General features: G+C 50.7%; 4 protein-coding genes across 8 annotated transcripts in view; 2 read left to right on the top strand and 2 right to left on the bottom strand.

The window, feature by feature from the left end:
- Positions 1-15,968: 15,968 nt before the first annotated feature.
- cdipt (CDP-diacylglycerol--inositol 3-phosphatidyltransferase (phosphatidylinositol synthase)) lies at positions 15,969-22,870 on the bottom strand. The gene is made up of 6 exons (XM_063063429.1): positions 22,563-22,870; positions 22,037-22,171; positions 21,200-21,353; positions 20,811-20,892; positions 19,808-19,889; positions 15,969-16,878 (listed from the first exon to the last, which is right to left on the bottom strand). The coding sequence occupies exons 1-6, from the start codon at positions 22,597-22,599 to the stop codon at positions 16,703-16,705; spliced, it is 666 nt and encodes a 221-aa protein (XP_062919499.1). The 5' UTR covers positions 22,600-22,870; the 3' UTR covers positions 15,969-16,702.
- Positions 22,871-51,471: 28,601 nt separating this feature from the next.
- On the bottom strand, positions 51,472-106,353 carry kif22 (kinesin family member 22). Of its 2 annotated transcripts, none has more exons than XM_063063061.1 (15): positions 106,128-106,353; positions 93,332-93,535; positions 92,294-92,421; positions 90,990-91,150; positions 86,685-86,894; positions 82,409-82,518; positions 81,117-81,237; positions 75,587-75,740; positions 70,928-71,039; positions 62,022-62,205; positions 61,123-61,279; positions 60,803-60,858; positions 60,073-60,267; positions 52,470-52,526; positions 51,472-51,687 (listed from the first exon to the last, which is right to left on the bottom strand). In XM_063063061.1, the coding sequence occupies exons 1-15, from the start codon at positions 106,202-106,204 to the stop codon at positions 51,658-51,660; spliced, it is 1,956 nt and encodes a 651-aa protein (XP_062919131.1). In that variant the 5' UTR covers positions 106,205-106,353; the 3' UTR covers positions 51,472-51,657. The 2 variants fall into 2 exon arrangements, with proteins under 2 accessions (XP_062919131.1, XP_062919132.1); XM_063063062.1 differs by having other exon boundaries at positions 81,117-81,192.
- A 41-nt stretch (positions 106,354-106,394) lies between these two features.
- Positions 106,395-117,670, top strand: pagr1 (PAXIP1 associated glutamate-rich protein 1). The gene is made up of 4 exons (XM_063063063.1): positions 106,395-106,523; positions 113,946-114,286; positions 116,019-116,098; positions 117,026-117,670. Exons 2-4 carry the CDS (start codon positions 114,024-114,026, stop codon positions 117,205-117,207), a joined length of 525 nt encoding a protein of 174 aa, XP_062919133.1. The 5' UTR covers positions 106,395-106,523; positions 113,946-114,023; the 3' UTR covers positions 117,208-117,670.
- Positions 117,671-129,846: 12,176 nt separating this feature from the next.
- Positions 129,847-144,179, top strand: part of prrt2 (proline-rich transmembrane protein 2) — an 18,819-nt gene continuing 4,486 nt past the window's right edge. Inside the window, exons 1-3 of one of the 4 annotated variants that reach the window (XM_063063058.1) lie at positions 129,847-129,859; positions 130,559-130,635; positions 139,274-139,744. In XM_063063058.1, coding sequence (XP_062919128.1) covers positions 139,376-139,744 — 369 coding nt within the window. In that variant the 5' untranslated portion in view covers positions 129,847-129,859; positions 130,559-130,635; positions 139,274-139,375. Of the gene's footprint in view, positions 129,860-130,219; positions 130,384-130,558; positions 130,636-139,273; positions 139,745-144,179 lie in introns of those variants that run through there. The other 3 variants (XM_063063059.1, XM_063063057.1, XM_063063060.1) reach the window with 3 other exon arrangements.

Raw genomic sequence — 144,179 nt, 5'->3', positions numbered from 1 at the left:
CTCTCCCCATCTCCAACACCCCTCTCTCCCCATCTCCGACACCCCTCAATCTCCATCAACCCCCTCTCCCCATCTCCGACACCCCCCAATCTCCATCAACCCCCTCTCCCCATCTCCAACACCCCTCTCTCCCCAGCTCCGACACCCCTCAATCTCCATCAACCCCTTCTCCCCATCTCCAACACCCCTCTCTCCCCATCTCCGACACCCCTCAATCTCCATCAACCCCTTCTCCCCATCTCCGACACACCCCTCCCCATCTCCGACACCCTCCAATCTCCATCAACCCCCTCTCCCCATCTCCGACACCCCTCAATCTCCATCAACCCCCTTTCCCCATCTCCGACACCCCCCTCCCCCCATCTCTGACACCCCCCAATCTCCATCAACCCCCTCTCCCCATCTCCGACACCCCTCAATCTCCATCAACCCCCTCTCCCCATCTCCAACAACCACCTCTCCCCATCTCCGACAATCCCCTCTCCCCATCTCCGACACCCCTCAATCTCCATCAACCCCCTCTCCCCATCTCCGTCACCCCCCATTCTCCATCAACCCCCTCTCCCCATCTCCATCAACCCCTCTCCCCATCTCCAACACCCCTCTCTCCCCATCTCCGACACCCCCTCTCCCCATCTCCAACACCCCTCTCTCCCCATCTCCGACACCCCTCAATCTCCATCAACCCCTTCTCCCCATCTCCGACACACCCCTCCCTATCTCCGACACCCTCCAATCTCCATCAACCCCCTCTCCCCATCTCCGACACCCCTCAATCTCCATCAACCCCCTTTCCCCATCTCCGACACCCCCCTCCCCCCATCTCTGACACCCCCCAATCTCCATCAACCCTCTCTCCCCATCTCCGACACCCCTCAATCTCCATCAACCCCCTCTCCCCATCTCCAACAACCCCCTCTCCCCATCTCCGACAACCCCCTCTCCCCATCCCCGACACCCCCCCAATCTCCATCAACCCCCTCTCCCCATCTCCGTCACCCCCCATTCTCCATCAACCCCCTCTCCCCATCTCCATCAACCCCTCTCCCCATCTCCAACACCCCTCTCTCCCCATCTCCGACACCCCCTCTCCCCATCTCCATCAACCCCTCTCTCCCCATCTCCAACAACCCCTCTCTCCCCCTCCGACACCCCCTCTCCCCATCTCCATCAACCCCTCTCTCCCCATCTCCATCAACCCCTCTCCCCATCCGACACCCCTCAATCTCCATCAACCCCCTCTCCAACACCCCCCAATCTCCATCAACCCCGCTCTCCATCTCCGACACCCCCCAATCTCCATCAACCCCCTCTCCGCATCTCCAACACCCCTCTCTCCCCATCTCCGACACCCTTCAATCTCCATCAACCCCCTCTCCCCATCTCCAACACCCCTCTCTCCCCAGCTCCGACACCCCTCAATCTCCATCAACCCCTTCTCCCCATCTCCAACACCCCTCTCTCCCCATCTCCGACACCCCTCAATCTCCATCAACCCCTTCTCCCCATCTCCGACACACCCCTCCCCATCTCCGACACCCTCCAATCTCCATCAACCCCCTCTCCCCATCTCCGACACCCCTCAATCTCCATCAACCCCCTCTCCCCATCTCCGTCACCCCCCATTCTCCATCAACCCCCTCTCCCCATCTCCATCAACCCCTCTCCCCATCTCCAACACCCCTCTCTCCCCATCTCCGACACCCCCTCTCCCCATCTCCAACACCCCTCTCTCCCCATCTCCGACACCCCTCAATCTCCATCAACCCCCTCTGCCCATCTCCGACACCCCCCAATCTCCATCAACCCCCTCTCCCCATCTCCAACACCCCTCTCTCCCCAGCTCCGACACCCCTCAATCTCCATCAACCCCTTCTCCCCATCTCCAACACCCCTCTCTCCCCATCTCCGACACCCCTCAATCTCCATCAACCCCTTCTCCCCATCTCCGACACACCCCTCCCCATCTCCGACACCCTCCAATCTCCATCAACCCCCTCTCCCCATCTCCGACACCCCTCAATCTCCATCAACCCCCTTTCCCCATCTCCGACACCCCCCTCCCCCCATCTCTGACAACCCCCAATCTCCATCAACCCCCTCTCCCCATCTCCGACACCCCTCAATCTCCATCAACCCCCTCTCCCCATCTCCAACAACCCCCTCTCCCCATCTCCGACAATCCCCTCTCCCCATCTCCGACACCCCCCAATCTCCATCAACCCCTTCTCCCCATCTCCGTCACCCCCCATTCTCCATCAACCCCCTCTCCCCATCTCCATCAACCCCTCTCCCCATCTCCAACACCCCTCTCTCCCCATCTCCGACACCCCCTCTCCCCATCTTCATCAACCCCTCTCCAACAACCCCTCTCTCCCCCTCCGACACCCCCTCTCCCCATCTCCATCAACCTCTCTCTCCCCATCTCCATCAACCCCTCTCCCCATCCGACACCCCTCAATCTCCATCAACCCCCTCTCCAACACCCCCCAATCTCCATCACCCCCTCTCCCCATCTCCATCAACCCCTCTCTCCCCATCTCCATCAACCCCTCTCCCCATCTCCGACACCCCCCAATCTCCACCAACCCCTCTCTCCCCATCTCCGACACCCCCAATATTCATCAACCCCTCTCTCCCCATCTCCATCAACCCCTCTCCCCATCTCCGACACACCCCCAATCTCCATCAACCCCCCTCTCCATCTCCAACACCCCTCAATCTCCATCAACCCCCTCTCCCCATCTCCGACAACCCCCAATCTCCATCAACCGCCTCTCCCCATCTCCAACACCCCTCTCTCCCCAGCTCCGACACCCCTCAATCTCCATCAACCCCTTCTCCCCATCTCCAACACCCCTCTCTCCCCATCTCCGACACCCTTCAATCTCCATCAACCCCTTCTCCCCATCTCCGACACACCCCTCCCCATCTCCGACACCCTCCAATCTCCATCAACCCCCTCTCCCCATCTCCGACACCCCTCAATCTCCATCAACCCCCTTTCCCCATCTCCGACACACCCCTCCCCCCATCTCTGACACCCCCCAATCTCCATCAACCCCCTCTCCCCATCTCCGACACCCCTCAATCTCCATCAACCCCCTCTCCCCATCTCCAACAACCACCTCTCCCCATCTCCGACAATCCCCTCTCCCCATCTCCGACACCCCTCAATCTCCATCAACCCCCTCTCCCCATCTCCGTCACCCCCCATTCTCCATCAACCCCCTCTCCCCATCTCCATCAACCCCTCTCCCCATCTCCAACACCCCTCTCTCCCCATCTCCGACACCCCCTCTCCCCATCTCCAACACCCCTCTCTCCCCATCTCCGACACCCCTCAATCTCCATCAACCCCCTCTCCCCATCTCCGACACCCCCCAATCTCCATCAACCCCCTCTCCCCATCTCCAACACCCCTCTCTCCCCAGCTCCAACACCCCTCAATCTCCATCAACCCCTTCTCCCCATCTCCAACACCCCTCTCTCCCCATCTCCGACACCCCTCAATCTCCATCAACCCCTTCTCCCCATCTCCGACACACCCCTCCCCATCTCCGACACCCTCCAATCTCCATCAACCCCCTCTCCCCATCTCCGACACCCCTCAATCTCCATCAACCCCCTTTCCCCATCTCCGACACCCCCCTCCCCCCATCTCTGACAACCCCCAATCTCCATCAACCCCCTCTCCCCATCTCCGACACCCCTCAATCTCCATCAACCCCCTCTCCCCATCTCCAACAACCCCCTCTCCCCATCTCCGACAATCCCCTCTCCCCATCTCCGACACCCCCCAATCTCCATCAACCCCTTCTCCCCATCTCCGTCACCCCCCATTCTCCATCAACCCCCTCTCCCCATCTCCATCAACCCCTCTCCCCATCTCCAACACCCCTCTCTCCCCATCTCCGACACCCCCTCTCCCCATCTTCATCAACCCCTCTCCAACAACCCCTCTCTCCCCCTCCGACACCCCCTCTCCCCATCTCCATCAACCCCTCTCTCCCCATCTCCATCAACCCCTCTCCCCATCCGACACCCCTCAATCTCCATCAACCCCCTCTCCAACACCCCCCAATCTCCATCACCCCCTCTCCCCATCTCCATCAACCCCTCTCTCCCCATCTCCATCAACCCCTCTCCCCATCTCCGACACCCCCCAATCTCCACCAACCCCTCTCTCCCCATCTCCGACACCCCCAATATTCATCAACCCCTCTCTCCCCATCTCCATCAACCCCTCTCCCCATCTCCGACACACCCCCAATCTCCATCAACCCCCCTCTCCATCTCCAACACCCCTCAATCTCCATAAACCCCCTCTCCCCATCTCCGACACCCCCCAATCTCCATCAACCCCCTCTCCCCATCTCCGACACCTCCCATTCTCCATCAACCCCCTCTCCCCATCTCCATCAACCCCTCTCTCCCCATCTCCAACAACCCCTCTCTCCCCCTCCGACACCCCCTCTCCCCATCTCCATCAACCCCTCTCCCCATCTCCATCAACCCCTCTCTCCCCATCTCCATCAACCCCTCTCCCCATCTCCGACACCCCCCAATCTCCACCAACCCCTCTCTCCCCATCTCCGACACCCCCAATCTTCATCAACCCCTCTCTCCCCATCTCCATCAACACCTCTCCCCATCTCCGACACCCCTCTCTCCCCATCTCTGACAACTCCTCATCTCCATCAACCCCTTTCCCCATCTCCGACACCCCCCAATCTCCATCAACCCCCTTTCCCCATCTCCGTCAACCCCCATTCTCCATCAACCCCTTCTCCCCATCTCCATCAACCCCTCTCACCATCTCCAACACCCCTCTCTCCCCATCTCCATCAACCCCTCTCTCCCCATCTCCAACAACCCCTCTCTCCCCCTCCGACACCCCCTCTCCCCATCTCCATCAACCCCTCTCTCCCCATCTCCATCAACCCCTCTCCGCATCCGACACCCCTCAATCTCCATCAACCCCCTCTCCAACACCCCCCAATCTCCATCAACCCCCCTCTCCATCTCCGACACACCTCAATCTCCATAAACCCCCTCTCCCCATCTCCGACACCCCCCAATCTCCATCAACCCCCTCTCCCCATCTCCGACACCTCCCATTCTCCATCAACCCCTCTCCCCATCTCCATCAACCCCTCTCTCCCCATCTCCAACAACCCCTCTCTCCCCCTCCGACACCACCTCTCCCCATCTCCATCAACCCCTCTCCCCATCTCCATCAACCCCTCTCCCCATCTCCATCAACCCCTCTCTCCCCATCTCCAACAACCCCTCTCTCCCCCTCCGACACCCCCTCTCCCCATCTCCATCAACCCCTCTCCCCATCTCCATCAACCCCTCTCCCCATCTCCGACACCCCCCAATCTCCACCAACCCCTCTCTCCCCATCTCCGACACCCCCAATCTTCCTCAACCCCTCTCTCCCCATCTCCATCATCCCCTCTTTCCCCATCTCGGACACCCATCTCCATCAACCCCCTCTCCCCATCTCCATCAACCCCTCTCTCCCAATCTCTGACGGCCCCTCTCTCCCAATCTCTGACACTCCCTCTCCCCCATCTCCGACACCCCCTCTCTGCCCATCTCCATCAACCCCTCTCCCCATCTCCATCAACCCCTCTCCCCTTCTCCAACACCCCTCTCTCCCCATCTCCAACAACACCCTCTCCCCATCTCCGACACCCCCCAATCTCCATCAACCCCCTCTCCCCATCTCCATCAACCCCTCTCTCTATCTCCGACAACCCCTCTTTCCCCATCTCCATCAACCCCTCTCTCTTCATCTCCGACACACCCTCTCTCCCCATCTCCGACATCCCCCCTCCCCATCTCCGACAACCCCTCTCTCCCCATCTCCATAAACCCCTCTCTCCCCATCTCCATCAAATCTTCTCTCCCCATCTCCGACAACCCCTTTCCCCATCTCCATCAACTCCTCTCTCCCCATCTCCGACAACCCCTCTCTCCCCATCTCCGACACCCCCCTCCCCATCTCCATCAACCCCCTCCCCATCTCCATCAACCCCTCTCCCCATCTCCATCAACCCCTCTCCCCATCTCCAACAACCCCTCTCTCCACATCTCCATCAACCCCTCTCTCCTCATCTCCATCAACCCCTCCCTCCATCTCCGACAACCCCTCTTTCCCCATTTCCGACACCCATCTCCATCAACCCCTCTTTCCCCATCTCAGACACCCATCTCCATCAACCCCCTCTCCCCATCTCCATCAACCCCTCTCTCCCCATCTCCGACGGCCCCTCTCTCCCAATCTCTGACACTCCCTCTCCCCCATCTCCGACACCCCCTCTCTCCCCATCTCCATCAACCCCTCTCCCCATCTCCATCAACCCCTCTCCCCATCTCCATTAACCCTTCTCCCCATCTCCAACACCCCTCCCTCCCCATCTCCGACAACCCCCTCACCCCATCTCCGACACCCCCCAATCTCCATCAACCCCTCTCCCCATCTCCGACACACCCTCTCTCCCCCATCTCCGACACACCCTCTCTTCCTCATCTCCAAAACCCCCCTCTCCCCATCTCCGACAACCCCTCTCTCCCCATCTCCGACGGCCCCTCTCCCAATCTCTGACACTCCCTCTCCCCAATCTCTGACACCCCCTCTCTCCACATCTCCATCAAACCTTCTCTCCCCATCTCCATCAACCCCTCTCCACATCTCTGACACCCCCCTCCCCATCTCCATCAACCCCTCTCTCCATCTCCGACAACCCCCTCACCCCATCTCCGACACCCCCCAATCTCCATCAACCCCTTCTCCCCATCTCCATCAACCCCTCTCTCCATCTCCGACAACCCCTCTTTCCCCATCTCCGACACCCCCCCATCTCCATCAACCCCGCTCTCTTCATCTCCGACACCCTCTCTCCCCATCTCCGACACCCCCCTCCCCATCTCCGACAACCCCTCTCTCCCCATCTCCATCAACCCCTCTCTCCCCATCTCCATCAACCCCTCTCTCCCCATCTCCATCAAACCTTCTCTCCCCATCTCCATCAACCCCCCTCTCCCCATCTCTGACAACCCCTTTCCCCATCTCCATCAACTCGTCTCTCCCCAACTCCATCAACCCCCTCTCCCCATCTCCATCAACCCCTCTCCACATCTCTGACACCCCCCTCCCCATCTCCATCAACCCCTCTCTCCATCTCCGACAACCCCTTTCCCCATCTCCATCAACTCCTCTCTCTCCATCTCCGACAACCCCTCTTTCCCCATCTCCATCAACCCCTCTCTCCCCATCTCCGACAGCCCTCTCTCCCCATCTCCAACACCCCTCAATCTCCATCAACCCCCTCTCCCCATCTCCGACACCCCCCTCTCCCCATCTCCGACACCCCCCAATCTCCATCATCCCCCTCTCCCCATCTCCGACACCCCTCAATCTCCATCAACCCCCTCTCTTCATCTCTGACACCCCCCAATCTCCATCAACCCCCTCTCGGCATCTCCAATACCCCTCTCTCCCCATCTCCGACACCCCTCAATCTCCATCAACCCCCTCTCCCCATCTCCGACACCCCCCAATCTCCATCAACCCCCTCTCCGCATCTCCAACACCCCTCTCTCCCCATCTCCGACACCCCTCAATCTCCATCAACCCCCTCTCCCCATCTCCGACACCCCCCAATCTCCATCAACCCCCTCTCCCCATCTCCAACACCCCTCTCTCCCCAGCTCCGACACCCCTCAATCTCCATCAACCCCTTCTCCCCATCTCCAACACCCCTCTCTCCCCATCTCCGACACCCCTCAATCTCCATCAACCCCTTCTCCCCATCTCCGACACACCCCTCCCCATCTCCGACACCCCTCAATCTCCATCAACCCCCTTTCCCCATCTCCGACACCCCCCTCTCCCCATCTCTGACACCCCCCAATCTCCATCAACCCCCTCTCCCCATCTCCGACACCCCTCAATCTCCATCAACCCCCTCTCCCCATCTCCAACAACCCCCTCTCCCCATCTCCGACAATCCCCTCTCCCCATCTCCGACACCCCCCAATCTCCATCAACCCCTTCTCCCCATCTCCGTCACTCCCCATTCTCCATCAACCCCCTCTCCCCATCTCCATCAACCCCTCTCCCCATCTCCAACACCCCTCTCTCCCCATCTCCGACACCCCCTCTCCCCATCTCCATCAACCCCTCTCTCCCCATCTCCATCAACCCCTCTCCCCATCCGACACCCCTCAATCTCCATCAACCCCCTCTCCAACACCCCCCAATCTCCATCACCCCCTCTCCCCATCTCCATCAACCCCTCTCTCCCCATCTCCATCAACCCCTCTCCCCATCTCCGACACCCCCCAATCTCCACCAACCCCTCTCTCCCCATCTCCGACACCCCCAATATTCATCAACCCCTCTCTCCCCATCTCCATCAACCCCTCTCCCCATCTCTGACACACCCCCAATCTCCATCAACACCCCTCTCCATCTCCAACACCCCTCAATCTCCATAAACCCCCTCTCCCCATCTCCGACACCCCCCAATCTCCATCAACCCCCTCTCCCCATCTCCGACACCTCCCATTCTCCATCAACCCCCTCTCCCCATCTCCATCAACCCCTCTCTCCCCATCTCCAACAACCCCTCTCTCCCCCTCCGACACCCCCTCTCCCCATCTCCATCAACCCCTCTCCCCATCTCCATCAACCCCTCTCTCCCCATCTCCATCAACCCCTCTCCCCATCTCCGACACCCCCAATCTCCACCAACCCCTCTCTCCCCATCTCCGACACCCCCAATCTTCATCAACCCCTCTCTCCCCATCTCCATCAACCCCTCTCCCCATCTCCGACACCCCTCTCTCCCCATCTCTGACAACTCCTCATCTCCATCAACCCCTCTCCCCATCTCCGACACCCCCCAATCTCCATCAACCCCCTTTCCCCATCTCCGTCACCCCCCATTCTCCATCAACCCCTTCTCCCCATCTCCATCAACCCCTCTCCCCATCTCCAACACCCCTCTCTCCCCATCTCCATCAACCCCTCTCTCCCCATCTCCAACAACCCCTCTCTCCCCCTCCGACACCCCCTCTCCCCATCTCCATCAACCCCTCTCTCCCCATCTCCATCAACCCCTCTCCGCATCCGACACCCCTCAATCTCCATCAACCCCCTCTCCAACACCCCCCAATCTCCATCAACCCCCCTCTCCATCTCCAACACCCCTCAATCTCCATAAACCCCCTCTCCCCATCTCCGACACCCCCCAATCTCCATCAACCCCCTCTCCCCATCTCCGACACCTCCCATTCTCCATCAACCCCTCTCCCCATCTCCATCAACCCCTCTCTCCCCATCTCCAACAACCCCTCTCTCCCCCTCCGACACCACCTCTCCCCATCTCCATCAACCCCTCTCCCCATCTCCATCAACCCCTCTCCCCATCTCCATCAACCCCTCTCTCCCCATCTCCAACAACGCCTCTCTCCCCCTCCGACACCCCCTCTCCCCATCTCCATCAACCCCTCTCCCCATCTCCATCAACCCCTCTCCCCATCTCCGACACCCCCCAATCTCCACCAACCCCTCTCTCCCCATCTCCGACACCCCCAATCTTCATCAACCCCTCTCTCCCCATCTCCATCAACCCCTCTTTCCCCATCTCGGACACCAATCTCCATCAACCCCTCTCCCCATCTCCATCAACCCCTCTCTCCCCATCTCCAACAACCCCTCTCTCCCCCTCCGACACCCCCTCTCCCCATCTCCATCAACCCCTCTCCCCATCTCCATCAACCCCTCTCTCCCCATCTCCATCAACCCCTCTCCCCATCTCCATCAACCCCTCTCTCCCCATCTCCAACAACCCCTCTCTCCCCCTCCGACACCCCCTCTCCCCATCTCCATCAACCCCTCTCCCCATCTCCATCAACCCCTCTCCCCATCTCCGACACCCCCCAATCTCCACCAACCCTCTCTCCCCATCTCCGACACCCCCAATCTTCCTCAACCCCTCTCTCCCCATCTCCATCAACCCCTCTTTCCCCATCTCGGACACCCATCTCCATCAACCCCCTCTCCCCATCTCCATCAACCCCTCTCTCCCAATCTCCGACGGCCCCTCTCTCCCAATCTCTGACACTCCCTCTCCCCCATCTCCGACACCCCCTCTCTGCCCATCTCCATCAACCCCTCTCCCCATCTCCATCAACCCCTCTCCCCATCTCCAACACCCCTCTCTCCCCATCTCCGACAACCCCCTCTCCCCATCTCCGACCCCCCCAATCTCCATCAACCCCCTCTCCCCATCTCCATCAACCCCTCTCTCTATCTCCGACAACCCCTCTTTCCCCATCTCCATCAACCCCTCTCTCTTCATCTCCGACACACCCTCTCTCCCCATCTCCGACACCCCCCCTCCTCATCTCCGACAACCCCTCTCTCCCCATCTCCATCAACCCCTCTCTCCCCATCTCCATCAAATCTTCTCTCCCCATCTCCGACAACCCCTTTCCCCATCTCCATCAACTCCTCTCTCCCCATCTCCGACAACCCCTCTCTCCCCATCTCCGACACCCCCCCTCCCCATCTCCATCAACCCCCTCCCCATCTCCATCAACCCCTCTCCCCATCTCCATCAACCCCTCTCCCCATCTCCAACAACCCCTCTCTCCACATCTCCATCAACCCCTCTCTCCACATCTCCATCAACCCCTCCCTCCATCTCCGACAACCCCTCTTTCCCCATTTCCGACACCCATCTCCATCAACCCCTCTTTCCCCATCTCAGACACCCATCTCCATCAACCCCCTCTCCCCATCTCCATCAACCCCTCTCTCCCCATCTCCGACGGCCCCTCTCTCCCAATCTCTGACACTCCCTCTCCCCCATCTCCGACACCCCCTCTCTCCCCATCTCCATCAACCCCTCTCCCCATCTCCATCAACCCCTCTCCCCATCTCCATCAACCCCTCTCCCCATCTCCAACACCCCTCTCTCCCCATCTCCGACAACCCCCTCACCCCATCTCCGACACCCCCCAATCTCCATCAACCCCTTCTCCCCATCTCCATCAACCCCTCTCTCCATCTCCGACAACCCCTCTTTCCCCATCTCCGACACCCCCCATCTCCATCAACCCCGCTCTCTTCATCTCCGACACACCCTCTCTCCCCATCTCCGACACCCCCCTCCCCATCTCCGACAACCCCTCTCTCCCCATCTCCATCAACCCCTCTCTCCCCATCTCCATCAACCCCTCTCTCCCCATCTCCATCAAACCTTCTCTCCCCATCTCCATCAACCCCCCTCTCCCCATCTCTGACAACCCCTTTCCCCATCTCCATCAACTCCTCTCTCCCCATCTCCATCAACCCCCTCTCCCCATCTCCATCAACCCCTCTCTCCACATCTCCATCAAACCCTCTCTCCCCATCTCCGACACACCCTCTCTCCCTCATCTCCGACACCCCCCTCCCCATCTACATCAACCCCTCTCCCCATCTCCGACACCCCTCTCTCCCCATCTCCAACACCCCCAACCTCCATCAACCCGCTCTCCCCATCTCCATCAAACCCTCTCTCCATCTCTGACAACCCCTCTTTCCCCATCTCCGACACCCCCCATCTCCATCAACCCCCTCTCCCCATCTCCATCAACCCCTCTCCCCATCTCCGACACACCCTCTCTCCCCCATCTCCGACACACCCTCTCTTCCTCATCTCCAAAACCCCCCTCTCCCCATCTCCGACAACCCCTCTCTCCCCATCTCCGACGGCCCCTCTCCCAATCTCTGACACTCCCTCTCCCCAATCTCTGACACCCCCTCTCTCCACATCTCCATCAAACCTTCTCTCCCCATCTCCATCAACCCCTCTCCACATCTCTGACACCCCCCTCCCCATCTCCATCAACCCCTCTCTCCATCTCCGACAACCCCCTCACCCCATCTCCGACACCCCCCAATCTCCATCAACCCCTTCTCCCCATCTCCATCAACCCCTCTCTCCATCTCTGACAACCCCTCTTTCCCCATCTCCGACACCCCCCCATCTCCATCAACCCCGCTCTCTTCATCTCCGACACACCCTCTCTCCCCATCTCCGACACCCCCCTCCCCATCTCCGACAACCCCTCTCTCCCCATCTCCATCAACCCCTCTCTCCCCATCTCCATCAACCCCTCTCTCCCCATCTCCATCAAACCTTCTCTCCCCATCTCCATCAACCCCCCTCTCCCCATCTCTGACAACCCCTTTCCCCATCTCCATCAACTCCTCTCTCCCCATCTCCATCAACCCCTCTCTCCACATCTCCATCAAACCCTCTCTCCCCATCTCCGACACACCCTTTCTCCCTCATCTCCGACACCCCCCTCTCCCCATCTCTGACAGCCCCACTCTCCCAATCTCTGACACTCCCTCTCCCCAATCTCTGACACCCCCTCTCTCCCCCATCTCCGACACACCCCCCTCCCCATCTACATCAACCCCTCTCCCCATCTCCGACACCCCTCTCTCCCCATCTCCAACACCCCCAACCTCCATCAACCCGCTCTCCCCATCTCCATCAACCCCTCTCTCCATCTCCGACAACCCCTCTTTCCCCATCTCCGACACCCCCCATCTCCATCAACCCCCTCTCCCCATCTCCATCAACCCCTCTCCCCATCTCCGACACACCCTCTCTCCCCCATCTCCGACACACCCTCTCTTCCTCATCTCCAAAACCCCCCTCTCCCCATCTCCGACAACCCCTCTCTCCCCATCTCCGACGGCCCCTCTCCCAATCTCTGACACTCCCTCTCCCCAATCTCTGACACCCCCTCTCTCCACATCTCCATCACACCTTCTCTCCCCATCTCCATCAACCCCTCTCCACATCTCTGACACCCCCCTCCCCATCTCCATCAACCCCCTCTCCATCTCCGACAACCCCTTTCCCCATCTCCATCAACTCCTCTCTCTCCATCTCCGACAACCCCTCTTTCCCCATCTCCATCAACCCCTCTCTCCCCATCTCCGACAGCCCTCTCTCCCCATCTCCGACACCCCTCAATCTCCATCAACCCCCTCTCCCCATCTCCGACACCCCCCATTCTCCATCAACCCCCTCTCCCCATCTCCATCAACCCCTCTCTCCATCTCCATCAACCCCTCTCTCCCCATCTCCAACAACCCCTCTCTCCCCCTCCGACACCCCCTCTCCCCATCTCCATTAACCCCTCTCCCCATCTCCATCAACCCCTCTCTCCCCATCTCCAACAACCCCTCTCCCCATCTCCGACACCCCCCAATCTCCACCAACCCCTCTCTCCCCATCTCCGACACCCCCAATCTTCATCAACCCCTCTCTCCCCATCTCCATCAACCCCTCTCCCCATCTCCGACACCCCCCCAATCTCCATCAACCCCCTCTCCCCATCTCCGACACCTCCCATTCTCCATCAACCCCTCTCCCCATCTGCATCAACCCCTCTCTCCCCATCTCCAACAACCCCTCTCTCCCCCTCCAACACCCTCTCTCCCCATCTCCATCAACCCCTCTCCCCATCTCCATCACCCCTCTCTCCCCCTCCGACACCCCCTCTCCCCATCTCCATCAACCCCTCTCCCCATCTCCGACACCTCCCATTCTCCATCAACCCCTCTCCCCATCTGCATCAACCCCTCTCTCCCCATCTCCAACAACCCCTCTCTCCCCCTCCGACACCCCCTCTCCCCATCTCCATCAACCCCTCTCCCCATCTCCATCACCCCTCTCTCCCCATCTCCGACACCCCCAATCTTCATCAACCCCTCTCTCCCCATCTCCATCAACCCCTCTCTCCCCATCTCCATCAACCCCTCTCCCCATCTCCGACAACCCCTCTCTCCCCATCTCCGACACCCCTCTCTCCCCATCTCTGACAACCCCTCATCTCCATCAACCCCTCTCCCCATCTCCGACACCCCCGCAATCTCCATCAACCCCTCTCCCCATCTCCGACACCCCTCAATCTCCATCAAGCCCCCTCCCCATCTCCGACACCCCTCAATCTCCATCAACCCCCTCTCCCCATCTCCGACACCCCCAATCTCCATCAACCCCCTCTCCCCATCTCCGACACCCCCTCTCCCCATCTCTGACACCCCTCTCACCCCCTCTCCATCAAAACCTCTCTCCCCTCCATCAACCCCTCTCCACATCTCCATCAACCCCTCTCCCCATCTCCGACACTCCCTCTCTCCCCACCTCCGACACCCCCTCCCCATCTCCATCAACCCCTCTCCCCATCTCCGACACCCCCCTCTCCCCATCTCCGACACCCCCCTCTCCCCATCTCCGACACCCCCTAATCTCCATCAACCCCTCTCCCCATCTCTGACACCCCCTCTCTCCACATCTCCATCAACCCCTCTCTCCCTCCGACAACCCCTCTTTCCCCATCTCCGACACCCCCCATCTCCATCAACCCCCTCTCCCCATCTCCGACACCCCCTCTCCCCATCTCCGACACCCCTCTCTCCCCATCTCTGACAACCCCTCATCTCCGACACCCCCTCTCCCCATCTCCATCAACCCCTCTCCCCATCTCCGACACCCCCTCTCCCCATCTCCATCAACCCCTCTCCCCATCTCCAACACCCACTATGATGGGGAAGCCTCACACCAGAGGGCACAGCTTCAGAATAGAGGGACGGCCCTTTAGAACAGAAATTAGGAATTTCTTTATCCGATGATGGTGAATCTGTGGAATTCTTTGCCAGTCAGCTTTGGAGGCCTGGTCGTTGGGTATATTTAAAGGGGAGGGTGATATGTTCTTGATTAGTCAGGGTATCAAGGGTTACACCGAGAAGGAAGGAGGCTGAGGTTGAGATGGAGAATAAATCACGATGGCAGTGCAGACTGGCCGAACTAGGACAGTATGACACAGGAACAGGCCCAGTGGCTCACAGTGTCATGCACAATCAATTAAATTAGTAATTAGTGGCTAAATAATGTCCCCTCCCTCATCCACCTCCCCCTCCCCTCTCAAAGTTGAAAGTAAATTTATTTTCAAAGTACCTATATGTTACCGTATTCTGCTCTGAAATTCATCTTCTTGTGGGTATTCACAGTAGAACAAAGAAATGCAATAGAATCAATGAAGAACTACACACAGAGACTGCCGACCAACGTGCAATGAAGACAAACTGCACAAACACGAGAAAAATAAATAAGTAATAAATATTAAGACCATGAGTTGTCGAGGCAACCCTTGAACATGAGTCCATAGGTTGTGCGATCTGTTCGTGGTTGGGGTCAGTGAAGTTATCCCCTCTGGTTCAGGAAGCTGATGGTTGAGGTTGTTCCTGAACCTGGTGGGGTGAGTCCTGAGGCTCCTGGACCTCCTTCCCGATGGCAGCAGCGAGGAGAGAGCACGTCCTGGTGGTGGGGGTCCCCGATGATAGATGCTGCTTTCCTGCGACAGCGCTCCGTGCAGATGTGCTCGAGGGTGGGTGGGCTGCAGCCGCTGTCTCTTTGTCGGCTTTTCTATTCAATAGCTTTGATGTGTCCACACTGGGCTCCGAGCAGCCACCACACATCTACGTGTTGTACTTCACTGAGGGTCCCACAGGTAAGTCTGTCTCATCTCCACGAACTGCTGAGGAAATAGAGGCGTTGCCATGCCTCCTCCGTAACAACACTGACAGGTCATCTGGAATAATAACCCCTCCCTCTCTCCCTGATCCTCCAACGAGGACCGGCTCATGGACCTCCAGTTTCCTTCTCCCGAAGTCAGTGATGATCCCCGTGGTCTTGGTGTTGAGCGAGAGGTTGTTACAATCTCCCTCCTCAATGCTGGTGTCGTCCGCCAGCTCGAATATGGTATTGCAGCTGTCCGTGCTCAGCCACACAGTCATAAGTGGAACGCCAGCACAGCCGACTCCCCTCCCATCCACCTCAATCCCTCCCCACCCCCCGAACTTAATAACAACACCAGTCTCTGGGTGACAAAGGCATTTATTCATCAGATGCTCCACATGCCGTATCCTCTGGTCCCCGAAGGTGGCACCCCACCTCCCCCAGAACCCTTGGTTTTGCCCCTCCCTCTATGGGGTTGCCAAGGGTGGGGCCAGTACCCTCCCCCCAATAGCCAAGGTTCCTTCCCTCCTTCATACGCTTTCCATCCCTCTATCTCCCTCTCTCCTCCCCTCCCTGACACACTCACTCCATCTCTCTTTAGCTCCCAATCTTCCACCCCGACCCCCCCGATGTACTCCTTCCCTCTCTCCCCTCCGACCCACTCTCTCCATCCTCATCCTCCCTCTCACGCTCTCCACCTCTCCCCCACCCAACACACTCCTTCCCTCTCCCTCCGTCACACTCCTCTCCATCTCCTCCCTCTCTCCAACACACCCTCCTTAATCCTCTCTCTCTGTCACATGCCCTCGCCCTCTTTCACTCTCCCTCCCTGACCCTCTCCCACTCCGTCACACTATCCCTCCTTCGCTTTCTCTCCCTCCCTGATACACTCCTTCCCTTTCTGACCCCTCCCCTCAACCCTCACCATCCCCCCCTCTCTCATCCTCACGGAGGAGGAGGTTTGGAGGTTTTACCTGTCCTCCCCCTCACCCACTCTCACCATGATTGTTAGGGTGGTATGAATCCTTAGGGACTAGATCCTCCCTCAGACAGTGCTGGGGAGGGGGCTGTGGGTCTCTCTCTCCCACAACCCATCATTCCGCCTTGTCCCTGCACGAATCCAGCTGCCCATGGTGATCCCTCTGGTCCATCTGGGCCAAGTCCTGGGCTGCGGACACCATCTGGACCAGGCTGATCAGGGTCTTGGTCACTGAGACCGGGGCGGTGAGCCAGACCAGGAAACGGATCCATCCAACAGCCAGTCCTACAACTGCAGGGGAGAGAGACGGAGTGTCAGGCAGGGAGACAGGAAGGAGTGTGACACAGAGGGAGGGAGTGTGTGAGACGGGGAGGCAGCATAGAGCACGTGAAACACAAGACCATAAGACATAGGAGCAGAATTAGGCCATCTGGCCCATCGAGCCTGCTCTGCCATTGTCATTTTTAAAAAATCTCCTCTTCAACCCCAGTTCCCGGCCTTCTCCCCGTAACCTTTGATGCCATGCCCAAATAGGAACCTATCAATCTCTGCCGTAAATACACCCAACAGCCTGGCCTCCACAACTGCACGTGGCAACAAACTCCACAAACTCACCACCCTCTGGTTAAAGAAATTTCTCCACATCTCTGTTTTGAAAGGGCGCCCCTCTATCCTGAGGCTGTGCCCTCTTGTCCTGGACTCTCCCACCATGGGAAACATCCTTTCCACATCTTCTCTGTCTAGGCCTTTCAACATTTGAAAGGTTTCAATGAGATCCTCCCTCATCCTTCTGAATTCCAGCGAGTACAGACCTAGAGCCATCAAATGTTCCTCATATGATAACACTTTCATTCCTGGAATCATCCTTGTGAACCTCCTCTGGACCCTCTCCAATGCCAGCACATCTTTTCCAAGATGAGGGGCCCCAAACTGTTCACAATACTCAAGGTGAGGCCTCACCAGTGCCTTATAAAGCCTCAGCATCACATCCCTGCTCTTGTATTCTAGACCTCTTGAAATGAATGCTAACATGGCATCTGCCTTCCTCACCACTGACTCAACCCGCAAGTTAACCTTCAGGGTGTTCTACACAAGGACTCCCAGCTCCCACTGCATCTCAGATTCCTGGATGTTCTCTCCATTTAGAAAATAGACTGGACATTTATTTCTACTACCAAAATGTATTTTATTTGCCACTTTATTCCCTGTTCTCCTAATTGTCTAAGTCCTTCTGCATCCTACCTGTATCCTCAACACTACCTGCTCCTCCACCAATCTTCATATCATCTGCAAACTTGACAACGAACTCATCTATTCCATCATCTAAATCATTCATACACAGCGTAAAAAGACCGACCCCTGCGGAACACCACTAGTCACTGGCAGCCAACCAGACAAGGATCCCTTTATTCCCACTCACTGCCTCCTAGCAATCAGCAAATGCTCTAACCATGTTAGTAACTTTCCTGTAATACCATGGGCTCTTCACTTGGTAAGCAGCCTCACGTGTGGCACCTTGTCAAAGACATTCTGAAAGTCCAAATATTTAACATCCACTGAATCCCCTTCATCTATCCTACTTGTAATCTCCTTAAAGAATTCCAACAGGTTTGTCAGGCAGATTATCCCTTAAGGAAACCATGCTGACTTTGTACTATCTTGTCCTGTGTCACCAAGTACTCCATCACCTCATCCTTAACAATTGACTCCAACATCTTCCCAACCACTGAGGTCAGGCTAACTGGTCTATCATTTACCTTCTGCTGCCTTCCCCCTTTCTTAAAGAGTGGAGTGACGTTTGCAATTCTCCAGTCGTCTGAGGGACCGTGAGAGACAGAAAGATGGGGGGGGGGGGAGAGTGTCTGACACAGAGAGGGAGAGTGTGAGAGAGGGAGATGGGGAGAGTGTGACAGAGAGAGGGAGATGGGGAGAGTGTGACAGAGAGAGGGAGAGTGTGAGAGAGGGAGATGGGGAGAGTGTGACAGAGAGAGGGAGAGTGTGAGAGAGGGAGATGGGGAGAGTGTGACAGAGAGAGGGAGAGTGTGAGAGAGGGAGATGGGGAGAGTGTGACAGAGAGAGGGAGAGTGTGACAGAGAGAGGGAGAGTGTGAGAGAGGGAGATGGGGAGAGTGTGACAGAGAGAGGGAGAGTGTGAGAGAGGGAGATGGGGAGAGTGTGACAGAGAGAGGGAGATGGGGAGAGTGTGAGAGAGGGAGATGGGGAGAGTGTGACAGAGAGAGCGAGAGTGTGAGAGAGGGAGATGGGAGAGTGTGACAGAGAGAGGGAGAGTGTGAGAGAGGGAGATGGGGAGAGTGTGACAGAGAGAGGGAGATGGGGAGAGTGTGAGAGAGAGAGGGAGAGTGTGAGAGAGGGAGATGGGGAGAGTGTGACAGAGAGGGGGAGAGTGTGAGAGAGGGAGATGGGGAGAGTGTGACAGAGAGAGGGAGAGTGTGAGAGAGGGAGATGGGGAGAGTGTGAGAGAGAGGGAGAGTGTGAGAGAGGGAGATGGGGAGAGTGTGAGAGAGAGGGAGAGTGTGAGAGAGGGAGATGGGGAGAGTGTGACAGAGAGAGGGAGATGGGGAGAGTGTGAGAGAGAGAGGGAGAGTGTGAGAGAGGGAGATGGGGAGAGTGTGACAGAGAGAGGGAGAGTGTGAGAGAGGGAGATGGGGAGAGTGTGACAGAGAGAGGGAGAGTGTGAGAGAGGGAGATGGGGAGAGTGTGAGAGAGAGGGAGAGTGTGAGAGAGGGAGATGGGGAGAGTGTGAGAGAGGGAGATGGGGAGAGTGTGACACAGAGAGGGAGAGTGTGAGAGAGGGAGATGGGGAGAGTGTGAGAGAGAGAGGGAGAGTGTGAGAGAGGGAGATGGGGAGAGTGTGACAGAGAGAGGGAGAGTGTGAGATGGGAATTGGACAAGGGGAGATGATTTACTGAGGGGACAGATCAATCAGACACTTGGCCCAAGAACCATGTGGGAGGGAGAGCTGATGGGAGAGGGGGTATCTGGGTCTTCGATTATGCTGGCTGCAGACAAAACCTGTCAATAGGAGGACGGCTGCCATGACGCGCTGAGCCATGAGCACAAGGCTCCCTGGTTTCTACGGTCACGGGCCGAGCACTGGTACATCGGGACAAGATGCTTTGGGAAAGAGGACGAGGGAGAACGGCAGTAGCATTGTAACTGGACTTCAGATAGACTGGTGGATATGGAAGAGACAGACTTACCTGTGGGCCCCTCGGTGAAGTACAACACGTAGAGCAGCAGGTAAAACAGCTCGTTCCCTGCGCACATCAGGAACAGCACAGTCTGTGAGGGGGGAGAGAGACCAGGCATCACCCTAAGAAATCCAGGCACCACGGTGTGAGATAGGCAGGACAACAGGTGGGGGGAGCAACGGAGACAGGGAGGGGCGTCGGGTGTGAGATTATCAGGGGAATAGGTTGAGGGGAGGGAAGAGAGACAGTGGACACACGAATAGGAGAGCAGAGGGGCAAGAGACAGGGTGGGGTGTAGAGTAGGAAGGGAGGGGTGTACGGGAGGGAGGGGGTGACAGATAGGAGAGGGAAGGGGGTGACGGAGATAAATGGGGCATACGGGAAGGTGAGGGTGACAGAGATTGGGGGGAGGGAGTGACTGAGATGGGGAGAGATATAAGGGATAGAGGTGGTAACAGATACAAGACAGGAGGGGGTGACAGAGATGGGGAGGGGGAGCTTAAGAGGGTTAATGGCGCCTAACGGCGACTCCTTTCCTTGCATCTTCAGAAACAGCTCTATTTCCGCGTTTAATATCTCTGGTTTTCCCTTTCAGGTTCCTTTGAAGACCCTGACCTGGAGTTACACGCCGACTTCGGTCCTTTGCGGGAATGGGACCCGTCCTCGGGGTTTCATGACTGGCCGTTATTCAACATGCCAAGGGTTCGGCCTAAGAGATCCCCTCGCCTTCGGAGGGCTGGGATCCCGTGGCTCTGGAGACGGGCGGATCAAAGGTCAAGTGTCCGGGCAGGAGATCGGTGTGTCGTGGGAGACGGCTGTGTGCCCAGAGAGCTGAGATCTTCCGGCACAGAGCTCAGAAAAAGCGACACAACAGACTTTTAATGTCGTAAACCATCGAGTTGTTTGTTAAGTCTCCCCTCTTGCTGTGAAATGGAGACACCTCTGATGGAGATGGGGGGGTACAGAGACAGGGAGGGAGGGGAGGGGGAGACAGAGATGAGGTTTCACCTACCCTACTGGAGTAGTAGTAATGCAGGATACGATTCCCATCGCGGTGGATCTGTTTGTGGCTTGCGGATCCCCGAAGGTTGACACTGTTGGACAGAGTGTGGAGAAGACAGAAGGGAGGGGTGAGTCGGTTCTCTGACCCACTCCTGAGACCTACGCATCACCCCATGCACACCTGACAAAGTGGGGCTGGGGGAGGGCAGCGAGGGACAGTCTCGGGATTACAATGGGGTTTCAAGAGTTGGGAAGCAGTTATACCCTCCTTCCCCTTCCTCACCCCACACCCTCGGGACCCCCCTACCACAAACCCTCTCCCACACTCCCCAGCACCCTTCACCCTCCCTCCCCTGACCCCTGCACGCTTTGGCACAACCCCCCCAGCCCTGCCCGTACCTGTACATGTGGACCCAGTGGCTGGCGATGTCGATGGCAGCACTGAGCTGCAGGCAGAGTGTGTACGACGGGTACAGGACACTCAGTTGTATCAGCAGGCACAGGGTGGAGCAACGGTCTGTCAGCATGTCCAACATCGAGCCCAGGCGGCTGCCTGTGGGGGGAGCGACAGAACCATGAGGGTGGGGGAGAATGGGGAGAGAGGGGGGAGGAAATGGGGGGGCAAAGGAGTGGAAGGTCAGACTGGGTTCACAAAGTTCAGGGAGGTTAGGTTAGACGTGGGGGTGGGGAGGTTCAGACAACAGGGTCAAGGGGTGCAGTAAGGTTAAGGGTCTGAGGTCAGAGATCATTGTCAGAGTTCAGAGGGTTCAGGAAAGTTGGGGACGGGTGGTTGAGGGAAGCTGGTGGTCAGGGAGGCTGGTTTGGAATTCAAAGGGTCAGGGTCAGAGGGCTCCAGAAAGGTCAGCAAAAGGAGGTCAAAGGTCAGGTTTCAGTTGAGATGGGGGTGATTAAGAGGTTGGGGATGAGATCAATGGTTCTGGAATTTTTTGGGGGGCAGAAGTTAGGGGAGGTTGGGGTTCAGTGTCGGGAGAAGTTGGGGAGTCAGGATTTAGCAGAGCTTGCAGATCAGAATGTTCAGAAATTGGGGATGATGGAGGAGGGAGGTCACATTTTGAGGAAGTTATTGAAGATCGTTGGTCAGGGTTTAGGGTGATTGGAGTCCGTCAGAGGAGGATAAGATTCATGGGGAAGTCAGGGGTTCACAGTTCAGGTGGAGCCTTTGGAGGTCAGGGCTTAGGTCTGGGTGAGGTCAGAGGTCAAGGGGACCAAACTTACACTGATTGAGTAGGCGGGCTGCGTATCCATCAAAAGCGTCAAGCAAGGCGCTGCCCAGGTAACAGCAAACAGCTGGAAGCGGGGACCTGGGCATCAGCCACAGCGACAGCAGCAACAGCACAATCCGTGCGTAACCTGTGGGGAGACAGAGGCGTCACAGCCAAGGGCAAAAGATGCCAGTGCCCCTGGAAGAGAGGGGAATAACGGGGATCCTTCTATGATCTGGGGTTACAGAGCAAGGTCCCAGGACAGTCAGAGGCTGCAGAGGGAGATCCGTGTGTGTGGCGGGGGGGGGGGGGGTTACAGAGCAAGATCCCAGGAGTCAGAGGGAGAATCTGCATGTGCTGGGGAGGGGTTTGCAGAGGAAGATCCCAGGACAGTCAGAGGCTGCAGAGGGAGATCTGTGAGTGTTGGGTGGTTTACAGAGGAAGATCCCAGGACAATCGGGGTTCTGTGACCCCGCCTACCCAACGAACGTAACCCCATGATTGACGTGTCCGGTCCCGCCCACCGGAGTAATTCTCACCAATCAGGTTGGGCACGAACAGGAAAACGTTGGCCATGGCGGCGGTGAGAGCCGGCGGTCGCCACCGCACTCCGGCCGCACGGATCTCCCTCCTCCCCGGGGCGGAGCTCGGGCCGCCTCTGCAGAGCGCGCAATGGCCGCCGCCGCTTATAAAGCCGGGGCTGGAGGACTGCACCACCAACTCCCAGTTCACAGGGGGACGCTCGATCCCGTGGGGAGCTGGTCCCTCTCGCCGGGTGAGGTTTATATCGGTGCGATACGCCAGAAGATAAGAATCTCTTTGCGGATGGATGTAGGCCCTGGACTCCTTCCGGCGAATCGCTCTGCTCAGCCCCTGCTCGCCAAATGGAAAGTACCCCCCCCCCGGTCTGGGCGCGTCTATTCGCCGCCCCGGATGTGGGGGGGGGGCGACCGGTTCCATCCGAAACCCGCGACTCGGACCATTCGGCCCGTCGGGCCGCTGCCGACCCAGATTCCCATCAGCCCGTGTTCGGCCCAGTTCCCTCTGAGTGTCTTTTAAGTGTTGTTAATGGATACTTTATTGATCCCAAAGGAAATTACAGAGTCACAGTAGCATAACAAGTGCACGTATTAGAAATATTACAAATATTAGAACTAAGAATAACATCATAAGTTACCTCAAACACTCTAACAGGAGGGTAGTCATCACTTTCCCGTCTATAGTGTGACTCATTATAGAGCCTAATGGCCGAGGGTAAGAATGACCTCAGAAAGTGCTCTTTGGAGCAGCCCAGTTGTCTGAGTCTGTTACTAAAAGTAAACACAAAATACTCTGGAGATGCTGGGGTCAGAGCAACACTCACAACACGCTGGAGGAACTCAGCAGGTCAGGCAGCATCCATGGAAACGATCGGTCGACGTTTCGGGCCAGAACCCTTCATCAGGATACTGACGAAGTCCTGACGAAGAGTTCCGGCCCGAAACGTCGACCGATCTTTTCCACGGATGCTGCCTGACCTGCTGAGTTCCTCCAGCGTGTTGTGAGTGTTACTAAAAGTGTTCCTCTGTTCAGCCAAGGTGGCATGGAGAGGGTGAGAAACGTTGTACAGAATTGCCAGGATTTTCCGTAGGGTCCTTTGTTCTACCACAGCCTCCAGTGTGTCCAGTTTGACTCCTATAACAGAGCCAGTCTTTCTAACCAGTTTATTGAGCCTATTGGCATCACCGGTGTTGGTGCCATTGCCCCAGCACACCACCACATAGAAGATGGTTCTGGCAACAACAGACTGGTAGAACATGTGAAGGAGAGGTCTGCATACTCCAAAGGTCCTCAGTCTCCTCAGGAAGTAGAGGCAACTCTGGCCCTTCTTGTACACAGCCTCTGTGTTGGTGCTGCACTCCAGTCTGTCATCCAGGTGCTCCTCCAGGTACTCGTAGGTCTTCAGTACATCCATGTCCTCGCCATCAATAGTAACAGAGCAGAGCAGGCTTAGTCTTCCTGAACTCCATCACCATCTCCTCTGTCTGACTGATGCTGAGCTGCAGATGATTCAGCTTGCACCATCCACCTCCTCTGGCAGTTTTTTCCACATACAGACCACCCTCTGGCTGAAATAGTTGTCCTTCAAGCCCCTGTTTTATTAAACCTCTCCCGTCTCCCCTTAAACCTGTGCCCTCTGGTCGACAGTTCTGGCATCCTCTAGCGCCAATGACTCAGGTTCAATCCTCACCACTGCCTGTAGGGTGTTTCCACGTTCTCCCCGTGGCCATGTGACTTTACCCCAGGCGCTTCAGTTCCCTCGCACAGTCCAAAGACGTCCTGGTTAGTCGGTTAATTAGTGGTTGTAATTGTCCTATGATTAGGTGAGGGTTGAATCAGGGTTGCTGGTGACACAGCTCAAAGTGCTGGAAAGGACTGTCTCTAAATAAACAGCCCAACCCAGGGGAAAAGACTATGCAGATTCACCCTTTCCGCACCCGTAATGCTGTACCTTGGCCACCCATACACGTCATCGTACAGTGGCTCAGTAAACACAGGAACAGAATTGGGCCACAGAGGCTGTGGAGGTTGATAGATCCTTGATTGGCCAGGGCATGAAGGGACACAGGAGACTGGGGCTGAGAGGCAAACAGATCAGCCATGATGAAATGGCTCGATGGGTCAATGACTTGGCCTCCACAGCTGTCTGTAGTAATAAATTCCACAGGTCCGCCCTCTGGCTAAAGAGATTTCTCCTCATCTCTGTTCTGAATGGACGTCCCTTATTTCTGAGGCTATGTCTTCTGGTCCTCCAATATAGGAAACATCTTCTCCACATCCACTCTATCCAGATCTTCCAATATCCAATAGGTTTCAATGAGATCCCTCCTCATTCTTCCAAACTGCAGTGAGTACAGGCCCAGAGCCATCGCACGCTCCTCATATGTTAACCCTCTCATTTCTGGGATCATTCTCATGAACTTCCTCTGGACTTTATAAAAGCAGTTGTAGACAAGTGTGGTGATCAAGAAAGACTTGGTACAATTTGGTTCAGTCGGATTCAACTCAGTTCAATGTTATTCAACCAGACATGAATACAGCTTAACAAGATGGCATGACTCCAGAGTCAGCGTGCAAAGACACATTACCAATGGTCACACGCAAGATCACATGAGAGTCCCGATGCCCCCACGACCCTGCAGGCTGAGGCCTCGCACATACAAGTCAGCAAACCCAGTCAAAATATCAGTAAAATACAATGAGACAAGATGTATATGGTCCAGTTCACCAATGTCATCTGACAACCAGCCCTCACACCTGCTAGGTGACACCACGGCTTAAGGCCTAGTCCTTTCCCCAACAGCAAATCTGCGGCTTTGAGGCCCGGTGCTAGCATATTCAAGCACATATAGAATATAAGTAAAAAATACAGCCCCACAGGTACGTATGTATATCTTACAGTCTCTGGAAAGCCATCTCGCAAGCCAAGCGGCAATTCTGGACTAAACTCCAATCTACAAAGGATGCTCAGTTGTAGCAGGGCTTGAATGCTCTCTCTTCTTATAAAGTAAAATCAAGCGACAACAGGCCCTTACTTCCAGATGAGCTCAGTGCCTTCACATGAGGAAGCATCAGGAACTCCCACAGCTCTGAATGAGCTGTGTCTGAGGCTAATATGCCAGCAGCCTTCAGGAGGGCTGAATCCGGCCCAGTCAGGGTACCTGGACAAGTACTAAACACCTGTACTGTTCAACTGGATGTCTGGCGTCAGCAGTCTCAGGTACCCACCTGGTTGGGTGAGTGGGCAGATGCAGTTTAATGTGGATAAATGTGAGGTTATCCCCTTTGGTGGCAAGAACAGGAAGGCAGATTACTATCTGAATGGTGTCAAGTTAGGAAAAGGGGAAGTACAACGAGATCTAGGTGTCCTTGTACATCAGTCACTGAAAGCAAGCATGCAGGTACAGCAGGCAGTGAAGAAAGCTAATGACATGCTGGCCTTCATAACAAGGGGAGTTGAGTATAGGAGCAAAGAGGTCCTTCTGCAGTTGTACAGGGCCCTGGTGAGACCACGCCTGGAGTATTGTGTACAGTTTTGGTCTCCAAATTTGAGGAAGGACATTCTTGCTATTGAGGGAGTGCAGCGTAGGTTCATGAGGTTAATTCCTGGGATGGCGGGACTGTCATACGTTGAAAGATTGGAGCGACTGAGCTTGTATACTCTGGAATTTAGAAGGCTGAGAGGGGATCTGATTGAAACATCTAAGATTATTAAGGGATTGGACACATTGGAGGCAGGAAGCATGTTCCCACTGATGGGTGAGTCCAGAACCAGAGGCCACAGTTTGAGAATAAGGGGTAGGCCATTTAGAACAGAGTTGAGGAAAAACTTTTTCACACAGAGAGTTGTGGATCTGTGGAATGCTCTGCCTCAGAAGGCAGTGGAGGCCAATTCTCTTGATTCTTTCAAGAAAGAGTTAGATAGAGCTCTTAATGATAGCAGAGTGAAGGATATGGGGAGAAGGCAGGAACTGGATACTGATTGTGGATGATCAGCCATGATCACAGTGAATGGCGGTGCTGGCTCGAAGGGCTGAATGGCCTACTCCTGCACCTGTTGTCTGTTGTTACCTGCTTCAAGCAGGCTTCAGTTACATCAGTGCCCAAGAAGAATGTGGTGACCTGCGTCAATGTCTGTTGTCCAGTAGCACTTAGATTCCCTGTGATGGAGTGCTTTGAGAGGTCGGTGATGAAACATATCAACTCCTGTTTGCCTACCGAAGCAACAAGTCCACAGCAGATGCCATTTCAATGCGTCTTCACTCAACCCTGGGACATCTAGACAACAAAGATGTCTACATCAGGATGCTCCTGAACACCATCATCTCCTCAAAACTAGTCAATATCTCCCTGTGCAACTGAACTCTCCGTTTCCTCACTTGCAGACCCCAGCCAGTTCAGATTGGCAACAACATCTCCCGCACGATCTCCATCAGCTCACGTGCACTGTGTACTTACACGCTTTACACTTACGATTGTGAGGCTAAGCACAGCTCCCATGCCATATTCAAGTGTCGTAGCTGATTCGAAGGTGCTGATGACTCAGCATATAGGAAGGTCGAAAACGGCTCAGCACCACAACAACAACCTCTCACTCAATGTAGCAAGACCGAGGGCTGATTACTGAATTCAGGAGGAGAAAACCAGAGGTGGGGAGGGTCAGCAACATTAAGTTCCTCAGTGCTATCATTTCAGAGGATCTGCCCTGGGCCCAGGACATAACAGCAAGTACAAAGAGAGTACAGTAGCACCTCTGTTTCCTTGGGAATACTTGCAAGGATTCAGTATGACATCTAAAACTCTGACAAACTTCTATAAGTGTGTGGTGGAGAGTTGTTGAGTGGTATGGAATCACCAATCCCCTTGAACAGAACATGCTACAAAGAGTAGTGGATACGGCCCAGTCCATCATGGGGAAAGCCTTCCGCCCCATAGAGTGGAGCTACATGTAGCGTTGTCACAGGAAAGCAGCATCCATCATCAGGGACCCCCACCATCCAGGCCGTGCTCAATTCTCACTGCTGCCATCAGGAAGGAGGTCCAGGAGCCTCAGGACCCACACCACCAGGTTCAGGAACAGTTACTACCCCTCAACCATCAGGCTCTTGAACCAGAGGGGATAACTTCACTCGTCCCATCACTGCCCTGTTCCCTGGACCTATGGACTCTTCATCTCATGTTCTCAATATTTATTGTTTACTATAATTATTATTTCTTTCTTTTTATATTTGTGGTTGGTGGTCTTTTGCACAGTGGTTGAATGGCCAAGTTGGTGCAATTGATTCTAGCACAGTTATTGGATTTATCGAGTACGCCCACAAGTAAATGAATCTCAGGGTTCTACATGCTGACTTTGATAATAAATTAACTCTGAACTTTAATCCTCTCCAATGCCAGCACATATTTTCTTTTTAAGAAGCCCAAAATTGCTTAATACTCCGGGTGCAGTTTGACCAATGCCCTTGAACGGAAAGTCCTACAAAAAGCAGTGGATGCAGCCCCAGCACTGTATCCTTACTCGTACATTCCAGTGCTCCTGAAATGAACGCCATCACTGCGTTTGCCTTCCTCACCACTGACTCAACCTGCAAGTTAACCTTCAGGGAATCCTGCACAAGGACACCAAATCCCCTTGTGCCTCAGATTTCTCCATTTTCTGCCCATTTTTATTGCTTTTACCAACGTACACGACCACACACTTCCCTACACAGTATTCCATCTGCCACTTCTATGCCCATTCTCCCAATCTGTCTAAGTCCTTCTGTAGCCTCTCTACTTCCTCAAAACTGCCCCTCCACCTATCTTCATATCATCTGCACACTTTGCAACAAAGCCATCAATTCCATCATCCAAATCATCGACATAAAGTGTGAGAAGAATCAGTCCTCACACAGACCCCTGGGGAACACCACTAGTCACTGCAGCCAGCCAGAAAAGGCTCCCTTTATTCCCACTCTTTGGCCCCTGCCAATCAGCCACCGCTTTATCCGGCTAGAGTCTTTCCTGTAATATCATGGACTCTTATCTTGTTTAGCAGCCTCATGTGTGGCACCTAGTCAAAAGTCTTCTAAAAATCCAAATAAACAGCACCCACTGACTCTTCTTTTTCTATCCTGCTTGTTATTTCCTCAAAGAGTTCCAACAGATTTGTCAGGCAAGATTTTCCCTTAAGGAAACCATGCTGATTTTGGCCTATTTTACCAAGTGCCTCCAAGTACCCCAAAACCTCATCCTTAACAATTGACTCATATTTTCCCAACCACTGAGGTCAGGCTAACTGGCCTATAATTTCCTTTCTTCAGCCTCCCTCCCTTCTCGAGGAGCGGAGTGACATTTGCAATTTTCTAGTCCTCAGGAGTCGTTCCAGAATCCAGAGCTTCATGAAAAGTGCCTCAATGATCTCTTCAGCCACCTTCTTCAGAACCCTGGGGTGTAGACAACCTGGTCCAGGTGATATATCTGCTTTCAAACCTTTCAGCTTCCCCAGTACTTGCTCCTTAGTAATGCCAGCTGCACCCACTTCTGTCCCCTGACACTTGAATTCCTGGCATTTTGCTAGTGACTTCAGCAGTGAAGACTGACAAACAAAATATTTATTCAGTTCATCCACTATTTCATGTCCCCCATTACAGTCCTGTGCAAAAGTCTCAGGCAGCCTAGCTATATATACATGTCTAAGACTTTTGTACCTCTCCAGTGTCATTTTCTAACAGTCTGATATTAGTTGCCTTCTATTGGTTTTTTAAAAGCTTCTCAATCCTCTAACTAAGGTGCACCTGGATGAGACTGGAGTGGAGCACCAACACAGAGGCTGTGTACAAGAAGGGCCAGAGTCACCTCTACTTCCTGAGGAGACTGTGGTCGTTTAGAGTATGCAGGCCTCTCCTTCATATGTCCTACCAGTGCATTGTCCCCTGGACAATCTTCTATGCAGAGGTGTGCTGGGGCAATGGGATCAACACGGGAGATGCCAACAGGCTCAATAAACTGATTAGGAAGGCTGGCTCTGTTTTAGGAGTCAAATGGGACACACTGGAGGCTGTGGTAGAACAAAGGACCCTACGGAAAATCCTGGCAACTCTGGACAATGTTTCTCACCCTCTGCATGTCACCTTGGCTGAACAGAGGAGAACTGTTAGTAATAGACTAAGACAACTGCGCTGCTCCAAAGTGTGCGATGTGAGGTCATTTTTACCTTCAGCCATTAGGCTCTGTAATGAATAAACGTACTGCCGGGGAGGTGATGACCCCCTCCTGTCAGACTGTTCGTGGTAATTTATCATTTATTCTTTCTTAGTTCTCATCTAATATTTGTATTTCTGTGATGTTTGTATATTAAAATTTGTATATTTGTAATGTTATTGTGACACTCATTTTCTTTGGGATCAATAAAATATCTTTCTATCTAATTTTTGCTCTTTCATATACCCTCACTTTTGCTTTTATGCTGCCCTTGTCTTCCCTTGTCAGCCACTGTTGCCTCACCCTCCCTTTAGTCACAGTCATAGTCATACTTTATTGATCTCGGGGGAAATTGGTTTTCGTTACAGTTGCACCATAAATAAATAATAATAAACCCATAAATAGTTAAATAGTAATATGTAAATTATGCCAGGAAATAAGTCCAGGACCAGCCTATTGGCTCAGGGTGTCTGACCCTCCAAGGGAGGAGTTGTAAAGTTTGATGGCCACAGGCAGGAATGACTTCCTATGACGCTCTGTGTTGCATCTCGGTGGAATGAGTCTCTGGCTGAATGTACTCCTGTGCCCACCCAGTACATTATGTAGTGGATGGGAGACATTGTCCAAGATGGCATGCAACTTAGACAGCATCCTCTTTTCAGACACCACCGTCAGAGAGTCCAGTTCCATCCCCACAACATCACTGGCCTTACGAATGAGTTTGTTGATTCTGTTGGTGTCTGTCACCCTCAGCCTGCTGCCCCAGCACACAACAGCAAACATGATAGCACTGGCCACCACAAACTCGTAGAACATCCTCAGCATCTTTAGAATACTTTTGGGATGTACCTTTCCTGCACTTTCCGAACATCCCCATAACCACCCATCGTTGCTGTCCTGCCTTCTCGCTGCTCATGTCCCCTGGCGAGAACCCAAACACGCTGCATCTCTGCTTGGCTCGGAAACTTTACTGCAGTGGACGGGAAGACTCTAGCACAGGAAGCTAGACGTACTCAACGCATCACCAGCATCAGCCTACCTGCTATCACGTACATATCTACAGAAAGGTGCTGGAAAAGGGCCAGTAACATCATGAAAGAACTACTCACCCTACATATGGACTGCATGTCCCACTCCTGTCAGGGAGGAGGCTACTTAGCACCCACAGCAGGACCCCCAGACCCAAAAACAGTTACTTTCCCCAAGCTGCAAGTCTGAATAAAATCTCCGTCCACTAACCTACCCCTCCACACACCCCACCACTTCATTTCCTGTCAGTCAGCTAATGTACGGCCAAAAAGTTCTATTTTAGCTTAATCAGTCCACAGGACTTGTTTCTAAAGTGCATCAGGCTTGTTTAGATGTTCCTTTGAACCTTTTGAATAGAACTTTTTGGCCGTAATGAGCAAAGATATGTTTGGAGAAAAAAGGGTGCAGAATTTCATGAAAAGAACCCCTCTCCAACTGTTAATCACGGGGGTGGATCAATCATGCTTTGGGCTTGTGTTGCAGCCAGTGGCACCGGGAACGTTTCACTGGTAGAGGGAAGAATGAATTCAATTAAATACCAGCAAATTCTGGAAGCAAACATCACACCGTCTGTAAAAAAGCCAAAGATGAAAAGAGGATGGCTTCTACAACAGGATAATGATCCTAAACACACCTCAAAATCCACAATGGACTACCTCAAGAGGCACAAGCTAAAGGTTTTGCTGTGGCCCTCACAGTCCCCCGACCGAAACATCATCGAGCATCGGTGGATAGACCTCAAAAGAGCAGTGCACGCAAGACAGCCCAAGAATCTCACAGAACTAGAAGCCTTTTGCAAGGAAGAATGGGCAAAAATCGCCCAAACAAGAATTGAAAGACTCTTAGCTGGCTGCAGAGAGTGTTTACAAGCTGTGATACTTGCCAAAGGGGGTGTTACTAAGTACTGCCCATGCAGGGTACCCAAACTTTCGCTTCAGGCCCTTATCCTTTTTTGTTGTTTTGAAACTGTAAAAGATGGAAATAAAAAAAGTAATCTTGCTTAAAATATTAAAGAAATGTGTCATCTTTAACTTTATGCCTTTTGTAAATCAGGTCATCTTTTACTCGCTTAGCTATTCACAGTAACAGAAATTTTAACTGGGGTGCCCAAACTTTTGCATGACTCTGTATATTCTATTTTAACTGATAGTAATTTCTGTGTTTAATTTTTAAGGGTTAGCATGGTAGTGTAATACTTTACAGTGGCAGTGATTCAGGTTCATTCCCACATGGAGTTTGCACATTGTCCGTGTGACTGCGAGGGTTTCCTCTGGTGCTCCAGTTTCCCCATGTTCCAAAGACGTACGGGTTAGCAGGCTCACTGATCACGTTGGTGTAATTTGGCGATGCCTCACATACGTGGTGTCCATCATTAAGTACCCCATCACCAGGACATACTCTCTTCTCATTGCTACCATCAGGAGGAGGTACAGGAGCCTGAAGACCCACACTCAACGATTCAGGAACAGTTTCATCCCCTCCACCGTCAGATTTCTGAGTGGACATTGAATCCATGAACATTATCTCAGTATCTTTTGCTCTATGCTTGCACTATGTATTTAATTTAATTGTATATGTATATAATTATGTCTGCACATACACTTTATTGTCATTTGTAATTTTTTATCAGTGCGTTGTACTGCTGCACAGAACAACACTTGCTGGTGACATTAAACCTGAGTCTAATTCTGGTTTTGTTGGGCCAGAGCAGCGAGTTACCAAGCCATATCTCCAAATAAAAATAAAGAATATCCTGTCCCATACTTCCACCACAGAACAACACATTTCATGGTGTATATCAGTGCCAATAAACACAAAAAATATTCCCAATGCAGCCTCACTGATGTCTTGTACAAGTGGGAGTATAATCTTGTGCAGCAGCCATCCCAGCCTGTACACTGAGTGCCCTGATTGTGTGTGTTCACCCTGTCTGCACCTCTTACCATATCATACACAAAATCACCATCGCACTCTGACCGGACAAAATCAACATCGCACTCTGACCGGACAAAATCCACATCGCACTCTGACCGGACGAAATCGACATCGCACTCTGACCGGACAAAATCGACATCGTACTCTGACCAGACAAAATCGACATCGTACTCTGACCGGACGAAATCGACATCACACTCTGACCGGACAAAATCGACATCGTACTCTGACCGGACAAAATCGACATCGTACTCTGACCGGACAAAATCGACATCGTACTCTGACCGGACGAAATCGACATCACACTCTGACCGGACAAAATCGACATCGTACTCTGACCGGACGAAATCGACATCACACTCTGACCGGACGAAATCGACATCACACTCTGACCGGACGAAATCGACATTGCACTCTGGACAAAATCAACATCGTACTCTGACTGGACGTCTTTCACTGTTCCCCTGACTCCTCAGACTCTGCTCCACATCCCCGGCATCTCTGACGATGTTTCATTTTAGTTCATTTTGTTTGGGGATACAGCGCGGGATAGGCCCCCTGAGACATGCCACCCAGCAACCCACTGATTTAACCCCACCCTAATCACGGGACAATTTATAATGAGCAATAAATAACCGGTAAGTCTTAGACTGTAAGAGGAAGCTGGGGACAGGAGGAATTTATGCTTCCAAGTTCCTGCCTGATAGCCTCATATTTCCCCTTACTCCAATTAAACGTTTTCCTAACTTATCTGTTCCTATCCCTCTCCAATGCTATGGTAAAGGAGTTGGGTTGAGATCACTCTCTCCAAAATGCTCTCCCACTGAGAGACCTGACACCTGACCAGGTTCATTTCCCAATACCAGATCAAGTACAGCCTCTCCTCAAGTAGGCTTATCTACATATTGTGTCAGGAAACCTTCCTGAACACACCTGACAAACTCCACCCCATCTAAACCCCTCGCTCTAGGGAGATGCCAATCAATATGTGGGAAATTAAAATCTGCCACCACGACAACACCTTTCCAGAATCTGTCTCCCTATCTGCTCCTCAATGTCCCTGTTACTATTGGGTGGTCTATAAAAAGCATCCGGTAGAGTTATTGACTCCTTCCTATTCCTAACTTCCACCCACAGAGACTCCGTGGACAACCCCTCCAAGTCAGTCAGTCAGTCAGTCAGTGGGTGCCGTCCCGAATCCGGGATTGGTGGCTATGCACCTCCATCTTCTTCGATCTTGCGACAGCACCGAGTACAGCCTCTCCTCCAGTTTGTTCTCGCTGGCCGCCTTGGCACCGCCCGCTGCTGCCCCCGCCGAACTTGAGCCCGAGGCTGTGTCAGCCTCCAGCCATGGCCACTTCTTCGAGCTCGGCCCTTCCTTAGACAGAGGCCTTGGGCAGGTCCAGGCACACGGTGCAGCGCCCAAGTTCATCATGTCTCTTCTAAGTGAATCGCATACGATTCCTAGATACGTGGTGAGGCTTTAATCTCCTCCACGGAAGATGGCCGCTGGCTCACAAGGAGCTCATCCGTCCTTTGTCAGGTCTTGTTTTTTTCAGTCCTGCTGGGTGTCCTCACACCCTCCTCACCAGACTAAGTCCAGTGGGGGAGCCGGCCCAAGTCGCCGACCACCCAACCAAGTCCCTCCATGACTTACTGCTTTTTTACAGCCATGACACTATCTCTGATCAGCAGTGCCAAGCCTCCCTCCCTGTCCTTTCTGAAACATCTAATGCCTGGCACTCTAAGTACCCCTGAGTTTCTGTAATGGTCACAACATCATAGCTTCAAGTACAGATCCAGGCTCTAAGCTCATCCGCTTTGTTCATAATACTCCTTGCATTAAAATAGACACATGTCAAACTGTCAGTCTGAGCATGTGTTTAACAGTCTTTTCCCCAGGGTAGGAGGGTCCAAGATGTGTTTAAGGTGGGGGAGGAGAGATTTCAAAGGGATTTAAGCGGAAATCTATGCAACAAGCTGCCAGAGGAAGTGGTTGAGGCAGTTACAACTGTATCACTGAAGACGTTTTTGAATAGGTACAGGGAGGGTGGGCTTTGGAGGAGCTCAGCAGGTCGGGCAGCATCTACAAAAAAGAGTAAACAGATGACATTCCTGAAGAGCCAGCTCCAAATGTAACTGCTTATTCGCTCCCATAGATGCTGCCTGACCTGCTGAGTTCCTCCAGCATCTTGTGTCTGATGGTTCGGATTTCCAGCATCTGCAGAATTTCTCGTGTTGAGTTACCTGACCAAACAGCGATGTATCTGGATCGGCAAGAACTGGGAAGATGATCGTTTCACTGAACCCTATTTGGCGCCGTCTCTGCAGAGAGAACCGTCCCATCCTCTCCAGCTTCTCGCTGTTACATTGCGCAGAGCTCCAGACCAGGAGATACCTCTCCACCTCTGCAGAGGGCAATCTCCTCTGCATCTTCGCCAACACAACAGATGCATTTGCATTACTGGACGGTCCTGATGAAATGGCCACTATTTGCTCCTCTCCATAGATGCTGCCTGGCCTGCAAAGTCCTCCACATTTTGCATGTGCTGGTTAATTCAGACATTTACAGAAGCCCCTCCTGTCTTCTATCATTTCAGATCTCCCCTCCCCCTCCCACTTTCAAATCTCTCACTATCTCTTCTTTCAGTTAGTCCTGACGAAGGGTCTCGGCCCGAAACGTCAACTGTACCTCTTCCTAGAGATGCTGCCTGGCCTGCTGCGTTCACCAGCAACTTTGATGTGTGTTATTTGTAGAAGTTCTTGTGTGGTATTATGATTCCCCACAACCCGCTGTGCGGAACTCATGTTCCCAATTGCGTGTTGTTGGAGGGAACCTTAAAATCGCAGGAGGAAATGTACGGAAGCGGGCGAATGAGGTCTCTTGCCCCCCCACCCCTTCGGTTTCCGCTTCCGGCCGGGAGGGAGGCCGAGGCCTGAGGCCCTGATAGGAGCCTCGGGACTCGCGGTGGCGGCGGTGATGAGGCGGGAACCGGGTCCGTGAGGAGAGGGTGCCTCAGCAAAGCAAGGGCAGGGAGGAGGGAAGGAGGGGGGAGGGAGTTGGGTTCCTCCGGAGACGGATGGGAGAACGGAGTGTTCGTCAATTGAGGGGAGGGGAGGGAAGATGGGAGAGGAGGGCATTCCCCCCGCCCCCAGTGAGGGAGGGATGGGAAAGAGGGTGCTCCCCAAGGTGGGAGTTAGAGGGAAGAGGAGGTGACGTAGGGAAGGAGGGGAGGGGATTCCTCTAGTGAGGATGGGGGAGGAAGGGATGAGGGATCCTCCATTGAGGGGAAGGACCGAGGTTGAGGGAAGGAGGGGAGAGGATTCCCCTAGTGAGGGTGGGGGAGGAAGGGATGAGGGATCCTCCATTGAGGGGAAGGACCGAGGTTGAGGGAAGGAGGGGAGAGGATTCCCCTAGTGAGGGTGGGGGAGGAAGGGATGAGGGATCCTTCATTGAGGAGAAGGACCGAGGTTGAGGGAAGGAGGGGAGAGGATTCCCCTAGTGAGGGTGGGGGAGGAAGGGATGAGGGATCCTCCATTGAGGGGAAGGACCGAGGTTGAGGGAAGGAGGGGAGAGGATTCCCCTAGTGAGGGTGGGGGAGGAAGGGATGAGGGATCCTCCATTGAGGGGAAGGACCAAGGTTGAGGGAAGGAGGGGAGAGGATTCCCCTAGTGAGGGTGGGGGAGGAAGGGATGAGGGATCCTCCATTGAGGGGAAGGACCAAGGTTGAGGGAAGGAGGGGAGAGGATTCCCCTAGTGAGGATGGGGGAGGAAGGGATGAGGGATCCTCCATTGAGGGGAAGGACTGAGGTTGAGGGAAGGAGGGGAGAGGATTCCTTTAGTGAGGGTGGGGGAGGAAGTGAGGGAACGAGACTGCAGATGAGGTGACAGTGAGGGAGAGAGGGGATTCCCTAAGTGAGGAGGCCTAATGAGGGGACAGAGTTGTTCCTCCATTGAGGAAGTTTGGAGCAGGGAGAGGCACCCCCTAGTGAGGGAAGAGGAATTGACAGAGGGATGGAGATAGAGGAGGAGGTGCCCCTCTCTAACCCTGTCCCTTCTCTCCCTCCTTGCAGGTGCCCTCGAGTGTAACGGCTACAGCGCGGAGCAGGATCCCGACACGCCCTCTGGTGCCCACCTCCCTGCACACCATCGATCCACTGACCCCTCGTTGACTGCCAGGTTCTGCAGGGGAATTGAGCTTCCGGCCGGAGGTGGAGGAGGAGGGGGCGGAGGGTACTTCAGAGGCCGGAGCCCAGGCTGGAAGGCACAGGGGCCAGAGGGGAAGGGCCGCTCATCTTCCAGACGCTGTGAGAGACCCCTGGGGGGGCTGGCGCGGCGATGGAGGGGACGGGAGGGAGATGTCACTCCCCCTGGCCTGGGTGCCATCTTCCACAATCGTTGGGGGCTTTCCTTCATCCATGAGCAGGGAGGCAAAGGGGCACGTAGCCCACACCTTGTGCATGGACACAGCTGGCGGGGAGCAGACGACGGGGCCCTGGCACACTACTTCTCCACAGGTGGGTCGAACAGAGTGAATCTCCCTCCACACCGTCCCATCACACACTCCCGGGGTCAGACACAGAGTGAATCTCCCTCCACACTGACCCATCACACACTCCCGGGGTCGGGCACAGAGTGAATCTCCCTCCGCACCGTTCCATCACACACTCCCAGGGTCAGACACAGAGTGAAACTCCCTCCACACCGTCCCATCACACACTCCCGGGGTCAGACACAGAGTGAATCTCCCTCCACACCGTCCCATCACACACTCCCGGGGTCAGACACAGAGTGAAACTCCCTCCACACCGTCCCATCGCACACTCCCGGGGTCAGACACAGAGTGAAGCTCCCTCCACACCGTCCCATCACACACTCCCGGGGTCAGACACAGAGTGAAGCTCTCTCCACACCGGCCCACCGCACACTCCCGGGGTCAGACACAGAGTGAATCTCCCTCCACACCGTCCCATCACACACTCCCGGGGTCAGACACAGAGTGAATCTCCCTCCACACCGTCCCATCACACACTCCCGGGGTCAGACACAGAGTGAAACTCCCTCCACACCGTCCCATCACACACTCCCGGGGTCAGACACAGAGTGAAGCTCCCTCCACACCGTCCCATCGCACACTCCTGGGGTCAGACACAGAGTGAATCTCCCTCCTCTTTTCACGTGGGATTGAGTGTGAGTGGACGTACCTGTCTGTTGAAGGAAGCGGTGGAACTGTTGCTGTGTTCATGCCGAGTCTGATATTCATTGCCCTCTCCCTCCCCCCACCCCCCATTTGTTTCTCTTTTCCAGAGTGGGATCGGATCTGGGAGAGGCACAAACAGGGTGAGTGTCACAATCGTAAGACTGAAAGACACAGGAGCAGAATTAGGCCATTCAGCCCATCGAGTATGCTCCTCCATTCCATCGTGGCTGATTATCTCTCACAACCCCAATATCCTGCCCTCCCCCGTAACATTTAATGACCTGGCTAATCAAGAACATATTAACCTCTGCCTTAAATATACCTAATGACTTGGCCTACCCAGCTGTCTGTGGCAACAAATTCCACAAATTCACTACCCTCAGACTGAAGAAATTCCTCCTCATCTCTGTTCTGTCACCAGTGACACAGCTCCTGTTCCATGTCAAACACCTGCACTGCCCCGTCCCGTCCCGTCCATCTGTGACACCACTTTCAGGGAACCCTGTAGAGTTGCGATGTTAGATTGAAGTTTTCAAGTGATTGGTGCGGTTAATTTGGAGCATTGAGTGCAGTTCAGATCCCCTATCTACAGGAAGGATTCAGTAAGATTGGGGGAGCACAGTGAAAATTTACAAAGATGTTGCAGGGCTTAAGTTACGAGGTTAATTGTTAAAGCAACACACATCAAAGTTGCTGGTGAACGCAGCAGGCCAAGCAGCATCTATAGGAAGAGGTGCAGTCGACGTTTCAGGCCGAGACCCTTCGTCAGGACTAACTGAAGGAAGAGTGAGTAAGGGATTTGAAAGCTGGAGGGGGAGGGGGAGATGCAAAATGATAGGAGAAGACAGGAGGGGGAGGGATGGAGCCGAGAGCTGGACAGGTGATTGGCAAAAGGGGATACGAGAGGATCATGGGACAGGAGGTCCGGGAAGAAAGACAAGGGGGGGGGGTGACCCAGAGGATGGGCAAGAGGTATATTCAGAGGGAGAAAAAGGAGAGTGAGAGAAAGAATGTGTGCATAAAAATGAGTAACAGATGGGGTACGAGGGGGAGGTGGGGCATTAGCGGAAGTTAGAGAAGTCGATGTTCATGCCATCAGGTTGGAGGCTACCCAGACGGAATATAAGGTGTTGTTCCTCCAACCTGAGTGTAGCTTCATCTCTACAGTAGAGGAGGCCGTGGGTAGACATGTCAGAATGGGAATGGATTGTGGAATTAAAATGTGTGGCCACTGGGAGATCCTGCTTTCTCTGGCGGACAGAGCATAGATGTTCAGCAAAGCGGTCTCCCAGTCTGCGTCGGGTCTCGCCGATATATAAAAGGCCACATCGGGAGCACCGGATGCAGTATATCACCCCAGACGACTCACAGGTGAAGTGTTGCCTCACCTGGAAGGACTGTTTGGGGCCCTGAATGGTGGTAAGGGAGGAAGTGTAAGGGCATGTGTAGCACTTGTTCCGCTTACACGTATAAGTGCCAGGAGGGAGATCAGTGGGGAGGGATGGGGGGGACGAATGGACAAGAATGAACATCTACGCTCTGTCCGCCTGTTACTTATTTTTATGCACACATTCTTTCTCTCACTCTCGTTTTTCTCCCTCTGTCCCTCTGAATATACCTCTTGCCCATCCTCTGGGTCCCCCCCCCCACCTCCTTGTCTTTCTCCCCAGGTCTCCTGTCCCATGATCCTCTCGTATCCCTTTTGCCAATCACCTGTCCAGCTCTTGGCTCCATCCCTCCCCCTCCTGTCTTCTCCTATCATTTTGGATCTCCCCCTCCCCCTCCAACTTTCAAATCTCTTACTAACTCTTCCTTCAGTTAGTCCTGACGAAGGGTCTCGGCCTGAAACGTCGACTGCACCTCTTCCTAGAGATGCTGCTTGGCCTGCTGCGTTCACCAGCAACTTTGATGTGTGTTGCTTGAATTTCCAGCATCATCTGTAGAATTCCTGTTGTTTGAGGTTAATTGTTAAACTGGTTAGGAGTGTTTTTTTCACTAGAGTATAGCAGATGAAGGGGAGATTATATAGAGATACTCTAAATTATGAGGGGTATCAAGTATGGTAAATGTAAGCAGGCTTTTTCCTTTGAGCTCTCTGTTTAGACCTTAAGAAAGTGATGCATAGGAGCAGATTTGGGTAATTCAGCATGTCAAGTCTGCTCCATCGTGGCCAGTTCCTCGTGCTTCTCGACCCCATTCCCCTCCCTTCTCATAACGTTTGCATCCCTGACTAATGAAGAACCTATCAACCTCCACTTTAAATATACCCAATGGTGGCCTCCACAGCTGTCTGTGGCAATGAATTGCACAGATTCCCCACTCTGCCTATAGCAATTCCTCATTACCTCTGTTCTGAATCTGTGCCCTCTGGTCCTAGGCTATTGTGAACAGCCTCAGCGCATCCATTTTTTCTCGGCCTTTCGGTGGGATTCCCCTTGCCCCATTCTCCCGAACTCCAGAGTGCAGGCCCACAGGCGTCAAACACTCGCCATGCATTAACCCTTTCATTTCTGGGAGTTATTCTCATGACCCTCTTCAAAGCCAGCACAACCCTTCTGGGGTGTCGGCCCAAAACTGCTCACAATAACAATACTCCAAATGCATCCTGATCAATGCTTTCTGAAGCCTCAGCATTACATCATAACTTAACTTCTTGTACTCTCTAAATGAATGCTAACATTGCATTTATCTCCCTCTGCACCTCTAATTTCTGAAATGTAGCCGCGTTTAGAAAATAACCACACCTTTATTCCTCCTATCAAAGTGCATGACCTTACTCTTCCAGACTGTATTCCATCTGCCACTTTTTTCCCCATTCTCCTAATCTGCCTAAAACTCCCAGCTTCCTCAACACTACCTGCCCCTCCATCTATCTTCATATCGTCTGCAAACCTGGCCACAGAACCACCAATTCTGTCATCCAAATCACTGGTAAAAATAAAAGATCCCAACGCCAATCTTTGCGTTACCAGCAGCCAGCCCGAAACGGCCCCTTTATCTCCACTCGTTGCCTCCTGCTAGTCAGCCAATCTTCCACCCATGTTAATATCTTCTCGGTAATACCATGTGCTGTTATCTTGTTGAGCAGCCTCGTGTAACAGTTTGTTAAAGGCCTTCTGAAAATCCAAGTGAACAACATCCACTCACTCCTTTGTCTATAGGCCTGTTATTTCTCAAAGAATTTGATTCAGATTTGAATTAGAATCAGGTTTAATATCACTAGCATATGTCACGAAATTTGTTTTAGACCATAAGATATAGAAGCAGAATTAGGCCATTTGGCCCATTGAGTCTGCTCCATCATTTCATCATGGCTGATCCAATTTTCCTCTCAGCCCCAATCTCCTGCCTTCTCTCTGCATCCCTTCATGTCCTGTCCAATCAAGAATCTATCAACCTCTGCCTTAAATATACATAGTCTTGGCCTCCACAGCTGCCTGTGGCAACGAATTCCACACTGAGATTCACCATGCTCAGGCTAAAGAAATTTCTCCTCACCTCTGCTCTAAAGAGATGCCTCTCCATTCTGAGGCTGTGTCCTCTGGTCTTAGACTCTCCCCCCATGGGAAACATCCTCTCCACATCCACTCTGTCAAGGCCTTTCACCATTCGATAGGTTTCAATGAGGTCACCCCTCATTCTTCTGAATTCTAGTGAATCGAGGCCCAGAGCCATCAAACGCTCTTCGTATGACAAGACGTTCAACCCTGGAATCATGTTCAGGAACCTCCTTGAATCCCTCTCCAGTTTCAGCACATTCTTTCCAAGATAGGGGCTCAGAACTGCTGTCAGTACTCCCAGCGAGGCCTCACCTGTGTATAAAGTATCAACATTACATCCTTGCTTTCATATTCTAGTCCTCTTGAAATGAATGCTAACATCACATTTACCTTCCTCATCATTGACTCAACCTGAAAATTAACCTTTGGGGAATCCTGCACAAGGACTCCCAAATCCCTTTGTGCCTCAGTTTTTTTTTGTATTTTCTCTTAATTCAGAAAATAGTCAATTCTTTCATTTCTCTAGCAAAGTGCATGACCATACACTCTCCAACCCTATATTCCATCTGCCATTTCTTTGCCCATTCTCCTAATCTAAGTCCTTCTGTAGCCTCTCAACTTCCTCAAACTACCTGCCCTTCCACCTATCTTCATATTGTCTGCAAACTTTGCAACAAAGCCATCAATTCCATCATCCAAATCATTGACATATAATGTAAAAAGATCAGTCCCAACACAAATCCTCTTAGAGCAAGAGGATAAGACGTGACATAATAGGACCAATCAAGTGTGACGGTGGAAAAGTGTGTATGGAAACAGGAGAGAGCAGAGGTACTTAATGAATACTTTGCTTCAGTATTCACTATGGAAAAGGATCTTGGCGATTGTAAGGATGACTTACAGCGGACTGAAAAACTTGACCGTGTAGATATTAAGAAAGAGGATGTGCTGGAGCTTTTGGAAAGCATCAAGTTGGATAAGTCAGCGGGACCGGACAAGATATACCCCAGGCTACTGTGGGAGGCGAGGGAGGATAGTGCTGAGCCTCTGGCAATGATCTTTGCATCATCAATGGGGACGGGAGAGGTTCTGGAGGGTTGTAGATGTTGTTCCCTTATTCAAGAAAGGGAGTAGAGATAGCCCAGGAAATTATAGACCAGTGAGTCTTACTTCAGTGGTTGGTAACTTGATGGAGAAGATCCTGAGAGGCTGGATTTATGAACATTTGGAGAGGCATAATATGATTAAGAATAGTCAGCATGGCTTTGTCAAAGGCAGGTTGTGCCTTACGAGCCTGATTGAATTTTTTGAGGATGTGACTAAACACATTGATGAAGGAAGAGCAGTAGATGTAGTGTATATGGATTTCAGCAAGCCATTTGATAAGGTACATGCAAAGCTTATTGAGAAAGTAAGGAGGCATGGGATCCAAGGAGACATTGCTTTGTGGATCCAGAACTGGCTTGCCCACAGAAGGCAAAGAGTGGTTGTAGACGGGTCATATTCTGAATGGAGGTCAGTGACCAGTGGTGTGCCTCAGGGATCTGTTCTGGAACCCTTACTCTTCATGATTTTTATAAATGACCTGGATGCGGAAGTGGAGGGATGGGTTAGTAAATTTGCTGTTGGAGGTGTTGTGGATAGTGTGGAGGGCTGTCAGAGGTTACAGTGGGACATTGATAGGATGCAAAATTGGGCTGAGAAGTGGCAGATGGAGTTCAACCCAGATAAGTGTGAGGTGGTTCATTTTGGTAGATCAAATATGATGGCAGAATATTAATAGTAAGACTCCTGGCAATGTGGAGGATCAGAGGGATCTTGGGGTCCAAGTCCATAGGACACTCAAAGCTGCTGTGCACGTTGACTCTGTGGTTAAGAAGGCATATGGTACATTGGCCTTCATTAATTGTGGAATTGTGTTTAAGAGCCAAGAGGTAATGTTACAGCTATATAGGACCCTGGTCAGACCGCACTTGGAGCACTGTGCTCAGTTCTGGTCGCCTCACTACAGGAAGGATGTGGAGACCATAGAAAGGATGCAGAGGAGATTTACAAGGATGTTGCCTGGATTGGGGAGCATGCCTTATGAGAATAGGTTGAGTGAACTCGGCCTTTTCTCCTTGGAGCGACGGAGGATGAGAGGTGACCTGATAGAGGTGTATAAGATGATGAGAGGCATTGATTGAGTGGATAGTCAGAGGCTTTTCCCCAGGGCTGAAATGGCTAACACGAGAGGGCAGTTTTAAGGTGTTTGGAAGCAGGTACAGAGGAGATGTCAGGGGCAAGTTTTTTTTTAAAAGACAGAGTGGTGAGTGCGTGGAATGGGCTGCCGGCGACGGTGGTGGAGGTGGATACGCCAGGGTCTTTTAAGAGACTCCTGGATAGGTACATGGAGCTTAGAAAAATAGAGGGATATGGGTAACCCAAGGTAATTTCTAAGGTTCTTTCAGTTTCTCCAGAACCTTCTCCCTAGTAATGGTAACTTCACTCTGTTTATGATCCCTGGCATCTGGAACTTCCACCATATTGCTATTGTCTTCCACAGTGAGGACTGATGCAAAATATTTATTCTGTTCGTTCCCCCATTACCATCTCCAGCATCATTTTCCAGCACTCCAATATCCACTTTCAATTCCCTTTTTACACCGTCTGAAAGAACTTTTGGTATCCTTTAATACTAATGGCTAGCTTACTTTCATATTCCATCTTTACCTTGATGATTTTTTTAAAATTGCCTTCTGTTGGTTTTTAAAAGCTTCCCAATCCTCCAACTTCACTCTAATATTCTATTTATTGCCCTCTTTTATGTTGGTTTTGACTTCCCTTGTTAGCTATGGTTGTGTCATCTTGCCTTTAGAATGCTTCTTTCGTTTTGTGATTTACATATCCTACATCTTCCAAGTTGCTTCCAGAAACACCAGCTGCTGTGCCATCATCCCTGCCAGTGTTCTTTTCTAATCAATTTTGGCCAACTCCTCTCTCACGCCTCTGTAATTCCCTTTACTCCACTGTGCTACTCATATCTGACTTTAGCTCCTCCTCCTCAAATTTCAGGGTGAATTCAATCATATTATGATCACTTGCCCCCAAGAGTTCTTTTCTAAGTTCTCTATTTCATTCCAGCTCATTGAACAACTCCCAGCTCAGAACATCTGATCCCCTAATGGGCCCAACCACAAGCTGCTCTAAAAAACCATCTCGTAGGCACCCTAGAAATTCCTCCTCTTGGAATTCAGCACCAGCCTGATTTCCTAGTCTACCTGCATGTGGAAAGGTCCCGCGAGTATTGTAACATTACCCTCTTGGCATGCATTTTCTATGTCCTGTTGTAGACCACATCCTTCCTACTTTTTGGGGGTCAGTATACAATTGTTTGGTGGCACCTGTACTTTGCAACGGCCTGTCCTGGGTGATGAGGGTCTTCAATGATGGGGTCCTGCCTTTTTGAGCATCTCTTTTTGAAGGCGTCTTTGATGCTGGGGAGGTCAGTGCCCGTGATGGAGCTGCTGAGTGCAACTTCCTGCAGCTTTTTTCTGTGCAGTGGCCCTTTCATACCAGATGCTGATGCAGCCAGTTAGAATCCTCCCACAGCATGTCATGGTAGAAATTTGCGAGAGTCTTTGGTGACGTACCAACTCCCCTCTAACTCCTGATGAAATATAGCCACTGTCATGTCTTCTTTGTAATTGCATCAATACGTTAGGCCCTCACTCCTGATCCCCTGACGAGGACTGGTGTGCATTGCCTCGACTTTCACTTCCCCTTGAAATGCACAGTTAATTCCTTGGTCTCACTGACGCTGAGTGCAAGGTGGTTGTTGTGACAGCACTCAACCAGCTGATCTATCTCACTCCTCGTCACCATCTGAAATTCTGCCAACAATAGTTGTGTCATGAGCAACATTATAGATGGCTTTTGAGCTGTGCCTAGCCACACAGTTGTGGATGTGCAGAGAGTAAAGCAGTGGGCTAAGCACACGCCCCTGAGGTGCTCCAGTGACGATTGTTAATGAGAAGATGTTAGTTCTGATCCGCACTGACTGGTCACCTGGTGAAGAAGTATCTAGTGCAGAGGGAGGTACAGAGGCCCAGGTTTTGAATCCTTGTGATTTCAACTGAGGGTATGATAGTGTTGAATGCTGAGCTGTAGTCAATAAACAGCAGCCTGACATAGGTGATCCAAGGCCAAGTGAACAGGCAGTGAGATTGCATCCACCGAAGACCTATTGTGGCCAGAGGCAAATTGCAGTAGCTCCAGGTCCTTGCTGAGGCAGGAGTTGATTGTGGTCATAACTAAACTCTCAAAGCACTTCATTAAATCTCATAGAATTTTTTGAGGATGTAACTAGTAGAGTGGATAGGGGAGAACCAGTGGATGTGGTATATTTGGATTTTCAAAAGGCTTTTGACAAGGTCCCACACAGGAGATTAGTGTGCAAACTTAAAGCACACGGTATTGAGGGTAAGGTTTTGATGTGGATAGAGAATTGGTTAGCAGACAGGAAGCAAAGAGTGGGAATAAACGGGACCTTTTCAGAATGGCAGGCGGTGACTAGTGGGGTACCGCAAGGCTCAGTGCTGGGACCCCAGTTGTTTACAATATATATTAATGACTTGGATGAGGGAATTAAATGCAGCATCTCCAAGTTTGCGGATGACACGAAGCTGGGTGGCAGTGTTAGCAGTGAGGAGGATGCTAAGAGGATGCAGGGTGACTTGGATAGGTTGGGTGAGTGGGCAAACTCATGGCAGATGCAATTTAATGTGGATAAATGTGAAGTTATCCACTTTGGTGGCAAAAGTAGGAAATGTGGCCGATTAGGAAAAGGGGAGGTGCAACGAGACCTGGGTGTCATTATACACCAGTCATTGAAAGTGGGCATGCAGGTACAGCAGGCGGTGAAAAAGGCAAATGGTATGCTGGCATTTATAGCGAGAGGATTCGAGTACAGGAGCAGGGAGGTACTACTGCAGTTGTACAAGGCCTTGGTGAGACCACACCTGGAGTATTGTGTGCAGTTTTGGTCCCCTAATCTGAGGAAAGACATCTTTGCCATAGAGGGAGTACAAAGAAGGTTCACCAGATTGATTCCTGGGATGGCAGGACTTTCATATGAAGAAAGACTGGATGAACTGGGCTTGTACTCGTTGGAATTTAGAAGATTGAGGGGGGATCTGATTGAAACGTATAAGATCCTAAAGGGATTGGACAGGCTGGATGCAGGAAGATTGTTCCCGATGTTGGGGAAGTCCAGAACGAGGGGTCACAGTTTGAGGATAGAGGGGAAGCCTTTTAGGACCGAGGTTAGGAAAAACTTCTTCACACAGAGAGTGGTGAATCTGTGGAATTCTCTGCCACAGGAAACTGTTGAGGCCAGTTCATTGGCTATGTTTAAGAGGGAGTTAGATATGGCCCTTGTGGCTACAGGGGTCAGGGGGTATGGAGGGAAGGCTGGGGCGGGGTTCTGAGTTGGATGATCAGCCATGATCATAATAAATAGCGGTGCAGGCTCAAAGGGCCGAATGGCCTACTCCTGCACCTATTTTCTATGTTTCTATGTATCACAGTAAATGTGGGTGATAGTCACTGGGGCAGTTAACCCTGCTCTTCTTGGGCACTGGTATGAATGTCACCTTTTTGAAGCAGGTGGAACCTTGGACTGCAGCAGTGAGGGATTGACGATGCCCTTCAACACTCCTGCCAGTTGGTTGGCACAGGTATTCCGTGCCCTACCAGATCTCCGAGACAGAGATCTCAGGGTCACCGGATGCTGCAGGGATTCGCACAGGAGCAGTTTAATTCTCCTTTTCAAAACGTACATAAAAGGCATTGAGCTGATCTGGGACTGAAACATCACAGCCATTCATGAAGTCAGGCTTCGCTTTGTAGGAAGTAATGGCCTGCAAACTGGCTGAGCTGACATGCTTCCAGTTACATCTCTAACCTCATTTAGAATTGCTTTTTCACCCTTAAAATAGTCTTCCATAGGTGCACCTGGACTTCTTGTGTAGGTCTGGATCACTGGTCTTGAATGCCACAGATCTACCGCTCAGCAGACTATGAACCTCCTGGTTCATCTACAGCTTTTGATTTGGTTGTGTCCAGTATGTCCTTGATGGAACACACCCATCTGAGTTGGTGACAACTGTGGCATTTTCATTTACTCGAAGACGAATCCCTGGATATAGTCCAGTCCACTGACTCGAAGCAGTCTTGTAAGCGTTACTGTTTCCCTTGACCATACCCTCTTGGTCCTCACCACAGGTACTGAGGTCTTTAGTCTCTGCCTATATACTGGGAGTAGTAGAGACAGATGATCGAAATTTCCAAAGTGTTGGCTTCCTGTTGCGCTGTTTTGTGCCTGCTGATTACATTGCTCAGCTGCTCCAGTACTGGCCTGAGGGAGTTTTCCACTGCGTAGCAGGATGACACTCAACCGCTAGATGTTTTAGGTTGGGTGAGCAGGACTAAGACAGAACTGCCACATCCATGCACCTTGATGAGTTAAGCATGAAGCAGATGCTACCTCTTCTGTCTCTAAAAGATTGAGCTGTCCTGTCTTTGCAGTGAAAGGTAAGCCATCGAGCTGCAGCTCTTGTGTACAAAATAGCGGCAGTTAGCCATGTTTCCGTGAAGCAAAGTACATAACAGTTCCTGATGTCTCTCTGGTACAATCTTTCTCTGAGGTTTTCAGTTTTGTCTTCCAGAGACTGTACATTTACCAGCAGGTTAGACAGGATTGGGAGTTGACAGTCTCTGCGTTTCAATCATACCTGTGCTTTCACACTTTCACACTTCCACACTTCCAATTTCTTAAAGGGGAACTGTACCCACGACGCAAATCTGCAGCCCGGGAGTATCGATGGAGTTTTTAAACATGTTAAAATGATGTTTAGTAGCTTTATAACAAGAGTTAATAGCCATAAACAGAATATTTGATGATCCCCTTCGGAGCTGTACACAAAACGTTGCTACTTATTGGCACCTTCTTCAGAATCAGGCAAAATTCCCCTGAAAGGAAACAACGTTGACATTGGCCTGTGTGCCTCCAAATAGTCTGAAACCTCATCTTTAATAATGGACTCCAACATCTTCCCAACCACTGAGGTCAGACTAACTGGCCTATAGTTTCCTTTCTTCTGCCTGGAGCAATATTTGCAATTTCCTACTCCTCCGGAACTATTCCGGAATCTAGTGATTCTTGAAGGATCATTACTGATCTCTTCAGCTACCTCCTTCAGAACCCTGGGGTGTAGTTCATCTGGTCCATGTGAGCTTTCTGTTTCCCAAGCACCTTCTCCTTAGTAATAGCAATGACACTCACACCTTTGAATTTTTGAAATACTGCTGGTATGTTCCACAGGGAAGACTGATGCAAATTACTTATGTTTATCTGCTATTTCTTTGTCCCTCTTTACTACCCCTCCATAATTTTCCAGCGGTCCGATATCTACTCTCATCTCTCCTTCAAAGTAAATTTTATTATCAAAGTACATACATGTCACCACATACAACCCTGAGATTCCTTTTCAGCAGGCATACTTCACAAACCTACAGAATAACTAAACAGGATCAATGGACAACAAACTGGAAATACAAATATAAATAGCAATAAATAACAAGGTAAAGAGTCCTTACAGTGAGACCATTGGTTGTTGGAACACCAGAAATAGAATGAGTGTAGTTATCCCCTTTTGTTCAAGAGCCCGATGGTTGAAGGATAGCAACTGTTCTTGAACCTGGTGGTGTAAGTCCTGAGGCTCCTGTACCTTCTACCTGATGACAGCTGCGAGAAGAGAGCATGGCCTGGGTGGTGAGGATCTTTGATGATGGATGCTGCTTTTCTACAGCAACATTTCATGTAGATATAATCAATGGTTGGGAGGATTTTGCCTGTGATGTACTGGGCTGACTCCACTACCATTTGTAGCATTTTCCACTCAAAAGGTATTGGTGTTCCTGTACCAGGCCGTAATGCAGCCAGTCAGTACACTTTCAACCACACCATCTCTAGAAGTTTGCCAAGGGTTTTGATGATATGCCAAATCCTGGCAGACTTCTGAGGATGTAGACTATCATGCCTTCTTTGCAATTATATTTAGATAATAGGTTCTCTGATAGTCTTTATGTATCTGAAAAAAAACTTTTGGTATCTTTTATATTATTGGCTAGCTTACCTTCATATTTCATTTTGTCTCCTTATGGCATTTTTAGTTGCCTTCTGTTTTTTTAAAAAAGCTAACCACTAATTTTTGCTATATTGTTTTTGTGCTGTTTTTTACTTCCCTTGTCAGTTGGTCACGTCATCCTCCCTTTAGAATATTATTGTTTTATTTGTATCTATCCTGTGCCTTCCAAATTCTCCCAGAAATTCCCGTAAGTGCTGTTCTATCATCATTCCTGCTGGTGGCCCATTCCAATCAACTTTTGTCAGCTCTTCTCTCGGGACTCTGTAATTTCCTTTACTCCACTGTAATACTGATACACCTGACTTTCGCTTCTCCTCCAGCTGCAGGGTGAATTCTATCATATTACGATCACTGCCTACTGAGGGTTCCTTTACCTTAAGCTCTCTAACCAATTCTGGTTCATTACACAACATCCAGTCCAGGCATAAGGTATACTAAATTGAGAGGTATAGGGCAAATGCAAGCAGGCTTTTACCTTTGCGGTTGGGTGGGAATAGAACTTGAGATCACGTGAAAGGTGAAATATTTAAGGGGAACCTTCACACAGAGGGTGAGGCGAGAGTGAAACGAGTTGTAACATTTAAAAGTTTGGATAGGTACATGGATGGGAGGAATATCGAGGGCTATAGTTGGATTGCAGGTAGATGGTCTGAAGGGCGATGAGAGGTACAATATGAGGCATTGGTAGAGTGGGCAGGGCAGAAATGGCTGACAGGAGAGGGAATAATTTTGAGGTGATTGGAGGAAAATATACAGGGGATGTCAAGAGGGAGGTTTTGTACAGTGTGGTGGGTGTCTGGAACACCCTTCCAGGGGTGCTGATAGAGGCAGATACATTAGGGACATTTTATTACAGAGAGTGGTGGTGAGAAGCAGATACACTAGGGACATGTAAGAGACTCATGGACAGCACATTGATGCGAGAAAAGGAGGCATTGTGTGTGTGTGGAAGGGTCTTGTAGATTAAAAGGTCAGCACATTTTAGAATAGTATCACATAGAATTCTACGTTCTTAACTCCCAAATAAAGTAGAGGCACTAATCAGTTAGGGCCAGGACAGGTCCTCGGAGACCTTGAGTAACACACACAAAATGCCAGAGGAACTTGGCAGGTCAGGCAGCATCTATGGAGGGGAAAAACAGTCGACGTTTTAGGCCAAGACCCTTCTTCCAGCATGTGCAGAATCTTGTGTTTGTCCTGAGATACTGATGCCTTGGAACTTGAAGCCCACTCTTTCCACCGCATCTTTTAGCCAAAAAGATATCCACCTGTACTTCCCTCATGAATGTAGCTCACAATTCTTTTTGCATTATTCTGTTTGATTCTAACTTTAACTTTTATATATATATATATATATATCTTGCAATGGATTGCAGCCGAGAAACTACAAACTTTAGGGTATCTGTCAGTGATAATTATTCTGATTGGGAACATCTTCAGCCTTCTTGTGCTCTGTGAAGCCGAACACCCTGCTTTTCCTCGCTGTGGTCTCATGCTTCCCTCTTCTCTCTCTCATTACAGATCCCTCGGCTGTCGTCCTGTATGAAGAATCTCTGGATGTGGCCCCTGTGGCGGACTGAGTGTCGGGCCATGTCTGATTACGGCAGGGACTGGGTAGGGGAGTGGGAGGTTCTTTGAGCACACTGCCCTCTCTACCATACACGCAGAGCGTTCCCATGGAGAGATGGGATAGTGGGGAGGGCAGGAGTGCAGGTGGTCGGTGTGGGAACAAGTGAAGGGTCTGTGAAAATCTGTCAAAACCATTAAACTTGTTTGTTTTTGTATCAGAGTCCTGCGTCCTGTTTTTGATCGGGGGAGACAGGAGAGCAGCTCAGGAAGGGAGGAAGAAGAGTCAGAGACTGATGTGTAGGACTCACAGCTGTTTTAGAGTTGTACAAAAAAACCTTTATTAAATTGCGCGTAAAACACAGAGGCTGGGTAGAGCCTCCAACACAAAACATTATGATACAAGCCATCATTACTGATGTACAGCAGGAAAGCTGCTTCTTCTCTCACCCCCCACCCTGCAGGGGGAGGGGGCTTCTGAAACCGACACTGTCACTTGGCAAGGCAGCTGAGAGCGTTGGCCTGTGAGACAGAGAGAGTGTTACATGCAGGGATGGGGAAGGGGAAAGAGGCAGAGTGTTATAGCCCATCGTGAGTCAGTTACACAGCACAGAAAGAGCCCTTTAGCCCAGCCAGTCCACGCTGACTCCGATCCCCATCTGAACCTGTCCCGTCTGCTCACAATTGACCCACATCCCTCGAAACCGTTCCTACCCACGCAGCTGTCCAAGTTTCTTTTACATGTTAATGTCATTGCCTCAGCCACTTCCTCTGGCAGCCTGTTCCATTTATGAAAGAGGTCCCCATTAAATCTCCCTTCCCTCTCACTTTAAACATGCCCTCTGGGTCTTGATTTCCCCAACCCCAGGGAAAAGACTGTGCACATTCACCCTATTTGTGCCCCTCAGTTTTATACACCTCTGATGTCACCCCGCAGTCTCCTATGCCCCAGGGAATAAAATCACAACCCGTCCAACCTCCCTCCACAACTCGAGTCTCAGCAACCTTGTAAATCTTCACCACACTCTTTCCACCTAAACAGCATCTTTCCTATAGCATAGTGACCAGCACTTCAAGGGCAGGCTCCCTTCCACAAACCTCCTGATGGGAGGCTCCCTCCACTCCACAATCCCCCTGCAGTGAGGTACACCCTCCCACAACCCGCTGGGAAAAAGCTCCCCTCCCAAACGTCTGGGAGAGAGGTTCTCTCCCGCAGATCCCCTGCTACGCGAGGTGGAACAGCCTCATGCAGCTGACCTGCCACCAGCCTCTCTGTCATTTGTTTTTGCCCCATGATTTCTCACCTTCATGAAGGTGGAGAGGAACTTGGCTGACATGCCGATCTTGGCGAGGTCCTCAATCTGCAGAGAGAGGGAGAGGGACTGTGGTGAGAACTGGTGGTGCGGTGCGGGGCGGGGGGGGTGGAAGAGGGGTCCAGAAACACACTGAACCCTGATCTTGTCCTGCCCCAATCTGTGTGGGAAAACCACAGTGTGTCCATCCATTCCCCACCTCCCCCTACCCCTACAATCTGTCCATTTCCCAACTCATCCTACCCCCGCGATCTGTCCATTTCCCACTCACCCTAACCCCACCCCTCCACAATCGTCCGTCCATTTCCCACTCACCCTAACCCCACCCCTCCACAATCGTCCGTCCATTTCCCACTCACCCTAACCCCACCCCTCCACAATCATCCGTCCATTTCCCACACCCTAACCCCACCCCTCCACAATCGTCCGTCCATTTCCCACTCACCCTAACCCCACCCCTCCACAATCGTCCGTCCATTTCCCACTCACCCTAACCCCACCCCTCCACAATCATCCGTCCATTTCCCACACCCTAACCCCACCCCTCCACAATCGTCCGTCCATTTCCCACTCACCCTAACCCCACCCCTCCACAATCGTCTGTCCATTTCCCACTCACCCTAACCCCACCCCTCCACAATCGTCCGTCCATTTCCCACTCACCCTAACCCCACCCCTCCACAATCATCTGTCCATTTCCCACACCCTAACCCCACCCCTCCACAATCATCCGTCCATTTCCCACTCACCCTAACCCCACCCCTCCACAATCGTCTGTCCATTTCCCACTCACCCTAACACCACCCCTCCACAATCGTCCGTCCATTTCCCACTCACCCTAACCCCACCCCTCCACAATCATCCATCCATTTCCCACCCCACCACAATCGTCCGTCCATTTCCCACTCACCCTAACCCCACCCCTCCACAATCATCCGTCCATTTCCCACACCCAAACCCCACCCCTCCACAATCGTCCGTCCATTTCCCACTCACCCTAACCCCACCCCTCCACAATCGTCTGTCCATTTCCCACTCACCCTAACCCCACCCCTCCACAATCGTCCGTCCATTTCCCACTCACCCTAACCCCACCCCTCCACAATCATCCGTCCATTTCCCACTCACCCTAACACCACCCCTCCACAATCGTCCGTCCATTTCCCACTCACCCTAACCCCACCCCTCCACAATCATCCATCCATTTCCCACCCCTCCACAATCGTCCGTCCATTTCCCACTCACCCTAACCCCACCCCTCCACAATCATCCGTCCATTTCCCACACCCTAACCCCACCCCTCCACAATCGTCCGTCCATTTCCCACTCACCCTAACCCCACCCCTCCACAATCGTCCGTCCATTTCCCACTCACCCTAACCCCACCCCTCCACAATCATCTGTCCATTTCCCACACCCTAACCCCACCCCTCCACAATCATCCGTCCATTTCCCACTCACCCTAACCCCACCCCTCCACAATCGTCTGTCCATTTCCCACTCACCCTAACACCACCCCTCCACAATCGTCCGTCCATTTCCCACTCACCCTAACCCCACCCCACCACAATCATCCATCCATTTCCCACCCCTCCACAATCGTCCGTCCATTTCCCACTCACCCTAACCCCACCCCTCCACAATCATCCGTCCATTTCCCACACCCTAACCCCACCCCTCCACAATCGTCCGTCCATTTCCCACTCACCCTAACCCCACCCCTCCACAATCGTCTGTCCATTTCCCACTCACCCTAACCCCACCCCTCCACAATCGTCCGTCCATTTCCCACTCACCCTAACCCCACCCCTCCACAATCATCCGTCCATTTCCCACACCCTAACCCCACCCCTCCACAATCGTCCGTCCATTTCCCACTCACCCTAACCCCACCCCTCCACAATCGTCTGTCCATTTCCCACTCACCCTAACACCACCCCTCCATAATCGTCCGTCCATTTCCCACTCACCCTAACCCCACCCCTCCACAATCATCCATCCATTTCCCACCCCTCCACAATCGTCCGTCCATTTCCCACTCACCCTAACCCCACCCCTCCACAATCGTCTGTCCATTTCCCACTCCCCCTAACCCCAATCCTCCACAATCTGTCCGTCCATTTCCCACTCACCCTAACCCCAATCTTCCACAATCCGTCCATTTCCCACTCACTCTAACCCCACCCCTCCACAATCTGTCCATCCATTCCCCCTCACCCTAACCCCAATCTTCCACAATCTGTCCATCCATTTCCCACTCACCCTAACCCCACCCCTCCACAATCTGTCTGTCCATTTCCCACTCACCTTAACCCCACCCCTCCACAATCTGTCCGTCCATTTCCCACTCACCCTAACCCCAATCCTCCACAATCTGTCCGTCCATTTCCCACTCACCCTAACCCCAATCCTCCACTATCTATCCGTCCATTTTCCACTCACCCTAACCCCGCAATGTCCGTCCATTCCCCACTCACCCCAACCCCACCCCTCCACAATCTGTCCGTCCATTTCCCACTCACCCTAACCCCAATCCTCCACAATCCGTCCATCCATTTCCCACTCACCCTAACCCCACCCCTCCACAATCCATCCATCCATTTCCCACTCACCCTAACCCCACCCCTCCACAATCATCTGTTCATTTCCCACTCACCCTAACCCCAATAATCCACAATCTGTCCATCCATTCCCCACCTCACCATAACCCCAATCTTCCACAATCCATCCATTTCCCACTCACCCTAACCCCAATCCTCCACAATCTGTACGTCCATTTCCCACTCACCCTAACCCCACCCCTCCACAATCTGCCTATTTCCCACTCAATCTAACCTCAATCTTCCACAATCTGTCCATTTCCCACTCACCCTAACCCCAACCCTCCACAATCTGTCTGTCCGTTTCCCACTCACCCTAACCCCACCCCTCCACAATCTGTCCATCTGTTTCCCACTCACCCTAATCCCACCCCTCCACAATCTGTCCATCCATTTCCCACTCAGCCTAACCCCACCCCTCCACAATCGACTGTCCATTCCCCACCCCCTCGAGATCAATTAACTGAACTGGATGGACTACATCCCAAGGATTCTGAAAGAGGGGGCTGAAGAGTTTGAGGCATTAGTGATGATCTTTCAGAATCACTAGACTTTGGCATGGTTCCAGAGGACTGAAAAATTACAAATCTCATGTCACTCTCTAAGAGGGAGGGAGGCAGAAGAAAGGAAATTATAGTCCATTTAGCCTGACCTCAGTGGTTAGGAAGATGTTAGTGTCCATTGTTAAGGATGAGGTTTCAGGGTACTTGAAGGCACATGAAATAATGGGTCAAAGTCAGTATGGTTTTCTTAAGAAAACATCTTGCCTGACAAATCTGTTGGAATTCTTCGAGGAAATAACAAGCAGGATAGACAAAGGAGAATGGATTCTCCTTTGACAAGGTGAGACTGCTTAAGGTAAGAACCCATGGTCAGGCAGAGAAGATACTGACATGGATAGAAGATTGGCAGGAGGCAGAGTGGGAATAAAGGGAGCCTTTTCTGGTTGGTTGCCAGTGATGAGTGGAGTTCTGCAGAGGTTGGTGTTGGGACCGATTCTTTTCGTGTTAATGATTTGGATGACAGAATGAAAGGCTTTGCGGATGATACGAAGATGGGTAGTTTTGAGGAAGGAGGGGAGGTTGCAGAAGGACTGAAACAATTTGGGAGAATGGGTAAAGAAGTGGCAGATGGAAAACAGCGTCAGGAAATATACGGTCATGCACTTTGGTAGAATAAATAAAGGCATAGACTCTTTGACAAGGAGAAAATTCAGAGATGCAAAGGGTCCCAGGAGTCCTTGTGCAAGATTCTCAAAAGTTTCATTTGCCGATTTGAGTGTGGTGAGGAAGGCAAATGCAATGCTAGCATTAATTTCAAGAGGACTAGAATATAAAAGCAAGCTGTAATGTTGAGACTTTATAAAGCACTGGTGAGCTCTCACTTGGAGTATTGTAAGTAGTTTGGGCCCCTTGTGCAAGAAAGGACATGCTGGCATTGGAGAGTATGAGGAGCGTTAGAGGTCTCTGGGCCTGTCCTCACTGGAGGTTAGAATAATGATGAGGGTGGGGGGGGAATCTCCCTGGAACACCTAGTCAGAGTGGAAGTGGAGATGATGTTTCCTATGGTGAGGGCATCCAGGAACAGCGGGCACAGCCTCAGAATAGAGGGACTTCCATTCAGAACAGAGATGGGGAGGCACTTCTTTAGTGAGGTGGCTGTGGAAGCCAAGTCATTGAGTATATTTAAAGCGGAGGCTGGTAGATTCTTACGTCAAAGGTTACAGGGAGAAGGCAGGAAAAGGCATTGAGAGGGATAATAAATCAGCCAGGATGGAATAGCAGAGCGAACTTGCTAGGCCAAATTCCACTCGCGTGTCTCATGGTCTCTCTGCACACACATTCACCCCATAATCTGTTCATTCCCTGCCACCCATCAGTTCCCCCCGCAACATTGTGGCACAACTGTGCAGGCATGTGGACGTCAGCGAGTTAAACCAGCAGGAAGAATTTAAAAAGACAGCTTCACAGAGCGGGTGATATAGGGGGAGTCAGAGCAGGAGGGCTTTGGCTCAACGGGGCTTCGGCGAAAACATGTCGAGGCAAAGTAAGTTACGTGTGAAGAATAGGTACAGGAAGTATGTGAGGCCAGTGTCTTGTACTGGGTGTTGGATGTGGGGTGTCTGGGAGACTCCCAGCCTCCCGGACGGCCACATCTGCACCAGGTGTGTTGAGCTGTAGCTCGATGACCTTCGTGTGGTCAGGGAAAGTGAGGAGGTGATGGAGAGGAGCTATAGGCAAGTAGTCACTCTGGGTCCTCGGGAGACAGATAAGTGGGCAACAGTCAGGAGAGGGAAGGGCAAGAGTCAGATACTAGAGAGTACCCCTGTGGCTGTCCCCCTTAACAATAAGTACTCCTGTTTGATTACTGTTGGGGGGGGGGCAGCCTACCTGGGGGAAGCGACAGTGGCCGTGCCTCTGGCACAGGGTCTGTCCCTGTGGCTCAGTAGGGTAGGGAAAGGAAGAGGATGGCAGCAGTGACAGGGGACTCTATAGTTAGGGGGTCAGACAGGCGATTCTGTGGATGCAGGAAAGAAACACGGATGGTAGTTTGCCTCCCAGGTGCCAGGGTCCGGGATGTTTTTGATCGTGTCCACAATACCCTGGAGTGGGAAGATGAACAGCCATTTGTGGTTATTGGTACCAAGGACATAGATAAGAAAAGGGAGGAGGTCCTGAAAACAGGCTGCAGGGAGTTAGGAAGAAGCTGAGGAGTAGGACCTCAAACGTAGTAATCTCGGGATTACTGCCTGTGCCACGCGACAGTGAGTATAGGAATAGAGTGAGGTGGAGGATAAATGTGTGGCTGAGGGATTGGAGCAGGTGGCAGGGATTCAGATTTCTCGATCATTGGGATTTCTTTTGGGGCAGGCGTATCTACAAAAAGGACAGGTTGCACTTGAATCCGAGGGGGCCAATATCCTGGCAGGGAGGTTTGCTAAGTCTATTGGGGAGAGTTTCAGCTAGAATTTCCGGGGCGTGGGAACTGAACTGAAGAGACGGAGGAAGGCTCACAAATAGAGAAAGCTTGGAGAGAGTGCGAGAGAGAGGATAGACAGGTGATAGAGAATGGACGTGCTCAGTCCAATGGTTTGAGATGTGTATTTTAATGCAAGGAGCATCATGAACAAAGTGGATGAACTTAGAGCATGGATCAGTAATTGGAGCTATGATGTTGTGGCCTTTACAGAGACTTGGATTGCTCGGGGGCAGAAATGGTTACTTCAAGTGCCAGGATTTAGATGTTTCAGAAAGGACAGGGAGGGAGGCAAAAGAGGTGGGAGCGTGACACTGCTGATCAGAGAGCGTCACGGCTGCAGAAAGGAGGAAGTCATAGATGGACTGTCTACTGAGTCTCTGTGGGTGGAAGTTAGAAACAGGAAGGGGTCAATAACTCTACTGGGTGCTTTTTTTTATATAGTTACAGGGACTTCACGGAGCAGATAGGGTGACAGATTCTAGAATGGTGCAATAATAACAGGGTTGTCATGATGGGAGATTTTAATTTCCCCAATATTGATTGGCATCTCCCTAGAGCAAGGAGTTTAGATGGGGTGGAGTTTGTTAGGTGTGTTCAGGAAGGAACCTGGTCAGGTGTAAGGTCTTTCAGTGGGAGAGAATTTTGGAGATAGTAATCACAATTCTATTTCCTTTACCATAGCATTGGAGAGGGATAGGGACAGACAAGTTAGGAAAGCATTTAATTGGAGAAAGGGGAAATATGAAGCTATCAGGCAGGAACTTGGTAGCAGTAGATGTAGTGTATATGGATTTCAGCAAGGCATTTGATAAGGTACCCCATGCAAGGCTTATTGAGAAAGTAAGGAGGCATGGGATCCAAGGGGACCTTGCTTTGTGGATCCAGAACTGGCTTGCCCACGGAAGGCAAAGAGTGGTTGTAGACGGGTCATATTCTGAATGGAGGTCGGTGACCAGTGGTGTGCCTCAGGGATCTGTTCTGGGACCCCTATGCATTGTGATTTTTATAAATGACCTGAATGAGGAAGTGGAGGGATGGATTAGTAAATCTGCTGATGACACAAAGGTTGGGGGTTTGTGGATAGTGTGGAGGGCTGTCAGAGGTTACAGTGGAACATTGTTAGGATGCAAAACTGGGCTGAGAAGTGACAGAAGGAGTTCAACCCAGATAAGTGTGAGGTGGTTCATTTTGGTAGGTCAAATATGATAGCAGAATATAGTATTAATGATAAGACTCTTGACAGTGTGGATGTTGGGGTCCAAGTCCATAGGACACTCAAAGATGCTGCACATTAGCCTTCATCAACTGTGGATTGAGTTCAAGAGCTGACAGGTAATGTTGCAGCTATATAGGACCCTGGTCAGACCCCACTTGGAGTACTGTGCTCAGTTCTGGTCGCCTCACTACAGGAAGGATAAGGAAACTATAGAAAGAGTGCAGAGGAGATTTACAAGGATGTTGCCTGGGTTGAGGAGCATGCCTTATGAGAATAGGTTGAGTGAACTTGGGCTTTTCTCCTTGGAGCGACAGAGGATGAGAGGTGACCTGACAGAGGTGTATAAGATGATGAGAGGCATTGATTGTGTGGGTCGTCAGAGGCTTTTTCACGGGGCTGAAATGGCTAACACGAGAGGGCACAGTTTTAAGGTGCAGAAGTAGGTACAGAGGAGATGTCAGGGTAAGTTGTTTTTTTTTTAAAAACGCAGAGAGTGGCGAGTGCGTGGAATGGGCTGCCGGCAATGGTGGTCTTTAGGGTCTTTTAAGAGACTCCTGGATAGGTACATGTAGCTTAGAAAAGTAGAGGGCTGTGGGTAATCCCAGGTAATTTCTAGGGTAAGGACATGTTCGGAACAGCATTGGGGCCGAAGGGCCTGTATTGTGCTGCTGGTTTTCTATGTCTTGATGTTTCTATGGAACCACCTACAGCAGTCTACCCCATGTACCTGTGATGCGGACTGTCCCACCTGCTTCTCACACCGTGAGAGCTGTATGAAATCCCACCCCCCAGCCTGTACCTGCGAGTATGGACCATGGCGCTCTCTCCAGCCAAGGATGAGCTGAGCGGTCTTGTCTCCCACCCTCTGCAAGGTCTTGAGCTGGCGGAGGGAGCCCTCGTTCAACAAGGCCAGGATCTGCTCCTTCTGCTGTTCAGCAAGTTGTACATCCAGCAGCAGCTCTGCACCACCCCCCTGCTCCTCCTTCGCATTGTCCTGGAGGTGGAGGAGAGACAGGGGTTGGAGTCAGCACCCACTCACCACTCCAACACACTTCCCTCATCCACAGGGTCCCAAGTGGAAGTGAGGTGAGGGCAGACACCGGTCACCCCTCACTCACACACAGTCCCCACATCAGCCTGCCCTCCCTGGGGTCCGGCACAGAGAGGAAGGGAAGAACTGGTCAGGTTCGTACTTCTCACCTCTCAGTTACCTGCCCCTCTGCAGGCAGCAGAGGAGGAGGTGGGAGAGAGAGGTGGCGTGGAGACTTCAGTTGGATAACAGTCTCTCTCTCATCCCCTCAGCCACACTCTCATTGAGGGTGTCCCTGAGAGGGCAGCTTTGAAGGAGACGCCCGGAGTTAACACTTTCATCTCCATCTCATCCATCAACAGTGTGGCCCTGAGTACACAGAGTGACCTGACCTGGTTGAACACAAGACAGCCTCTCTCTCCTTGGTGGGTGGTACTAACCCCTCCTCTCCCACACCCACCCCTCCAACCCCTACCCTCCACCCCTCCCTCTGTCTCACCTTGTGCTTCAGCACCAGCACGTCCCCGGTTTGGAGACACTCAGTATTGTCTATGCCTGCAAGAGAGCAGAGACACACACAACCGTCAGGGTGAACACGGCAGGGGAAGGGTGGGGGTTGGAGGAACAATGAGGGGGTGGGGGGGAGAGTCAAGGGAGTTGGACGAAGGAGGGAAGGGGGGCTGATGACAGAATGGGGGCAGAGAAGGGAGCAGGGTTTAGAGGGTGTAGATATAGGCTGATGGACAGAGGGAGGAGGTACAAGGGCAGGCCCATGCATCGGTCTCCCTCCCTCCTGGACCCCTCACCCACGCAACATACGCTGTAAAGGGGTGACGATGGCTTGGTTCCTTTTCTTAGCCACTGAGCTCTTATGCAGGATGGGGTCCTTGCCAGAGGGAAGGAGGCCGTCTCCAATCCCCGTGGTTTCTTGTGCACTGATGACCTTCTCGAGTTCTTGCTGCCTCCGCTCCAGGAGCTGGGTGTACACACACACACACACACGGGGGGGGGGGGGAGAGAAAGAGTATTGTGTAGTCAGATGGGGTCTCTGACATCCAGTTCCCTCAGCGTACAAGGATTCCCCTATCTCTAACCCAGGGGCCACTAGGCAAGATAAGGAACAGGAAAATTGCCAAATTCTCCCCTCTCCCTCCAACCACACCCCCGATGAAAGGTCTTTGCCCAAAACATAGGATGTTTTTGTCCCTCTGTAGATACTGCCTGACCTGTTGAGGCTGTGTTGCTGTATATTTGCAGCATCGAAATAATATTGTGTCCATCTCCCCAGTTCCCTCCCTCTCCACCCCACTCCACTCCAGTGATCACTGTGCTGTGATGGGGAGCAGGAATCCTGGCCTGACATCACCCCGTCCCCTCCCCTGTGCACCGAGACCCCGGCCTGACGTCACCCCGTCCCCTCCCCTGTGTACCCGGATCTGACCCCGGGCTGACGTCACCCCGTCCCTTCCCCTGTGTACCCGGATCTGACCCCGGGCTGACGTCACCCCGTCCCTTCCCCTGTGTACCCGGATCTGACCCCGGGCTGACGTCACCCCGTCCCTTCCCCTGTGTACCCGGATCTGACCCCGGGCTGACGTCACCCCGTCCCTTCCCCTGTGTACCCGGATCTGACCCCGGGCTGACGTCACCCCGTCCCTTCCCCTGTGTACCCGGATCTGACCCCGGGCTGACATCACCCCGTCCCCTCCCCTGTGTACCTGGATCTGACGCCGGCTCTCCTCCAGCTTCCTGAGAAGTTCCTGCCTCTCGGCCTTGGGTGTGCCCAGCAGGGGCAGGCCGCTCCGACCCTGTGTCCGCAGCAGGTTCTCCAGCTTTGACAGACGCTCCATCACATCTGGCCCGAACGCCTCACTGTTCAGTTCGCCTGGTTTCAGCAGTGGGCTGCCAGACATCAGCGGGTGGGGAAAGAGCAGGTCTAGTTATCATCCTGGTCGAGGACTCAGCTCCACCTACCTTCAAACTCAAAGTAAAGTTGTTATCAAAGTACGTAAACTGTATGTTATATATACTACCCTGAGATTTATTTCCTTGCAGGCAATTACAGGAAAAATAAAGAAATGCATTAGAAATTATGAAAAGCTGTATATAGCAAAGACTGGCAAATTGCTGATGTGCAAAAGACAAATTGTGCAAATGCAAAAAAGAGAAAAAACAATTATAAATTAGCAATAAATATCAGGAACATCAGTTGTAGACTACTTGAAAGTGAGTCTGGACGTTATGGACGTGGCCAAGTGGTTAAGGCATTGGACTAGCGACCTGAAGGTTGTGAGTTCGAGCCCCAGCCGAGGCAACATGTTGTGTCCTTGAGCAAGGCACTTAACCACACATTGCTCTGCGACGACACCAGTGCCAAGCTGTATGGGTCCTAATGCCCTTCCCTTGGACAACATTGGTGTCGTGGAGAGGGGAGACTTGCAGCATGGGCAACTGCTGGTCTTCCATAAAACCTTGCCCAGGCCTGTGCCCTGGAGAGTGAAGACTTTCCAGGCGCAGATCCATGGTCTCGCAAGACTAACGGATGCCTTCACTATTCTTAGGTTATGGAGACAGTTCAAAGTTGAAGTCAGGGAAGTTCTCCATACTAGTTCAGCAGCTTGATGGTTGTAGCATATTTGTTCCTGATACTGGTGGAGCAGGGTGGGACCCAAGGTTTCTATACCTCCTGCCTGATAGTAGTAATGAGAAGAGAGCATGGCCTAGATGAAAGGGGTATTTGGCATTGAGTGAGAGGCTGTTGTTGTGGCTCGACTCAACCAAATTTTCAATCTCCCTCTTATATACTGATTTGTCACCACCTTTGATTCGGCCAATCACAGTGATGTCGTCAGCACTGGAGCTGTGCTTAGCCTCACAGACAGAAGTGTAAAGTGAGTAGAGCACATAGACTCAAGGTGCTGATGGTGATTGTGGAGGGGATGTTGTTGCCATTTCAAACTAACCAGGGTCTACAAGTGAGGAAATCAATGATCCAGTTGCACAAGGAGATAATCTTGGAGATTATTGATTAGATTTGAGGGGATGATTCTGTTCTAGTTTTTGAAGAAATCTGATGTAAACATCTTCACTGTCCAGGTGAAGAGCCAATGAAATGGCATCCGCTGTTGACCTGTTGTGACGGTAGGCAAATTGGAGTGGAGCCTGTTGTGTTTTTCAGTGATATTCGAGTAATATTGTAAATATCATTTGATTGAGCATACTTTGTTTTCATAATACATTATGGGTTCTATGTAAAAGTATGTGAATGGCATACGTTATTATGTCACCATGTCATACGTCCCGCATGGGAGGTTAGTTAGGAAAATTCAGTCGCTTGGTATACATGGAGAGGTGGTAAATTGGATTAGACATTGGCTCAATGGAAGAAGCCAAAGAGTGGTAGTAGAGAATTGCTTCTCCAAGTGGAGGCCTGTGACTAGTGGTGTGCCACAGGGATCACTGCTGGGTCCATTGTTATTTGTCATCTATATCAATGATCTGGATGATAATGTGGTAAATTGGATCAGCAAATTTGCTGATGATACAAAGATTGGAGGTGTAGTAGACAGTGAGGAAGATTTTCAGAGCCTGCAGAGGGACTTGGACCAGCTGGAAAAATGGGCTGAAAAAGGGCAGATGGAGTTTAATACTGACAAGTGGGAGGTATTGCACATTGGAAGGACAAACCAAGGTAGAACATACAGGGTTAATGGTAAGGCACTGAGGAGTGCAGTAGAACAGAGGGATCTGGGAATACAGATACAAAATTCCCTAAAAGTGGCGTCACAGATAGATAGGGTCGTAAAGAGAGCTTTTGGTACATTGGTCTTTATTAATCAAAGTATTGAGTATAAGAGCTGGAATGTTATGATGAGGTTGTATAAGGCATTGGTGAGGCCGAATCTGGAGTATTATGTTCAGTTTTGGTCACCAAATTACAGGAAGGATATAAATAAAGTTGAAAGAGTGCAGAGAAGGTTTACAAGGATGTTGCCGGGACTTGAGAAACTCAGTTACAGAGAAAGGTTGAATAGGTTAGGACTTTATTCCCTGGAGCGTAGAAGAATGAGGGAAGATTTGATAGAGGTATATAAAATTATGATGGGTATAGACAGAGTGAATGCAAGCAGGCTTTTTCCACTGAGGCAAGGGGAGAAAACAACCAGAGGACATGGGTTTAGGGTGAGGGGGTAAAAGTTTAAAGGAACATTAGGGGGGGCCTCTTCACACAGAGAGTGGTGGGAGTATGGAATGAGCTGCCAGACGAGGTGGTAAATGCGGGTTCTTTTTTAACATTTAAGAATAAATTGGACAGATACATGGATGGGAGGTGTATGGAGGGATATGGTCCGTGTGCAGGTCAGTGGGACTAGGCAGAAAATGGTTCAGCACAGCCAAGAAGGGCCAAAGGGCCTGTTTCTGTGCTGTAGTTTCTATGGTCCGCACCTCACTATAGTAAAGAAACTACGTAAATAAGTTTACCCCTGGGCTCCTGTGTTTTTCTTTCAATTAGTTTTATGGTTTGGAGTTACAAATCGTAACAGTGGTGATGAGCCTGAGACAACGACCTACCCGTTGAAGTGCAGCATGTCTTTTCTTCACAAAGGGGAGAAAGATGTTCAAATTTAAAAAGTGCAGCACATTCCTCCCCACCCCCTTCATAAGCACAGCAAGACATTTGATTAAAAATAAAGCAGAAACCATACAAAATTCACGGGTTCATCAACAGTGAGTACCAGGTGATAATAATAAATAAAAAGCAGAAATGGCTGGTTACATCAGAAAGCTGGACATGTTTGATTGCACAAAAGATAATGAAACAAAGGAAATAGTCACTGAGAAATGAGTGCTAGTTTTGCGAGTGTAATTGGACACATACAAAGCATGTGTCAGGTGGATAAAGATAAATGGACAACATAGGGAAGAGAAAAAGCTAAAAGTCAAGTTGCAGTTTCAAAAAGAGCTCTAATCTGTATGCTGATGAAAAATCTGATGATGACAGTGACACAAGCCTTGAGATTTACAATGTGAAAACTAGCAATAGACATTTGTAATGGTGAAATACAATAACCGACAAGCCACGTTGGGCTTGTAAGTGGTAAAAACAGGGAGGGTCAGTATTGTGGGGTTGTTATTGACTGAGACAACTACAACCTGGTGGATGGATTTCAGATCATTTGTATGCCACATTCCTTGCAATAAAGTAAACGGAAGGCAGATTCAGAAAGTTACTGGATGATGCTACAGCAGTGTTCGGGGTGGGGGGGGGAACGGTTGAGAGGGACTGAACCGCACTGACCTGAAGCTGTGGGCCTCTGGATTGGTTGCAGACTCACTTTTGTGAACTCAGTTCTGAATGCTATTTGCTTACTTTTATTGTTTGCACAATTTAGTTTTTTTCCCCCCTCTGTTCACTGGGTGTTCAACTGTGTTCATTTGTTCTGTTGGGTTTTATTGAGTTTCTTTGTTTTGTGGCTGCCTCTAAGGAGACGAATCTCAAGGTTGTGCAAAGAATACGTACTTTGATAAATTCGGTACTTTGAGCTTTGAAGTACATCAATGACACAAGTCATTATGCCATGGTATCATAAGCACGTACCTCATTAACAACCAGTGTACAAAAGACAACAAACTGAAAGAAATAGCAAACCATAACAATAATAATAATATAGCAGTAATAACTATTAAGAACATGAAATGAAGAGTCCTTAAAGTGAGTCCATACATTGTGGGAACAGTTCAGTGATGCAGTGAGTGAAGTTATGCCCTCTGGTTTGAGAGCCTGATGGGTGAGGGGTGATAACTGTTCCCGAACCTGGTGAACTGGGACCCGAGGCTCCTCTGCCTTCTCCCTGATGGCAGCACTGAGAGGGAACATGACCTGGGTGGTGGTGAAAAGCAAAGTACACACTCATCCCCCCGCTCAGTGTTTTTCTTTCAATTAATTTCAGGAGTTACAAAACATACCAGAGTCCTTTTTTTCCTAATTCTCATGCTATGCAAAAATCTGACTGTATCTTTGATATATTTAATGAGGTAGCTTCTACTGCTTTCCTGGGCAGAAAATTCCGCAGATTCACTGAAGATTTGCTTTAATGGTCACACCTACATTGAAACATGCGACACTCTCGAAAAAATGCAGTTCCTCCTCATCCCCGTCAGAAATCTACTCCCCACCCCCCAAATCTTGAGGCTATGTCCCCTTCTTCTAGTCAACTTTCCTGCCTCTATCTTATCCATCTCTTTCAGAATGTTATATGTTTCTAGAAGATCCCCTCTCATTCTTTTGAATTCTGTACTATACTGGGACAGTACAGTCCCAGGTGACTCAATCTCTCCTCACAGGGTAGAATCCCTCACCTCTGGAATCAATCCGGTGAAACTCCTCTGCAACGGCCGTAGCCAGTGTACCTTTTCTCAAGTTAAGACCAGTACTTGTGGTGCAGCCTCACCCTCCCTACTCTGAAATTTATCCCTTGTTCTCTGAAGGACAACCTTCCATTTGCCTTCTTGATAAACGGTTGTATCAGCAGACCAATCTTTTCAATTCAAGCACAAACATTCCCAAGGCTCTCTATTTGAATAAGAAGCTGATCTTCTATTTTTTTTCTTCCCAAGTGGATGACTTATTTATCAACATTGTACTCCATCTGCCAAACCTTTGCCCATTCACTTAACCTTTCAATATCTCTCTGCAGACTTTGCATATCCTCTGTACAACTTGCTTTTCTACTCAGTTTAGTGTCATCAGTAAACTTGGATATGCTGCACCCTGTCTATACTACCAAATGTTTAATGTAGATGATAAATATTTGCAGTGACCCCAACTGTACTCTGCTCACCACTCAACTGCCAGAGACACCCAACTCCCAATCTTCTGTTGGCGAACCAACCCTCTATCCATGCGAATAACATTTCCCCATCTCCATGTATTTTTATCTTATGTGCAAGTCCTGTATCTGCACACACATATGATCCAAATTATTACAAGGGCATATGTGTCTGAAGTGGCACAATTCTCAGATATTTCCTTTTAACTTCAGTTTGGAGGGTGGGCATGACAAGACAGGGACAAAATACAGACGTAAGCAATGAGAATAGCCAACTTAGACCACAAGATATAGGAGCAGAATTAGGCCATTTGGCCCATCAACTCTGCTTTGCCATTTAATCGTGGCTGATCCAATTTTCCTCTCAGCTTCAATCTCTTGCCTTCCCCTGCCCTGTCCAATCAAGGATCTATCAACCACTGCCTTAACTATACATAAAGACCTGGCCTCCACAGCTGCCTGTGGCAAAGAATTCCACAGATTCACCATTCTCTGGCTAAAGAAATTCCTCCTCATCTCTGTTCTGAAAGGACATGCCTCAATTCTGAGGCTGTGTCCTGTGGTCTTAGACTCTCCCATTATAGGAAACATCCTCTTCACATCCATCTAATCAAGGTCTTTCACCGTTCCATAGGTTTCAATGAGGTCACCAGTCATTCTCTGAATTCCAGTGAATACAGGCCCTGAGCCATTAAACACTTTTCACTTGACAAACCATTCAATCCTGCAATCTTTTTCATGAATCTTTGAATCCTCTCCAGTTTCAGCACATCCTTTCTAAGAGAAGGAGTTCAAATCTGCTTACAATACTCTAAGTGAGGCTTCACCAGTGCTTTATAAAGTTTCAACATTACATCCTTGCTTTTATATTCTAGTCCTCCTGAAACGAATGCTACCATTGCATTTGCCTTCCACACCACAAACTCAGCCTGCAAATTAACCTTGAGGGAATCCTGCACAATGATTCCCAAGTCCCTTTGCTCCAAAGTATTTTTTTTTTGTTTTCTCTCCATTTAGAAAATAGTTAACTCTTTCATTTCTTCTAACAAAGTGCATGACCATATCCCATCTGCCATTTCTTTGCCCATTCTCCTAATCTGCCCAAGTTCTTCTGTGGCCTCTCTACTTCCTCAAAACTACCTGTCCCTCCACCTATCTTAATATCATCTGCAAATTTTTCAACAAAGCCATCATTGGCACCATCCAAATCATTGACATACATATGGTAAAAAGAATCGGTCACAACACAGACCCCTGTGGGACACAGCTAATCACTGGCAGCCAGCCAGAAAAGGCTCCCTTTATTCCCACTCTTTTCATCCTGCCAATCAGCCACCGCTTTACTCATGCTAGAATCTTTTCTGTAATACCATTGGTTCATAGTTGTTAAGCAGCCTCATGGGTGGCACCTTGTCAAAGGCCTTCTGAAAATCTAAGTACACCACATCTACCGACTCTCCTATCTATCCTGCTTGTAATTTCTTCAATGAATTCCACCAGATTTCTCAGGCAAGATTTTCCCTCGAGGAAACCATGCTGACAATGGGCTATTTTATCACATGTCTCCGAGTACCCCAAGGCCTCATCCTTAATAATAGACTCCAACATATTCCTAACCATTGATTTCAGACTAATTGGCTTATAATTTCTTCTGCCTTTTCTCTTCTTGAAGAGTGGAGTGACATTTGCAATTTTCCAGTCTTCTGGAAGCATTCCAGATTCTAGTGCTTCTTGAAAGATCATTACTAATGCCTCCACGATCTCTTCAGCCACCTCTTTCAGAACTCTGGGTGTATACCATCTGGTCCAGGTGACTTATCTACCTTCAGACCTTTCAGTTTCCCAAGAACCTTCTGTCTAGTTATGGTAACTTCACATACGTCATGCCCCCTGAACTTCTACCATACTGCTAGTGTCTTCCACAGTGAAGACTGATGCAAACTACTTATTCAGTTCATCGCAAGCAACAGGAATTCTGCAGATGCTGGAAATTCAAGCAACACACATAAAAGTTGCTGGTGAACGCAGCAGGCCAGGCAGCATCTCTAGGAAGAGGTGCAGTCGACATTTCAGGCCGAGACCCTTCGTCAGTTCAGTTCATCCACCATTTCATGATATCCAATCACTACTTCTCCAGCGTCATTTTCTAGTGGTCCACTATTCATCCTAACAGTTTACACTTTATGTATCTGAAGAATCTTTTGGTGTCCTCTTTAACATTATTGGCTAGCTTACTTTTGTATTCCATCTTTACCTCTTTAATGACTTTTTTGGTTGCCTTCTGTTGGTTTTTAAAAGCTTCCTAATCCTCCAACTTCCCACTAATCTTTTCTCTATTATATGCCCTCTCTTTGGCTTTTATGTTGGCTTTGACTTCTCTTGTTAGCCATGGTTGTGTCATTTTTCCTTTAGAATACTTCTACCTCTTTGGGATGTATATACCCTGTGCCTTCCAAATTGCTTCCAGAAATTCCAGCCATTGCTACTCTGCCATCATCCCTGCCAGTGTTGTTTTCCAATCAATTCTGGCCAGCTCCTTTCTGATGTCTCTGTAATTCCCCTTACTCCACTGTAATACTGATACATCTGACTTTAGCTTCTCCTTCTCAAATTTCAGGGTGAATTCTATCATATTATAATCACTTGCCCCCAAGGGTTCTTTTACCTTCAGCTTGCTAATTAATTCCAGTTCATTGCACAACACCCAATCCAGAATAACTGATCCCCTAGTGGGCTCAACCACGAACTGCTTTAAAAAGCCATCTCGTAGGCACTCTAGAAATTTCCCCTCCTATAATCGAGCACCAACCTCATTTTCCAAATCTACCTACATATTGAAACCCCCATGACTATTGTAACATTGCCCTTTTGGCATGCATATTTTATCTCCCATTGTAATTTGTATGCTACATCCTACTGTTCAGGGGTCTGTATACAACTCCCATCAGGGTCTTTCAGTTCTCTAGCTCTATCTGCACTGATTCAACACCTTCTGACCCCATGTCACCTCCTACTAATGATTTGTATTTTCACCAACAGAGCAACACCACCTCCTCTGCCTTCCTGCCTATCCTATCAATACAATGCGACCTCTTGCACATTAAGCTCCCAGCTATAATGTTTAGCCATGACTTAGTGATGTCTACAACATATCTGCCACAGTTGGCCGCAGTCCTGATTTCTTTTGATCGTCCATCATACACTGTAAATGTGTTCTTCCGTTCCTTAGACCATCTCAACCCACAAATGAACAAATCATCTCTTGCCTTAGGCCAGGTGGGGGAGACAGGAACTCTGACTGCTGCTGATTCTCTTGCACACAGACACCATGCTTCAAACCTGGCATCCCCCTGTCTTTATGTTGGAATTGTGCGGCCCCAGATCCCCGTTTGAGCCAATCCCAACTGCTTGAGTTTGCCCCCTAACTCTCGAACCCTTTCCCATCCACAGTTAATGCACCTGTCACAGCCACTTCCTGCAGCATGTTCCATAAATAGAACACTCCCTGGGTGAAACAGTTGCCCCCAGGTCCCCTCATTTTCAACCTGTGCTCTGCAGTTCTCAAAGGGAAAGGTTGAGGGATATGGGTAAACATGGGACTAGTTCGGATAGGGAAGTGGGTCAGCAGGGACCGATTGGAAGGGCCAGTTTCCCTGATGCGTGACTGTATCTGCAAGTCCAGCACGTTTCTTTCAGAATGAACGGTGGAACCCATTTCTGGTACCACAGAAGCAGACAATGTCATGCTTTATCCGTACACTCCACATGGCACCCATTCTGTCCCCTCCACACACCTCAAGGGTAGTCCTCCAGATCCACCAGCATTTTCCGAATCATCCGGTTTGAAGACCTTGGCAGCCTCTTCTGAAGGGTCCGCCTGCTGATGTCGTTTCAGAGGACGCACGCCTTGAAGAGAGGGAAGAATTGCAATGAAGAACAAGTCATGGATTGAGTTAAACAGCACCAAACAGGCCCTTTCCCACCTGCCCACAGCCCTCTAAACCACACCTATCCATATACTTACCCGGAAACGTTTAAACATCGCCAGGGTGGCCACCTCAACCACTGTTTCTGGCAACTCATTCCAAATACACACCACCCTCTGCATGAAGAAGTTGCCACTGATGGTCCTTTTAAGTCACTGTCTTCCGATCTTAAACTGCTGCCCTATGTTTTTTTAGCACCCCGCACCCCCCCCAACCGGAAACAGGCTCTGTGCTATCTTTGCACTGATGATCTTATAAAACAATTAGGCCATTTGGCCCATCGAGTCCACTCTGCCACTCCAATGTGGCTGATTTATTCTCCTTCTCAACTCCACCCTCCTGCCTTCTCCCCATGACATTTGACACCCTGACTAACCAAGAGCCTATGAACCTCCACTTTCAATATACCCAATGACTTGACCTCCATTGCTGTCTGTGGCAATGAATTCCACAGATTCACCACCCCCGGCTGAAGAAATTCTTCCTCATCTCTGTTCTGAAGAGGCACCCCTCTATTCTCTGGTCGTAGACTCCCCCAGTATAGGGATCATCTCTATATCTATTCAGTCTAGGCCTTTCAATGTTTGATAGGTTTCAATCAGAACTCTCCCCATCATTATTCTAAACTCAGTGACTACAGGTCCAGAGCCATCAAACGCAACTCGTATGTTAACCCTTTCAATCCCAGGATCATTCTCGTGAACATCCTCTGGACCCTCTCCAATGCACAATTCTTCAAGCATGGTCTGACCAGTGACTTAGTGTCTATAAAAAGTATTCACTCCACCCCCCCCCCGGAAGTTTTTATATTTTATCGTTTTACAATATTAAATCACGTGTATTTAATTAACATTTTTTTAATACTGATCAACAAAAAAACTGTTTCATGTCAAAGTGAAAACCAATTAGAAGTATAAAACACAAAATAATTGATTGCATAAGTATTCACCCCTTTAATATGACACACCAAAGCATCACTGGTGCAGCCAATTGGTTTTCGTAGTCACATAATTAGTTAAATTGGGATGTATGGGGTGTCAGGGAGGGGTAGCACCTCTGGTGGGGGAACATGTCACGTCCGTTTCAAGGCGGTTAGTTCACCTTTGGTCCCCACCTGGCACTCAGCTCTCACCTGTGGCTCCCCGTAGCTGTTCGCATGCGACAGCGGCCACACCCCGGGCAACGGCCTCGACAAGCCGGCTAAACCAGGTGAGGGCAGCCGATGGGTCTCAAACCCTCGGTGTGATAGGGAGTTGTCTATCCCAGCATGTGAAGACAGACTCCGGTGGATTGAGCGGACGAGACCAATGGAAGGTCCAACGGTCAAGAAGGCGGTCTCTGCAAGCGTCGTGGAACGTGTAGAGCAGGACAAGACACAGAAGACGTCCTGGTCATCCACTGCGCCTAGTCCCATCTCCAGCTGTCTCGACTCTATCTTGCCGCTGGATCCAGATGGGAATTGGGAAGAGAGAGTGAGGCTGACGCTGCGCAACTCTCCCTCACTTAAATCCAAATCATGCGCTAGTCTCGACACCATCATCATAACGGTGTCGAGGTCCTCATCGACGATGAACGAACAACAATTAGTTAAATGGAGATCACCATGTGCAGTCAAGGTGTTTCAATTGACTGTAGTAAAAATACACCTGCATCTGGAAGGTCCAACTGTTGGCGAGTCAGTATCCTGGCAAAAACTACACCATGAAGGAAAAAAAAAAGAAAACTCCACAAAAAGGTTATTGAAAAGCACAAGTCAAGAGGTGGATACAAGAAAATTTCCAAGTCACTGAATAGCCCTTGGATTGCAGTAAAGTCAATCATCAACAAATGGGAAGAATATGGCACAGCTGTAAATCTGCCTGGAGCAGGCCACCCTCAAAAACTGAGTGACCGTGCAAGATGGGGGCTAGTGAGGGAGGCCACCTCGAGACCTATGACAACTCTGGAGGAGTTACAAGCTTCAGTGGCTGAGATGGGAGAGACTGCACACACAACAACTGTTGCCCGGGTGCTTCACCAGTCACAGCTTTATAGGACAGAGGCCAAGAGAAAGCCACTGTTGAAAAAAAAACAGCACAAATGAAATCTTGGCTAGAGATCGACAGAAGATGTGGGAGACTCTGAAGTCAGCTGGAAGAAGGTTCTATGGTCTGATGAAACCAAAATTGTGTTCTTTGACCATCAGACTAACACTACATTTGACATAAGCCAACCATCCCTACCATGAAGCATGGTAGTGGCTGCTGTGGGGATGCTTCACCGCAGCAGGCCCTGGAAGGCTTGTGAAGGTAGAGGGCAAGATGAATGCAGCAAAGTACAGGGAAATCCTGGAGGAAAACCTGATACAGTCTGCAAGGGAACTGCGACTTGGGAGAAAGATTTGTTTTCTAGCGAGACAGTGACCCCCAGCATAAAGCCAAAGCTACACAGAAGTGGCTTAAAAACTGCAAAATTATTGTCCTGGAGTGGCCGAGTCAGAGTCCAGAACTCAATTCAACTGAGAATTTGTGGCTGGACTTGAAAAGTGCTGTTCACTTACAATCCCCGTGCAATCTGACAGAGCTTGAGCAGTTGTGCAAAGAATGGGAAAATATTGCAGTGTCCAGATGTGCAAAGCTGATCGAGACCTATCCACACAGACTCAAGGATGTAACTGCTGCCAAAGGTGCATCTGCTAAATAACGACTTGGTCGGTGAGTAATTATGCAATCAATTATTGTGTTTAATAATGTAATAAATTTAGACGAATTTGTAGAAATTTGGTTTTACATTGGTACGAAAGAGTTTTTTCTGTGGGGGGGAGTGGGGTGGTGAATACTTTTGATAGGCACCGTATGAAGCCTCAGCATTACAGTCTTGCTTTTGTATTCTGGTCCTCTCAAAATAATGTGAACACTTGATTTGCCTTCCTTACCACTGCAAGTTAACCTTTAGGGAATCCTGCACGAGGACTGTCATGTCCCTTTGCCCCACTGATTTCTAAATTTTCTCCCGACTTAGAAAATAGTCTACACCTTTATTCCTTCCACAAACGTGCAAGAGCATACGTACACTTGCCTACACTATATTTCAGCTGCTACTTCTTTGCCCGCTCCCTTAATCCAAGTCCTTCTGCAGACTCCCTACGCTTATCTATCATCGATAAAGTAAGCCAGCCATCCATTTTGTCATCCAAGTCATTGATATATAACATAAAAAGCAATCCCAATGTCGACCTCTGCAGAACACCACTAGTCACCAGCAGCCAAACAAGAAAAGGCTCCCTTTATTCCCACTCTTTACCTCTTACCAATCTTCTATCCATGCTAGTGTCTTTCCGATCATTCCATGGGCTCTTAACTTCTTAAGCAGGCTTATGTATGGCATCTTGTCAAAGGCCTTCTGAAAATCCAAATAAACAACACCCACTCACTCTCCTTTGGCTATCCTTCCTGTCATTTTCTCAAAGAATTGCAACAGGTTTGTCAGGCAAGATTTCCCCTTAAGGAAACCATGATGACTTTGGCCTATTGTATCATGTGTGTCCAAGTATCCTGAAACCACATTCTTAACAATAGGCTCCAACATCTCCCCAATCACTGAGGTCCGGCGAATTGGCCTGTAATTTCTTTTCTTCTGCCTCCCTCCCTTCTTAAAGAGTAGAGTGACATCTGCAATTTTCCACTTCTCTGGAACCACTCCAGAATCCAGTGATTCTTGAAAGATCATTACTAATGCCTCCACAATCTCTTCAACCACCTCTTTCAGAACCCTGCGGTGTAGACCATCTGGTCCAGGTGACTTGTCGATACACAGATCTTTCAGCTTCCCAAACACCTTCTCTTCAGAAAGAGCAACTGCACTCATTTCTGTACCCTGAAACTCATGAACTTAACCCTTCCAAATGTTTTGCTCTGCATTTATCAGTGTGCTTTGTCACATTCGATCAGGCTTGGGAGGAATTGGTTGCATCTCATAGTTGACCATCCTTCATCAGAGCATGTTTCTCCAAATGCCTGTAAATCATGTCTCTAAGACTCTTCTCCAATAATTTACCCACCCTGAATAAGACTCACTGGTCTATAATTCCCAGGGCTATCCCTATTGCCTTTCTTGAACAAAGGAATAACATTTGCCCTCCTTTGATCATCTGTTCTTTCTTCTGTGGCTAGTGAGGACACAAAGATCATCGGCAAGGATATAACAATCTCTTCACTCGCTTCCCATAATAACCTGGGGTATATCCCCAGCCCCGGGGCACCTAATGTTTTCCAAAAGTGCAGGTACAACCTCTCGTTGCTCAAGATTTCCAGTATCTTCAGGATCTGTTGTGTCTCTGAATAAAGTGACCTTCCAGAAGCTCACCACTGCAGTACAAGAGACTCTGTGTGTAGTCGTGGTCGGTCTGTGACGCAGAGGGTGACTGGGTCCCATGTGACAGCCAGATTCAGGGTGCAGCTTTAACACGCCAATTCCTCTGACACTCACCGATAGGCTGGATGGTTTCACGGGTGAAGGGGTGGTTGATGATCAGCTTGGACTTGGCGGCAAAGTTGAGAGCGGTCAGAGTGTTGAAGTAGTGCTTGATTTCCGGCGCGATGTTGGTGATCATTACACTGTGAGCTGTGCCTCCCAGTGAGTCCTGGGGTGGGGGTGGACAGAGAAGCTGTTACACACCCTGAGCAGTTCAAGCCCCCCCTTCCAAATCAAAGTACATATATGTCACCATATACTACTTTGAGATTCATTTATTGCAGGCATTCACAGGAAAAAGAATACAAAAGAATTTATAGAAAAAATATACATAAACAAAGACTAACAAGTAATGTGCAAAACTAATGAGGACATGCGTTGCAAGAAGAGAGTGCTGTAGGTTGAGTGGTGATCAGTGACGTTATCCACGCTGGTTCGGAGCTGGGTGGGTGCAGGGTAATAACTGCTCCTGAACCTGGTGCTGTGGGATCCCAAGGCTCCTGTCCCTCCTGCAGGTGGCATGGACAAGGAGAGTATGGTCTGGTCGGTGGGAACTTGATGATAGAAGCCGTCTTTTTGTGGCAGTGCTCCTTGTAAGTGTGCTCAGTGGTGGGGAGGACTTTGCTGGTGATAGACCGACATGTTCACCACTCTCTTTAGCCTCTGTTGTTGCTGGGAACCATCAGAGAACTAATTTGGAAGCAAGACCAAGGAGAGGATGAGTGAACAAGGTCTTTTTCTTTGGAGTGATGGAAGATGAGAGGTGACTTGGTAGAGGTGTACAAGATGACAAGAGGCATAGATGGAGTAGACGGCCAGGACCTTTTTCCCCAGGGTGGAAATGACTAATACAAGAGGGCACAATTTTAAGTGACTGGTGGAAAGTATAGGGAGATGTCAGAGGTAGTGTTTTTTTTTAAAAACACACAGAATGATGGGTGTGTGGAATGCACAACCAGGAAGATACATTAGGGACACTTCAGAGACTGTTAGGTAGGCACATGGATGAAATGAAAGAAAATGGGGGGTTATGGACTCTCTAGGATTGGAAGCGTTAGATTGATTGTGGAACAGATTAAAAGTTCTGCACAACATCACTGCGCTGTACTGCTCTATGTTCTGAGGAAATGAGTGCAGAGTTCAGGACAGGGCGGTCGAGAGGACACCCACCAGTCCTCAATGAGGAGTCAGTGGTGGAACACAAGCTTAGCACATTGCTCAGTCCTATGCACTGTGTGCCCAAGCACAGCTCAAATGCCATCCATAAATTCACCAATAACACCACTGCTGTTGGCAGCATCTCAGGTGGTGACGAGGGGTCATACAGGGGTGAGATATAGCAGCAACAACTTCACACGAAACATCTGCACAATGAAGGAACTGATAGTGGACTGCAGGAACAGGAAGTTGGGAGAACACCCACTGGTGGGATTAGCGGTGGAAAGGGTGAACAGTTGCATGTTCCTGGGCCCAACACATCAGTGCAATCACAAAGGTGGCACATGAACTTCATTGGGAGTTTTAGATTTTTTTCTTAATGTCACCAAAGACTAAATTTATACAGATGAACCGTGGAGAGCATTCTGACTGGTTATAACACCATCTCGTATGGAGCCTCCAATGTGCAGGATCACAAGAGGCTGCAGAGGTGGAAGACTCAGCTAGCTCCTTCACAGACACAAGCCTCTCCACCATTGAGGACATCTTCAAAAGATGGTCCCTCAAGAAAACAGCATCCATCATTGAGGACCCTCACCATCCAGGATATGCTCTCTTCTCGTTTCTACCAGCAGGGAACTGAACAGTATACGCCAAATTCAGCAATTTCTTCACCCAGAGGTAGGAATATATGTGGAACTAGCTGCCAGAGGAGGAAGCTAAGGCAGGTGCCTTAACAACAGGATGTTGAGGAGGTCATACTTGGGACTATTGTGTACAGTTTTGATCTCTCGGCTGTGGAAAATATGCCAACAGACTGGAGCAAGTGCAGATGTGATTTACCAGGTTATTGCCAGTACTCGATGGACTGAGTTATGGAGAGGGACTCAAGGAAGTGATTGAGGCAGGAGAAAAATTGGCAGGTTGGTATTTTATTTGGAGTGTAGGAGACTGAGGGGTGACCTTGCAGAGGGGTATAAAACCATGAGGGGCACAGTTAGGGTGAAAACACAGTCTTTTTCCCCAGGGTTGGGCAATCAACAACCAGAAGGCACAGGTTTAAGGTGAGAGGAAAGGTTTAATAGGAACCAATGGGCAACTTGTTCACCCAGAGGGTGGTCTGTTTATTGCCAGAGGAAGTGGATGAGACAGGCACATTAACAACATTTGAAAGACACTTGGGCAGATTTATGGATAGGAAAGGCTGAGAGGGATATGGGCCAAACCTATCTGGACTGGCGCGGATGGGAATCTTGGTTGGCACAGATTGCTTGGGCTGAAGGGGAATGATGGGGGATTTCTTAAGTTAGGGGAACAGAAAGGAGGTTCTGTGGTAAGAATAAGATTCCCAGACTGTACGTTGCCTCCTGGGTGCCAGGATGCAGGACATCTCAGACATCAGGTCCTCAGCATTCCTAAGTAGGAGGGTGAACAGCTAGAGGTCGTCGTGGTCCATGTAGGACAAGTAATGATGTTCTGCAAAGTGAGTTCAGGAGTTAGGTGCTAAATTAAAGGGCAGGACCCTCCAGGGTTGTGATCTCAGGATTGCTCCCTGTACCATGTGCTAGTGAGGCCAGAACTAGGAAGATTAGACAGTTTAACACTTGCCTAAAGAGTTGATGTAGGAGGGAGGGCATAAGGTTTTCGGATTATTGGGCTCTCTTCCACAGAAGGTGAAAGATGTACAGAAAGGACAGTTTGTACCTGAAGTGGAGGGGGACAAATGTCCTAGTGGGAAGGTTTGTTAATGCTGCACAGTGGGGTTTAAACTAGAGTTGCAGGGGGATGGGAACCAGAGTGCCAGAACCTTGTGGAGACAGATGTTGGTAAGACATCAGACAAAGTCAGGAATCGATGGATTGAGCACAGGGCAAGTAGGATCATAGGAAAGGCGGGTGAGCTCAGGGCATGGATCAACACCTGGAATTATGATGTTGTATCTGTTAGTGAGACTTGGTTGTGGGAGGGGCAGGAATGGCAGCTCAATATTCTGAGATTCCATTGTTTTAGATGTGACAGAGCAGGAGGGAATAAAGGAGGGAAAATGTCATGGCAGTGCTCCACCAGGACAGACTCATATAGCAAGGCATTACGGGTGGAACTGAGAAACAAGAAAGGTATGACCATGTTAATGGGGCTATATTACAGACCACCATAGTCCTATGGATTTAGAGGAACAAATTCGAAGAGCGATCACAGACTGTTGTCAGAAACATAGGGTTGTTATAGGTGGTGATTTTAACTTTCCACACGTTGAATGGGAATCCCATACTGTAAAAGGACTAGATGGGGTAGAGTTTGTCAAAGGTATTTAGCAAAGTTTCCTTCATAGAAGGCCCAAAGAGAGAGAGTGCAATATTGAATCTGCTATTAGGGAATGAAGCAGGGCAGGTGACAGAAGTTTGTGCAGGGAACACTTTGCATCTAGTGACCACAATGCCTTAGTTTCAAAGTAAATATGCAAAAGGATAGGCTGGTCTGTGGGCTGAGATTCTAAATCTGAGAAAAGCCAATTTTGATGGCATCAGAAATGATATGGCAAGTATAGATTGGGACAGGCTGCTTTCTGGCAAAGGTGTACTTGGTAAGTGGGAGGCCTTCAAAAGTGAAATTTTGAGAATACAAACCTTGTATGTGGCTGTCAGAATAAAAGGTAAAGATAACTAGTGTAGGCAACCTTGGTTTTCAAGAGCATTGAGGTCCTGATTAAGAGAAAAAAAGGTGCAGAGCAGGAATGGGCAGGTAGGAACAAATGAGGTGCTTATGGAGTACAAAATGCAAGAGAACACTGAAGAAAGAAATCATAAGGGCTAAAAGAAGGCATGAAATTGCTCTAGCAGACAGGGTGGAGGAGAATACTAAGGGATTTTAAAGATATATTTTTAAGATAAAAGGATTGCAAGGAACAAAATTAGTCTTCTGGAAGATCAGAATGGTAATCCATGTGTGAAGGCAAAGCAGATGGGGGAGATCTGAAATGGTTTTTCTTGCATCTCACTCAGGAGACGGACACAGGGTCTATAAAAGTGAGGCACAGCGACAGCAAGGTCACGGACCCCGTACAGATTACAGAGAAGGACGTGTTTATTGTCCAGAGGCAGATCAGGGTGGATAACTCCCCAGGGCCTGAAAAGGTGTTCCCTCAAACCTGTGGGAGGCAAGTGCAGAAATTGGCAGGATCCGAGGAGAGATATTTAAATCATCCTTAGCAACAGGAGAGGTAGCAAGGGATCGGAGGATAGACAATGTTGTTCCGCTGTTTAGAAAAGGCTCCAAACATAAACCAGGAAATTATAGGCTAGTGAGACTGACCTCAGTTGTAGGAAAGTTATTGGAAGGTATTCTAAGAGACTGGAAATAGAAGTATTTGGATAAATATGGACTGATTGAGGATAGTTAGCATGGCTGTGTGTGGTAAATCATGTTTAACCAATCTTTCCAGGAAGTTACAAGGGAAATGGATTTTGTCTACATGAACCTTAGCAAGGCATTTGACAAGGTCCCATATGGGAGGTTGGTTAAGAAGATTCAGTTGCTTGACATTCAAGATGAGGTAGTAAATTGGATCAGACATTGGCTCTGTGGGAGAAGCCAGAGTGGTAGTAGATGGTTGCCTCTGACTGGAAACCTACGGCTAGTGGTATGCTGCAGGGATAAGTGCTGGGTCCGATGTTTAACATTTATATCAATGATCTGAATGAAAATGTCGCTAACTGGACCAGTAAGTTTGCAGATGACACCAAGACTGGGGGCGTAGTGGACAGCGAGGAAAACTATCGTGGCTTGCAGAGGGCTCTGCATCAGCTGGAAAAATGGCAGATGGAATTTAATGCAGACAAGTGTGAGGTTTAGCACCTCGATAGGACCAACCAGGGTAGGTCTTACACAGTGAACGGAAGGGCAGAGGTGTGTGGTAGAACAAAGGGATCTAGGAATACAGGTCTATAATTCATTAAAAGTAGCTTCAGAGATAGATAGGGTCATAAAGAAAACTTTCAGTACATTGGCCTTCATAAATGAAAGCATTGAGTACAGCAGATGGTATGTTATATTGGATTTGTACAAGATATTGGTGAGGCATAATTTGGAGTATTGTGTGCAGTTTTGGTCACCTACCTACAGGAAAGATGTAAACAAGGTTGAAAGAGTGCAGAAAAATTTGCAAGGATATTGCTGGGTCTGGAGGACCTGAATTATAAGGAAAGATTGAATAGGTTAGGACTGTATTCATTAGAATGTAGAAGGTTGAGAGGAGATTTAGTAGAGGTATACAAAATTATGAGGGGTATTGATAGAGTAAATGTACTGAGGTTGGGTGGAGGTCGTGGGTTAAGGGTGAAACGTGAAAGGGGTGGTGTACGAAATGATGACAGTTACAGGTGTGTACCTGGAGGAGACGGGTCAGTTTGCTGTCCCGGTAGGGGATGCGGGTCAGGCCCTGGTTCAGGGCATCCACCACCTTGCTGAGCACAAAGAGGGATGTGTTAATAGCCCCGCTCTCCTTCAGCCTGCAACGACACAATGGTAAGCAGGTCATAGGGGCAACACTGCACAGACGCACACCCTTTGGCTGAACCTAGAGCTCCCCACCCAGCCCCTCTCGATTTCCCACACTTACCCCCTCACCCCCGTCCTCTTACAGTTGTTCCATATACTCACCAGTGTCTGAGGGAAAATATTTCCCCTTGGGTCCCTCTCACGCTAAACCTGTGCCCCCTAGTTCTGGTCTCTCCCACCTGGGGAAAAGACAGTCACTGTCCACCTTCTCTGTGCCTCTCATCATTTTAAACACCGATAAGGTTACCCCTCAGTCTCCTACACTCCAGGGAATAAAGACCCAGCCTGGCCAACCTCCCTTCATAATTCAGGCCCTTAAGTCCCCGCAAAGCCTCATAAATCACCTCTCCACTCTCCCCAGTTTAACTGCGTCTTTCTGACAGCAGGGTGACCAGAACAGACTACAATACTCCCAGTGCGACGTCACCAACGTCTTGTAAAACTGCAGCTTAACATCCCAACTCCTGTCCTCAGTGACCTGACTGAAGGCCAGGGTGTCAAATGCCTTGTTTCACCTAAACCCTCGCAGCTTCCCACTGCATTCTCCTCCACCCATCCATTCTTCCTCACCTGCTGGCTTGCACTGCTGCCCCTCTCCCCATCACCTTATTCTGACTTCTGCCCTCTTCCTTTCCAGTCCTGATGAAGGGTCTCCGACAGAAACGCCGGCTGTTTATTCCCCACGCCACATACATGGTGGCTGACCTGCTGAGTTCCTCCAGCATTTTATGTGTAACACTGAATTTTGGGTCACCCGTAAGCACGCTGATCGAGCCTTGATAATTCGCGTTTAAATGATTGAACGGAGTACCGGATAACATGAGTGTCAGCACCTAGCCCTGCAAATCCCTGCTTCTCTAGCTGGCTGTGGTGGGTGATGGAATGGGGGGGGGGGGGAGAGGAGAAGAAAGAGAGGGGCTCGAGGGTTCAGGCAGGGGAGGCAGGTGTCAAGTGTATAGGGTGGGGAGACTGAGTGATTGAGGGTGCAGGATGATGGGAGAGTTCAAGGGTGGTGGGGTGAAAGAGCGGAAGAGAGTCGTCGGGCTCCCACCCCCCCACCACTGTTCGTGGCCTCTCATGTACCCCAACAAGCCCCACATCCCCCATTAACCCCTCACTCACCGGACACCCTCATTACCCGTGCGCCTGTTGTCCTCGGAGCCGGCCAAGTCAATGAGGTACAGTTTGCCTGTCAGCTGCCGGAAAGGGTCTGTCCGCTCCATCTTCACCACCTGTGGGAAAGGAGGGAGTTAGTCCATGCACACAACATCCGCCATATTACCTGTCCCCCATCTACAGATCAGGGGTACACTCCCCACTGCCCTGGGTGGGGTTAGTCCATGCAAACATCCACCACATTACCTGTCCCCCACCTACAGGTCAGGAGTGTGACAGGACACTCTCCACTCCCCTGGGTGGGGTTTGTCTGTGCACACATTTGCCACGATACCTGTCCCTCCACCTATAGGTCAGGAGGGTGATGGGACACTACCCACTCCCCTGGGGTGGGATTTGTCTGTGCACATAACAGCCCCCATCCACTCTCCATTAAGTGCTGTTCTCTCAACCCTTGAGAAGTCCTCCACCCTCCAGGACATTGCAGCCCACTCAAACATCACCCTCCATTGACCCCTTGAGCAGTAAAGGTAGTGGGCTGGGTGGCTGGAGGAGCCCTCAGAACGGTGATGGATGGAACTAGTAACCAAGCCCATCACTGAGCAGACGTCCCCAGCAGGAAGTGAAGGAGAAATTGTGTTTGGTGCTAGCCACTGGGGGGCACGGTATGAGCAAAGAGATGTGTGGAGGAACATCAGACCACAAGGACTAGAATTAAAACATTTGGCCTATCAAGTCTACTCTTCATTCAGTCAGTGCTAATTTTACCCCCTCAACCCCATTCTCCCACCTTCTACTCGTAACCCTCAACTCCCTTATTGATCAACAACCTATCAATCTCTGCATCAACTACCCCAATGACATCACCTTCACAACAGTCTATGGCAACGAATTCCACAGATTCACCAACCTCGAGCTAAAATTTCTCCTCATCTGTTTCTAAATGGATGTGCTCTCATTGAGGCTGTGCCTTCAGATCCTGGACTCTCCTATCCTGGCCTTCCAGTATCCAGGCGGTTTTCATGAGATCTCCCCTCGCTCAACCATCAAGTACAAATGTTCGACCCCTCTCCTTTCCGGGGATTGACTTGCTGAACCTCCTTTGGGCCCTCTGCAGGGATTGCACATCCTTTCTTAGATACAGGCCCAAAACTGCTCTCAGGAGTGGACCCTGTACTGAGTGGTCTGACTGATGCCTTGTGAGGCCTCAGCATTACAGCCTTGCAGCCGTGTCCCAGTGCTCTTGAAATTCACTCTAATATTATACTTGGCTTCCTTACTACTGACCCAACCTGCAAATTACTCGAGAGGCAAATGCAATGTCTGTATTCATTTCACAAGGACTAGAATATAAAAATAAAGATGTAATGCTAGGGCTTTATAAGGCACTGGCCAGACTGCTCATGGAGTATTGTGAGCAGTTTTGGGTCCCTTATCTTAGGAAGGACGTGTAACCATTGGAGAAAGTTCCTGCGAATGAATGGGTTAACATATGAGGAGCATTTGATGACTCTGGGCTTGTATTCACTGGAGCTTGCATATTGAAAGGCGTGGATAGAGTGGATGAGGAGAGATGTTTCCTATAATGGGAGAGTTGAGGACCAGAGGGCACAGCCTCAGAATACAAGAATGTCCCTTTAGGAAAGGGGTGAAGAGAAATTTCTTTAGTCAGAGAGTGGTGAATTTGTGGAATTCATTGCCACAGACAGCTGTGGGAATCAAGTCATTGGGTATATTTAAAGCAGAACCTGATAGACTCATAATTAGGACAAAGGTTATAGGAAAGGACAGGAGAATGTGATTGAAAAGGAAAATAAATCAGCTACAATCGAATGGTGGTGCAGACTCAATGGGCTGAATGGCACAATCCCCTTTCCCCCCCCCCTCGCAGTCAGCCAATCCCTCCATGTTAGCACCTTGCCTCTAACACCACGGGCTCTCAGCTTGTTTAGTAGCCACATGTGTGCCACCTTGTCAAAGGCCTTCTGAAAATACAAGTGCAGATGTCCCCCGCTTTTCAAACGTTCGCTTTACGAAACCTTGCTGTTACGAAAGACCTACATTAGTTACCTGTTTTCGCTAACAGAAGGTGTTTTCACTGTTACGAAAAAAGGCAGCGCGCACCCTGAGCAGCCAAGCTCCTCCCCCGGAACTGCATTCTAGCCGGCATTGCTTTAACACGTGCCTGTGAGCAGCCGTTAGCAAGATGAGTTCTAAGGTGTCGGAAAAGCCTAAAAGAGCTCATAAGGGTGTTAAAGCGTAAAACTAGACATAATTAAGCGTTTCGATCGTGGTGAACAAAGTAAGGACAAAATGAGTTTGGCTTGTGGAAATTGATGAAGATGATGTTGGAGGTTTTGGCATCCCATGACCAGGAACTGATAGATGAAGAGCTAATACAATTGGAAGAGGAAAGGATAACAATAGAAACTGAATGCAGTAGCAAACGGACCGAAAGTGAAGTTGTCCAGGAACTGAACATGAAGCAACTGCGTGAGATTTTCACTGCAATGATTTAGGGCATATTTGCTGAATGGTTTGAGTGCTTACAGAGAACTGTACGATAGAAAAATGCGCGAGGCTAAGCAGTCAAGCATACTGTCGTTTTTCAAGTCTTCCACGTCAGCTACAGCAGACGACGAACCTCGACCTTCAACATCGAGGCAGGCAGACATAGAAGATGACCTGCCTGCCCTGATGGAAACAGACGATGATAATTGACACCCCAGTGTCCCACCACCCCAAACCCCGGGCTGTGGAGAATACAGCGGTAGCCAGGACGCACCCAACACATCTTTAAGAAAAAAGCCAAAATAAACAAGCTAATTAATTAGGTGCTGCCCGGCACGTAATTAATTAGCTTGTTTATTTTGGCCTTTTTCTTAAAGATGTGTTGGGTGCATTCCAGCCACCGCTGCATTCTCTGCGGATCAACATCGATTTGCTGCCCGGAGGTTGGGGACCACTGCACCACCCCAACCTCCGGCAACTCAGCCTAACACACCATCATCAGTGTGCTCGGCACTGTCCCAATTCCGGTAAGTGATACTACACTGTACATACATTATTTCTGTTTTATATCGGCTGTGTATTTGGTGTGATTTGGCAGCTTCATAGCTTAAAGGTTACTGGAGAGAGTGTTTCTGCCGAGAGTGCTTGCGTGAGCTTTTCGCTACGGAGAACAGTGCGGCAATGATTGTAGAAAAGTATTTCTACTTTATATAGGCTGTGTATTTATCATATCATTCCCACTTTGACTATATGTTACTGTTATTTTAGGTTTTATGTGTTATTTGGTATGATTTGGTAGGTTATTTTTTGGGTCTGCGAACGGTCACAAAATTTTCCCGTGTAAATAAACGGTAATTGCTTCTTCGCTTTACGACATTCCGGCTTACAAACCGTTTCATAGGAACACTCTACCTTCGGATGGCGAGGGAAACCTGTAAACAACATCCAGTGACTCTCCTTTGCCTCTGCTGCTCGTTACCTACACAAAAAAATTTCACCAGATTGGTCTGGAGAGATTGTGCTGGGACCTTCCTATTTTATCAAAATGCTCCAAAATTTCACCCTTGATAATGGGCTCTAAAATCTGACCAATTACTGAGTTCTGGCTAGCCAGTCTTTTGTAACCTCTCCCCTTTAAACAGGGGTAGTGTATGATCACTGAGATTTGCCCGTCCTCCGGGGCTCTCCCTGACCCCAGTGATTCCTGAATTACACAGGTGTGAGAGAGGGAGGAGTCAGAGACAGTCTGGACTGGCATGAGAGAGAGATGGGAAGGAGATGGGGGGCAAGAGAGGGAGGGGATGGAGAGAGATTGGATGGGCATGAGAGGGAGGAAGGAGAGAGGAGGGAGGGAGGGGATAGAGGGAGATTGGACGGGCGTGAGAGGGAGGGAGGGGATGGAGAGAGATTAGATGTGCGGAAGAGAGAGGAAGGAGATGAGGAGGGTGGGGATGGAGAGAGATTGGACAGGCACAAAGCAGAGGAAGGAGACGAGATGAGAGAGATTGGAGAGGTGCAAGAGAGATGAAGGAGAGGAGGGTTAGAGGGAGGGAGGGGACAGAGGGAGATCGGATGGTACTAGAAGAAAGGGTCGGAGGAAGATGGAGGAATGGAGAGAGATTAGACTGTGTGCAGGGGGGAAGGAAGGACACAGAGGGGAAAGGCAGGCACAGAATGCAGACAGACAGTAGAATGTGCGTGGGAAGGAGGAACGGACTTTGCAAGACATTGGTGATCCTCTGTGTGTGTGGGGTTGGGGTTGATGGAGTACCTTGATCAGCAGGACAGAGTGACTGCGGCTGGAGTGAAGATTGAGTTTGGTACTGGCCGTGGTCCGGTTCTGCAGCGCAGGCAGAAAGTGGAGCTCAAACTCAGTGAAGTTATTGATAGTCTGCTGCTTCAGTTTGGGGATAAAGATATTCTTGTAGCGGTCCTCACGGATGGGCAGGTCCACGTTTCGTGTCTCCAGCAGGTCCAGCACCTTGGGATGGGCAGGACAGAGAGGGTCAGTCAGGAATACAGCAGCAATTCATTCCAACACAAATAGCCTTTGGTCCTCGATGTAAAGTCAAAGTAAAGTTCATTGCTAGATGCACAAGTACCTCAGAGTAGTACAATGCAGGAACATTCCCTTCAGCCCATCCTGCACCTTCCTAATTACTCCCAGAAACTCTAGCCATTGTTGCTCTGCCATCATCCCTGCTAGTGTCCCCTTCCAATCAACTTTGGCCAACTCCTCTCCCATGTCTCCGTAACTACCTTTACTGCACACTATAACTGCTACATCTTACTTGAGCTTCTCCCTCTCAAAATGCAGGGTGAATATTATGATCACTGCCTCCTAAAGGTTACTTTAAGCTCCCTAATCAAATCTGGCTCATTACACAACACTCAATCCAGAACAGCTGATCCCCTAGTGAGCTCAACCACAAACTGCTCTAAAAGGCATGCATTTTCTATCTCCCATTGTAATTTCTAGCCACATCCTGGCTACCTGTATATAACACCTATCAGGGTCTTCTTGCCCTTACAGTTTCTTAACTCTACCGTCAATGATTCTATGTCGCCACTTTCTAAGGATTTGATTTAATTTTTTACTCCACACCCCCCCCCCCCGGCCTTCCTGCATATCCATTTGATACAATGTGTATCCTTGGACATTAAGCTCAGCCACAATTCAATGATGCCCACAATGTCATACCTGCCAACGTCTAGCTGTGCTACAGATATCATCCACCTCATTCCGTAAACTACTTGCATTCAAATATAACACCCTCAAGTCCTTTTCAATTTTGTCCCGTTACACTGCAACTCATCCCACCAACAATTTTGCCCCATCATCAGCCTGTTCTTCCCCACAGTATCACATGTTGCCTCTGTTGGTAGACCAATCGCTCCAGTGTCAGCCCTTTCACTCTGGTTCCCATCCCCATGCCAAGTTAGTGTGAACCCTCCCTGACACCTCCAGCAAACCTGCCCACAAGGAGACTGGTCCCCTTCGGGTTCAGGTGTAACCCTCAACTTTTGTGTAAGTTGTACCTTCCCCAGAAGAGATCCCAATGATCCAGAAAACTGAAACCCTTCCCCCTGCACCAGTTCCTCAGCCACACATTCACATCTAATTCTTACCCTCACTGGCACGTGGGATGGGCAGCAATACAGAGATCACTACCCTGAAAATCTTGCTTTTCAGCTTTCTACCTAGCTTCCTAAATTCTCTCTTCAGGACCTCCGTCTTTTTCCTATGTCATGGTGCCAAATGTACGTACCAAGACTTCTGGCTGCTCACCCTCCCCCTTTAGAATGCCCTGGGCCTGATCAGAGACATCCCTGAACGTGGTATCTGGGAGGCAACATACCATCCAGGTGTCTCTATCACATCCACAGAATCTCAAGTCTACTCCTCATAGTACAGAATCCTCTATCATTACTGCAGTCCTCTTCTCCCCACCTTCCCCTCTGGGCCACCCTGCCGGAGACCAGGCTGCTGCAATTTCCCCCGGTAGGTCATCCAATCGATCACAGCTACAGGCCTCCCCACCATTGAGCACATTCAAGGAGCAGTGTTGAAGGAAAGAAGCATCCATCATTAAAGACTATGCTCTCTTGTCACTGCTGGTACAGGAGCCCACCCCACCAGGTTCAGGAACAGTGACCATCAGGCTCTTGAACCAGAGTGAATAACTTCACTCACTCTCATAGTGAACCAATTCCACAACCTATGGATTCACTTTCAATGACTTGACATCTTGTATTTCCAGTATTATTTATTTTATCATTATTTTGTTTTTCTTTTTGTATTGGCACAATTTGTTGGTTGTTTGTCTGTCTTTGTGTGTAGTTTTTCATTGATCCTATTGTGCTTCTTTGTACTTACGGTGAATGTCCACAAGGAAATGAATCTCAGGGTTGTATAGGGTGACATATATGTACTTTGATAATAAATTCACTTTGAACTTTACAGTGAAAAGCTCGACTTGCATACTGTTCATACAGATCCCTTCACCACACAATGCATTGAGATGGTCTAAGGTAAAATAGTAAAAGAGTGCAAAATAGAGTGCAACAGTTACAGAGAGAGGGCAGTGTAGGCAGACAATAAGGTGCAAGATGAGGAAGACAGTGAAGTCAAGTCCATAGAAAACCTACAGCTCAATACAGGCCCTTTGGCCCACAAAGCTGTGCTGAACATTTACTTACTTTAGAAATTACCTAGGTAACCCATAGCCCTCTGTTTTTCTAAGCTCCATGTACCTGTCCAGGAGTCTCTTTAAAGACCCTATCGTATCCACCTCCACCACCATCACCGGCAGCCCATTCCACGCACTCACCACTCTGCGTAAAAAAACTTACCCGACATCTCCTCTGTACCCATTTCCAAGCACCTTAAAACGATGCCCTCTCGTTCTAGCCATTTTAGCCCTCGGAAAAAGCCTCCTGGCTATCCACACGATCAATGCCTCTCATCATCTTATATAAGGGGAAGTCAGGAGCACGTACACCAGTTCTCATTGAGAGGCCAGCAGTGGAATCATCTTATACACCTCTATCAGGTCACCTCTCATCCTCCGTCACTCCAAGGAGAAAAAGCCAAGTTCACTCAACCTATTCTCATTAAGGCATGCTCCCCAATCCAGGCAACATCCTTGTAAATCTCCTCTGCACTCTCTCTATAGTATCCACATCCTTCCTGTAGTGAGGTGACCAGAACTGAACACAGTATTCCAAGGGGGAGTCTGACCAAGGTCCTATATAGCTGCAACATTACCTCACGGCTCTTAAACTCAACCCCATGGTTGATGAAGGCCAATGTCTCGTATGCCTTCTTAACCATACAGTCAACCTGCGTAGGAGCCTTGAGTGTCCTATGGACTCAGACCCCAAGATCCCTCTGATCCTCCACACTGCCAAGAGACTTACCATTAATACTATATTCTGTCATCATAGTTAAACTCCATCTGCCACTTCTTAGCCCAGTTTTGCATCCAATCAATTTCCCACTGTAACTTCTGATAGTCCTGCACACTATCCACAACACCCCCAATCTTTGTGTCATCAGTATTCTGCATCGTTACTGTTTCCCCCTGTACTAACTCGAGATACTGATGCGTTCACATCATCTTTACGGATGGCCATTCCTAAGTGAAACTACTGAACCAATTACAATTACCCACAGCAGAGGACTGGCTGTTCAAACTGTCACCTCCCACAGGAGCATGTTCCAGGACCCACCACTCTCTGTAAAAACTGCCTCCTCACACATGGCTCTTTCAAAATGATTCCCTCTCACCTTAAATACATGACATCTGGCATTAGATATTTCCGCCCTGGGAAAGATACTGGCTGCCTACTTTATCTATGACTGAGGAGAGACCTTGTCACAGTTTTACAGCAAGGAAACAGGCTGTTTAGCCCAACCGCTCTATGCTGACACCCAGTCACATTTGTCCAAAATTGGCCCATGTCCCTCTAAACCTTTCCTATCCATGGACCTGTCTGAGTGTCTTTTAAATGTTGTTAATGTAGCTGCCTCAATTTCATCCTCTGGCAGCTTGTTCCAGATACAGACCACCTCTGGGTGAAACATGTTATCCTTCAGGTCCGTCACCTCGGGAGAAAAAGATTAAGTTTTCACCCTGTCTGTGCCCCTGGTGGTTTTATTCACCTCTGTAAGGTCACCCCTCAGTCTCGTTCCCTCCAGGGAATAAAGTCCCAAGCTGCCCAAAGATCTCCATAACTCAGTCCCTCGAGTCCCGGCAACATCCTTGTAAATCTCCTCTGCACTCTTTTCAGCTTAATAGCATCTTTCCTACAGCAGAATGACCAAAACTGAACGCAATACTCCAAGTGTGGCCTCACCAACAGCTGACAAATGCAAGATAACATTCCAACTTCTGTTCTCAGTGCCCTGATTGATGAAGACCAGAGTGCTAAGTCCCTTCTCCATCACCCTGTCTACCTCTGACACCATTTTCAGGAAGCCATGTACCTGTCCTGATTGGTCCCTCTGTTCCACATAATGTCATCTTGCTCAGACCCGCATCCCCAACCCCACCCCCCCACCGACCTTGCTCACCTTCTCCTGGTAGATCTCCAGGTAGGACATGCTAATACTGAAAGTCCACTCTGGCCCCCCAAGTTGGTTGCACTGCTCCCTGCTCATGCGGAAGATGTCCAGGAGGGCACGGGGGACTATGCCCGGCTGCTCGGGATTCCCCAACATGGTGTGCGTCTTACCTGCAGGAAAACAAGGTGCATTGTCAGATCAAAATCTTACTTGCAGCGACATCAGATACACAACATTCAGAAGAAAAGCATCCATCATACATAACCTTTACAAGAAAGAACACGGTTAGAACAAAAAAACTCCATTGTATCACAAAGCGGTCACGGTGTTTCCGTACGGAGACAGTGATTCAGATTGTGCTGTTGGTTCAAGAACCGAACGGTTGACAGGAACCTGGTGGTGTGGGACTTCAGGCTTCTGTACCCCCTGCCCGATGGGAGGTGTGGGAAGGTGGCATGGCCCAGATGGGGTGGGGGATCTTTGATGGTGGGTGTTACCTTCGTGAGGCAGTGCCTCCAGTAGATATGACCGATGGTGAATTGAATGTGTCTGTGACGTACTGGGCTGAGTCCACTACTCCACAGCCTCTAACATTCCTGTGCATTTGAATTGCCCTCCCGGACTGTGATGTCACCTGTCAGGACATCTTGAGATTTGTTTTAGGTGACCTCCTTAACCTCATAAGACGGTGAAGATGCTGGGGTGCCTTCCTTGTGATTACATGTGTGTGTGCTGGGCCTGGGGCATAGACTGCAAGCATGAAAGGAAGTGTAAGAAATAAATCAATCCGGGCGTGTTGCCGCTCGGCGCGGGGATCTGCTCTGCTCGTGACTGCATGAGTTGTGGACACAGTTCAGCACACCACCAGGGTCAGGACTAGTTACTCCCCAACAAACATCAGGCTCCTGAACCTGATAGCTTCACTCACCACTACTCTGAATAGATTTCATGACTCACAGACTCATTTTCAAGGACTTTTTACAACTCATATTCTGAGTTTTTATTTTCATTTAGAACACAGAACAGGACAGGCCATTTGGCCACAATGCTGTGCTACTCCAAGACCACCCCAACCCTTCCCTCCTACAGAGCCCTCCATTTTCCTTTCATCCATGTGCCTGTCTGAGTCTCTGAAATGTTCCTCTCCCACCACTCTCTGTAAAACCACTACATCTGACACCCCCTACTTTCAACTTCCAGTTCAAGTTTATTGTCATCCAAGCATACACATGTACACCGACCCACCTGCACCCGTGGGCCTGTGCGACCCCGCACCAACCCACCTGTGCCCGTGCGACCCCGCGCTGACCCACCTGCGCCCGTGGGCCCATAGGCAAAGATGCTGGCGTTCTGCCCGTTGAGCACGTGAGCCAGGACAGGTCGGACTGAGCCCACGTATACCTCCTGCTGTGAGCTGTCTTCCTCATAGAAGGCATCGAACCTGTGTAGAAGGTTGGGAGTGTCATTACAGAGGGGGAGTTAGTGGGGGGGGTAGAGAGAGTTGAGGGGAAGCAGGGTATAAAAGGAGCAGGGAAGTAGAAAAGAGGGATGATGAAGAGGAAAGGAAATGGAGGGGGTATTGGGTATATAGAGTGGTAGAGAAGTAAGGAGGAGAGAGGGGAGGGAGGAAGAATGGTGGAAGGGCAGAATGAGGAGGAGAAGAGGAGGGAAAGAATGGGAACGGGGCATGGAGTAGGAAGGAGGGAGGGAAGGAGTGGAAGGGGAGAGAGAATAGGAGGGAGAGTTAAACAGATCTCATGAGCCCACCCCTCCCTCAGCCCCAGAACCCCACGTACCCAGACACCCAGACCCCCACACTCCGGTCCCCCCAGAGCCCCACACTCACAGTCCCCCCCAGAGCCCCACACTCACAGTCCCAACACTCCCAGTCCCCCATACAACTTGCCTTCTGCTCCCACCCTCCGTACCACAACCTATGGGTCAGATTGCCTCAAGGTGGGAGGATCAGAGGTCAGGGTGTATCGCACTCTGTGCTGAGACCAGATCTGAGACACCTTGCACACATGCATTCCCCTGATCCCCTCACAACCCCCTCACAACCGACCATCTAATTTGGGTGCAGAGAAGAACATTCAGTTGGGCCAGGATGCTTGTACCTCCCGGGACACATTCACTTCCCCCCCAATCCCAGTGAGAGTACGGGGGGAGTGGGGAGTGGGGAGTCAGTGTGTGTAAGGTCATACAGACAGTCAGGAGTCAGAGAGTGAGTATGGGGGTCAGACAGAGAGGAGACACAGAGTGCAGAGACAGACAGAGGGAGGAACTGTTGGTGTGAAAATCAGTCTGGCCCCCCACCCCCTCACACACACACACCCTCAACCCCAGCTTACTGGTACTGCATGGTCTCGGCCCGATTCCTCTTGCTGAGGATCTCCAGGGTCCGCGTGTCCACCCCCCGCACACAGGGCTGTTGCTGCTCCCCCTGGGCGTCTCCCAGACATGGCCGCAGCCTCACCACCACCTGCACTTGTCTGGTGGGGGATTTCCGTGCTGGGTGCTCCTCGCCAGTCGCTGCCCGACTGCCCATGGCCAACCTGGAGGGGACGGAGAGGGTGAGAACGCCACACTGCTTAGTCGAGGCCATTTGCCCTCCTGATCGCTCAGTACATTCCTGTGATGGTGACTCAGGTTTGGGGTCCAGCAAGTGAAGCAGGAAATGGGCAGATTAATCATTTATTTACAAACAGTAAAAATTCGATCAAACGTTCATGTTCCCCTGATTACAAACAATATAATGCTAAATATTCAACAAGCATAGTCCACACAGAGCATACCGTCGCAATGGTCATGTGCATCTTTGCCTTAAACAAAGGAAGGAGCAAGGCTTCCCCTTCCACGTGCTACTTTACATACCCAGGACATTTGACACGAGACGCCAGGCAGACATCCAATCTAACCAATCACAATGCAAACGACTCTCGACCATCAGAATAAGGCACACCCCCACAGGACAATTCCCCATTAACGCCAAGTGTGAGGCAGCATCCCCCTTCATCAACTCCCCTCAGCCGTCAGCTCCTGCTTTACACACTCGACTGCAGGATCAGATTCATAACCCACCCACCACTGAGGACATCTTTAAAAGGAACATCAATGATGAACTAGCCTCACCATTCGGGACATGCCTCTTCTCATTACTACCATCAGGGAGGACTCTGCAGTTCAAACACAGCTTCTGCCGTCAGATCTTTCAACAATCCATGAACTCATGAACACTGCATCACCATTTTGCTCTATTTATTTTTCTCTTTTTTTTAGACTATGAGGACACTCAGTCCTCATTTATTGTTTAGAAATGCATGCATTAAGAAATGATACAATGTTCCTCCAGAATGATATCACAGAAACACAGGACAGACCAAGACTAAAACTGACAAAAGCCACATAATTATAACATATAGTTACAGCAGTGCAAAGCAATACCATAATTTGATAAAGAGCAGACCATGGGCACGGTAAAAAAAAGTCTCAAAGTCCCAATAGCCCCATCATCTCACGCAGACGGTAGAAGGGAAAAACTCTCCCTGCCATGAACCTCCAGCACCGCAAACTTGGTGATGCAGCACCCTGGAAGCACCCGACCACAGCCGACTCTGAGTCCGTCCGAAAACTTCGAGCCTCGACCAGCCCCCTGACACCGAGCACCGACGCACCATCTCTGCCGAGCGCTTCAACCCCACCCCGGCCGCCAAGCAACAAGCAAAGCTGAGGACTCAGGGCCTTCCCCTCCGGAGATTCTGGATCACACGCTGCAGTGAAACAGGCATTTCAGAAGTTTCACCAGATGTTCCTCCATGCTCTCACGTCTGCCTCCATCAAATCATTTCTCATTGTAACTTAAAGTCTGTACGTATTGCACTGATATTGAAGCTGATTCATATTCCAATGGATTTTTTTTTGGATTCACTTTTACCTGGAATGTCAAAACTATCTCATGTCCCTCTCTGATGTCCTCTCGAGTATACTCCTACATCTCTTCCTTTCCTTGGGCATATTGACTCATACCATCTGTCTTCTTCTTGACCAGAGCTTCAATATCCCTCATCAGCCAGGGCCCCCAATCCTGTCAGTTTTACCCTTCAGCACTAACAGGGACAGACCACTGCATCTTACTTTTGAAAACCTCCCACCACCAACTCCCTTTCAACCTGACAACCTCTCCCAATCACCGTCTCGAAGCTCCTGCCGTTATACTTAACCTTGCCACGATGAGGTATTCAGATTCAGCTATATTTATCTCACATCCACACAGTGAAATGTTGTTCAGTGTCAATGACCAACCTCCCGCAAGTGTCACACGTTCCAGTGGCCACAGAGCATGCCCACAATATTCAGAACAACACACAGACACAGTCCAACCTGAGGACAGACTGCCTCCGGGCCTCCAGTCTTTGACCCCAGACATCTAATTTCAGACTTTGGGACTTGCTGATTACGTGTTTGACCTCTAGGTCCTAGACCCCAGGTCTATCACAGTGATTTTAGTTAGGAGAGCTGCCTCAATGACTATCACCCAGTCGCAATCTACTGTAATGAAGTGCTTGGAGAGGATGGTCAGAGCCAGAATCAACTCCTTCCTGATCAAGGTCCTAACCCACTGCAATTTGCCTCTGACCACGATTGGTCTATAGTGGATGCAGTCTCACTGCTGTTACGTACCCCGTAACTGGGTTGCCAAACCAGCAGAAATGGATCACTCAGTTGGAGTCTGGAGTACTAGAACTAAGAAAGTTTTATTACAGAAACAAGCAACACAGTAATCGAAAGGATAATAAATGCAACAGTTCAGTGATGATAAACACACGTGCACAGAATTAAGATAACAGCATCAATCAAGCTCTATCGTTGTCTAGGGGTAAATGACCAATTTCAAAATGACTCAAAGTTCAGTCCAGTTTAGTAGTTCAGTTCGCAGTAATCGTTGCCATGGCGATGGACAAGGTGGGGGAAGAGAGACAGAGATAGAATAGGAACAACTGATCATTCAGAACAGCTTCACTCACAGACCGGTGAGATGGCTCACAGACAGCTTTTTGGGCGGGTCCTTGGTGATGTCACCTGAGGTCACCGACTGTGACCCCTCCTCCAGATGCGGTCGATCCTCTGCAGTGAACCCGGCACCCAGGCAAGGGCGGACACACACCGGGTTCCCGCTGATCGTACCTTTCCACCCTGTGCGTTGTCCGGTACTTCTCACCCACTCGTGAGAAGCGCACCGCTTCCAGGGTCTCGTTACCTCGGGTGGCGTGTGTGTCTGTCTTAGCGAACCTGTCCCTTTTTATCCCCCTGCTGGGGTATCGCCTGTCCATCACTTCAAACAGTTCAGGGTTCAAAGGGGGGAGCCGCTCCAGACAGCTCTTCCTCCCACATCCCTTCATTACACATCCCCAGACGCTGCTCCATTGTTCCTTATCTCTCCTTCCCCTGAGGGCAGGTGGCAGACCAACTGCTGATGCCACTGATGCTAGCCCAGGCCAGCAAACATCTTAATTTTATGTGTATTCTCGTAACACTTCCCCCCTTTAAGGATTTTTACCGGGAGGTAAAAATTACAAACATGACTACATTATCTGATACATACACAATATACATCTTTAACAGTTATTTAGCTAATACAGAGAATTTGAAGCTGTCAACACCTTGACAGACAGTCATCACATTTTCTGTTCCTTTTACACGTGTTATTAATAATCCCTTAGACCAGGCTCCAACTCAGCAAACTTCATAGTGGCCAAAAACACTGATGAATTGCGACCAATGTAACCTCTCATTTGGTTTTGTCCCGGACCACAACAACAAGGGTCGTCCCATTCCGACTCAATTTTCCCTCGCAAGGGCTTAGTAGGAGGGGGACGGGTATTGACCGCAGAGTTATTGCAAAACTTCCTGCAGTACCCCACCATCTCCAAAAGCCTTCTGAGGGCCCTCTTGTCTGTCGGGGTTGGGAGGTCAGCGATAGCCTGCACTGTAGCTTGCATCACTGCCAGCTGCCCCTGTGTCACCACAATTCCCAGGTAAGTGACTCTCGTGTGGCCGAATTCATTTTTTTCAAGGTTCACTATCAAGCTGGCTTCAGACAGCCGTATTAAATTGCCAATACACACCTCTGTGTTCATCAGCCCTTTAGTCACTGAATTACTCAAAAAATATGGGTGTTGTTTACTTGGCCGCCCTATTGTAACAGACATAACCCAACGTCCCAGTTCTTTGCATTTCCTCGGGACAATCAAACACATGGGTGCGAGTCGTTTAATTACTCCTTCGGGGATTAAGGGAGAGACCTTATCAGTAGACCTGGCCAAAACAATAGCCTTCTCCCATCTGACCGATCCCATCCTAATCTTTTCAAAATGGGTTTTTCCTCTTATCAAGGGGCCCCTAGCTTCATTGATTTCCACGCTAACACCGACTAGGTTTGTTAGCATATCAAAAGCCGGTGACCGTCTCAGTTCGCGTCGGTCATGATCAATAACATTCTTCCCCCTGGGCAGCCGGTAAATCTCTTTCATGATTCCACCAACTGTTTCCTCCAGCACCGCAAAATGTCCACCGGGGGGTACCTCGTGGGCCATGTTAAAAACCTCATCCCCATAACTCTTTTGCACCACCCCCCACTCCTCATCTGCGGATGCTGTACTTGATTTCCCTTTCTTCCTTAGCACTTCCTCATCCGCACAATAGCTTGTCAAGGCTGTGTCAGAGAGAGCTGTCTCGGCAAAAACCATCAGCCCCTCGTCTCGCTCCTGCGTCTGCACAAATTCTTTCCTGGCTACTGCTACGTCCGTCCCAGCTCCCTCACTACCTCTTATCTCACTACACCCTGTCTCATACAAGGTTGGCAGAAATGTTTCAGCCAAATTCACCATCGCGGGCGGGGCCTCCATGCTGGCAGGCTGACCCGTCAATCTCACGACTGGGAACACGATTCCTCCGGCGATGTCATTACCGAGCAAGACTTCCACGTCTTTCATCGGTAATTCGGACCTCACCCCGATCGTGACTAGTCCAGAGACCAGGTTGCTCTGCAAATGTATCTGGTGCAAAGGGACTGACTCTGTCCCTTCCCCAACACCTTTGACCTCTACCTCCCCAGTCTGGGTCTCTGAGCTAAACTCTAATACACTCTTCAATATCAATGACTGACACGCTCCCGTGTCTCTCCAGATCCGCACTGGAACTGGTTTTAACCTCTTTTTCACTGACCAGTCCGGCCGAGATAAACCTCTCGCGCCCTTCCTGGACTTTTTCAGACCTGTCCTTCCCTAGCGGTTCGCTTAACAGCTCGATACAGCCATTCAAAATTTCCGCTTTTCCTTTCCCCGTCTCCTTCCTTGGGGCAAAGCACCTGGACGCAAAGTGTCCGGCTTTCCCACAATTATAACAGACGACCCCAGGAGACTTCCTACCAGACTGCTCCCGGTCTACCTTATCCTTTTCACTAGTCCCCGGCTTACTTTCTGACTTTTCCGGCGGACTCTCCCCTCCGTCCTGACTACCCTTCTGGTAGCCTTTACTCGGGGCAACCTTCATTTTATGCGTCAACGCATACTCATCCGCTAACTTAGCAGTTGCGGCTAACGTGGCTGCCTCTTACTCATCGAGGTAGGGTCTCATACCCTCAGGGACACAACCTTTAAACTGCTCAATCAGAATCAGCTGCAGCAGTCTGTCATAATCCCCCTCTACCCCTTTCGAGGCGCACCAACGCTCACAATATGTTTGCATCTCACGAGCAAACTCCAAATACGTGCGGTCCCACCGCTTCCTCGCATTCCGGAACCTCTGCCGGTATGCCTCCGGGACCAACTCATAAATCCTGAGGATGGCCTCCTTCACCACCTCATACTTCTGGGCATCTTCCGCGGATAAAGCTGAGTAAGCTTGTTGGGCTTTCCCTTTCAGTACACTCTGAAGTAAAACAACCCACTTATCCCTCGGCCAGTCCTGACTTATAGCTACTTTTTCGAAGTGGAGAAAGTACCGATCCACATCGGTATCGTCAAATGGGGGAACCAGCCTAACCTCCTGGGTCGCCCTGAACCCTCCACCTTGGTTCGGCACGAGCCCCTGCTCGGCCCTTATCTTTAACTTCTCCAGCTCAAATTCCCTTTCCCTCTGTTTCTCCTCTCTCTCCAACTGTCTGTCCCTCTCTCTCTCTTCTCTCTCCAACTGTCTTTCTCTCTCTTGCCTTTCTACCTCTTTCTCTCTCTCCCGCCTTTCTAACTCTCTCTCTTTCTCTTCGTGTTCTAACTGCCGTACCCGGAACTCGTGCTCGAGTCTCAGTTTTTCAAGCTGTACCTCTACTGCGTCTCCAGCAGGTTTTTCAACAGACACCTCCCCCAGCTCACCTTGGGGAAACACACCTTTAGATACATAGTGCTCTACAATAGCTCTGTGTATCTCCTCTCTCCTCATTGTCGACTTCACCTTAGCAAGATTCACCCGTTTGGCCACCGCTATCAATTCCGATTTCCTGGCATCCTCTAATGCCTCCAAGGTCGGCGCCTTTATAAATTCCTCAACCTCCATTTCTGCTGTTTGTCTTTTCTTTCTTTCGGGAATTTTAACCCAATCAATTTACTCCGTCCCAAATTTAGCGTTCAAAATCGCGGACGAGAACCCCACTTATGTTACGTACCCCGTAACTGGGTTGCCAAACCAGCAGAAATGGATCACTCAGTTGGAGTCTGGAGTACTAGAACTAAGAAAGTTTTATTACAGAAACAAGCAACACAGTAATCGAAAGGATAATAAATGCAACAGTTCAGTGATGATAAACACACATGTGCACAGAATTAAGATAACAGCATCAATCAAGCTCTATCGTTGTCTAGGGGTAAATGACCAATTTCAAAATGACTCAAAGTTCAGTCCAGTTTAGTAGTTCAGTTCGCAGTAATCGTTGCCATGGCGATGGACAACGTGGGGGAAGAGAGAGATAGAATAGGAACAACTGATCATTCAGAACAGCTTCACTCACAGACCAGCGAGATGGCTCACAAACAGCTTTTGGGCGGGTCCTTGGTGATGTCACCTGAGGTCACCGACTGTGACCCCTCCTCCAGATGCGGTCGATCCTCTGCAGTGAACCCGGCACCCAGGCAAGGGCGGACACACACCGGGTTCCCGCTGATCGTACCTTTTCACCCTTGTCGTTGTCTGATACTTCTCACCCACTCGTGAGAAGCGCACCGCTTCCAGGGTCTCGTTACCTCGGGTGGCGTGTGTGTCTGTCTTAGCGAACCTGTCCCTTTTTATCCCCCTGCTGGGGTATCGCCTGTCCATCACTTCAAACAGTTCAGGGTTCAAAGGGGGGAGCCGCTCCAGACAGCTCTTCCTCCCACATCCCTTCATTACACATCCCCAGACGCTGCTCCATTGTTCCTTATCTCTCCTTCCCCTGAGGGCAGGTGGCAGACCAACTGCTGATGCCACTGATGCTAGCCCAGGCCAGCAAACATCTTAATTTTATGTGTATTCTCGTAACACTGGCTCTCCACCCGGCCTTGGATCACTTGCCTATATCAGGCTGCTGTTTATTGATTACAGATCATCATCCCCTCAGTACTAATCATCAATCTCCAAAACCTGAGCCTCTGTACCTCCCTCTGCAACTGGATCCTTGACTGCCTCACCGGGAGACCACAGTCCGTGTGGATCAGAAATAACATCTCCTCCTCACTGACGATCAACACGGGCACCTCAAGTACAGTGAAAAGCCTGCTTCGCATGGTTAATTCAAAACATCAGCACATTGAGTTAGAGCACGGGAAAACAATCACAGAATGCAGAATAAAGTGTTGCAGTTACAGAGACAGTGCAGAGCAGGCAGGCAGTAAGATGCAAGGGCCGTGACAAGGTAGATTGTGAGGTAAGAGTTGATCTAGGGGACTGGGGCAGAGGCTGCCGGAGAGCTCGCACGTACCACTTACACTGGCAGTTAGTTCCACACTCAAGATCCTCCAAATGAAGTTTCCCTCATGTTCCCCTTAAACTTTTCACCTTTCACCCTTAACCCATGACCTCTGGTTGTAATCCCACCCAACCTCAGTGGATAAAGACTGCCGGCATTGACCCTGTCTCTACCCCTCATGATTTTGTATACCTCTGTCAAAACTCCCCTCATTCTCCTATGGTTCCAAGGAATAAACTTCTAACCTATTCAATCTTTCCTTATAACTCAGGTCCTCCAGACCCAGCAACATCTTTGTAAATTTTCTCTGTACTCTTCCAACCTTATTTACATCTTTACTGCAGGCAGATGACCAAAACTCCACATGACACTCCAAATTAGGCCTCACCAATGTCTTATACAACTTCAACATAACATCCCATCTCTTGTCCTTCGATTTATGAAGGCCAATGTGCCAAAAGCTTTCTTTACGACCCTATCTACCGGTGATGCCACTTTCAATGAATTATGGAACTGCATCCCCAAATCCCTTGGTTCTACCACACTCCTCGGTGCCCTGCCATTCACTCTGTAAGACCTACCCTGGTTGATCCGACAAAAGTTCAAAACCTCATACTTGCCTGCATTAAATTCCATCTGCCCTTTTCCTGCTACAAGCCAAGATAACTTCCCTCGCTGTTCACTATACCCGCAGTCTTGGTATCATCTGCAACTTCGCTGATCCAGTTAGCCATATTTTCATCCATATCATTGACATAAATGACAAACAACAACAGACCCAGCACCGATCCCTGCAGCACACCACTAGTCACAGGCCTCCAGTCAGAGAGGCAACAATTTACTACTACTTAAACACAAGGAATTCTGCAGATGCTGGAAATTCAAGCAACTCACAACAAAGTCGCTGGTGAACACAGCAGGCCAGGCAGCATCTCTAGGAAGAGGTACAGTTGACGTTTCAGGCCGAGACCCTTCGTCAGGACTAACTGAAGGAAGAGTTAGTAAGAGATTTGAAAGTGGGAGGGGGAGGGGGAGATCCAAAATGATAGGAGAAGACAAGAGGGGGAGGGATGGAGCCAAGAGCCGGACAGGTGATTGGCAAAAGGGATATGAGAGGATCATGGGACAGGAGGCCCAGGGAGAAGGAAAAGGGGGAGGGGGGAAAAACCCAGAGGATGGGCAAGGGGTATAGTGAGAGGGGCAGAGGGAGAAAAAGGATAGAGAGAGAAGGAATGTGTGTATAAAAATAAATAACAGATGGGGTACGAGGGGGAGGTGGGGCATTAGCGGAAGTTAGAGAAGTCGATGTTCATGCCATCAGTTTGGAGACTACCCAGACGGAATATAAGGTGTTGTTCCTCCAACCTGAGTGTGGCTTCATCTTTACAGTAGAGGAGGCCGTGGATAGACATGTCAGAATGGGAATGGGATCTGGAATTAAAATGTGTGGCCACTGGGAGATCCTGCTTTCTCTGGCCTCTCCCACAAAACCAGCGTCTAATCCAATTTGCTATCACATCCTGAAGGCTGGGCGTCAGAACCTTCTGGACCAGCTTCCCATGCAGGACCTTGTCAAAGACCTTACGAAAAATCAGTGTAGACAACATCCACTGCCTTGCCTTCATCCGCTTTACTGGTAACATCCTCAAAAAACTCAGATTGGTTAGACAGAATGTCACACGCACAAACCCAAACTGGTGGCATGAATATCGATTTCTTGAACTTACGGTAATATCCCCCACCCCACTTCTCCTTCACCACTCCCCATCCCCTTCCGTCTCTTGCCCGCCCATCGCCTCCCTCTGGTATTCCTCCCCTTTTTCCTTCCTTCTTCACAGCCTTCTGTCCTTCACCAATTTACTTCCCAGCTCTTTACTTCATCACTCCCCCTTCAGGTTTCACCTCTCACCTTGTGTTTCTCTCTCCCCTCCCCCTGCCTTTTAAATCTACTCAGCTTCTTTCTCCAGTCCTGCTGAAGGGTTTCAGCCCAAAACATTGACTATGTTTTCCTGGATGCTGCCTGGCCTGCTGAGCTCCTCCAGCATTTTGTGTGTGTTGCTCAGATTTTCAACATCTGCAGATTTATATATATATATATATATAAATAAAAAGAGTTCTCTTGCATTACTTGTACCTGCCTATACCTGTTATGCACCCTTTTTTGTCTTAACCAGGGCCTCAATAACTCTTAAAAACCAAGGTTTCCCAAATCTGTTATCTTTACCTTTTATTCTGACAGACACACACAAGGTTTGTACTCTCAAAATTTCACTCCCACTTACCAAGTGCACCTTTGCTGGAAAAAAAAACCGGTCCCAACCCTCACTTGCCAGATTCTCCCTGATACCATCAAAATAGAATCCCTACCCATGGACCAGATCGTCCTTTTCCATATTTACTTTGAATCTAAGGCATTGTCATCACTAGATGCAAAGTGTCCCCAACACAAACCTCTGTCTCATTCCCGAATAGCAGATGAAGTATCGCACACGTTCTCGTTGCGACTTCTACGTACCGATTAAGGAAACTTTCTTGAACATATTTGACAAACTCTATCTCATCTAGTCCTTTTACAGTATGGGATTCCCAGTCAATATGTGGAAAGTTAAAATCAGTGTCAGAGATCTGATCACTGTGACTTTCCTTTGCTGGGTCATCACCACAACAATGACCAAAGTGATAGACCTGTTGTTGAGGGGAATGGACACAGGGTTACTCTGCACTGGTCCCACATCATTCAGCTCTCCTGCCTGGCATCTGTCCTGTCCGTACTGAGCCAAAGTAAACAAAGAAAACAAAATAAATCTGGGGGAAGAGTTTCTTTTGCCTTCTCTCACTCACTGAAGCCTCAGAATCGCCATTCTAACACTGGGCTGTGGTCCAGCTGCAGATAGATGGGACGAGGCAGAAGATCATAAGGAACCATCCAGATGGGCCAGGGGCCTGTTTCTGTGCTGTAGTACTCTTATGGTCTCAAAGATTTATACCACTGACACTTCACTGACTTGGCTAGTCCCATTTCCCAACAGAAAATCCAGTGTTGCCCATCTCTCGTACACCCATTTACAAGTTGCTTGAAATACTGGATGCAGTGCAGGAAAAGAGCACCCATCAGAGACCCAGGTCATGCTCTCTTCTCGCTGCTGCCGTCAGGTCGAATGCACAAGACTGGCAGCACCAGGCTCAAGAACAGTTACTACCCCTCAGCCGTCAGATTCTTCAATAAAAGTGGATAAGTTGCCTCACAGGTAGATAGGGTAGTTAAGAAAGCTTATGGGGTGTTAGCTTTCATAAGTCGAGGGATAGAGTTTAAGAGTCGAGATGTAATGATGCAGCTCTATAAAACTCTGGTTAGGCCACACTTGGAGTACTGTGTCCAGTTCTGGTCGCCTCACTATAGGAAGGATGTGGAAGCATTGGAAAGGGTACAGAGGAGATTTACAAGGATGCTCCCTGGTTTAGAGAGTATGCAATATGATCAGAGATTAAGGGAGCTAGGGCTTTACTCTTAGGAGAGAAGGAGGATGAGAGGAGACATGATAGAGGTGTACAAGATAATAAGAGGAATAGATAGGGTAGATAGCCAGCGCCTCTTCCCCAGGGCACCACTGCTCAATACAAGGGGACATGGCTTTAAGGTAAGGGGTGGGAAGTTCAAGGGGGATATTAGAGGAAGGTTTTTTACTCAGAGAGTGTTTGGTGCGTGGAATGCACTGCCTGAGTCGGTGGTGGAGGCAGATACACTAGTGAAGTTTAAGAGACTACTAGACAGGTATATGGAGGAATTTCAGGTGGGGGGTTATATGGGAGGCAGGGTTTGAGGGTCGGCACAACATTGTGGGCCGAAGGGCCTGTATGTGCTGTACTATTCTATGTTCTATGTTTCTATGACTACACTCACTTGCACCATCGATGAAACATTCCCACAACCACTTTAAGGACTCTTTATCTCTGATCTCATTATTTATTGCTATCTATTTACATTTGCACAGTTTGTTGTTTTCTGCACTCTGGCTGTTATAGTTACTATTCTAAAGATTTGGAGAACGTACCTACAGGAAAAAGAATATCAAGGCTGTATAAGGTGACACATATATACTTGAATAATAAACTCACTTTGAAAATCAAGCTGCCTTGGTCAGTATGGTCTGACTGGCCTTGAGACTGTAGTAGTCCTAACCAATACTAGGCAAGTTAAAAGCACCGTTATACAGTATTTGCAACGTTACAATTAATCTAATCAGCGCGGTTAGCACAGTCCCATTTGCCTCCCCCATTCAGCCTCACAGTGCATGAGGGGCTGTCGCCTTCTGAAGACCCAGAGACAGCACTTTGCGTCCTCCTCTATGATTCCGAGGTAAAATGGGGGACGGGGTAACTGTGGCCGTGCGTCTGGGAGGGAGGGTGTAGGATGAAGGTGAGGGAGTGGAGGGGGTGAGGGTGAGAGAGGCGCAACAGAGGGGTGAGGGGGTGAGGGAGGGTGTAGGATGAGGGAGGGGGGAAGAGGGGGAGGGGGTGGGGGAGGGGTGAGGCGAGGGAGCGAGGCAGAGGCAGAGAGGGAGCGAGGGCGAGGGAGCGGCGGGGGAGAGGGAGAGGCGAGGGAGGGGGAGAGGGGGGAGGGGAGAGGGGAGAGGGGAGAGGGGAGAGGGGAGAGGGGAGAGGGGAGAGGGGGGAGGGGGAGGGGGGAGGGGGGAGGGGGGGGGGGGAGGGGGGAGGGGGGGAGGGGGGAGGGGGAGGGGAGAGGGAGGGGGAGAGGGAGGGGGAGAGGGAGGGGGAGAGGGAGGGGGAGAGGGAGGGGGAGAGGGAGGGGGAGGGGGAGGGGGAGGGGGAGGGGGAGGGGGAGGGGGAGAGGGAGGGGGAGAGGGAGGGGGGGGAGGGGGAGAGGGAGGGGGAGAGGGAGGGGGAGAGGGAGGGGGAGAGGGAGGGGGAGAGGTGAGGGTGTGAGGGAGAGGTGGGGGTGTGAGGGAGAGGTGGGGGAGAGGTGGGGGAGAGGGGGGAGAGGGGGGGAGGGGGGGAGGGGGGAGGGGCGAGGGAGGGGTGAGGGGGTGAGGGAGGGGTGAGGGGGTGAGGGAGGGGTGAGGGTGTGAGGGAGAGGTGAGGGTGTGAGGGAGGGGTGAGGGTGTGAGGGAGGGGTGAGGGAGTGAGGGAGGGGTGAGGGTGTGAGGGAGGGGTGAGGGTGTGAGGGTGTGAGGGAGAGGTGAGGGCCATGTTACCTGTTCGCCCCGACGTCCGCCTCCTCACAACCGATGGGACGTTTTGAATCTGCCGCCAGCTCCGCCGGAAGTGACATTTCCAGCAGCCGGAATCCCGTCACACTACTTTAAGACAATTCCGAGAGTGGGTTTTCACCCTTTAAGGGCTCGACCAGGATATGAAAATATATAGATCCTTCGAAAATTCCCCCTCCCGTGGAAAATCTCTGATCGCTGTCCAATCACATTCCACTCCGTCTTTGTGACGTTCGTTGTCTACTCTCCGCCAATGACATTGAAGACCTCCCGCCCCCAACGATGACGCCACTGTCTCCCTCCCCCCCCCCGCCCTTTTTCTGACGTCTCTGGCGGTCGCGAGCGGCGGCGGTTGGCGTTTGAAACAGCGGAAGTGGCTCGGTGAGCGCGGGAAAGGGGCCGCCCTCTGCCCGTACCCCGTTCCTCTCCCGATGAGGAACAAATACCCTCTTCTTCGCACCCTGAGGCCTTAAATCCTTCCCCTCTGTAGGGCATTTTCATTCCCTTCTGGGAGATTTACTCCCTCCGTGTCTTTTTCCGCCTGTTTCTGAATGGCACTTCCCCATTCCTTTTGCAATGGGTTACTTGCCCCTCGTGAGCGGCATTTGCCTCTTCCCTTACCCCTGAACGTCATTTGCCCCTAAACTTCGCATGAGGGGCCCTCCACCCTGAGATTCATTTACCCTCACTTCCCTTACACCCACCCCCTCAGGTTTGTTTACCCCTCCCACGCTGAGGGGCAATTACCCCTCCTGGAGGGGGTGTCATTCACCCCGCCAACCTGAGAATTATTTATTCCTTGTCCCTGCCCTGCCCCAAAGGGTTTACTCCCTTCCCCCTCCCAGAGTGCAATCTAACCCTCCCCTCCCAAAGGCACATTTACCTCCTCCCTTGCCCCAGTGGAATTAACCCCCTTGCTTTCCCCCTGTGGTTTACCTCATCAAGGTATGCACTGGCCAGTATTCCCCTCACCCCCGGCATTTACTCCCAACCCTGAGGGTCATTTACCCAACCATCCCTCCTGTTCATGTCTGAGTGGGGTAAAATCTGCCCTGTGGTAACAGTAGAGGGGGGTGGGCAAGTGGGGCCTTTGTTGTTTATCATCTATATTAATAATTTAGACAAAAATGTGGTAAATTGGATTATTGTCAGATGTAGAACTTGTCTTCCACACGGTGATCACGGTACATTCAGCTCGAATAAGGTGAAAAAAAAGTGTAAAAGCTGCCGAGAAAGTGCAAGATGGTAGTGAGGGAGATGGTGAGGCATAGAGTGCATATGTTGTGAGGTCTGTTTCACAATCAGATACCAACCAGTGAGGTGGAAGCTGTCCTAGACGTGCTTTTGGGCCTTTGCATCTTCTGTCTGAGGTGAACAGGCAGATTGCAGATGGCAGCAAGACTCAGGGCATAGAGGAAGCTTGCAGCAGGATGTGGACCAGCTGGAAACATGGCAGACGGAACTTAGTGCGGGCAAGTGTGAGGTTGCCCATTTGGGAGGACCGGCCAGGGCAGGACTTAACGTGGTGAGTGGTAGGGCACTGGGGTGTGGTACGATAGTGATCTGCAAATACAGGTCCATAAATAGCATGTTGTGCTGCAGTTATACCTGACATTGGTGAGGCCAAATCTGGAGTTCTGGTCACCTGCCTACAGGAAAGTTATCAATAAGTTATCTTCCACCATCTGATTTCTGAAGGGTCCATGAACACTACCTCACTACATATTTCTTTTGATTTTTTATATATAATTGTTACCTAGTAATGTATTGCACTGTACTGTACTGCTGCAACTCGATTACAAATTTCATGATAATTGTCAGTGATAAATTCTGATTCTGGGAAAATTTACAAGGATGTTACTGGTTCTTGAGCTGAGTTTTAGGAAAAGGTTGAATGGGTGAGGAGAATGAGGACAGATCTTATAGAGGGCTATCATTGGATGAATGCCTGCAAGCTCTTGCCTGTTGGGTTGGGTGGGACGAGAACCGTCATTGGTAAGATGACAACAGCCCGAACCTGTCACGTACCCCGTGATGGGTTAAAGAACCAACAGAGATGGAAAACACTTTGGAGTCCAGTGTTGCTATTAACTAAGGATATTTATTAGTAACTACGCAATACAGTAAAATAAGTGCAGACAAATGAAACAGGTTAGCAATAAATATATATAAATGTGGAAATACATGAAAACTAAGCATCTTCAAGTCTAGGGGTAAATAGGTAGTCTTGCGATGATGAGTAAAGTTCAGTTCGTGGTATTGGGTTGAGAAGTGATGGGGAGAGGGAGAGATTTTGAGTCTTCAGGTGAGCTGACATCATCGATCTTCCCATTGTCCTCCGAAATCCTTTAGAAGTCACCGACTGTGACAACAAAAGGGGACCGTTCTTCTGTGGTGGAGCTATCAACCCAGGTGAGGGTTGGACACACAAATTACTCCCCACCGGTCACACCCTATTCACACTGCGAGAGCCACTGATCAATCCTCCAAAACCCACCTTTTCTGTGGGCACAACAAAGCTTATTCAGTGTCGAACACCATGTGTCTCAGGTCTATCATCTGACCTTCTATTTATCTCCCTGTGCTGAATACCAACTGCCACTCAAACAGCTCCTCCCTTCTCTGTCTGTAAGGATTTCCAAGCAGACAGCGTCCTTGTAGAAATGTAAACATGCTGTGAGCAGTCTTCGCCCCTCTCTCTTAAAAACAAGATGGGAGTGTTGAATAGCTCTCTCTCTCTCTCTTCAAAAGCACAGTTCATAGGGGTAATTCAGGACCCCATCACAAACCAAAGGTGTTTTTCTCTTTGTTAATTGTGTTTCTTATGTTCACAAGACTATACTGAGCTCCAAAACTTCAGGTACAGCAGGTCTACTGCGCTGGGACAGGTGATCCACCCAGACCAAACCTGTGCTGTACCGGGCAGGAAGATCTCAGACAGCCTTGCGCTGCTGAGGGACACCATCGCCTACATGCAGGACGGGGGTGAACGCCTGCCTGGTCAGCTTGGACCAGAAGAAAGCCTTCGACAGGATATCGCACATGTACATGGTGGACGTGCTCTCCAGAATGGGATTTGGGGAGGGAATCTGGAAGTGGATCAGACTGCTCTACACAGACATCCGTAGTGCAGTCCAGGTCAACGGGTGGGAAACAGACAGCTTCCCCATCAGGTCTGGAGTCAGGCAGGGCTGTCCCCTCTCCCCTGTCTTGTTTGTCTGCTGCATTGAACCCTTTGCCGAAGCCATCAGGAGGGATGAGGGCATGAGAGGGGTGACGCTGCCAGGCAGTGGAGGGACCCAAGTGAAAACCTCCCTGTACATGGACGATGTCACCGTCTTCTGCTCTGATCTGAGGTCAGTTCACAGGTTGATTAGCACCTGCGAACAGTTTGAGCTAGCGTCGGGCGCCAGGGTCAACCGCACAAAGAGCGAAGCCATGCTCTTCGGCAACTGGCCCGACCGATCCAGCGTCCCCTTCACCATCAGGTCTGACCACATGAGGATGCTGCGGATCTGGTTCGGAGGGGCTGAGGCGTGCAACAAGAACTGGCAGGAGCAGACTGCCAAGGTGAAACAGAAACTGGGACTGTGGGGAGGGTGCTCCCTGTCGATAATGGGCAAGAACCTGGTCATCAGGTGTGAGGTGCTCTCAGGGCTGCTGTACTTGGCACAGGTGTGGCCTGTGCCCCACTCCTACAGCTCGGAAATCACCCGAGCTGTCTTCAGATTCGTCTGGGGATCCAAGATGGAGCGGGTGAGACGGACCGTCATGCACAAGTCCCTGGACAATGGGGGCAAGAATGTCCCCAATGTCGCCCTCACCCTGATGGCCCGCTTCGTATGTGGCTGCATCAGGTTGTGTGTAGAACCCAGGTATGTGGGCACCAAGTACCACTATGTGCCCAGGTTCTACCTGTCGCCCTGGCTACGAAGGATGGGTCTGGCCCCACTCCCGCGCAACGCCCCAGTCAGCTGGTCGTTGCGGCCATACCTGTCCTTCATAGAAAAGTTCTTCCAGGAGAACGCCTTTGACCACAGGGCCATCAGGCAGTGGTCGGCACGTAATGTCCTGCAGGCACTGCAGGAGAAGGACGTGATGGACACAGTGAGTGGTTCCCCGAGCAGACCGTCCAGTTCATCTGGCAAAATGCCTCATCGCCAGATCTCACCAACAGGCACCAGGACCTCGCCTGGCTGGCGGTGAGAGGGACCCTCCCAGTCAGATCCCTCCTGTATGCCCGGAACGTCGTCTCTGCACCCCACTGCCCACGGGAGGACTGCAGTGAGGAGGAGTCTGTGACCCACCTCTTTGCACACTGCCAGTTCGCAAAGAGGGTGTGGAGGAGGATGGACGGGCTAGTGTCACGGTTTATCCCCAGCAGCTGCGTAACAGAGGACTCTCTGATCTACGGGCTGTTCCAGGGGACGCACACGGAGACCAACATCCGGTGCTGCTGGCAGATCATCAACTCGGTGAAAGACGCTCTTTGGTCGGCCCGAAACTTGATGATCTACCGGCACATGGAGATGTCCGTGGGAGAATGCTGCCGACTGGCACATTCTCGGCTGCAGGAGTACGTGCTGAGGGACGCACTGAAACTCGGTGCAGCCACCGCAAGGGCCCGGTGGGGAAGGACCACGGTGTAGGGTTCTCCACCCATAGGGGTGGGAGGGGTCGGGTGGTGGGGAGTATACCCCTCAACAACGATGTGGTAAGGTGAACAACGGAGTGCCACGTGGGTGGCTATAAGTATGGATATGTACAGACGATAAGGGAAAGTAGGTAAAGGATGGAAAGTTATTGAATGGTTTATTGTATATAATTTATTTTTGAATAAAGTAGATTTTGAAAAGATCAGTGAGCTGCTGCTGATGGGAGTAGCTGGCTGGGTTGCCGGTGAAAGAGGAGCCAGCCAGTGGGTCCAAGGAGCTAACCTGAGTGCAGACCGTGTTGCTGCCTGCTACGTGAAGGCATCAGGGTTGCAGCACGAAAGCAGCGTGCAGTGTAACTGTGGGTGATTGCCTCTGGCATTTCTCTTGCAATCGCAAGACCCTGTTGGACATTGATAATGTAAGATGCCGCAGGCCTGTTTCCCTAGTTTGCTGGAGAGACAGGCGGTGTGGGAGCTGTGTAGTGTCATTTGTAGCAAGGACGAGGCCTCAAGTTGCAGGCTTCCTTGTTTCTGTCCAGGTGTGGAGACGCCAGAGGCCGTGTAGCGTGGCGTCTGTGCTCGGTTGGGAGCTGGGCTTTCCCATCGGTGCTGCCCTCCAGTGTTCAATTGGTGTAATGATAGGCTGGATAGCCGGGAACTATGCCATCAATTGGCCGGACAAGTCGATCAGGGTTTTGGACTATATAGGAGTTTTTTTTTTTTTTTGCATTACTTTTGTTTTTTTGCTCGTTCCATTCTGTATGCTTTGCACCTTGACCCTAGAGAAACAATACTTCGTTTGGCTCTATCCATGTATGGTTGATTTGAAATGCGGTGAAGAGGAAATATTTCTGGCAACTTCTTCACTCAAAAGTGAAAAGGACCTTGGCAATTGTGGGGATGACTTAAAGAGACTGGGATGCTTGAGTCTATAGACATTAAGAAAGAGGGTGTGCTGGAGCTTTTGAAAGGTATTAAGTCAGATAAGTCGCTGGGACCGGATGGGATATACCCCAGTCTACTGTGGGAAGTGAGGGAGGAGATTGCTGAGCCTTTGGCTATGATCTTTGCATCAATAGGGATGGGAGAAGTACCAGAGGATTGGAAGGTTGTAAATGTTGTTCCCTTGTTCAAGAAAGGGAGTAGAGATAACCCAGGAAACATGGTGGGCAAGTTGTTGGAGAAGATCCTGAGAGGCAGGATTTATGAGCATTTGGAGAGACATAATCTGATTAGGGATAGTCAACATGGCTTTGTCAAGGGCAGGTTGTGCCTTACGAGCATGACTGAATTCTTTGAGGATGTAACAAAAGACATTGAATATAGTCTATATGGATTTCAGTAAGACATTTGATAAGGTTTCCATGCAAGGCTCATTCAGAAAACAATGAGACAGGAGCTCCAAGGAGACCTCACTTTGTGGATAGTTCATCTACTGCATGGAGATCGGTGACCAGTGGTGATCTGCAGGGATCTGTTCTGGGACCTCTCCTCTTTGTGATTTTTACAAATGACTTAGATGAGGAAGTGGAAGGGTAGATTAGTAAGTTTGCTGATGATACAAAAGTTGGTGTTGTGGATAGTCTGGAGGGCTGTCAGAGGTTATGGTGGAACATCGATAGGATGCGGAACTGGGCTGAGAAGTGGCAGATGGAGTTCAACCAAGAAAAGTGTGAAGTGGTTCATTTCGGTAGGGTAAATTTGAAGATAGAATGTAATATTAATGGTAAGACTCTTGGCAGTGTGTAGGATTGGCAAGATCTTGGGGTCTGTATCCACTCAAAGCTTCTGTGCAGGTTGACAGTGTTGTTAAGAATGTGTATGGTGTGTTGGCACTCATCAACCATGAGACTGAGTTCAAGAGTCATGAGGTAATGTTACAGCTATATAAGACCTTGGTCAGACCCCACTTGGAGTACTGTATTTCGTTCTGGTCACCTCATTACAGGAAGGATGTGGATGTTATAGAGAGAGTGCAGAGGAGACTTACAAGGATATTACCTGGATTAGAGAGCATGTGCAGGTGGACAATAAGATGAGAATAGGTTGAGTGAACTTGGCCTTTTTTCCTTGGAGCAATGGAGGAAGAGAGGTGACCTGATGGAGGTGTATAAGATGATGAGAGGCATTGATCATGTGAATAGCCAGAGGCTTTTTCCCGGGGCTGAAATGGCTAACACAAGGGGGCATAGTTTTAAGGTGCTTGGAAGTAGGTACAAAGGGGGATGCCAGAGGTAAGTTTTTCACACAGAGTGATGGGTGTGTGGAGTGCACTGCCAGTGACGATAGTGGAGGTGGATACAAAAGGGTCTTTTATGAGCTTAGAAAAATAGAGGGCTATGTGGTAGGGAAATTCTAGACAGCTCCTAGAGTAGGTTACATGGTCGGCACGGTATTGTGGGCCAAAGGGCCTTTAGAGTGTTGTAGATTTCTATGTTCAAAGGGTTTTTGCTGATATTTATTATTGTTACATGTACCAAGGTACGGTGAAAATCTCGTCTTGCATACTGAACATATCACAGTGCACTGAGGTAGAACAAGGTAAAACAATAGGAGAATGCAGAATAAAGTGTCGTAGTACAGAGAAAGTGCAGTGCAGGCAGACAATAAGGTGCAAGATCGTAAAGAGTTAGGTTGTAAGGGCAAAAGTCCAACGTATCGTAATAGAGGACTGTTCAGTCGTAAAACAGAAGCTGTCCTTTAGCCTGGTGGAACATGCTTTCTCCCTGATGGGAGGAGGGAGAAGAAAGAATGTCTGGGGTGTGATTACACTGGCTGCTTTACCGAGGCAGTCAGAAGTGTAGGCAGGTCCGTGGAGGGGAGATGTGCTGAGCTGTGTCCACAACTCTCTGCAGTTGCTTGTGGTCACAGGCAGAGCAAGATGTGTCCAGACAGGACGTGGAACAATCTACCAGCAGAAGTCATGGATGTGGGTTCAACTGTAACATTTAAGAGAAATTTGGTCGTCTTTTGGCTGGGAGGGGTACAGAGGGATATGGTCTGGGTGCAAGTAGATGGGACTTAGCAGAAATCACACATTAGATGGGCTGAAGGGTTTGTTTCTGTGCTGTAGTGATCTAAAACACCCTGGTTTCCATGTATCACATTTCTGCATTCCTCTTCCCCCACCCTGTCCACCTCCCCACCAGACCACTACCTCTAACCCTCCCCCCAACTCCTCCATCTTAACACCCTCACATACTCCTTCCTCACCTCCCTCCTCAAGGATGGAGACAGAGGAGGAGGCTGCCCCTCACTTGCCCACTGAGGAGCCTTGGAGCGTCAGCTGCAGCGACGAGGAAGTGGAAAACACAGACCCGTGGACCCCGAGCCCCCAGGAGATCCTGCGTCTGTACCAAGCCCTGTCGCAGCAGGGTAGCCTGGAGCTCAGCTCCCGGCCACTGCCCCGCCGCCCCCCAACCCCCGAGGCCGGACCAACCCAGGAAGAGGAGCCCGAGGAGCCCTTGGCCATCGAAGAGGAGGATGAGAAGTAAGCTCATGGGCTTGAGATGCCCCAGTATAGCCCAGCCAACCATCAGACCACAGGGGCGAGGGAGGCTCTGTAGAAAACATCAGTCCCAGCAGGAGTGTATGGGGCATCACGGGTCAGACACCGTGGGGAGAGTCTGGGGAAACGCGGGTCCGACACCGTGGGGAGAGTCTGGGAAAACACGGGTCCGACACCGTGGGGAGAGTGTGGGGGAACGCGGGTCAGACACTGTGGGGGATTGCAAGTCAGACACCATGGGGAGAGTCTGGGGGAATATGGGCAGACACCGTGGGGAGAGTGTGGGGAAACGCGGGTCAGACACTGTGGGGAGAGTCTGGGGGAATATGGGCAGACACCGTGGGGAGAGTCTGGGGGAATATGGGCAAACACCGTGGGGAGAGTGTGGGGGAATATGGGCAGACACCGTGGGGAGAGTCTGGGGGAATATGGGCAGACACCGTGGGGAGAGTCTGGGGAAACGCGGGTCAGACACCGTGGGGAGAGTGTGGGGGAATATGGGCAGACACCGTGGGGAGAGTGTGGGGGAATATGGGCAGACACCGTGGGGAGAGTCTGGGGGAACACGGGTCCGACACCGTGGGGAGAGTCTGGGGGAACGCGGGTCCGACACCGTGGGGAGAGTCTGGGGAAACGCGGGTCAGACACCGTGGGGAGAGTCTGGGGGAACGCGGGTCCGACACTGTGGGGAGAGTCTGGGGGAATATGGGCAGACACCGTGGGGAGAGTCTGGGGGAACGCGGGTCCGACACCGTGGGGAGAGTCTGGGGGAATATGGGCAGACACCGTGGGGAGAGTCTGGGGGAACGTGGGTCAGACACCGTGGGGAGAGTCTGGGGGAATATGGGCAGACACCGTAGGGAGAGTCTGGGGGAACGCGGGTCCGACACTGTGGGGAGAGTCTGGGGGAATATGGGCAGACACCATGGGGAGAGTCTGGGGGAACGTGGGTCAGACACCGTGGGGAGAGTGTGGGGGAATATGGGCAGACACCGTGGGGAGAGTCTGGGGGAACGCGGGTCCGACACCGTGGGGAGAGTGTGGGGGAATATGGGCAGACACCGTGGGGAGAGTCTGGGGGAACGCGGGTCCGACACCGTGGGGAGAGTGTGGGGGAATATGGGCAGACACCGTGGGGAGAGTCTGGGGGAACGTGGGTCAGACACCGTGGGGAGAGTGTGGGGGAATATGGGCAGACACCGTGGGGAGAGTCTGGGGGAATATGGGCAGACACCGTGGGGAGAGTCTGGGGGAACGCGGGTCAGACACCGTGGGGAGAGTCTGGGGGAATATGGGCAGACACCGTGGGGAGAGTCTGGGGGAACGCGGGTCAGACACCGTGGGGAGAGTCTGGGGGAACGCGGGTCCGACACTGTGGGGAGAGTCTGGGGGAATATGGGCAGACACCGTGGGGAGAGTCTGGGGGAATATGGGCAGACACCGTGGGGAGAGTCTGGGGAAACGCGGGTCAGACACCGTGGGGAGAGTCTGGGGAAACGCGGGTCAGACACCGTGGGGAGAGTCTGGGGGAACGCGGGTCAGACACCGTGGGGAAAGTCTGGGGGAACGCGGGTCAGACACCGTGGGGAGAGTGTGGGGAATCAGACAGGGATCTGGATTGGCACAGATAAGTTGGGCCAAGACGGCCTGTTTCTCTGCTGCTGTGTGTTGGATGATGCAGGAACCATGCCACCATCTCTCTCTTCACCCACAGGCCCCCTGCACCTACTGAGTTTGACTTTGATGATGAACCTGCACCAGCCAAATCCTTCCTGGGCATGCGGAGATCTCCAGGTGAGCTGAGCAGTCGTGCGAGCACATGGTGGCCCAAGTGACATTGGCATGGTGGAGACCAAACTCCCTTGCTCACATGTCCATCATGTGCTTCTCTCTGCCCTACAGTCCTCCGTTACCTGCCCTCCACCTTGCGCCCTGTCCCCCCCCGTAACCCACCCCGTCCCCCCTCCACCCCTCCTCCCCACCCCACCCCATACTCCCTCTAACCTGCCCCATCCCCCCTCCCCACCCCGTCCCCCTCCACCCCAATCTGTCTCCCCTACACCCAACCCCATTCCCCGCACCCCGCCCCCCTCCTCCCCACCCCGTACCCCCCCACCCCATCCCCTCTGCCCCACTCTGTCCCCCTCCACCCCACCCCATCCCCCCTCTAACCTCTGCCCTACATTCCTCTTTCTGTTACCTACCCTCCACCTCACCCCCCCCACCCCAATCTTTTGGCTTGGGGGCTGTATTTTCTCCTGCTGGGACCTTGAGCCCTACACCCGCTGCCCGTTAACCTCTTCCTCTTCCTCCCCTTCCCCCTCCCCAGGGAGCTCACCCACTGCCCGTTAACCTCTTCCTCTTCCTCCCCTTCCCCCTCCCCAGGGAGCTCACCCACTGCCCGTTAACCTCTTCCTCTTCCTCCCCTTCCCCCTCCCCAGGGAGCTCACCTGCTGCCCATTAACCTCTTCCTCTTCCTCCCCTTCCCCCTCCCCAGGGAGCTCACCCGCTGCCCATTAACCTCTTCCTCTTCCTCCCCTTCCCCCTCCCCAGGGAGCTCACCCACTGCCCGTTAACCTCTTCCTCTTCCTCCCCTTCCCCCTCCCCAGGGAGCTCACCCGCTGCCCATTAACCTCTTCCTCTTCCTCCCCTTCCTCCTCCCCAGGGAGCTCACCCACTGCCCGTTAACCTCTTCCTCTTCCTCCCCTTCCCCTTCCCCAGGGAGCTCAAGCCGCACCCAGCGACGCGAAGCACGGCTGGACAAGGTTCTGTCTGATATGAAGAGGCACAAACGGATCGAGGAGCAAATGCTGAGGACGGGCAGAGACGTATTTCAGCTGGAGACTGAGCAGGAGGCGGCTCCCACCCGCTCCCGCGGTATCTTCCAATGCCGTAACTACTGATATCACCAAGGACCATGAGAAACGAAGGAGAGAAGGGTATCCAGGGAAGGCATCTCAGACTGAGCAGAAGGAAGACAGCGGAATACTCGAGGCTCTGATTCCTGCCACTCTAAACAACCCCAGTTTCTCTGACCTCGCCGAGTAGCTCCAGGCAGCATCCTGGTGGAGTGGACCTCTTCTACTCCCTCCATTACACCCTTCTTGTCATGGAGTGACCAGAACAATACTCCAGACGTAGCATAACCAGGGCGTCGAACACTGCAATGTCACTTCCCAACTCCTGAACACAATGCCTCAATACTAAAGGCAAACACGCTAGAGGGCTTCTTCCTGTGCAGACACCATCAGGGATGGGAAGCTGTGGACTTGGACCCCAAGATCCCTCAGAGTAAGGTTTCTTATATGATGTGAAATGAGTTGTTTTGTGGCAGAAGTACTGTGCAAATACAAAACTTATATCAATTACCAAGTCTTGTTGGTGGATTATTCAGAAAACTGATTAACATCAACACTGTTAAGGGTCCTGCCATTAACTGTGCCCTGTCCCTTGACCTCCTAAAGTGTAACACCTCACAGTTGTCCGGGTTCAACTCCATCAGCCATATCTCCGCTCGTATCTGCAACTCAGGTCAAGTCAGGTTTATTGTCATTTCGACCATAAGCTGCTGGTACAGTACACAGTAAAAACAAAACAACGTTCCTCCAGGACCATGGTGCTACATGAAACAACACAAAACTACACTAGACTAAGTGAGACAGCACAAGGCTACACTAGACTATGTGAAACAACATAAAAACTGCACTAGACTACAGACCTGCACAGGACTACATGAAGTGCACAAAACAGTGCAGGGCAGTACGGTAATTAACAAACAAGACAGGCACAGTAGAGGACAAATTACGATATAATAATAAATGATGTAGATGTCAGTCTAGGCTCTGGGTATTGAGGAGTCTGATGGCTTGGGGGAAGAAACTGTTGCACAGTCTGGTCGTGAGAGCCCGAATGCTTCGGTACCTTTTGCCAGATGGCAGGAGGGAGAAGAGTTTGTGTGAGGGCTGCGTGGGGTCCTTCACAATACTGTTAGCTTTGCGGGTGCAGCGTGTGGTGTAAATGTCTGTAATACTTTGAATGATATTTTATACTTTATTGTCGCCAAACAATTCTAGAACATACAATCATCACAGCGATATTTGATTCTGCGCTTCCCACTCCCTGGATTACAAATATTACATAGTAAAATCATAAATAGAAAATCAAAAAATGGAAAGTAAGGTAGCGCAAAAAAACCGAGAGGCAGGTCTGGATATTCGGAGGGTATGGCCCAGATCCGGGTCGGGATCCATTCAGCAGTCTTATCACAGTTGGAAAAAAGCTGTTCCCGAATCTGGCCGTACGAGTCTTCAAGCTCCTGAGCCTTCTGGAGGGAAGAGGGATGAAAAGTGTGTTGGCTGGGTGAGTCGTATCTTTGATTATCCTGGCAGCACTGCTCCAACAGCATGCGGTGTAAAGTGAGTCCACGGACAGAAGATTAATAGCAGGAAGAGAGACCCCGATGATCTTCTCAGCTGACCTCACTATCCGCTGCAGGGTCTTGCGATCCGAGATGGTGCAATTTCCGAACCAGGCCGTGATGCTGCTGCTCAGGATGCTCTCGATACAACCTCTGTAGAATGTGGTGAGGATGGGGGGTGGGAGATGGACTTTTCTCAACCTTCGCAGAAAGTAGAGAGGCTGCCTGGCTTTCTTGGCTATGGAGCTGGTGCTGAGGGATCAGGGTTAGGGTTAGGGTATTGATGTATATCCTGATGTGTGTGTGTGTATATATATGTATATCCTGCTGCAACTTCGACATCGTTCATAATTTCATCAATCTGTATCACATGCAAACATAGTAAAGATTAAATATGAGCTTTGTCACAAGTACGAAACTCTGCAGTACGGTGAAATGCATCAGTTCCGTCTCCATCAACGACTAACACAGTCTGAGTATTGTGTTGTCATGCTTCTGGCGGTAACATAGCATGCCCACAACTTACTAACCCTAACCCATAAGATGTAGGAGAATAATTAGGCCATTTGGCCCATCGAGTCTGCTCCACCATTTTATCATAGCTGATTCAATTTTCCTCTCAGGCCCCAGTCTTCATATCCCTTCATGCCCTGACCAATCAAGAATCTGTCAATTTCTGCCTAACTGTACATAAAGACTTGGCCTCCACAGCTGCCTGTGGCAAAGAATTCCACAGATTCACCACTCTGGCTAAAGAAATTCTTCCTGGAAACCCAACTGATCACGGGGAAGAAGTACAGACTCATTACCGATAGCTGAGGAGCTGACCCCCAGCTCACTGACACTGTAAAGCGCTGTATCACCAGACCAGCCAACCATCCACTCGCTTGTGTTTGGCATCAGTTGATTAGTTTCTGAAAACTCACGAGTTAAGGTCTTAAATTATAACAAGACTAATTTTGACAACATTGTTAGGAGGTAAACGGATGTCCAGTGAGTGGGACTCATGGAGTCACAGAACAGAAACAGTCCCTTTAGACCAACACCTTTAAACCAACCAACATTCCCACCTGACCTAGTTCCATTTGTTCCATATCTCCCTAAACCTTTCTTATTCACATACCCATCTGTGTTTTTAAAAATGTACATGCCTTAACCACTTCCTGTGCAGCTCATTGTCTGGGGGCAAAAGTTGCCCCTTAGGTCCCTATTAAACGTCTCCCTTCGCACCATGTGCCCTCTGGTTCTTGATTGCCCGACCCTGGGGAAAAGGACTGTGCACACTCTCCCTATCTGTGCCCCTTGTGGTTTTATACACCTCTGTAAGGGCACCCCTCAGTCTCCTAGGCTCCAGGGAATGAAGTCCCAGTCTGTCTGATCTCTCCACAGCTCAGTCCTCCAAGTCTCAGCAACCGCCTTGTAAATCTGTCCACTTGCTCTAACTTTCCTACAGCAGGGCAACCAAATCACCCTGTCCCTGAAACCCCTCCAACCCCTAAACATCCCTGAATCTCTATAATCCGCAGGTCGGCGGCAGTTATTTGAAAAGAGAGCTTTGAGAGTATTTGTCAATTGTACGTGGCCTGTCAACGGCTATAACCAGAGCACCAATCATGAGTTCGATAGCAGGGAAGGTTCAGGCATAAAAGGGAGACATTGCTTAGCAGAGCGGTCATCCACAGGGTTATCTGAGGCAGGGTAGCAGGGTTTTGGCAGTACCGGGTTGAGATGAGGTAAGTTACCTGTGAGGAATAGAAACAGGAAGTATGTGAGGCTGATGTTCTGTACTGGGTGTCGGATGTGGGAAGTTCAGGAGACTCCCAGCCTCCCGGACAGCCACATCTGTGCCAGGTGTGTTAAGCTGCAGCTCCTTAGGGAACTGGAGATGCAGCTCGATGACCTTCGTCTGGTCAGGGAGAGCAAGGAGGTGATGGAGAGGAGCTATAAGCAAGTAATCACACCGGGGCCTCAGGAGACAGATAAGTGGGTAACGGTCAGGAGAGGGAAGGGCAAGAGTCAGATACTAGAGAGTACCCCTGGGGCTGTCCCCCTTAACAATAAGTACTCCTGCTCGAGTACTGTTAGGGGGGAACGGCCTATCTGGGGGAAGCGACAGTGGCCGCGCCTCTGGCACAGAGTCTGGCCCTGTGGTTCAGAAGGGTAGGGAAAGGAAGAGGATGGTAGCAGGGATAGGGAACTCTAGAGTTAGGGGGTCAGACAGGTGATTCTGTGGACACAGGAATGAAGCACGGATGGTTGTTTGCCTCCCAAGTGCCAGGATCCATGATGTTTCTCATCGCATCCACGATATCCTGAAGTGGGAATGAGAACAGCCAGAGGTCGTGGTACATATTGGTACCAACGACACGAGGAAAAAGGAGGAGGTTCTGAAAACAGACTACAGCGAGTTAGGAAGGAAGTTGAGAAGCAGGGCCTCAAAGGTAGTAACCTCAGGATTACTGCCTGTGCCACGTGACAGTGAGTATTCGAATAGTGAGGTGAAGGATAAAACGTGGCTGAGGGATTGGAGCACGGGGCAGGGATTCAGATTTCTGGATCATTGGGATCTCTTTTGGAGCAGGTGTGACCTGTACAAAAAGGACAGGTTGCACTTGAATCCCAGGGGGACCAATATCCTGGCAGGGAAGTTTGCTAAGGCTATTGGGGAGAGTTTAAACTAGAATTGCTGGGGTGTGGGAACCAAACTGAAGAGACGGGGGAAGGAGCGGTTGGCTCATAAATAGAGAAAGCATGTAGACAGTGCGAGAGGGAGGGTAGGCAGGTGATAGAGAATGGACGTGCTCAGACCGATGGTTTGAGATGTGTCTATTTTGATGCAAGAAACATCATGAAAAAAGTGGATGAGTTTAGAGCGTGAGTCAGTACTTGGAGCTATGATGTGGTGGCCATTACAGAGACTTGGATGGCTCAGGGACAGGAATGGTTACTTAGAGTGCCGGGCTTTAGATGTTTCAGAAAGGACAGGGAGGGAGGCAAAAGAGGTGGGGGTGTGGCAGTGCTGATCAGAGATAGTGTCCCGGCTGCAGAAAAGGAGGGAGTCAAGGATGGATTGTCTACTGGGTCTCCGTGGGTGGAAGTTAGAAACAGGAAGGGGACATCGAGGAGCAGATAGGGAGACAAATTCTGGAAAGCTGTAATAATAATAGGGTTGTCTCGGTGGGAGATTTTAATAGTCATAGTCATAGTCATACTTTATTGATCCCAGGGGGAAATTGGTTTTCGTTACAGTTGCACCATAAATAGTTAAATAGTAATATGTAAATTATGCCAGTAAATTATGAAACGTCCAGGACCAGCCTACCAGCACAGGGTGTCTGACCCTCCAAGGGAGGAGTTGTAAAGTTTGAAGGCCACAGGCAGGAATGACTTCCTATGATGCTCTGTGTTGCATCTCGGAGGAATGAGTCTCTGGCTGAATGTACTCCTGTGCCCACCCAGTACATTATGTAGTGGATGGGAGACATTGTCCAAGATGGCATGCAACTTAGACAGCATCCTCTTTTCAGACACCACCGTGAGAGAGTCCAGTTCCATCCCCACAACATCACTGGCCTTACGAATGAGTTTGTTGATTCTGTTGGTGTCTGCTACCCTCAGCCTGCTGCCCCAGCACACAACAGCAAACATGATAGCACTGGCCACCACAAACTCAGAGAACATCCTCAGCATTGTCCGGCAGATGTTAAAGGACCTCAGTCTCCTCAGGAAATAGAGACGGCTCTGACCCTTCTTGTAGACAGCCTCAGTGTTCTTTGACCAGTCCGGTTTATTGTCAATTCGTATCCCCAGGTATTTGTAATCCTCCACCGTGTCCACACTGACCCCCTGGATGGAAACAGGGATCACCAGTACCTTAGCTCTCCTCAGGTCTACCACCAGCTCCTTAGTCTTTTTCACATTAAGCTGCAGATAATTCTGCTCACACCATGTGACAAAGTTTCCTACCGTAGCCCTGTACTCAGCCTCATCTCCCTTGCTGATGCATCCAACTATGGCAGAGTCATCCGAAAACTTCTGAAAATGACAAGATGATAGGCATCCCTTAGTCTCGTGAGACCATGGATTTGCGCCTTGGTAGGTTTCCAGGGCAAGGTTGTATGGAAGACCGGCAGTTCCCCATGCTGCAAGTCTCCCCTCTCCACGCCACCAATGTTGTCCAAGAGAAGGGCATTAGGACCCATACAGCTTGGCACCGTTGTCGTTGCAGAGCAATGTGTGGTTAAGTGCCTTGCTCAAGGACACAACACACTGCCTCAGCCAAGGCTTGAACTAGCGACCTTCAGATCACTAGACGAACGCCTTAACCACTTGGCCACCCACCAATTAAAATTTGGAGATTTTAATTTGCCAAATATTGATTGGCATCTCCCTAGAGCAAGCGGTCTAGATGGGATGGAGTTTGTTAAGTGTGTTCAGGAAGGTTTCCTGACACAATATGTAAATAGACAGAGTATGAGAGGTGACCTGATAGAGGTGTATAAGATGATGAGAGGCATTGATCGTGTGGATAGTCAGAGGCATTTCCCAGGGCTGAAATGGCTAGCATGAGAGGGCACAGTTTTAAGGTGCTTGGAAGCAGGTACAGAGGAGATGTCAGGGGTAAGTTTTTTACGCAGAGAGTGGTGAGTGCGTGGAATGGGCTGCCAGTGACGGTGGTGGAGGAGGAAATGATAGGGTCTTTTAAGAGACTCCTGGACAGGTATATGGATCTCAGAAAAATAGAGGGCTATGGGTAACCCGAGGTAATTTCTCAGGTAAGGACATGTTCAGCTCAGCTTTGAGGGCCGAAGGGCCTGTATTGTGCTGTAGATTTTCTATGTTTCTAAGCCTACAGAGGAGGGGCTGTACTTGATCTGGTATTGGGAAATGAGCCTGGTTAGGTGTCAGATCTCTTAGTGGGAGATCATTTTGGAGATTGTGATCACAATTCTATTTCCTTACTAGAGCATTGGAGAGGGATAGGAACAGACAAGTTAGGAAAGCGTTTAATTGGAGTAAGGGGAAATATGAAACTATCAGGCAGGAACTTGGAAGCATAAATTGGGAACAGATGTTCTCAGGGAAATGTGTCAAGTGTTCGGGGGATATTTGCATGGCGTTCTGCACGGGTACGTTCCAATGAGACAGGGAAAGGATGGTAGGGTACAGGAACCATGGTGTACAAAGGCTGTTGAAAATCTTGTCAAGAAGAAAAGAAAAGCTTACGAAAGGTTCAAAATACCCAGGTAATGATAGAGATCTAGAAGGTTATAAGGCGAGCAGGAAGGAGCTTAAGAAAGAAATTAGGAGAGCCAGAAGGGGCCATGAGAAGGCCTCGGTGAGCAGGATTAAGGAAAACCCCCAGGCATTCTACAAATATGTGAAGAGCAAGAGGATAAAATGAGGGAGAATAGGACCAATCAAGTGTGACAGTGGAAAAGTATGTATGGACCCGGAGGAGATAGCAAAGATACTTAAGGAATACTTTGCTTCAGTATTCACTATGGAAAAGAATCTTGGCGACTGTAGTGGATTACAGTGGATTGAAAATCTTGAGCATATAGACATTAAAAAAAAAGGATGTTTTGGAGCTTTTGGAAAACATCAAGTTGGATAAGTCTCTGGGACCGGATGAGATGTACCCCAGGCTACTGTGGGAGGTGAGGGAGGAGATTGCTGAGCCTCTGGCGATGATCTTTGCATCATCAATGTGGAGGTTCCAGAGGATTAGAGGGTTGCAGATGTTGGTCCCTTATTCAAGAAAGGGAGTAGAGATAGCCCAGGAAATTATAGACCAGTGAGTCTTACTTCAGTGGTTGGTAAGTTGATAGAAAAGATCTTGAGAGGCAGGATTTATGAACATTTAGAGAGCCATAATATGATTAGGAATAGTCAGCATGGCTCTGCCAAAGGCAGGTCATGCCTTACGAGCCTGATTGAGTTTTTTGAGGATGTGAATAAACACATTGATGAAAATACAGTAGTAGATGTAGTGTATGTGGATTTCAGCAAGTCACTTGATAAGGTACCCCATGCAAGGCTTATTGAGAAAGTAAGGAGGCATGGGATCCAGGGAGAACTTGCTTTGTAGATCCAGAAATGGGTTGCCCACAGAAGGCAAGGAGTGGTTGTATATGGGTCATATTCTGCAGGGAGGTCAGTGACCAGTGGAGTGCCTCAGGGATCTGTTCTGGGACCCCTTCTCTTCGTGATTTTTATAAATGACCTGGATGAGGAAGTGGAGGGATGGATTAGTAAATTTGGTGATGACACAAAGGTTGGGTGCGTTGTGGATAGTGTACAGGACTGTCAGAGGTTACAGAGGGACATTGATAGGATGCAAAACTGGGCTGAGAAGTGGCCAATAGAGTTCATCCCAGATAAGTGTGAGATGGTTAATTTTGGTAGGTCAAATATGATGGCAGAATGTAGTATTAATGGTAAGACTCTTGGCAGTGTAGAAAATCAGAGGGATCTTGGGGTCCGAGTCCATAGGACACTCAAAGCAGCTGCGCAGGTTGACTCTGTGGTTAAGAAGGCATACGGTGCATTGGCCTTCATCAACCGTGGGATTGAGTTTAAGAGCCGAGAAGTAATGTTACAGCTATATAGGACCCCGGTCAGACCCCACTTGGAGTACTGTGCTCAGTTCTGGTCACCTCACTACAGGAAGGATGTGGAAACCATAGAAAGGGTGCAGAGGAAATTTACAAGGATGTTGCCTGGATTGGGGAGCATGCCTTATGAGAATAGGTTGAGTGAACTCGGCCTTTTCTCCTTGGAGCGGTGGAGGATGAGAGGTGACCTGATAGAGGTGTATAAGATGATGAGAGGCATTGATTGTTGGCTGGCACGAGAGGGCATAGTTTTAAGGTGCTTGGAAGTAGGTACAGAGGAGATGTTGGGGGTAAGTTTTTTTACGCAGAGAGTGGTGAGTGCGTGGAATGGGCTGCTGGTGGCGGTGGTGGAAGCAGATACGATAGGGTCTTTTAAGAGACTCCTGGATAGGTACATGGAGCTTAGATAAATAGAGGGCTATGGTAATTTCTAAAGGAAGTACATGTTCAGCACAGCATTGTGGGCTGAATGGCCTGTATTCTGCTGTAGTGTTTCTATGCTCCTACCCCACTCTGACTCCTACTCTACCCTCGCATACACCTGCTCTGTCTCTGTAAACCCGCACCCACACCTCTAAGATTAATATTAGGATGTGCTTCATTTCTCACGTGTGTAGAAACATGCAGTGAAATCATCGTTGGTGTAGATGCTCCGTACCTGAAAGTATTGGCTTTGCTGTCTGTGAAGTTCTGAACTCAAATGAAGATCTTTAGCTCTCTCTGATGTAGACAGCTCTGGGTACCCTCACTAAAAGGAGGTTATACTGTAGCAAGCAACTCTGTTTATCTTCCATGTCAAGTTTAGATGCCAATGACCACTACCTGAGCAGTGGGACCCCACCACCCCCGCCACCAAGGAGGAAATACTTCCAGCTAGCAAAGTAGTTTTAAATACATTTCATTTATTTTTATGATGCACATTTAAAATTAGATAAAATTCTTAAAACAACTTTAAAACTCTCAGAGGATTTCTATCTTATATAAGATTTCCAAGTTACAAATGATTTCTAAAACACAAAGGCTTTGCAAAACACAAATACCATTCCTTTAAACTAAGTGATGTGGTAAGTGACAGTATCACTGGTCTACAAGCTTCCTTGAACTATTAACCAGTGTTGGCTGGTTTGATGCAGGCACAATTAACATCATAATCCCATCTTTTATAAACATTTTTTTTTTACAAATGCAGACCCTGCTGGGCATTGAGAACTTAAACTCCAGGTTTACCCTGTCAGTGAATTGCTCGTTGGTGGGAAACTGAAGGAGTTGGACTTGGTGCCTACGTCACAGCAGATGTGTGAAGGTGGTGTGCAGCCCAACAGCGAGTGACTGGGCACTGGTGCGGTGGAATGCCGCAAGTCCTGCTCACCGGTTTATTTGTGAACAGCAACAGGGCTGTGTGGCCTTGGTCAGAGCAAGGACCAGGCCTCAAACCACTGTGTCAGCTGCTTGCAGCCATCCAGGAGAGAGGCGTCAGAGTCAATGCTATCCACTGGAGTGCCAGAGGCGATACGCTGCTACATCCCTCCAGCCCCTAAAGAAAATAACAAAAGTTTTTTCAGATATGTAAGTGAGAGGAGAGAGTGGATATTGGACCACTAGCAAATGACGCTGGGGGCAAGGAAATGGCAGATTAAACAGTAAGTATTTTGCATCCTTCTACACTAGCAGTATGCCAGAGGTTTGAGAGCGTCAGGGGGCGGAATTGGGTGAAGCTGCCATTGCGAGGGAGAAGGTGCTTGGGAAGCTGAATGGTCTGAAGGCAGATAAGTCACCCGAACAAGATGGACTACATCCCAGGGTTCTGAAAGACATGGCTGAACAGATAGTGAAAGTGTTAATCATCATTTTTTAAGGATGACTCCATTCTGGCATGCTTCCAGAGGACTGGAAATTTGCAAATGTCACTCCTGTCTTCAAGAAGGGAGGGAGGCAGAAGAAAGGGAACTAAATGCTACTTAGCTTGACCTCAGTGGTTAGGGAGATGCTGGATGAGGTTTTGTGGTACTTGGAGGCACGTGATGAAATGGACTGCAGTCAGCATAGTTTCCTCAAGGGAATTCTTTGAGGAAATAAAAGCAGGAAAGACAGAGCAGGATGGGTGAGTGTGGAGGCCAGGTTATTGGGTGTACTTAAGGCTGAGGATAATAGATTTTTCATTAGTCAGGGCATGAACAGTTGTGGGTGAAGGTCGGAGGATGGGGTTGGGAGGGAAATGGAGCCAACCCAATGTGCTGAATGGTCCAATTCTGCTCCAATGTCTCAAGCTTAAAGTCTGTTAGTTTTCACAGGTATTCATAACCAGGGTATCATCATGAAAAATTACTTTTACCAGCAGTGGCAGCTGAGTACATCATAAACATGAGAAACACAGGGTAAAATTAACATGAATTTTACACAATTTACCAGAGAAATACATCTTGACACCAGAGCCACACAGAGAGAGAGGGAAGGAAATGTGGTCCTGGGTAGAGTATGGGTTCTCCAGGAGGGGTGTGGGGAAGGGAGACAGAGAGGGGTATAGGAGGAGGAAGAGGAGAGTGGTAGAGAGGCAATATCGTGGAGAGGGGGAATGTGAGAGAGAGAGCGAGGGATGAGGGGGAGAGGGAGGGCTGAGGGGAGGGGGCGAGTGTGATAGAGGGAGGGAGGGAGGAGTGAGGGGAGATGGAGGGCTGAGGGGAAAGGGGGAGTGTGATAGAGAGGGCCGAGGGGAGGAGGTGAGTGTGATGGAGGGAGGGAGGGCTGAGGGGAGGGGGCGAGTGTGATAGAGGAGTGAGGGGAGAGGGAGGGCTGAGGGGAGAGGGGGAGTGTGATAGAGGGAGGGCTGAGGGGAGGGGGTGAGTGAGATAGAGGGAGGGAGGGCTGAGGGGAGGGGGCGAGTGTGATAGAGGGAGGGAGGAGTGAGGGGAGAGGGAGGGCCAAGGGGAGGGGGTGAGTGTGATAGAGAGAGGGAGGAGTGAGGGGAGATGGAGGGCTGAGGGGAAAGGGGGAGTGTGATAGAGAGGGCCGAGGGGAGGAGGTGAGTGTGAGGGAGGGAGGGCTGAGGGGAGGGGGCGAGTGTGATAGAGGAGTGAGGGGAGAGGGGGAGTGTGATAGAGGGAGGGCTGAGGGGAGGGGGTGAGTGTGATAGAGGGAGGGACGGCTGAGGGGAGGGGGCAAGTGTGATAGAGGGAGGGAGGAGTGAGGGGAGAGGGAGGGCTGAGCGGAGGGGGCAAGTGTGATTGAGGGGAGAGGGAGGGCCGAGGGGAGGGGGTGAGTGTGATAGAGAGAGGGAGGAGTGAGGGGAGATGGAGGGCTGAGGGGAGAGGGGGAGTGTGATAGAGAGGGCCGTGGGGAGGAGGTGAGTGTGATAGAGGGAGGGAGGGCTGAGGGGAGGGGGCGAGTGTGATAGAGGGAGGGAGGAGTGAGGAGAGAGGGAGGGCCGAGGGGAGGGGGTGTGATAGAGAGAGGGAGGGCTGAGGGGAGGGGGTGAGTGTGATAGAGGGAGGGACGGCTGAGGGGAGGGGCAAGTGTGATAGAGGGAGGGAGGAGGGGAGAGGGAGGGCTGAGGGGAGGGGGCAAGTGTGATAGAGGGAGGGAGGAGTGAGGGGAGAGGGAGGGCCGAGGGGAGGGGGTGAGTGAGATAGAGGGAGGGAGGGCTGAGGGGAGGGGGCGTGTGATAGAGGGAGGGAGGAGTGAGGGGAGATGGAGGGCTGAGGGGAGAGGGGGAGTGTGATAGAGGGAGGGAGGAGTGAGGGGAGGGGGTGAGTGTGATGGAGGGAGGGGAGAGGGAGGGCCGAGGGGAGGGGTGAGTGTGATAGAAGAGGGAGGGCTGAGGGGAGGGGGCGAGTGTGGCTGAGGGAGGGAGGGCTGAGGGGAGGGGCGAGTGTGATAGAGGGAGGGAGGGGAGAGGGAGGGCCGAGGGGAGGGGGTGAGTGTGATAGAGAGAGGGAGGGCTGAGGGGAGGGGGCGAGTGTGATAGAGAGAGGGAGTGCTGAGGGGAGGGGGCGAGTGTGATAGAGGGGAGAGGGAGGGCTGAGGGGAGGGGGCAAGTGTGATAGAGGGAGGGAGGGCTGAGGGGAGGGGGTGAGTGTGATAAAGAAAGGGGGGCTGAGGGGAGGGGGCGAGTGTGGCTGAGGGAGGGAGGGCTGAGGGGAGGGGGCGAGTGTGATAGAGGGAGGGAGGGCCGAGGGGAGGGGGCGAGTGTGATAGAGGGAGGGAGGGCCGAGGGGAGGGGGTGTGTGATAGAGGGAGGGAAGGGAGAGGGAGGGCCGAGGGGAGGGGGTGAGTGTGATAGAGAGAGGGAGGGCTGAGGGGAGGGGGCGAGTGTGATAGAGAGAGGGAGGGCCGAGGGGAGGGGGTGAGTGTGATAGAGGGCGAGAGGAGTGAGGGGAGAGGGAGGGCCGAGGGGTGGGCGTGAGTGTGATAGAGGGAGGGCTGAGGGGAGGGGGCGAGTGTGATAGAAGGAGGGAGGGCCGAGGGGAGGGGGTGTGTGATAGAGGGAGGGAGGAGTGAGGGGAGAGGGAGGGCCGAGGGGAGCGGGTGAGTGTGATAGAGAGAGGGAGGGCTGAGGGGAGGGGGCGAGTGTGATAGAGAGAGGGAGGGCTGAGGGGAGGGGGCGAGTGTGATAGAGAGAGGGAGGGGAGAGGGAGGGCCGAGGGGAGTGGGTGAGTGTGATAGAGAGAGGGAGGGCTGAGGGGAGGGGGCGAGTGTGATAGAGGGAGGGAGGGCTGAGGGGAGGGGGCGAGTGTGATAGAGAGAGGGAGGGGAGAGGGAGGGCCGAGGGGAGGGGGCGAGTGTGATAGAGGGAGGGAGGGCTGAGGGGAGGGGGTGTGTGATAGAGGAAGGTAGGGGAGAGGGAGGGCTGAGGGGAGGGGTGAGTGTGATAGAGAGAGGGAGGGCTGAGGGGAGGGGGCGAGTGTGATAGAGAGAGGGAGTGCTGAGGGGAGGGGGCGAGTGTGGCTGAGGGCGGATGCGGTTGTACGGAGCGACGTATTGCAGAGTCTGTGATGTGGACGGATCCCGGCGGAGTGTGAGTGTGAGCGTGGCTGCGAGGGTAAACACGGGTGTGTGTCTGTCCGTGTGTTTGGGAGAGCAGAGGCACTCTGTGTATGAGCAGTGAGTGACGGCAGATACGCTCCTGTTACACCCAGGGGAAGCGGTGCGTCTCTCTCTCACACACAGGGTGTCGTTCCCCGCCCCCCCCCGCCTCAACTCCTCCTCATCTTCATCTTCCTCCAGCTCCTCTACCAGAAGCTCGGCTTCACTGAGAACCGGCGGAATCGAACAGAATCCCTCCGGCGTCCCGGGAAAATCCGGTGAGTCAGCGGAGAGATCGGCTGGATTCGGGAATTCCTCCCGTGGGCTGTCCCCCACCCCACCCCACCCCACCCCACCCCTGCCCTGCACTCCCCATCCGCAGCCGCAGACCGCAACCCCTGTCCCCGTCCCCAGCACCGCCACCCCAACACAAAACCCCACCCACATCTCTCCATCTCTCATCCTTACAAACTCTCACCTACATTCCTGGCTTGCTCCCTCCATCCCTCTCTTCCCTCTCCCGTCACTCTCCCCATCCTGAACTCGTCCCTCCCCTCACCCTCCAGCTCCCCTCCACTAACCTGCTCCCTTGCTGCTCTCCCACACACTTCTCCCTCCCTAGATAATCGTCTCCACCCCAACTTCCCCATTCAATCACATCTGCCCCCTTCTATACTTACCTGCTTTCTCCCTGAGATCCCCTGCTCCCCACCCCCGAGTCTACCTAGACCCCAACTTCCCTCTCCCCTTGACCCTCACTGTGTAACTGTACAGAGTCACTGTTTATTCAGTGTGAGGGTCACTGTGTAACTGTACAGAGTCACTGTTTATTCAGGGTGAGGGTCACTGTGTAACTGTACAGAGTCACTGTTTATTCAGTGTGAGGGTCACTGTGTAACTGTACAGAGTCACTGTTTATTCAGGGTGAGGGTCACACTGTAACTGTACAGAGTCACTGTTTATTCAGGGTGAGGGTCACACTAACTGTACAGAGTCACTGTTTATTCAGGGTGAGGGTCATTGTGTAACTGTACAGAGTCACTGTTTATTCAGTGTGAGGGTCACTGTGTAACTGTACAGAGTCACTGTTTATTCAGGGTGAGGGTCACTGTGTAACTGTACAGAGTCATTGTTTATTCAGGGTGAGGGTCACTCACTGTGTAACTGTACAGAGTCACTGTTTATTCAGGGTGAGGGTCACTGTGTAACTGTACAGGTTTACTGTTTATTCAGGGTGTGGTCACTCACTGTGTAACTGTACAGAGTCACTGTTTATTCAGGGTGTGGTCACTCACTGTGTAACTGTACAGAGTCACTGTTTATTCAGGGTGAGGGTCACTGTGTAACTGTACAGAGTCACAGTTTATTCAGGGTGAGGGTCACTCACTGTGTAACTGTACAGAGTTACTGTTTATTCAGGGTGAGGGTCACTCACTGTGTAACTGTACAGAGTCACTGTTTATTCAGGGTGAGGGTCATTGTGTAACTGTACAGAGTCACTGTTTATTCAGAGTGAGGGTCATTGTGTAACTGTACAGAGTCACTGTTTATTCAGGGTGAGGGTCACTCACTGTGTAAATGAACAGAGTCACTGTTTATTCAGGGTGAGGTTCACAGTGTAACTGTACAGAGTCACTGTTTATTCAGGGTGAGCGTCACTCACTGTGTAACTGTACAGAGTCACTGTTTATTCAGGGTGAGGGTCACTGTGTAACTGTACAGAGTCACTGTTTATTCAGGGTGAGGGTCACTGTGTAACTGTACAGAGTCACTGTTTATTCAGGGTGAGGGTCACTCACTGTGTAACTGTACAGGGTCACAGTTTATTCAGGGTGAGGGTCACTCACTGTGTAACTGTACAGGGTCACAGTTTATTCAGGGTGAGCGTCACTCACTGTGTAACTGTACAGAGTCACTGTTTATTCAGGGTGAGGGTCACTGTGTAACTGTACAGAGTCACTGTTTATTCAGGGTGAGGGTCACTCACTGTGTAACTGTACAGAGTCACAGTTTATTCAGGGTGAGCGTCACTCACTGTGTAACTGTACAGAGTCACTGTTTATTCAGGGTGAGGGTCACTGTGTAACTGTACAGAGTCACTGTTTATTCAGGGTGAGGGTCACTCACTGTGTAACTGTACAGAGTCACTGTTTATTCAGGGTGAGGATCACTCACTGTGTAACTGTACAGAGTCACTGTTTATTCAGGGTGAGGGTCATTGTGTAACTGTACAGAGTCACTGTTTATTCAGTGTGAGGGTCACTGTGTAACTGTACAGAGTCACTGTTTATTCAGGGTGAGGGTCACTGTGTAACTGTACAGAGTCATTGTTTATTCAGGGTGAGGGTCACTCACTGTGTAACTGTACAGAGTCACTGTTTATTCAGGGTGAGGGTCACTGTGTAACTGTACAGGTTTACTGTTTATTCAGGGTGTGGTCACTCACTGTGTAACTGTACAGAGTCACTGTTTATTCAGGGTGTGGTCACTCACTGTGTAACTGTACAGAGTCACTGTTTATTCAGGGTGAGGGTCACTGTGTAACTGTACAGAGTCACAGTTTATTCAGGGTGAGGGTCACTCACTGTGTAACTGTACAGAGTTACTGTTTATTCAGGGTGAGGGTCACTCACTGTGTAACTGTACAGAGTCACTGTTTATTCAGGGTGAGGGTCATTGTGTAACTGTACAGAGTCACTGTTTATTCAGAGTGAGGGTCATTGTGTAACTGTACAGAGTCACTGTTTATTCAGGGTGAGGGTCACTCACTGTGTAAATGAACAGAGTCACTGTTTATTCAGGGTGAGGTTCACAGTGTAACTGTACAGAGTCACTGTTTATTCAGGGTGAGCGTCACTCACTGTGTAACTGTACAGAGTCACTGTTTATTCAGGGTGAGGGTCACTGTGTAACTGTACAGAGTCACTGTTTATTCAGGGTGAGGGTCACTGTGTAACTGTACAGAGTCACTGTTTATTCAGGGTGAGGGTCACTCACTGTGTAACTGTACAGGGTCACAGTTTATTCAGGGTGAGGGTCACTCACTGTGTAACTGTACAGGGTCACAGTTTATTCAGGGTGAGCGTCACTCACTGTGTAACTGTACAGAGTCACTGTTTATTCAGGGTGAGGGTCACTGTGTAACTGTACAGAGTCACTGTTTATTCAGGGTGAGGGTCACTCACTGTGTAACTGTACAGAGTCACAGTTTATTCAGGGTGAGCGTCACTCACTGTGTAACTGTACAGAGTCACTGTTTATTCAGGGTGAGGGTCACTGTGTAACTGTACAGAGTCACTGTTTATTCAGGGTGAGGGTCACTCACTGTGTAACTGTACAGAGTCACTGTTTATTCAGGGTGAGGATCACTCACTGTGTAACTGTACAGAGTCACTGTTTATTCAGGGTGAGGGTCATTGTGTAACTGTACAGAGTCACTGTTTATTCAGGGTGAGGGTCACTGTGTAACTGTACAGAGTCACTGTTTATTCAGGGTGAGGGTCACTGTGTAACTGTACAAAGTCACTGTTTATTCAGAGTGAGAGTCATTGTGTAACTGTACAGAGTCACTGTTTATTCAGGGTGATGGTCACTGTGTAACTGTACAGAGTCACTGTTTATTCAGGGTGAGGGTCTCTGTGTAACTGTACAGAGTCACTGTTTATTCAGGGTGAGCATCACTCACTGTAACTGTACAGAGTCACTGTTTATTCAGGGTGAGGGTCACTGTGTAACTGTACAGGTTTACTGTTTATTCAGGGTGTGGTCACTCACTGTGTAACTGTACAGAGTCACTGTTTATTCAGAGTGAGGGTCACTCACTGTGTAACTGTACAGAGTCACTGTTTATTCAGGGTGAGGGTCACTGTGTAACTGTACAGAGTCACAGTTTATTCAGGGTGAGGGTCACTCACTGTGTAACTGTACAGAGTTACTGTTTATTCAGGGTGAGGGTCACTGTGTAACTGTACAGAGTCACTGTTTATTCAGAGTGAGGGTCATTGTGTAACTGTACAGAGTCACTGTTTATTCAGGGTGAGGGTCACTCACTGTGTAAATGAACAGAGTCACTGTTTATTCAGGGTGAGGGTCACAGTGTAACTGTACAGAGTCACTGTTTATTCAGGGTGAGCGTCACTCACTGTGTAACTGTACAGAGTCACTGTTTATTCAGGGTGAGGGTCACTGTGTAACTGTACAGAGTCACTGTTTATTCAGGGTGAGGGTCACTCACTGTGTAACTGTACAGGGTCACAGTTTATTCAGGGTGAGCGTCACTCACTGTGTAACTGTACAGAGTCACTGTTTATTCAGGGTGAGGGTCACTGTGTAACTGTACAGAGTCACTGTTTATTCAGGGTGAGGGTCACTCACTGTGTAACTGTACAGGGTCACAGTTTATTCAGGGTGAGCGTCACTCACTGTGTAACTGTACAGAGTCACTGTTTATTCAGGGTGAGGGTCACTGTGTAACTGTACAGTGTCACTGTTTATTCAGGGTGAGGGTCACTCACTGTGTAACTGTACAGAGTCACTGTTTATTCAGGGTGAGGATCACTCACTGTGTAACTGTACAGAGTCACTGTTTATTCAGGGTGAGGGTCATTGTGTAACTGTACAGAGTCACTGTTTATTCAGGGTGAGGGTCACTGTGTAACTGTACAGAGTCACTGTTTATTCAGGGTGAGGGTCACTGTGTAACTGTACAAAGTCACTGTTTATTCAGAGTGAGAGTCATTGTGTAACTGTACAGAGTCACTGTTTATTCAGGGTGATGGTCACTGTGTAACTGTACAGAGTCACTGTTTATTCAGGGTGAGGGTCTCTGTGTAACTGTACAGAGTCACTGTTTATTCAGGGTGAGCATCACTCACTGTAACTGTACAGAGTCACTGTTTATTCAGGGTGAGGGTCACTGTGTAACTGTACAGAGTCACTGTTTATTCAGGGTGAGGGTCACTCACTGTGTAACTGTACAGAGTCACTGTTTATTCAGGGTGAGGATCACTCACTGTGTAACTGTACAGAGTCACAGTTTATTCAGGGTGAGGGTCACTGTGTAACTGTACAGAGTCACTGATTATTCAGGGTGAGAGTCACTCACTGTGTAACTGTACAGAGTCACTGTTTATTCAGGGTGAGGGTCACTCACTGTGTAACTGTACAAAGTCACAGTTTATTCAGGGTGAGGGTCTCTGTGTAACTGTACAGAGTCACTGTTTATTCAGGGTGAGGGTCATTGTGTAACTGTACAGAGTCACTGTTTATTCAGGGTGAGGGTCACTCACTGTGTAACTGTACAAAGTCACAGTTTATTCAGGGTGAGGGTCTCTGTGTAACTGTACAGAGTCACTGTTTATTCAGGGTGAGGGTCATTGTGTAACTGTACAGAGTCACTGTTTATTCAGGGTGAGGGTCACTGTGCAACTGTACAGAGTCACTGTTTATTCAGTGTGAGGGTCACTGTGTAACTGTACAGAGTCACTGTTTATTCAGGGCGAGGGTCACTGTGTAACTGTACAGAGTCACAGTTTATTCAGGGTGAGGGTCACTGTAACTGTACAGAGTCACTGTTTATTCTGGGTGAGTGTCACTCACTGTGTAACTGTACAGAGTCACTGTTTATTCAGGGTGAGGGTCACTGTGTAACTGTACAGTCACTGTTTATTCAGGGTGAGGGTCACTGTGTAACTGTACAGTCACTGTATTCAGGGTGAGGGTCACTCACTGTGTAACTGTACAGAGTCACTGTTTATTCAGGGTGAGGGTCACTCACTGCGTAACTGTACAGAGTCACTGTTTATTCAGGGTGAGAGTCACTGCGTAACTGTACAGAGTCACTGTTTATTCAGGGTGAGAGTCACTGCGTAACTGTACAGAGTCACTGTTTATTCAGGGTGAGGGTCACTGTGCAACTGTACAGAGTCACTGTTTATTCAGGGTGAGAGTCACTGTGCAACTGTACAGAGTCACTGTTTATTCAGGGTGAGGGTCACTGTGTAACTGTACAGAGTGACTGTTTATTCAGGGTGAGGGTCACTGTGTAACTGTACAGAGTCACTGTTCATTTCATGTCACCATCAGTTTGTGAAGATTTCTGCATCTGATAGATATGTTTGCTGTGTGTAGCCAGAATTACTTTTGCTATGGGAGATGATGTTTTATGAACACAATGATTTTTTAATGGGTTACTCATTGTCTGGTCATTTCCAAGGTAGTTGTTCCCGTTGTTCAGTAAGTTACCCCATGGCAGCTTGCTCTGTAAGGTTAGATCCCATGGGAGATCCAGGCAGGACTGGAGAATTGGACACACAGGGGTTCGATGGTGGGAAGCAGAGGGTGAAGGTGAGAGGTTTCCTGGACTGGGGAACCCATGGTTAGTGGTGTTCCCCAGGGGTCACTGCTGGGCCCATGGCTGTTTGTCATCTTTATTGACAACTTAGCTTGGAGGATGTTTTCTGTAAGTTTGCAGGCAGTACTGACATATTTGATGTGATGAATATTAAAGGTAATTGCTTGGAATATACAAGGAGTTCTTGATCAGCTGGGAAAGTGGGCTGAGTAATGGCAAATGCAGTTTAATTCTGATAAGTGCAAGGTGTTGTGTTACGGGAGACAAATCAAGGTAGGATTTTCACAGTGAACGGCTCTGGGGAGTATTGTCGAACAGAGAGACCACGGGTTCCCTGAAAGTGGAGTCACAGGTAGACAGGGAGGAGAAGGTGTTTGAAACCCTAGCCTTCATCAGTCAGGGCACTGGGTACAGGGGTTATGTTATGTTGCATTTGCACAAGATTAGAGGGACCACACTTGCAGCATTGTTGTCAGTTCTGGTCACTCTGCTATAATTAAGATGCCATTAATTTGGTCAGAATGCAGAGGAGATTTATAGTCATAGGGTGATAGGAACAGTCCCATTGGCCCATGTAGTCTGTGCCAAACAGATGCATTCTGCCTGGTTCCATCGGCCCTGCACCCTCCTCCCCACCCCCCCACCCAAACTTCTCTTAAACATTGTGATTGAAATCACATTCGCCACTTCCACTGGCAACTCATTCCACACTCCTACCATCCGCCGGGTGAAGAAGTTCCCCCGCAGGTGGGAAAAGCCTATCAATACTCCTCATAACTGAGTATCAAATCTCCCCTCCTTCTCCTGCACTCCAAAGCGTTAAGACCTTACTTATTCAGTCTTTCTCTTTAACTCTGGTCCTTTCCACTCAGCAACAGCCTCGAAAATTGTTTCTGTACTCTTCCAGCCTTATTTACATCTTTCCTCTAGGTAGGTGACCAAAACTTTACACGACACTCCAAATCCAGCCTCGCCAATGTCTTATACAACTTCAACAGAACATCTCATCTCCTGTACTCAGCACTTTGAGTCATCAGGGACATTGACTCTGTCTACCTGTGCTTCAGGAGTCAAGGAGTTATGATTCTGTGATTGCCAGATCTCTCCGTTCTACCACACTCCTCAGCGCATCCATTCAGCATGGAACGGGAATGAGCTGGAAAGGGTGCGGAGATCCAGGAGAATATTGCTGCCACTAAAGGGACTGAGTTACGGAGAGAGGGTGGGCAGATTGGAACTTTATTCCCTGGAGCGCGGGAGACCGGGGCTGGGGGTGATCTTACAGACGTGTATAAAACCACAAGAGGCACAGACAGGATCTGAGAGGCAGCTTTTTCACCCAGAGCGTGGTCCATATATGGAACGAGCTGCCAAAGAAAGTGGTCGAGGCAGGGGTTAACGCTCGGACATGTACATTTCCAAGGTGGGTTGGGGTGGGCTGTTTGGTGTGACAGGCCTGTTTCTGTGTGATTGCATTTGTTGTGAGATTCTAATCTGCACATACACAGTTCACACACGTTTACAATCCCCTCCCTCTCCCTTTCACCCTCCCCCTCTCTCCACCACTTCCTCTGCTCTCTCCCTCACACACCCAAACACGCGTGCCCAGACACAGAGAAACAGACACGGACACGGACACGGACGCACGGAGCACTGATGGTCGTGTTTGTGCATGGGACCCACTGGGTGCAGAAGCTGGGATTGTAAAGTCGGTTTATGATTGTCACGGAGTGGAGACACGGTGACCGGTGGCGAGCCGGCCTGACACACGGTTAATTCACTGCACGGTGCATCCCCGCATCTCCCTGATCGTCCATTCGCCTCCCTCTCTCGCTCCAGGTGACCACTCACATTTCCACCTCACTCAGGGTGTGATGGCAGACTGACTCGTGTCTGTGGTGTGAACTTTCAACTGTCTTCTGCCTCTCTTAACCCTTCCCCAAACCTCTCCATCCCTCCTCTCACACCCTTCCGCCCTTTCCCCTCTCACCCCGCTCTCTCCCCTCCCTCCCCCTCCTTCACCCCCTCTCACCCCTTCCCCTCTCTCCCTCCCCCTCCTTCACCCCCTCTCTCCCCATCCCCTCTCTCCCCTCCCCTCTCACCCCTCTGCCTATCTCCCCTCCCTCCTCTCCCCTCCTCTCTCCCCTCCCCTTCTGTCCCCTCCCCACTCCACCTCTCACCCCCTACCACCCTTTCCTCTCTCCCTCCCCCTCTCCTCTCCCTCCCCCTCTCCTCTCCCTCCCCCTCTCCCCTCCCTCCCCCTCTCCCCTCCCCCTCCCTCCCCTCTCACGCCAATCTCTCCCCTCCCCCTCTCACCCCGCTCTCTCCCCTCCCCCTCTCCACTCCCCTCTCCCCCTCTCCACTCCCCTCTCCCCATCTCCCTCTCCCCCTCAACTCCCCATCTCCTCTACTCTCCCTCCTTCCACCCTTTCGACCCCTCTCCGCCTCCCCTCCATCCCTCCCAACTCTCCCTCTCACCTCTCCCCACCCTCATTGCCCCTCTCTCCGCCCTCTTCCCCTCCACCTTTCTCCTCCTCACCCTCTCCCATTCCTCTGCGCTCCAGCCCTCGCCCCCGTGCCCCCCTCTCAGCCTGTTCTCCCTCACCCTCCTCACCCTCCTCACCCTCCTCACACTCCTCTCGCCTCCCCTCTTCCCCGACTCAGCCATGGCCGTGACGTCGGACAGCCAGCTGCCGGAGGTTGTGGCGCCTCAGCCGAGCCCCCGCCCTGCGGACAGCGCCCCTGCCAGCCCGCCGAAGCCTGAGGCGAATGGCCACGGGGTCGTGGAGCAGCCCAGCACCTCCGCCGTGTTACCGGACACACCCCTGCGGGCGGCCAGGGCCGGCTCCGTCTCCCAGCTGACTCCCGCGGCCGGACAAAACTCGCCCCGCCCCAGCCTGTACCGTCCCGCCTCGCAGCAGACCGTGGATGGAGCGGAGCTGCCGAAACCCCGCGACTACATCTTCCTGGCCGCCCTCTCCTGCTTCTGTCCCATCTGGCCTCTCAACATCGTCGCCTTCGTCTATTCCGTCATGGTGAGTTAACCCCCACCCCCGCCGTCCTCAACACACCTTCCATTTCCCCACTCTCCCTCCCCATCACACACTCCCGGGGTCAGACACAGAGAGAAACTCCCTCCACACCGTCCCATCACACACTCCCGGGGTCAGACACAGAGTGAATCTCCCTCCACACCGTCCCATCACACACTCCCGGGTTCAGACACAGAGTGAAACTCCCTCCACACTGTCCCATCACACACTCTCGCGGTCAGACACAGAGAGAAACTCCCTCCACACCGTCCCATCACACACTCCCAGGGTCAGACACAGAGTGAAACTCCCTCCGCACCGTCCCATCACACACTCCCGGGGTCAGACACAGAGAGAAACTCCCTCCACACCGTCCCATCACACACTCTCGCGGTCAGACACAGAGAGAAACTCCCTCCACACCGTCCCATCACACACTCCCGGGGTCAGACACAGAGTGAATCTCCCTCCACACCGTCCCATCACACACTCCCGGGGTCAGACACAGAGTGAATCTCCCTCCACACCGTCCCATCACACACTCCCGGGGTCAGACACAGAGTGAAACTCCCTCCACACCGTCCCATCACACACTCCCGGGGTCAGACACAGAGTGCATCTCCCTCCACACCGTCCCATCACACACTCCCGGGGTCAGACACAGAGTGAATCTCCCTCCACACCGTCCCATCACACACTCCCGGGGTCAGACACAGAGTGAAGCTCCCTCCACACCGTCCCATCACACACTCCCGGGGTCAAACACAGAGAGAAACTCCCTCCACACCGTCCCATCACACACTCCCGGGGACAGACAGAGTGAAGCTCCCTCCACACCGTACCATCACACACTCCCGGGGTCAGACACAGAGAAAAACTCCCTCCACACTGTCCCATCACACACTCCCGGGGTCAGACACAGAGAGAAACTCCCTCCACACCGTCCCATCACACACTCCCGCGGTCAGACAGAGAGAGAAACTCCCTCCACACCGTCCCATCACACACTCTCGCGGTCAGACACAGAGAGAAACTCCCTCCACACCGTCCCATCACACACTCCCGGGGTCAGACACAGAGTGAATCTCCCTCCACACCGTCCCATCACACACTCCCGGGGTCAGACACAGAGTGAAACTCCCTCCACACCGTCCCATCACACACTCCCGGGGTCAGACACAGAGTGAAACTCCCTCCACACCGTCCCATCACACACTCCCGGGGTCAGACACAGAGTGCATCTCCCTCCACACCGTCCCATCACACACTCCCGGGGTCAGACACAGAGTGAATCTCCCTCCACACCGTCCCATCACACACTCCCGGGGTCAGACACAGAGTGAAGCTCCCTCCACACCGTCCCATCACACACTCCCGGGGTCAAACACAGAGAGAAACTCCCTCCACACCGTCCCATCACACACTCCCGGGGTCAGACAGAGTGAAGCTCCCTCCACACCGTACCATCACACACTCCCGGGGTCAGACACAGAGAAAAACTCCCTCCACACCGTCCCATCACACACTCCCGGGGTCAGACACAGAGAGAAACTCCCTCCACACCGTCCCATCACACACTCCCGCGGTCAGACACAGAGAGAAACTCCCTCCACACCGTCCCATCACACACTCCCGGGTTCAGACACAGAGTGAAGCTCCCTTCACACCGTCCCATCACACACTCACGGGGTCAGACACAGAGTGAAACTCCCTCCACACCGTCCCATCACACACTCCCGGGGTCAGACACAGAGTGAAACTCCCTCCACACCGTCCCATCACACACTCCCGGGGTCAGACACAGAGTGAATCTCCCTCCACACCGTCCCATCACACACTCCCGGGGTCAGACACAGAGTGAATCTCCCTCCACACCGTCCCATCACACACTCCCGGGGTCAGACACAGAGTGAAGCTCCCTCCACACCGTCCCATCACACACTCCCGGGGTCAAACACAGAGAGAAACTCCCTCCACACCGTCCCATCACACACTCCCGGGGTCAGACAGAGTGAAGCTCCCTCCACACCGTCCCATCACACACTCCCGGGGTCAGACACAGAGAAAAACTCCCTCCACACCGTCCCATCACACACTCCCGGGGTCAGACACAGAGTGAATCTCCCTCCACACCGTCCCATCACACACTCCCGGGGTCAGACACAGAGTGAAACTCCCTCCACACCGTCCCATCACACACTCCCGGGGTCAGACACAGAGAGAAACTCCCTCCACGCCGTCCCATCACACACTCCCGGGGTCAGACACAGAGTGAATCTCCCTCCACACCGTCCCATCACACACTCCCGGGGTCAGACACAGAGTGAATCTCCCTCCTCACCGTCCCATCGCACACTCCCGGGGTCAGACACAGAGTGAATCTCCCTCCACACCGTCCCATCACACACTCCCGGGGTCAGACACAGACTGAAACTCCCTCCACACCGTCCCATCGCACACTCCCCGGGTCAGACACAGAGTGAAACTCCCTCCACACCGTCCCATCGCACACTCCCGGGGTCAGACACAGAGTGAAACTCCCTCCACACCGTCCCATCGCACACTCCCGGGGTCAGACACAGAGTGAATCTACCTCCACACCGTCCCATCGCACACTCCCGGGGTCAGACACAGAGTGAATCTCCCTCCTCACCGTCCCATCGCACACTCCCGGGGTCAGACACAGAGTGAATCTCCCTCCTCACCGTCCCATCGCACACTCCCGGGGTCAGACACAGAGTGAATCTCCCTCCACACCGTCCCATCACACACTCCCGGTGTCAGACACAGAGTGAAGCTCCCTCCACACCGTCCCATCACACACTCCCGCGGTCAGACACAGAGTGAAACTCCCTCCACACCGTCCCATCACACACTCCCGGGGTCAGACACAGAGTGAATCTCCCTCCACACCGTCCCATCACACACTCCCGGGGTCAGACACAGAGTGAATCTACCTCCACACCGTCCCATCACACACTCCCGGGGTCAGACACAGAGTGAATCTCCCTCCACACTGTTCCATCACACACTCCCGGGGTCAGACACAGAGTGAATCTCCCTCCACACCGTCCCATCACACACTCCCGCGGTCAGACACAGAGTGAAACTCCCTCCACACCGTCCCATCACACACTCCTGGGGTCAGACACAGACTGAAACTCCCTCCACACCGTCCCATCACACACTCCCGGGGTCAGACACAGAGTGAAACTCCCTCCACACCGTCCCATCACACACTCCCGGGGTCAGACACAGAGTGAATCTACCTCCACACCGTCCCATCGCACACTCCCGGGGTCAGACACAGAGTGAATCTACCTCCACACCGTCCCATCGCACACTCCCGGGGTCAGACACAGAGTGAATCTCCCTCCTCACCGTCCCATCGCACACTCCCGGGGTCAGACACAGAGTGAATCTCCCTCCACACCGTCCCATCGCACACTCCCGGTGTCAGACACAGAGTGAAGCTCCCTCCACACCGTCCCATCACACACTCCCGGGGTCAGACACAGAGTGAAACTCCCTCCACACCGTCCCATCACACACTCCCGGGGTCAGACACAGAGTGAATCTCCCTCCACACCGTCCCATCACACACTCCCGGGGTCAGACACAGAGTGAATCTCCCTCCACACCGTCCCATCACACACTCCCGCGGTCAGACACAGAGTGAAACTCCCTCCACACCGTCCCATCACACACTCCCGGGGTCAGACACAGAGTGAAGCTCCCTCCACACCGTCCCATCACACACTCCCGGGGTCAGACACAGAGTGAATCTCTCTCCACACCGTCCCATCACACACTCCCAGGGTCAGACACAGAGTGAAGCTCCCTTCACACCGTCCCATCACACACTCACGGGGTCAGACACAGAGTGAAACTCCCTCCACACCGTCCCATCACACACTCCCGGGGTCAGACACAGAGTGAAACTCCCTCCACACCGTCCCATCACACACTCCCGGGGTCAGACACAGAGTGAATCTCCCTCCACACCGTCCCATCACACACTCCCGGGGTCAGACACAGAGTGAAACTCCCTCCACACCGTCCCATCACACACTCCCGGGGTCAGACACAGAGAGAAACTCCCTCCACACCGTCCCATCACACACTCCCGGGGTCAGACACAGAGTGAATCTCCCTCCACACCATCCCATCACACACTCCCGGGGTCAGACACAGAGTGAATCTCCCTCCTCACCGTCCCATCGCACACTCCCGGGGTCAGACACAGAGTGAATCTCCCTCCACACCGTCCCATCACACACTCCCGGGGTCAGACACAGACTGAAACTCCCTCCACACCATCCCATCACACACTCCCCGGGTCAGACACAGAGTGAAACTCCCTCCACACCGTCCCATCGCACACTCCCGGGGTCAGACACAGAGTGAAACTCCCTCCACACCGTCCCATCGCACACTC

The sequence above is a fragment of the Mobula hypostoma genome, chromosome 11, assembly GCF_963921235.1.
Source record: "Mobula hypostoma chromosome 11, sMobHyp1.1, whole genome shotgun sequence".
Lineage (NCBI taxonomy): Eukaryota > Metazoa > Chordata > Chondrichthyes > Myliobatiformes > Myliobatidae > Mobula > Mobula hypostoma.
Note: the sequence above shows the minus strand (reverse complement) of the source record. Positions and strands in the feature narration are given on the sequence as shown.

Bases quoted from the DNA above. Each gene is read 5' to 3' on its own strand.
- pagr1 (XM_063063063.1), top strand. From the start codon at position 114,024: ATGGAGACAGAGGAGGAGGCTGCCCCTCACTTGCCCACTGAGGAGCCT. The intron at 114,287-116,018 runs GTAAGCTCATGG...CTTCACCCACAG, and splicing joins ATCGAAGAGGAGGATGAGAA to GCCCCCTGCACCTACTGAGT. The intron at 116,099-117,025 runs GTGAGCTGAGCA...CCCCTTCCCCAG, and splicing joins GGGCATGCGGAGATCTCCAG to GGAGCTCAAGCCGCACCCAG.
- cdipt (XM_063063429.1), bottom strand. From the start codon at position 22,599: ATGGCCAACGTTTTCCTGTTCGTGCCCAACCTGATTG. The intron at 20,893-21,199 runs GTACGGGCAGGG...TCTGTCCAACAG, and splicing joins CACTGGGTCCACATGTACAG to TGTCAACCTTCGGGGATCCG. The intron at 16,879-19,807 runs GTAAGTCTGTCT...TCTCCCCTGCAG, and splicing joins CTTCACCGAGGGGCCCACAG to TTGTAGGACTGGCTGTTGGA.
- kif22 (XM_063063061.1), bottom strand. From the start codon at position 106,204: ATGTCACTTCCGGCGGAGCTGGCGGCAGATTCAAAACGTCCCATCGGT. The intron at 93,536-106,127 runs GTAACATGGCCC...CGTCCCCTCCAG, and splicing joins GCGGACGTCGGGGCGAACAG to GTTGGCCATGGGCAGTCGGG. The intron at 51,688-52,469 runs GTGAGAAATCAT...TCTGTCTCACAG, and splicing joins TCCTCTCCACCTTCATGAAG to GCCAACGCTCTCAGCTGCCT.